Consider the following 101296-nt stretch of genomic DNA (forward strand, 5'->3'; position numbering starts at 1 on the left):
GCAAAAAATTAGAAATTGATTGGCAATTAAATGTTCCATATCGGCCTCAGGCCAGTAGACAAGTAGAAAAGATGAACCATATGATTAAACAACAGATTAGCAAAATATGTCAGGAATTGAATTTATATTGGTGCCAAGGTTTACCACTGGCTCTATTAAGAATTTGAACTAAACCTTGGTTGAAAGAAGAGGTTAGCCCATTTGAAATTTTGTATGGAAGACCATTTCAGTCCCAGTTTAAAGGAGAAAGTCTTCAGGAAGAGGGAGAAGGCTATCTCTGACAGTTTCTGATCAGTCTGAGAAAACTATTGGAGGAGATAAATTAGAGAATAGTAGGGACAAGAGAAAGAGGTTTGGATTATCTGAATCACAAAATGGAATACATAAACCTTTAGAATCACTTTTAAGTAATGTTAAGTTTGATGGCTTTGTAACAGTAGCAATGGAAAATTACTAAGGTGTATGATACACAGAAAAATAAGTAGTGTACAGCTAGAGAACATACCGAGAATTCTTGTACAAGATAAATCATCATAGTTGACATAGATTTAAGAAAAACAGTCTAGAAGAACAGAACACAGGGATAAGGAGTATCTGGGAACCGCAGGTGTCCAGGATGGGCTACAGTTTAACTGATAAGTAGGAGGATAGGAGGATTATTATGTCTCTGGTGCTAACAAACCAATTAAACTGGTATGAACATCTACTACGTGTGCTTCAAAGGCTGCCAGAAGTGATGAAGATTGTTGGAAGAAGTAAACGACCCTCAGAGACCACCACCACAATTCTGTACGCATGCAGGGAACTTTCTGGAAAATTATGCAATCCATACATAGCCTCATGAATATGTATGTATGCCTTGTGGCTATAAAAGGACAGCTTGTGTGGCAACTGGGAGACACACGTTAGGTGGAGCTATCCCCCGTGTCTCTCGGCGCCGCAATAAAGAATACCTGCTTGTCAATTTTAAAACTTTGTTGGTAGTTTGTTCCTGGAGTTTTCTCCGAATCAATACAAGTGTCACTATCTTAAAATCAAACTTTAAGCAATAATCCGAAATGGTTCCTTCAGACTAAAACTAGCCACCAATAGCACAAAAAACATACAGGAAACAGTATAAAAAAGTAATTTCTAATATGGAACCAAGTAAAAAATATGGTATTTCCCTGATAATTTCACTATCTTTATTATGCCACATATTGAGGATAAAGACCTAGTTATTGTACTGTTTTATTTTCCTTTAGCAGTGTTGCAGAAAATGAACAAACTCTTTTTGTCCAATTAAATTACTTGGATAAAAGACCTTTTTTAAGCAAATGCTTTTAAAGTTAAAAAATACAGAAACAGCAGTCTGTCTGCCCTTCAAAAATTAGGACTCCATCTTGCAGGCACACATTTAAGCAATTTTGTCCAAATGAATCCACTGCTTTCAGTGTAAACATCTAGGTTAGTAATAGTTATTCACTGTAAGAGTTTACAGAATTGGCCTTTTAGCCCTTATCTTGCAATCTGACCTCATCAGACCATGGTGGCTTCAAAACCTTTCCAAGAAGCCTTGTGGATCCACTCAAGTGGTTTAAACAAGAACAGTTTTAAATTTGTGTATAGCATATTAGTCTATCTCCATTGTAAAAATGTGACTGATGGCTTCCCAAAAAAGGCAGGTACCTGGAGAGCGTCTGTACATAGTTACAGATTTTGATGGAAGCAGACATTATTTTTTCCATGCTGATGTTGCTAGGCACCTTAATGCTCTCTCTGCACCTTTAAGAGACAGAAGTCAATACCTCTCAATTATAGTTAAGTGAAACTTATGCAAAGATTCTAGTATCTATGACTTTTTTTTTCTTGTTATTAACCTCAGGCAGAAAAACTGAAGCATAAATTGTATTAACATCTCCAGTGAAATGCCCAAACTGAATCAGTTACCTGAGGAAATAAAGTAGCTTTTTCTGTAAAATTCAGTCTTATATACTAAATACATTTCTTAAGTACTGTTGATAAAATGCATTTGTTAAGATTAATGTGTCATTGTACAGGCTAATTGGCTTTTCCCCATTATACTTAACGGTAAAATTCATATAATTGGAAAATAGGTTAGCTGTATAGTTCAATTTACCATTCAGTAGGAAAAAAAGTGAATCTCCTAAGACTAATTATGCACTTATAACAACAATAAAGCCAGATAAGCTTTCAAAGGCTCATAGTCTATTGAAAATAAAAAATAGTATCATAAATTTTTGCAGTCCCACATTCCCAGAGGTGACAGTGTTGTGTATATTGTTGCACAACCAATAAATATTCTCAGGATAGATGACACACAAAGATACCAGACATAAAAATGACACAAACAATTTTTGATAGGCTGCATCTTTTGCATATTTCTTCCACAATTCATATTGAAGTTTCTTTCTAGATCATCCATTTTAAAATATCGCTGATGGGTAGTTCTTGCACTTAAAGATTTTACAAGCCCATAAAATTACAAACTTTATTCTTAAAAAACTACATACAATAAACCCCAAACCACAAATGAAAATCCCAAACAACCCCCCACTGGATGTATATATGAAAATCCCCATCTATGTTGCTTTTCAGTTTAGAAGTAGATGCTATGTTTACACTTTAAAGATATGCCTTATAAATGCACAAAAAAATAAGCAAATCTCTTTAGCCATACATAGCAAAGTCATACAAATGAAAGCCATTCAAACCTAATGTAACAGGAAGAATCTGTAAAAAGTTTTTAGTTCTATATGCTTGCAAATAAAGCTGGACCTTTGAAACATACTCTAATGATAAAACAGAATGCTTAATATAATAATTTTAATAATGTTATTAAATTCAATATTAAATATTTTCTGTGAATTACCTTTTTTAATGAAAAATACATCTAGCGACACTTCAAGCCTGGGATAATTTAGTCTCATTGATGTTGAGGATAATGCTAAAAGGTACCTTTTTACCACAGTTATTTACCCATGTATGTGGCTGTAAAAATTACTTCACAGTAATGCTGACTTCATTAAGATCAAAATAAATTAATCATGACCTCATCAGGATTCAAGAAATATCTATACTGAGCCAAACTTTCAGATTCCGAAGTTAAATAAAAGAAAAAAGAGACAAGTAAGTATTTAGCCAATATAATATTGACATTAAATCAACTGTTTCTTAAGCTTCAAAATAAAACTGAACTTTGACACCAAGACTTGCCTCTGACAGGAATTCAGTTGTAGTCTAGTCTTTATATAAAGCTAAAAAGCAAATAAATGGTGCAGGACACCATCCCATCCCTCCCCATGGGAAATAGTTTTTGTAATGAAGATATCTATCGTGACATGATGTGAACAATAGGGTTATGGTTGGGTTTTTTTTCTTGTTTTCTTTTTAAAAGCACTGCTGAGGTTAAACGCATTACTAAAGCAGATACATACAATTATGAGTAATCACCACCTATAGGTGTTAACACTGGCTACAGATGTGTACCTAGATAAACAGTTTTAAATATATTCGTATAGCATCGCAACAAATCTGAGTCATTCCAAACATAGTTACAAACTTGCAAACATATATTCTATACTATAGACTGCTAGAGCAAGATTTAGAACTGAATGGCAGAGAGTTTTCTGAATTTACATTTGTAACTGCTAACTTCTTTCAGTTGGAGAGCTACACAGGGAAACACTAAAATACAAATAAACTTCAACAGCACTGCATCAACATCTGATCTTGCAATAACGTTACACAGTGTACATATACTGAGGTAGACCAATCACAAATATATTTATTAAACCCTCAGACTGTGGCTGAACAATGAATTACGCATTTACATGGTCTACGGACTTGAGCTCCATGTCTTTGTCAGGTACATTAGGTGTGCATAGAGGATGGGTGTTTATAACCATATTTGCAATCTCTGGAGTCCTCACAAACTAGAACCAGCCCCTGATTTACACTGGGAAGTATACAATAATATCCACATGAAGAGCTCCAGAAAAGCCTATTATGTTAACTTACATATACATCCTGCATTTAATATTTTCTGAAAAACTGTCAAAAATAGAGACTAATTAGATCTTGCATGTCCTCTTCTGTCATTTCTATTAATGCTAAAACCAGATAAAAGCTAAATTGTAGGTAAGGGAGTCCAGAAACAGTACAGCAAAACCAGAGCAAACTTCTAATTACATCACATACACATTCTCTAAGCCTTGAGATCCTAACCCAGGTGTTCAAATGTAGTAGTACCACATTATTGTTTGCAGAGATGGCAGTACTCCAATGGCCTTACTATGGCTCTCTTGACCATCCCCATAGTTCATCAGACATTCTCTTTGCATTTCTCTCAATTTCTTCACCATTCACCATCTACGGCTATAAATGAAAACAAGGGCCCCAGGGATGGAGCATTCCCAAGGAAGTTGTGAATGCTCCATCCCCAGCAGTATTGAAGACCAGGTTGGACAAAGCCTTGGGTGACATGGTTTAGTGTGAGGTGTCCCTGCCCATGGCAGGGGGGTTGGAATTAGTTGATCTTAAGGTCGTTTCCAACCCAAACCATTCTATGTTTTGATGATTCTATTTCCTAAGAGAAACAAGTGAACTTAGAGATTCCCTCTAGCAACAGCGGAACTAGGAAAAAAAGAACTGAAAAGTTCAATTAAGAAAAACATGGAAGATGAGCAGAGGCATTAGGATTTAGAATACTTGAATAAGCTTATGAGATCAACCTCCTATTATCAAGTAACATTAAGCAATGCTTTCTTGAAAGGTAGGGGAGCACAGCCAGAAGAAGCAGGATAGTGCTAACAGGCATACTGATTTTCCTAGCCATTGACATTTTGTGAAATAATAAAGTGTTTGATATAACTGCTATTTTCAGCTGACAGGAAAACTCAGAGTTAAAAAATATTGGCAGCTGGAGGCTGCCAATAAAATTGCTTCTTATTTTCAGTTACTTAAGTCTCCATGTCAGACACACTCACATCTATGCTATATATAATGCTATGCAGCATACAGCTTGCAGAAGTCATTTTCAACTACTAACACATTTTTATGAAGCTGACAATCTTAAAAAGCCTTTCAATCAATGTAGTCAGCACTGCTAAGCACTACTGAAGGTGGATTCTCTAAGGTGCATGCATGTCTGTACACAGACACACAAACACATACGGCAGTTTGCTTCTCTCAGGGATCGACACAAGCAAAATTATCCATTAAGGCCAGAGGGTGCCCCTGTAACATAATCTGACCTCAGAGATAAATAGTAATTGAGTTCTAAACAGCTATGGTTTCATATAGAAAACAGTAGAAGAAACACAGAATTTGTTTGCAGTTACCTGAAGAATTTTTAACTAGTGAAATAGAAACTCGCGCAACGCCAACAAAAGGTACCCAACAGCTAACGAAATAGCAAATACGCCCTAAACTAAGATTTTATTTTTGCAAGCCCTAATTATACGACATATTTGATTCTATGATTCTATGATTTGCTTTAAAACAATTTCACAAGTTCATCACTGATGAGTATTTGTTATGATCAGATGTAATTTATGCCACGGCAAAATATTAAGGCATATTTAAAAAAAGATCAAGTGAACTCATTTAAAATCAACATGCAAAGGGAGGATATTAAAAAATTACTGAAATACAAAATAAAGAACACTGTGAAAAACTAAAGAAGTAATTGGATCTCCAGGCTTTTAGGAAGTTTTTAATTCAACATAATAAATATCACCAGTCACTGTATTATTAGCTATGTTCAATGCTCTATAGAACAGCTTGATTAAAGCTCACATAATTGGGAATAAGGACATAAAACAAGAACACCTCGGAAAAACAATGAAACAAGTTGTAAAGTTTAAAGACAAAGAAATAAGTAAATATAGTAATTTAATGTTAAAAGCAACATTTAAAATCTCTTCCACACCATTATAACTTATTTTTGTGTAACTACAAATAGATGGTGGAGCTCCATGGAATTCTGAAGTGTTTTCAGTACCTGTAAACTCAGTGCTGGTAGAATCCTGTTGAGTTGTGATTTATTTCATTTGTACAAAAATAAATAAATAAATATATGTATATATATATAGAGAGAGAGAGAGAGTTCAAAAATCCATGCAGCAGATCCCTAGAAATATTCAGGACAGTCTGCTATAGAAGCACTATAAAATTCCAAAATGATTCTGCTGGTTCATGTCATATGAGAGTTGAGTGCTGCACTAAGGTGTGAGATGACAGTCTCTGAAAAAAAACACCAAAACAAACCCAAACCAAAACAACACCAAAACAAAAATCAAATGTCCAGAAGGACAATAAAGTTCTCCTACAGCAAGTCCATTTTGGGTCTGTAATGTAGCAGTAGAGGTGCTTTCTGCAAGACAGAATCATCAGACAGGTTAAGGGGCAAATGCAAAATGCATTAATATACTTTATACATAAAATCTGTTTCATAAATTAAAACTCAGAGAGACTATCAGAGTAGCTATATTCCCAAATTTCACCAAGATACCTCACCTACAGACCTCCCCCCATAATCCTTCTACTTTTGTCTTGTAACTGATCATGTTAAGAGTAGATAACTAACACTAGATCTGGGCATTTAGAGTAGAACCTGTTCTCAGCAGGAGCCAATCACAAGCCCTTGAGGGTTTGCATAAGAAGAGGGCAAGTAAATAGCAATTCTCCAGAATGTGCCTCGATCTCAAACAATTCATGAATTTCCCAAGCCAGATGTAGAGCCTTATATTAATAGTCCTCACCCAATACTTCCTCTGTGAATTTACCCATTGTTTTTTTAAAGCCATGTAAACTTTTAACATCTACAACATCCTGCAGTACAGAGTTCTACAGTTCAAGTTTACACAACATAAAGAATGGTCATAAAAGCCTCTTCTACATGAGTTTGTGTGAATTAACTTCTTAGGTACTTATGTGCGTGGATGGAGCAACAGTTACCTGAAAAGAGCAGGCCAAAGAGAGGAAAAGTACATGCTGAAAATCACATTATGATTGACGTTGGAAGGGACCTCTGGAGGTCATCTGGTCCAAACCCCCTGCTCAAGCACAGTCACCTAGAGCTAGTTGCCCAGGAATATGTCCAGATAGCTTTTGAATATCTCCAAGGAGGCAGACTCCATAACTGGACAATCCCTTCCAGTGCTCAGCCACCCTCACAGTGAAAAAGTGTTTCCTGATTCTCAGATGGAACCTTCTGTGTTTCAGCTTATTATCATTGCCTCTTGTCCTGTCACTGGGCACCACTGAAAAGAGCCTTTCACTGCCCTCTTTGCATTCTCCCTTCAGGTATTTATATACTTTGATGAGTTTCCCCCTGAGCCATCTCTTCTTTAGACTAAACAGTCCCAGGTGTCTCAGACTTTTATCATACTAGAGATACTCTAGTCTCTTAATCATCTTCGTGGCCCTGTACTGGACTCCCTCCAGTATGTCCATGTCTCTCTTGTACTGGGGAGCCCAGAACTAGACACAGAACTCCAGATGTGGCCTCACTAGTGCTGAGGGGAAGGAACACCTCCCTTGACCTGCTGGCAATATTTTGCCTGATGGATTCGGTCTGGGTGACCCCAATCATATGTTGGTGCATGGGGATGTTCTTCCCCAGGTGCAGGACTTTGCCATTCCCCTGGTTGAACTTCATGAGGCTCTTCATGAACTTCTTGAACTTTATAAAGACAGTGTGTGAACATCTCCCAAGGACCAGTAAGTTCCTGAAACTAGCTGTCCTGTTGAACACCTGATAAACACTGAACACCAAGGGGCTGCCTAAGGTCAAGGACATGAGCAAACACTGGCATTAATAATGGGTTGCACAACTCAGACCACATACAAGAAAGTGATCACTGCTATATGTAGATGAAAGCTATAGGATTACATATACACCAGAGTAGAGAAGGGACCACTGAGGGATTTCTGAACACCTACCTGAAAGCCACAAGCATGTTGGTATGATTCTCTACTAGAGAGATGGAGTTGGCCTACCTACTGTTGCTACAGTCCAATAATTAAAAGAACATGTGCACAAGTGAATTATGTTTCCTGGTGAAATCCATCAGCGAGTCCTGAAGGAGCTGGTGAATGAAGCCAAGTGCAAGGTCCTACACCTGGGTCGGAGCAATCCCAGGCATACCTACAGGTTGGGCGGAGAAGAGATTCAGAGCAGCCCTGCGGAGAAGGACCTGGGGGTGCTGGTCAATGAGAAAATGAACATGAGCTGGCAGTGTGTGCTTGCAACCCAGAAAGCCAACCGTATCCTGGGTTGCATTAAAAGGAGTGTGACCAGCAGGTTGAAGGAGGTAATCCTGCCCCTCTGCTCACGTGAGACCTCACCTGGAGTATTGTGTGCAGTTCTGGTGTCCTCAACATAAAAAGGACATGGAACTGTTGGAACAAGTCCAGAAGAGGGACAAAAGAATGATCAGGGGACTGGAGCACCTCCTGTATGAGGACAGTTTGAGAGAGTTGGGGCTGTTCAGCCTGTAGAAGAGAAGGCTGCGTGGAGATCTCATAGCAGCCTTCCAGTATATGAAGGGGCCTGCGAGGATGCTGGGGAGGGACTCTTCCTTAGGAGCTGTAGTGATAGGACAAGGGGTAATGGGTTCAAGCTTAAACAGGGGATTTTTAGATTAGATATAAGGAGGAAGTTCTTTACTGTGAGGTTGGTGAGGCACTGGAAACAGCTGCCCAGAGAGGTTGTGAATGCTCCATCCCTGGTGGTGTTCAAGGCCAGGTTGGACAGAGACTTGGGTGACATGGTTTAGTGTGAGGTGTCACTGCCCATGGCTGGGTGGTTGGAACTTGACGATCTTAAGGTCCTTTCCAACCCTAACTATTCTATGATTCTATGTTTGCTATTCACACAGTACAATTACTTATCTACTGGATGGAGTTAGTTTTCTTCATGGCCATTGTCCTGGGTTCAGAGTGAGTGAGTGGCTGCATGGTACTTAGTTGCCAGCTGGGGTCAAACCATAACAGGAGGTCTTATGGTGGTATGTTTTGGATTTGTGATCAAAACAGTGTTGATAACACATTCATGTTTTAGATATTGCTGAACAGTGCTTGCATAGCATCAAGGCCTTCTGTTTCTCACAATGCCCCATCAGTGAGTAGTCTGGGGATGCACAAAGAGTTGGGAGGGGAGTCAGTAAAAGCTGTGGGAAAGAAGGAGCAAGGGGGTGATGTTTGGGCTGTTATGCAAGAGGAAGCCCTGCTTTCCTGGAAATGATTAAATGGCTGCCTGCCTACAGGAAGTAGTGAGTGAATTGCTTATTCTTGGCATGTTGAAACCAGCATGGCCTTTTTGCTTGCGATCAGTATGTTGCTGAATGTGTTTCATGTCTTGTTTAAGGTTAAGCAACTATTGAAAAAAACCACGAAGAAATCATCCCCAAAGCTGGATAGTTATTAGTGGCAGGGTGTGTGGGACAGTATGGTCAAGTACCTAGGCCAGTGGGCACCTCCAGTGCTTTGGAACTTCACCCCTGAACAAGTGAAGAATCTGGAAAAGCTAGTGAAATATTTGGAAAAAGTATGCTGTCACCCTGGCAGTTCCAGAGACACAAATCACCACAGTGTGCTTGGGCTTGGTGCATGCCTACCAATCCATGCTCAACACTATTTAATACCTTAAAGGGGAAAAGGTCTTTGAATCTGACAGCAAAGCAAGAGACACTGTAGCTACTCCAACCCAAGTGACAAGTACTGTGGCTACTCCAACCCTGGTGACAGACACTGCAACTATTCCAACCCCGGCAACAGACACTGTGGCTACTCCATCCCTGACAACAGACACTGCAGCCTCTCCAACCTCTGTAGCAGGCACTTCAACTGAAACAAAGAACCAATACATGCTGTTATCAGTCACCCATATACAGAAGAAGAAATGTACACAAAAGGCAGCTCATTTAGTGAAAGAGGATGAAGCAGGGCCAGCACAAGAAACAGAGGAAGAGGCATAACAAGAAGTAATCCTGAGTGAGCTGTGAGATATCTGAAAAATAACTGGAACCACTTCAGTCTCCACAACAAGCACTATAGCTACTCAAACTGATGACCAGTACCACAGCTATTCAAACTCCAGCAACAGATGCTGCAGTTATTTTTACCCCCATAACAAGCACTGCAGCCACTCAAACCCCAGCTGCAACTATGGTGGCTATTCAAACTTCGGCGACAAACACTGCAGCTGTTTTAATTCCTGTTGTCCTGGGTTTAGCAGCAGCAGTCATTTTTTCTCCTTCTTGGTAGCTGGTGCAGGGCTGTGTTTTGACTTTCAGGCTGGGAACAAAGCTGATAAAAATGATGTTTTGGTTTGGCCAAGGACTTTGTGAGTCTCATGCTCTGCCAGGGAGGAGGGGAGGCCGGGAGGAAGCAGAGACAGGACACCTGACCCAAACTGACCAAAGAGGTATTCCATACCACAGCACGTCATGCCCAGGGGGGAACTGGGAGGTACCCGGAAGGAGAGGGGGTCGGCCGGGTCGGACTGGTGGTTCGGCGCGTGGTATTGTACTCCTTTCCTTTGCTATTTTCTCTTATCATTGTTGTCGTTGGTGGTAGCGGTGGTGATTCGTATTGTACATTAGTTGCTAGACTGTTCTTATCTCAGCCCGTGGGAGTTGCATTCCTTCGATTCTCCTCCCCACCCCTCTGGGAGCGGGGAAAGGGGGCGGCAGCCCCTGGGGAAGGGGGGGGGCGGACTAACGCCTGGCACCACTCACTGGGAGTAAGTGAACAAGCTGTTTGGTTGGGTTAAACCACGACAGTTCTTTTTGGCGCCCAACGTGGGGCACGAAGGGGTTGAGATAACAACAGATCTGACCGGATTAATAGTCACTCATCACAATGCTGATTTATTGGCTCTCAAAGTTGTTCCTCTTGATCTCACAGCTTCAGAATGTTGTAACTTACTTAGATCTGGTATTTGCTGTATTAGTGTTTTTCAAGTGTGGGGCTTGGGCTAAAGTTCTTGTCTCAGTGTACTTTATGATGATGACTTGTAACACAATAGAATTATTGATCATGAAACTTATCTGGTTTATGTTCCCAGTATGGTCACCACCTTTATACTTTGGGAGGTATATAATAGAAGTGCTTAGCAATTACACATATACTTTCTCCTTCTCGGGTGGTCAACCTGTGAAGGAGGCATTCTTTTACCCTCCCAGTCCTCCCCCCGGAGCATTTACAGCATCATTTGAGAGTTTTGAATGGCCTTTTAATGCTATTGAGACTTGTTTGCTGATTGTGATGGGGATCACCATGTTGGCACGTATACAGAGTGTATTGTGGCGACACGGCACCCCAGAGAGAATTGAGTCAGACAACGGGACTCATTTCCGGAATAACCTTATAGACACTTGGGCCAAAGAGCATGGCATTGAGTGGGTATATCACATCCCCTACCATGCACCAGCCTCTGGGAAAATCGAAAGGTACAATGGGCTGTTAAAAACTACACTGAGAGCAATGGGTGGGGGAACTTTCAAGCATTGGGATACACACTTACCAAAGGCCACCTGGTTGGTCAACACCAGAGGATCTGCCAACAGAGCTGGCCCAGCCCAATCGGAACTTTTACATAATGTAGGATCTGAGCATGACGTGAATGGTATGGAATAAGGGGTGGATAATGTCCTGGGTTTAGCAGCAGCAGTCATTTTTTCTCCTTCTTGGTAGCTGGTGCAGTGCTGTGTTTTGACTTTCGGGCTGGGAACAAAGCTGATAAAAATGATGTTTTGGTTTGGCCAAGGACTTTGTGAGTCTCATGCTCTGCCAGGGAGGAGGGGAAGCCGGGAGGAAGCAGAGACAGGACACCTGACCCAAACTGACCAAAGAGGTATTCCATACCACAGCACGTCATGCCCAGGGGGGAACTGGGAGGTACCCGGAAGGAGAGGGGGCGGCCGGGTCGGACTGGTGGTTCGGCGCGTGGTATTGTACTCCTTTCCTTTGCTATTTTCTCTTATCATTGTTGTCGTTGGTGGTAGCGGTGGTGATTCGTATTGTACACTAGTTGCTAGACTGTTCTTATCTCAGCCCGTGGGAGTTGCATTCCTTCGATTCTCCTCCCCACCCCTCTGGGAGCGGGGAAAGGGGGCGGCAGCCCCTGGGGAAGGGGGGGGGCGGACTAACGTGGGCCTCGATTGCTTCCAGCCTGGCACCACTCACTGGGAGTAAGTGAACAAGCTGTTTGGTTGGGTTAAACCACGACACCTGTGACCAGTACTGCGACTACTCAAGCCCCGACAATGAGCACGACAACCACTCAGACACTGACGATGGGTGATATAACTGAACAAGAGAACCAACCCGTGTTGGTATCAGTTGCCTCCATGCACAAGAGGAAATGGAAATGAAAACCAACTTGTTTAGTGAAGGAAGATGAAGAAGGGCCAATACCAGAACTAGAGGGTCCATTAGCAGACCTAGAGGAATCATTACAAGTAACAGAGTAAGAGGCAGAACAAGAGGTAACCTCTCGATCCCTGTCCTTGACTGAGCTGCATAATATGCGAAAAGATTTCAGCCACCATCCAGGTGAGCACATCATCACTTGGGTGCTCCAGTGCTGGGACAATGGGGCCAACAGTTTCGAATTAGAGGGTAGGGAAGCCAAGCAGCTGGCATCACTTTCTGGGGAAGGGGGAATTGACAAAGTGATTGTGAAAGAGAAATGAATACTCAGCCTCTGGAGGAAGCTCTTGTTAGCTGTGAATAAAAGGTATCCCTACAAGGATAATGATATATGTCACCCAGGCACGTGGACCATGATAAAGGCCTTCAGTTCCTGAGTTCTTCAGTTCCTTTCATTCTAGAAATGACTTATTGGAAGTTGGACACCGAGCAGCCACCCACAGATCCATATGAAGGTGAATGTAGATGACTCGTGGTGGAAATTTACACAGAGTGCACCATCAGTATATGAAAACTCATTTGCAACAATGAGCTGGAAGGAAGAAGCAGCACCAACAGTGGATGGAGTCATCAGTTCCAGGAGTTTGAAGACAATCTCTCCCCATCCATCAATTCAGCTGTGGAAAAACCATCCTGGGTGTTCCAACAACTGAGAGATGATCTATCCAGCTCCAAACATGCACAGATCTGCATCTCAGCAATTAGTAGTAAAAGCCCCGTTGCTCAAGAGAGAAGACATAGAAGGTACACACAATGGGGCACCCTACAGCTTTACCTGCAGGATCATGGAGAAGACATGAGAAAGTGGGATGGAAAACCTAACTCAATCCTGGAATAGGAGTAAGTGAATTGCAAGGAAAAATAATTATAAATGGGGATCCTGAAAGGAAAGTTCCTGTTTCAATCTCTGGTAGGGAATATCCCAGATGAAGTGAAATTTCAACACCTATGAAAAGAAATTCTAATCCTTTTGTACAAGAAGAATTTCAAGAATCTTATGATAACTATTAGAGAGGCCCTGCCTCCAGCCACGTGGAGGTAAGGGACAACTAGGTTTCTGGGACTGTGTGGATCAGATGTCCTGGCACATAAGTCACACAGGAGTATAAGACTCTAGTAGACACTGGTGCACAGTGTAACCTGATGCCATCAAGATGTCAAGGGGTGGAACCCATTTCTGTTTCTGGAGTGACAGGAGGATCCCAAGAGTTGACTGTACTGGAGGCTGAAATCAGACTGAATGGGAGGAAGTGGCAAAAGCACCCCATTGTGACTGGTCCAGAGGCTCTATGCATCCTTGGCATATACTAGCTCAGGAGAAGGTACTTCAAGGACCCAAAAGGGTACCGATGGGCTTTTGGTATTGCTGCTTTGGATATGGAGGAAATTCAACAGCTGTCTACCTTACCTGGTCTCTCTGAGGACCCTTCTGTCATGGGGTTGCTGAAGGTCAAAGAATAACAAGTGCCAATGGCGACCACAACAGTACACTGGCAGCAGTAGAGCACTAAATGAGACTTCACCATTTCCATCCATAAGCTGATCCATAGACGGGAGAGCGAAGGCGTGATTAGCAGGACCAACTCACCCTTTAACAGCTCCATATGGCTAGTGCAAAAGTCTAACAGAGAGTGGTAGACTATCATGGCCTGAATGAAGTCACACCACCATTGAGAGCTGCCATACCAGAAATGCTAGAAATTCAGTATGAACCTGAGTCAAAGGCAGCTAAGGTGTATGTCACAGTTGATATTGACAATACAGTTTTCTCAATCCGTTTGGCAGCAGAGTGTAGGCCACAGTTCACTTTTACTGGGAGGGGAGTCCAGTACACTTGGAATCAACTGCCCCAGGGGTGAAAAAACAGCCCTAACATCTGCCCTGGAGTGATCCAGGCTGCACTGAAACAGGGGCAAGCTCTAGAACACCTGCAATATATTGATGACATGATCATGTGGGGTGATACAGCAGGAGAAGATTTTGAGAAAGGGAATAATCCAAATCCTGCTGAAAGCCGGCTTTACCATAAAACAGAGTAAGATCAAAAAACCTGCAGAGGATATAAAATTTTTGGGAATAAAATGGCAAGATGGACATCACCAGATCCCCACAGATGTGATCAACAAGATAAAAGCAAAGTCTCCACTAACTAGTAAGAAACACAAGCTTTCTTTGTGAGTCAGGGTTAAAGGGAAAACAGCGATGGGAGACATTACTGTGGGGATCTGTTACAGACCGCCTAATCAAGGAGAACCTGTGGATGAAGCACTCTATGGGCAGACAGGAAAAGCCTCACGCTCACAGGCCCTTGTTCTCATGGGGGACTTCAACCACCCTGACACCTGTTGGAATGACGGTACGGCCTGGCACAAGCAATACAGGAGGTTCCTCGATTGTGTGGAAGACAACTTCCTTCTTCAAGTAATAGAGGAACACACAAGGAGAGGTGCCATGCTTGACCTCGTGCTCACCAACAGGGAAGGGCTCGTTGAAAATGTGACTCTCCAGTGCAGCCTTGGATGCAGCTATCATGAGATGGTCGAATTTGAGATCCTCAGGACATTGAGAAGAGCGTGCAGCAAGCTCACTTCCCTAGTCTTCAAAAGAGCAGACTTTGGCCTCTTCAGGAACCTGCTTAGTAAGGTTCCATGGGATATAGCCCTAGAGGGCAGGGGGGCTCAAGACTCTTGGTTGATATTCAAGGATCACCTGCTACAAGCTCACGAGTGTTGCATCCCAAATAGAAGGAAGTGCAGCAGGAGGGCCAGGAGACCTCCTTTGATGGATAAGGAGCTGCTGAGGAAAATTGAAATGAAAAAAGAGTCTTATAGAAAGTGGAAGCAAGGACAGGCGGCCTGGGAAGAGTACAGGGAGGTTGTGTGGGAAGCTAGGGACCAGGTTAGGAAAGATAAGGCTAGGGATATTAAGGATAACAGGAAGGGATTCTACAGGTACATAGCAAATAAAAAACAGACTAGGGACAACATAGGCCCCCTCAGGAAGCTCTCAGGATAACTAACTACACAGGATTTGGAGAAGGCTGAGGTTCTGAATGACTTCTTTGCCTCGGTCTTCACTGGCAAAGGCTCTGACCGCACCACCCAAGTCTTGGAAGGCAGACACAGGGACTGTGAGAATGAAGACCTTGGGCCCACTGTAGGAGAGGAACTGGTTCGAGACCATCTTAAAAATCTGAACGTGCACAAGTCCATGGGTCCTGATGAAATCCATCCACGGGTCCTGAAGGAGCTGGCGAATGAAGTTGCTAAGCCGCTGGCCATCATATTTGAAAAATCATGGCAGTCAGGTGAAGTTCCCGACAACTGGAAAAAGGGAAATATAACCCCCATTTTCAAGAAGGGGAAAATGGATGACCCGGGGAATTACAGACCAGTCAGTCTCACCTCTGTGCCTGGCAAAATCTTGGAGCAGATTCTCCTGGAAGGCATGCTAAGGCACATGAAAAACAACAAGGTGCTTGGTGACAGCCAGCATGGCTTCACTAAGGGGAAATCCTGCCTGACCAATTTGGTGGCCTTCTATGATGGGGCTACAGAACTGATGGACAGCGGTAGAGCAGTTGATGTCATCTACCTGGACTTGTGTAAAGCGTTTGACACTGTCCCACATGACATCCTTGTCTCTAAATTGGAGAGACATCAATTTGATGGATGGACCACTCGGTGGATAAAGAACTGGCTGGATGGCCGCACACAAAGAGTTGTGGTCAATGGCTCAATGTCCAGCTGGAGACCAGTAACGAGTGGTGTCCCTCAGGGATCGGTGTTGGGACCGGTCTTGTTTAACATCTTCGTTGCTGACATGGACAGTGGGATTGAGTGCGCCCTCAGCAAGTTTGCCGATGACACCAAGCTGTGTGGTTTGGTTGATACGCTGGAAGGAAGGAATGCCAACAAGAGGGACCTTGACACACTTGTGAGTTGGGCTGATGCCAACCTCATGAAGTTTAACCATGCCAAGTGCAAGGTCCTACACCTGGGTCAGAGCAACTCCAGGCACAGCTACAAGTTGGGCAAAGAAGAGATTCAGAGCAGCCCTGTGGAGAAGGACTTGGGTGTGCTAGTCGATGAGAAAATGAACATGAGCTGGCAGTGTGCACTTGCAGCCCAGAAAGCCAACCGTACCCTGGGCTGCATCAAAAGGAGCGTGACCAGCAGGTCAAAGGAGGTGATCCTGCCCCTTTGCTCTTGTGAGACCTCACCTGGAGTACTGTGTGCAGTTCTGGTGTCCTCAAAATAAAAAGGACACGGAACTGTTGGAACAAGTCCAGAGGAGGGCAACGAGGATGATCAGAGAACTGGAGCACCTCCCATATGAAGATCGGCTGAGAAAGTTGGGGCTGTTCAGCTTGGAGAAGGGAAGGCTGCATGGAGACCTCATAGCAGCCTTCCAGTATCTGAAGGGGGCCTATAGGGATGCCGGGGATGGACTCTCCATTAGGGACTGTAGTGAGAGGACAAGGGATAATGGGTTAAAACTTAAACAGGGGAAGTTTAGATTGGATATAAGGAAGAAATTCTTTCCTGTTAGGGTGGTGAGGCACTGGAATAGGTTGCCCAAGGAGGTTGTGAATGCTCCATCCCTGTCAGTGTTCAAGGCCGTGTTGGACAAGGCCTTGGGTGATATGGTTTACTGTGAAGTGTCTCTGCCCATGGCAGGCGGGTTGTAACTTGATGATCTTAAGGTCCCTTCCAACCATAACTATTCTATGATTCTTTATTTCCCTTCTTCCAGTTGTCAGGAACTTCACCTGACTGCCATGATTTTTTTGATACGATGGTTAGTGACTTAGCAACTTCCTTTGCCAGCTCCTTCAGGACCCGTGGATGGACTTCATCAGGACCCATGGACTTGTGCACGTTCAGATTTTTAAGATGGTCTTGAACCAGGTCCTCCCCTACAGTGGGCCCAAGGTCTTCATTCTCACAGTCCCTGTGTTTTCCTTCCAAGACTTGGGTGGTGCGGTGTCGTGGTTTAACCCAACCAAACAGCTTGTTAACTCACTCCCCCCTCTTCTTGCCCTCCCCCTACTCTCGGAGGGACGGAGAGGAGAATCAAAAAGAATGCAACTCGCACGGGTTGAGATAAGAACAGTTTAGTAACTAAGGTATAACACAAATCACTACTGCTGCCACCAATGATAGTAATGATAAAGGAAATAACAAGGGAAGAGAATACAACACCCCATCACCAGGCGACCGATAACTTTCCCCCCCAGCCTGATCAAGCACCGACCGATACCTCCTCCAACCCTGCAGTCCCTCCTAGCCCTTCCGGGTAACTCCCAGTTACCTCCTGGGCATGACGTGCTGTGGTATGGAATACCTCTTTGGTCAGTTTGGGTCAGGTGTCCTGTCTCTGCTTCCTCCCGGCTTCCCCTCATCCCTGGCAGAGCATGAGGCTCACAAAGTCCTTGGCCAAACCAAAACATCATTTTTATCATTATCCACCCCTTATTCCATACCATTCACGTCATGCTCAGATCCCACATATACCATCAGTCTGATCTAAGTGCACTCTCATTGTAGTGCATGGGCCAGTCCCTATAAAGCTGCTGAGTCCATCCAGTCCATGATGCCAGGCTCCATCTCTTGTAACAGTATTTAAGAGCAGAAGAGACTGTGTGCAGTGTTCACACTTGTGAATAACCTGGGCAGTAGTGTCCATTGCTAAGTCCACCCCTCGATCATGAGTCCATCTCGATGTTGCATCTCTGCTCTGATGGCCTTAAGGGTCATGGACCCACTAGGCTCAAAATAACTCACTCTCCCCTTTAGCAGTTTCTGCAACTTGTAGCTGGGGACTCCATACAGCTGCCTTCCATCTCCGATGCTTCCAAAGCACTGGAGTGGCCCAGTGGACTAGATACTTGCCCATACTGTCCCACATGCCCTGCCACTCATGGCTGTCCAACCTTGGGGAAAACCTCTTGGTCCTCCCATATTGTTGTCTAACCCCAGACAAGACCCAAACCCCACTCTGCTTAACTTTTGAGATCAGACAAAATGGCGGTGGGTAAAACACACTCTGTGTGCGTGCCAAGATGCTGATCCCCATCACAATCAGCAGGCAGGTCCCAAGGGTACACAAAGGCCATCCAAAACCTTCAGATCTCTCAAACGATGCTGCTGTACTTGTCACTGGGGCTGGTGTAGCTGCTGTGCTTGCCGGCTCTCCCACCACCAGCTTCTCTTCTCCTGAGTCCAAATCTTCCTCCTCTGCCTTGCTGGGAAATGCTGCGGGGTCTCCTGCGTCCTCCTGGGGCTCGGCGGGCGGCTTCCGGGGAATGCTCTCGGTTGTCGCGGGGCTGGGCTCTTCTGCGGGGCTCGGCTCCTCTGCCGCCTTCTCCCGCTGCTCGGCAGCCGCCTCCTTCTGCTCCTCACCCACCCTGACCTCCTCCACAGGCAGCCGTCTCCTCGCGGCCTCCGGCCCCACTCCCGCTTGGTCCCCGGGGCCGCTCTCCCGGGCCACTTCAGCAGCCGCCGGCTCCCGAGGCCTCTCCCCCTCGGCTTCCCAGAGCCTCATGCAGACGGAGGCGAGGGCGAGGGCCAGGATGGTGAGGAGCAGCCGGACAGCCAGGGACCAGTCCACGGCCACGTCCATCCCGCCCTGTTGCTGGAGCCCGCCCGTATTACAAGCCATTGCCATAAAGTACATTGAGACAGGAACCTTAGCCCAAGCCCCACACTTGATAAACACTAACACAGCAAATACCGGCTCTAAGAAAGTTACAACATTCTGAAGCTGTGAGATCAAGAGGAACAACTCTGAGAGCCAATAAATCAGCATTGTGACGGTCAGATCTGTTGTTATCTCAACCCCTTGCGCCCCACGTTGGGCGCCAAAAAGAACTGTCGTGGTTTAACCCAACCAAACAGCTTGTTAACTCACTCCCCCCCCTTCTTGCGCTCCCCTTACTCCTGGAGGGAAGGAGAGGAGAATCAAAAAGAATGCAACTCCCACGGGTTGAGATAAGAACAGTTTAGTAACTAAGGTATAACACAAATCACTACTGCTGCCACCAATGATAGTAATGATAAAGGAAATAACAAGGGAAGAGAATACAACACCCCATCACCAGGCGACCGATAACTTTCCCCCCCAGCCCGATCAAGCACCGACCGATACCTCCTCCAACCCTGCAGTCCCTCCTAGCCCTTCCGGGTAACTCCCAGTTACCTCCTGGGCATGACGTGCTGTGGTATGGAATACCTCTTTGGTCAGTTTGGGTCAGGTGTCCTGTCTCTGCTTCCTCCCGGCTTCCCCTCCTCACTGGCAGAGCATGAGGCTCACAAAGTCCTTGGCCAAACCAAAGCATCATTTTTATCAACTTTGTTCCCAGCCTGAAAGTCAAAACACAGCACTGCACCAGCTACCAAGAAGGAGAAAAATGACTGCCACTGCTAAACCCAGGACATGCGGTCAGAGCCTTTGCCAGAGAAAACCAAGGCAAAGAAGTCATTCAGAGCCTCAGCCTTCTCCAAATCCCGTGTAGCTAGTTCACCCGAGAGCTTCCTGAGGGGGCCTACGTTGTCCCTAGTCTGTTTTTTTTATTTGCTATGTACCTGTAGAATCCCTTCCTGTTATCCTTAATATCCCTAGCGAAGTTTAATTCTAACTGGGACTTAGCTTTCCTAATCTGGTCCCTAGCTTCCCGGACAACATCCCTGTACTCTTCCCAGGCCACCTCTCCTTGCTTCCACTTTCTATAAGACTCTTATAGAAAATATATTCGAAGTGTTTCCTCACCAGTGCCAAGTACAGGGGGATTATTGCTTCCCTAATCCTGCTGGCCACGCTGTTTCTGATACAAGCCAGGATGGTGTTGGGTTTCTTGGCCACCTGGGCATACTGCTGTCTCAATATGCTCAATACGAATCTCACATTATTTATTATTGTGCTCTAAGTTTTGTTATGTCAGTGGTGTGGTTTAAGCCCAGCCAGTAACTCAGAAACATGCAGCTGCTCAGTTACTATCCCCCTTCTTCCTCCCCCTGCTCCCAGAGGGATGGGGAGGAGAATCACAGTATCACACAGCATCACAGTATGTTAGAGATTGGAAGGGACCTCAAAAGATCATCTAGTCCAATCCCCCTGCTGGAGCAGGAACACCTAGATAAGGTTACACAGGAACGTGTCCAGGCGGGTTTTGAATGTCTCCAAAGAAGGAGATTCCACAACCTCCCTGGGCAGCCTGTTCCAGTGTTCTGTCACCCTCACTGAGAAGAAGTTTCTTCTCAAGTTTAAGTGGAACCTCTTGTGTTCCAGTTTGCACCCATTTCCCCTTGTCCTATCATTGTTTGCCACTGAGAAGAGCCTGGCTCCATCCTCGTGACACTCCCCCTTTATATATTTATATACACTAATAAGGTCACCCCTCAGTCTCCTCTTCTCCAAACTATAGAGACCCAGCTCCCTCAGTCTTTCCTCATAAGGGAGATGCTCCACTCCCTTAATCATCTTAGTTGCCCTGTGCTGGACTCTCTCCAGCAGGTCCCTGTCCTTTTTAAACTGAGGGGCCCAGAACTGGACACAATATTCCAGATGAGGTCTCACCATTGCTGAGTAGAGGGGAAGGAGAACCTCTCTTGACCTACTAACCACCCCCCTTCTAATACACCCCAGGATGCCATTGGGCTTCTTGGCCACAAGGGCACAGTGTTGGCTCATGGTCATCCTGTCGTCCACTAGGACCCCCAGGTCCCTCTCCCCTACACTGCTCTCTAACAGGTCGTTCCCCAACCTATACTGGAACCTGGGGTTGTTCCTGCCCAGATGCAGGACTCTACACTTTCCCTTGTTATATTTCATCAAGTTATTCCCTGCCCAACTCTCCAGCCTGTCCAGGTCTCGCTGGATGGCAGCACAGCCTTCTGGCGTGTCGGCCACTCCTCCCAGCTTAGTGTCATCAGCAAACTTGCTGATAGTACACTCAATTCCCTCATCTAAATCATTGATGAATATATTAAATAATACTGGTCCCAGTACCGACCCTTGAGGCACTCCACTAGATACAGGCCTCCAACTAGACTCCGCCCCATAGACTACAACTCTCTGGCTTCTCTCCTTCAGCCAGTTCACAGTCCACCTCACTACCCGATCATCCAGACCACACTTCCTCAATTTAGCTGCGAGGATGCTGTGGGAGACCGTGTCAAACGCTTTGCTGAAGTCAATCAAAAGAATGTAACTCCCATTACTGAGATAAGAACAGTCCAGTAACTAAGGTATAATACAAAACTACTGCTGTGACCACCAGTGATAATAATAAGGGAAATAATAAGGGGAAATAATACAATTGCTCACCACCATGGATAGATACCCAGCCCGACCAGAGCAGCAATCTGGGCCTTCTGGGTAACTCCCCCCAGTTTATATAGTGACCATGATGTGCCGTGGTATGGAATACACCTTTAGTTAGTTTGGGTCAGGTGTCCTGTCTCTGCTTCCTCCCGCCTTCCCTCCTCCCTGGCAGATCACGAGACTCAGAAAGTCCTTGGTCAGAGTAAACATTACTTAACAACAACTGAAAACATCGGTGTTATCAGCGTTGTTCCCAGGATGAAAGTGAAAACCACAGCACTGCACCAGCTACTAAGGAGAAAAATGACTGCTACTTCTAAACCCAGGACAGTGGGGTTTTGACTTTGTTTTGTTTAAAGAAACTAACATTAGTAACCCAGAGACCCACTCAGATGATTTACCCAGCCATCTTTATGCCTACTAAATACTGCTCTTGAAGTGAAGTGGGAAGCAATGTTAATTCATCCACCTCATTATTCAGCCTCTCTCTTCCAAACTACAGAACATTGCAACAAATCAACATTAATGTATTGAATATTTGTCTGTTCTGTTTTGTAAGCAGTTTCACATTCTACACAGAGTAATATTAGTTGTATCTGTCTGATATGGCTGAGAAAAATGTCCCTCTCAATGCCTTTAGACTCCTTTACCCAATACAATTTTAATTATTATCAAATTGACATCTGCCTTTAACTTCCCCTTTTTCTTAGTGGCATATTTACATTTTCCCCTATTTTTCATTTTTGAATTAGTGAAAATATCTATTTTTAAAGATAGTTTATTAGACATTTTAAAATATATACTTAACCATTCTGAATTTTTTGCCTGCATGATGTATGCTTTCTGAACTTTGTTCTTTAGTCAGCTAATGATTTACATCAAACATTAAAATTTTAATGAAAAACAGTTGTGTCATACCTTAAATCTCCATCTAGTAACAACTACAAACTTGAGTGTGTGGTCCTTGCCAAGAATCTCTTCATTGCATAATATATCCAGCTGATGTAAAAAGAAGAAATAATTAATTCACTGAGACACAGAACATGGCTTTAAAACAATACTCTTCAGATAAGGACCAATAAAAAATCAAAGGATACTAGGGTGTATCAACAGAAGCACAGCAAGTAAACTGAAGGAAGTCAATGGAACAATGTCCAAGTGGAAAACAGTAATGAGTGGTGTCCCTCAAGGGTCGGTACTATTTAATAAGTTCATCAACAAAATAAACAATGGGATTGAGTGCACCCTCAGCAAGTTTGCAGATGATACCAAACTAAATGGTGCAGCTGATTGATGCTATCCAGAGGGACCTTAACAGGCTTGAGGACTGGGTCCCTGCAAATCTCATGAAGTTCAACAAGGCCAAGTGCAAGGTCCTGCACCTGGGTCAGTGCAATCCCCAATATCAATACAGATTGGAGGATGAGTGGATTGAAAGCAGCCCTGTAAGAAGGACTTGGGGATACTGGTGGATGAAAAATTGGATGTAAGCTGTCAATGTGTTCTTGCAGCCCAGAAAACCAATTGTTTCCTGGGCTGCATGAAAAGAAGCATGACTAGCAGCTCAAGAGAAGTCATTCTCCCCCCTCTGCTTTCATGAGAGCCCACCTGGAGTACTTTATCCAGCTCTGGAATCCCTGACATGGACTTGTTAGAGTGGGTCCAGAGGAGGTCCATGAAAATGATCAGAGGGCTGGAACACCTGTCCAGCCTGGAGAAGATAAGGCTCTGGGGAGACCTTATTGCAGCCTTTTAATATATAAAGGGGGTTATAAGAAAGACTGAGAAAGATTTTATTTTTCAGGACCTGTAGTGGCAGGAGAAGGGGCAACAGTTTTAAATTGAAAGAGGGTAGACTGGATATAAGGAAGAAAATCTTTACGATGAGGGTGGTGAGACACTGGAACAGGTTTCCCAGATGTGGATGCCCCATCCCTGGAAGTGTTCAAAGTTAGGTTAGATGGGGCTTTGAGGAAGCTGAAAGATGTCCTTGCCCATGGCAGAGGGGTTAGACTAGATGATCTTTGAAGGTCCCTTCCAACCCATACCATTCTATGATTCTATGATTGTATACACAGGCAGAGTGCACCTTCAGCAAATTTCCAGATGGCACAAAACCAAAAGGAGTTGATACTCTTGATGTTTTTGCTGTCCTTAGAAGGACTTTGACAGACTGCAGAAATGGGCTGTCAAGAACCTCACGAAGCAAAGGAGAATGCCACGTCCTGCACCTGGGGAGGCATAATACCAAGCACCAGTATAGGCTGGGGGATGACTGACTGGAAAGCAGCTTTGCAGAAAAAGGACCTGGAAGTCCTGTTGGATATCAAGTTGACCATGAACCAGCAATGCACCTTTGCAGCAAAGACAAACAGTATCCTGAGCTGAATTAGGAAAGCATTGCCAGCAGGTTGAGGATGTTTGTTATTGCCCTCTGCTCAGCACTGATGAGACACATCTGGAGTTCTCTGTCCCCAGCACAAGAAGGACATGGACATACTGGCAAGTCTAGCAAAGGGCTCATTAAGGTATTGAAGTGTCTGGCATTTGAGAAGAGGCTGACAGAGCTGTGATTGTTTAACCTGGAGAATAGAAGGCACAAGGGGGATCTTATCAATGTGTACAAATACCTGATGGGGTCAGTAAAAAAGATGGAGCCGGACTTTTCAGTGGTATCAAATGAAGGGATCAATCTGCACAAATTGAAATACAAGAAATTCCATTTAAATTTAAAAATTATTTTTCACTGTAAGGGTGACTGAGCACTGGATCAGGTTGCCTAGAGAGGTTGTGGAGTCTCCATTTGTGAATATATTCAAAACTCGCCTGGACATGGTCCTGAGCAACTTCATCTAGTTGACCCTGTTTTGATCAGGGGAGTTGGACTAGATGACTTCTAGAGTTCTTTTCCAACCTCAACTATTCCTTATTGCATGGATTTGCCAAGACTGGGGACACAGAAATCTCCTGAAAGTTCTACCTCCAGAGGCTATTTAGTCTAGTTCCCCTTCCTTCCTACTCACAGCAAGACCAAATGTAATCATATTCATAAAAAGGGAGGTGGCATGATTTATATGTTATTTTACCTTGTGTTTATTAGATCTACTTATATACTATACTAACATTCTTGTTTTATGCTTTGATTTTTGCAAGTCAACAGACTTAACAACTCCATCAACAACTGAGGGCTAACAAAGTTATAAAGCAACAAGGCAAAATCTGAGGCAAGACCAAGGAGTAAGATATGTGGCCTGCCAGAAGAACCTAATTCAGTAGTGGTTAGTAGACTTGAGCTATAGTGGGTGGTACACATCAGTGCCTATCAGACTCAGAGAGGTTTCCTGAAATTGCAGGAATTCTTAACTTGGCACTACACCCTATAGTAATAGTTTGCTTGTTTTTATGAATTGTGTTAATCACAGACATTTAGCAAATCAGGTACTGACTATACACTGCCATGAAGAACTGTCAGACCTTTACAGATTATCATGAGGCAAGACCTCATGAATACCTCCAAGAAGTCTCTACTCAGTCCTGATTAAGAGCTTTGAGCCAGAGGAAGGTGTGCAGCATCCTTGTTGGACATATTGAGCAAGTGCCTGGGATTCATGGACTACCAAAGGGGAATGATAAAAGTGACCTTGTAACCCAGGAAACATGGCATTGCTGTTGGTAACAAGGCCACAAGTTCAATATAAGCCTCACTTTTCATATTTTGCTTGTTCAGAGATTTATTTTTGTCTGTTTAACTGGAGTAGCCAGTAATTCTTCAATAAAGTTTTGCATGGCTAGATAGCTAATCTGTGACCTAATCCATCTTTGTTTTGCTTAGATTGGTTTAACTATTTAATGTAATAACAGTTCAAGACAGTTCAAGACTCCCTTTAGAGCTCTTAACAGATTTAAGCATTACAACTCAGGCTTTGGGCCCACCCAGGCATCACAGTTAAATATTTGGAAAAATGCTCAGAAGTTATAACCACCTTACAACCTTGGTAGTTTTATTTGTTTACAGCATAATGCTCAAAGAAACAATTTGAATAGAGCAGACAGACCTAGTGACAGAATTGTTGATTTCAGTAACATTCTTTTAAGCAAATGTGTAAATGTAAAAGGAACTTAAAATATAAAAGGAATTTAGGAGAGGTATCAAAGAAGAAAGGAAAAAGAAAGAAAGGATTGAAACAGAATACTAACTACTTAAAGGTTGAGAGAATTGTGGGCTACACATTTGTATATATCAAGGTCCGAAAGAGGATAATATATAATGAATAGTGAAATATTATGGTTGAACCAGAATAGAAGTAACACTGAAGTGAGATACTTATCTATGCCAGGTATTAGAGGTTACTTATATCGAATAATCAGAACCTAATCACTAAACCCAGCATTTCTGTAAGAGCAAAAAAAGGAGAAAGAGAATACATGAATGTGCTGACTGATTATGTGAACAACTCTGTGTAGCTTCTCCTCTGCTATTTCTCCTTCCCCCTTCCCCCAACTACTTAGTTGCCTGTGTTCTGAGGATCCAAAGCCCAGCTCTGATGCTACACAGCTGCATAACCTTGGGACACATATCTGAGAAAAATCACTAAGTTATGAGAGAACCTGCAAGAAGATAAGAAGGGCAAAAGTAGAATGAGGCTACCTGAGAACTTTGGGTCAGATCAAGCCACTAATATCAACAGTGAAAGCTAGATGAAACTGGTTTGACTGATTGTTACAATCATGTGTTAACTTCTTCAGTGGTAACAAGGAATATCACTATTCATGTACTGGGACTACATTATGTGACAATTATATTTGGATACTTAACAAAATATTGTAAAATGCATGTGTTTAATAGAATTGGGAAAGATATACTATAAATGTATTCTTACTCATGATAAAAGAGAACATACTGATTAACTAAACAATTATATGAGGAATGAGAAACATTTCATTATTGTCACATTATGAGGAGATATTAGGTTGCTAGTTTTAAAGGGATAAGGATTAAGGAAGGTATATCATATCTGAAATGCTGCATCCAGTAAAGAAAAATTTTGATCAACTTGAGCAAGTTCAGCGGAAGGCCACTGAGATGGTCAGGGTGCTTGAACACAGGCTCTATAAGGAGAGGTTGAGGGAACTGGGAGAAGGCTTAAAGGGGACCTAGTTACAGCCTTCCGATACTTAAGAGAAGCCTATAGAGAAGATAGCGCCAAGCTCTTTACTGAGGTGCCTGGTGGGAGAATGAGAGACTGATCATCAATGTAAACAGAAGAAGTTCTGACTGGATATAAGGAAGGAAAAAAAAAAATCTCAACAAGGATAATTAAGCATCAGAACAAGTTGCCAAAAGAGGTCATGAAATCACCATGCTTAGAAGTTTTCAAGATTGAGAGATGGCAGTTTGAGAGTTAGACTGGATGGAGGGGGACTGTGACTAATACCAACAGAGGGAACAGAATCACAGAATCACAGAATCCCAAGGGTTGGAAGGGACCTCAAGAGATCATCTAGTTTTCTTTCTTCCCTTACCCCCACTATGGTTTCTTCGCACAAATGGTCTAATTATATACTCCCTGCAGGGTAGGTGGCATCAGTTAATACTGCATAAGGCTGAGTTTCACTTAGAGTAGAGAAGCAGAAGAAATATATGTGTAGCTTTCCATTAGATCAGTCTTTCAGTAGTGCCCAAGTGTTATAATCCATTCTCTGCATTGCACTGAGTGAAAAAATCTCTGCTAGGGCAGTGTATCCTTTCATTTAAGGACACCAAACAAAGCATCTTGCAGGAGTCAGTTTTAACACAGGTGGAAAACACATAAGCAAGCCTTTTGGCATGTTTTAAAACTGGTCATGAAACAACACACTGAGCTGCATTGCCAAATCTGTATAAAGCTAAGAACCAATAAGAGCTACATATCTATTGTACTGGAGGGGGAGAAAAAAAGGGAAGATGACCAGCATCCTTAAATTAAAAAGGGGGGGGTGGGGGGTGGGGGGGTAAATTTGGAGAAAAACCTATTTATTAGCATTGAGCTGCTCAACTTAAATAGCCATGTTCTCTTTCTTTACATTAGGAAATAGTGTGTGCTTCATTAAAAAAAAAATCTGGTTGGAAGGAATGACAATTTTGAAAATGATCCATAAGATTTTCATTTGCAAAATAATTTTTTAATATTAAAACATTACCTCATTAAAAGAAGAAAGGTTAAGTTTTTTAGCAATGAACTTCTTTAGATGCAAGACTGTTGCTTGTGCTGAGCAGCGGATCCATTTTCTTTTCAATCCACATAATTTGCTGCTATTGCATTCCAAACAGATGCTTACCTTCAGGAAAAAGGAAACACAGGACTAGTTGACTGATTTTTTTGCAGTCTCCATTATGCATTTCACGTGAACATTTATTAGCCCAACAATAAGGAGAAAACGTAGAATATCAGTATTTAAAGCAAAATGCATCCAGTGTCATTAAAAGAAAGATTGTCTATTATTTTGTCAGCTTACTGTTCAGCACCATTCAACTTGTGAGAAAAAACATGTTGTTTTCACATAATTGGGGATGGGGCTTTGCAATATTAAGGCCTTATAATATTAGAGCTTTAAGATGAATATTAAGGCTTTGCAATATTAAGATTTTCCAATCCTGGGGCTGGGGCTAAGTTACCAAGGGAATGAAACAAAGGGTTTGAGATACCATAAGTTAGAAAGACACACTCTATGGTTAAAGGCAATACCATCTTTGGATAAAAGATACACTCTGTGGTTAAAAAGAATACTATCTTTGAACATAGGCTGAGAAAGTTGGGGCTGTTCAGCCTGGAGAAGAGAAGGCTGTGTGAAGACCTCATAGCAGCCTTCCAGTATCTGAAGGGGGCCTATAGGGATGCCGGGGAAGGACTCTTCATTAGGAACTGTAGTGATAGGACAAGGGGTAATGGGTTAAAACTTAAACAGGGGAAGTTTAGATTGGATATAAGGAAGAAATTCTTTCCTGTTACGGTGGTGAGGCACTGGAATGGGTTGTCCAGGGAGGTTGTGAATGCTCCATCCCTGGCAGTGTTCAAGTCCTGGTTGGACAAGGCCTTGGGTGATATGGTTTAGTGTGAGGTGTCTCTGCCCATGGCAGGGGGGTTGGAACTTGATGATCTTAAGATCCTTTCCAACACTATTCTATTCTATGATTCTAACCTATGAACCTAAGCTGCTCCAGGCTGGTTAAACAGTAAATTTGGGTACAACATGTCTGCCAGAGAGATAAGTAAATAAGAGGAAGGGGCATGCAAAATTGAGTAAGGGAATATGTAAACAGAGGCAGAACAGTTAGCACGTAGTTTATATGTGCCGGACAGGCTGTAAACCTTGGAGCACCCAACTAATGGGGAAAAAAGGGAGGGAACTTGCAGACAGGATAGGAAATATAAATCAAAGTTCTGCCTTTGCTGTGTGTGCCTACTTGCAAGGACACCCATTTTTGCAAAAACATTAATAAACAGCTGTTTCGTGATTGTGTCTACTCTGAGCTTTTAGAATAAGTTTTTATGTAGAGACTATTTCTCACAAGCTCAGAAGAAATATGGACAAAAGTTCAAGGTAGAATATGAGGGCCGCCTTTTTACAGAGCTTTATTCTAACTGCAGAGGTTACACTCGTTCAGAAGCAGCCTAAGTCAAGGCCAAAGCAAGTTATCTAATATGAAAACCTGTCAGGACCCTGAGATCATTCCCCTCCCCACTGGGGGTTTGGTTGCCTGAGCTCAGGGCCAATTTTGACAAGAAGCTGTATGACAATGAAACTGTTGTGAAGAAAGAGCTGGTTGAGAAAAACCTTGAAGAAATTTCAGTGTGAGCTCACTTTCCTCCACTTAAAAGCACTGTTAAGGCTGAAGCTCCCTCCCTTGGTGGGTGCCTCTGTTCTCACGAGAGAATGAATAATTGGTACATAAACTCTGAATAATCCTGAAAGATACAGCAAGGCCGTGAGAGGCCTGAGGAAGCTTAAGCAAGCAAGATAAGAAGAAGCTGTAACTCACTGAGTTAATGAGAACTGTGGACTGTTGGCAAGCTTTCCAGGTCAAGTTCACACACCTGTGCTCAACCAATTATATGCTAGTCACTAAGGGTCTTCAAGACATGTATCCAATCATAATATGCCAAATCACTGTAAGTGCCTGTAAGAAATGGTATATAAGGAGATAAAGCTTTGTAATAAATTGGCATTCGCTGATCACATTGATCGTTTCTGTGTTGTCCGTGACTCCTGCGTCGACAAATGGCGCCCAAACAGGGACCCTCAGATCGGTAACTAGCGGCATGCAAGTTTGAAGGTCTGATCAAAAAAGAGGGGGCGGAGAGAGGGCCGAAAGTCAGCGCTGCCCTGGAGCTGTGAAGTCAGATGTCTGCAAACAGTGGGATCTCGCCCTGATCAGGTGTCCTGGGTTTAGCAGTGGCAGTCATTTTTTCTCTTTCTTGGTAGCTGGTGCAGGGCTGTGTTTTGGCTTTCAGCTGGGAACAGAGCTGAAAAACAATGATGTTTTGGTTTGGCCAAGGACTTTGTGAGCCTCATGCTCTGCCAGGGAGGAGGGGAGCCGGGAGGAAGCAGAGACAGGACACCTGACCCAAACTGACCAAAGAGGTATTCCATACCACAGCACGTCATGCCCAGGAGGTAACTGGGAGTTAGCCAGAAGGACTAGGTGGACTGCAGGGTTGGAGGAGGTATGGGTTGGTGCTTGATCGGGCTGGAGGGGGGCAAGTTATCGGTCACCTGGTGATGGGGTGTTGTATTCTCTTCCCTTGTTATTTCCTTTATCATTACTATTATTGGTGGTAGCAGTAGTGATTTGTGTTATACCTTAGTTACTAAACTGTTCTTATCTCAACCCGTGGGAGTTGCATTTCTTTTTGATTCTCCTCTCCGTTCCCCCAGGAGTAGGGGGAGGGCAAGAAGGGGGGGAGTGGGTAACAAGCTGTCTGGCTGTGGGTTAAACCACGACAGTTCTTTTTGGCGCCCAACGTGGGGCACGAGGGGTTGAGATAACGACAGATCTGACCGTCACAATGATGATTTATTGGATCTCAGAGCTTCAGAATGTTGTAACTTACTTAGAGCCGGTATTTGCTGTGTTAGTGTTTATCAAGTGTGGGGCTTGGGCTAAGGTTCTTGTCTCACTGTACTTTATGGCAATGACTTGTAATACGGGCGGGCTCCAGCAGCAGGGCGGGACGGACGTGGCCGTGGACTGGTCCCTGCCCGTGCGGCTGCTCCTCACCGTCCTGGCCCTCGCCCTCGCCTCCGTCTGCGTGAGGCTCTGGGAAGCCGAGGGGGGGCGGCCCCGGGAGCCGGCGGCTGCTGAAGCGGCCCGGGAGAGCGGCCCCGGGGACCAAGCGGGAGCGGGGCTGGAGGCCGGCAGGGAGCGGCTGCCGGTGGAGGAGGTCGGGGCGGTCGAGGAGCGGGAGGAGGCGGCTGCCGAGCAGCGGAAGAAGGCGGCGGAGGAGCCGAGCTCCGCAGAGGAGCCCAGCCCCGCAGCCGAGCCCAGCCCCGCGACGGCCGAGAGCATTCCCCGGAAGCCGCCCGCCGAGCCCCAGGAGGACGCAGGAGACCCCGCAGCATTTCCCAGCAAGGCAGAGGAGGAAGAGCTGGACTCAGGAAAAGAGAAGCTGGTGGTGGGAGAGCCGGCAAGCACAGCAGCTACACCAGCCCCAGTGACAAGTACAGCAGCATCGTTTGAGAGTTCTGCAGGTTTTGAATGGCCTTTGGGTACCCTTGGGACCTGCCTGCTGATTGTGATGGTGTTCACTATGTTGGCACACATGCAGAGTGTGTTTTACCCACCACCATTGTGTCTGATCCCAAAATTTAAGCAGAGTCGGGTTTGGGTCTTGTCTGGGGTTAGACAACAATATGGGAGGACCAAGAGGTTTTCCCCAAGGCTGGACAGCCATGAGTGGCAGGGCATGTGGGACAGTATGGGCAAGTATCTAGTCCACTGGGCCACTCCAGTGCTTTGGAAGCATCGGAGATGGAAGGAGAATGAATTATTTTGAATCTGGTGGGCCCATGACCCTTAAGGCCAACAGAGCAGAGATGCAACATAGAGATGGACTCATGATCAAGGGGTGGACCTAACAATGGACACTACTGCCCAGGTTATTCATGTGTGTGAACACTGCACACAGCCTCTCCTGCTCTGAAAGACTGTTACAAGAGATGGAGCCTGGCATCATGGACCAGATGGACTCAGCAGCTTTATAGGGACTGGTCCATGCACTATGATGAGAGTGCACTTAGATAAGAGTGAGGGTATATTGAAAATGTGGGATCTGAGCATGACGTGAATGGTATGGAATAAGGGGTGGATAATGTCCTGGGTTTAGCAGTGGCAGTCATTTTTCTCTTTCTTGGTAGCTGGTGCAGGGCTGTGTTTTGACTTTCAGCTGGGAACAGAGCTGAAAAGCAATGATGTTTTGGTTTGGCCAAGGACTCTGTGAGCCTCATGCTCTGCCAGGGAGGAGGGGAGCCGGGAGGAAGCAGAGACAGGACACCTGACCCAAACTGACCAAAGAGGTATTCCATACCACAGCACGTCATGCCCAGGATGTAACTGGGAGTTACCCGGAAGGGCGAGTTGGACTGCAGGGTTGGAGGAGGTATGGGTTGGTGCTTGATCGGGCTGGGGGGGGGCAAGTTATCGGTCACCTGGTGATGGGGTGTTGTATTCTCTTCCCTTGTTATTTCCTTTATCATTACTATTATTGGTGGTAGCAGCAGTGATTTGTGTTATACCTTAGTTACTAAACTGTTCTTATCTCAACCCGTGGGAGTTGCATTTCTTTTTGATTCTCCTCTCCGTTCCCCCAGGAGTAGGGGGAGGGCAAGAAGGTGGGGAGTGGGTAACAAGCTGTCTGGCTGTGGGTTAAACCACGACATCAGGTGAGCAGCCGGGGAGGAGAAGGGGCACTCGCCTTCCAAAGAGGAACCAGCAGTGATGGAGCTCCTCCAACATATTCTCTCTGAGAGAGGACTGCAACATGATAGTGCCACCTTACAGAGGCTGTTAAAGTGGTCCCATGATCATGGCTTTATCCCCACAGCGCAATCTACCTTTGAGGTTTCTGAATGGGAACGTATAGGCCAAGCATTGTCGGATGAGATCAGTAAAGGGACAAAGGAAGTGCAGGAGCGTTCTGTGCTATGGAGACTGGTAACTGAGACTTTAAAGGAAATAAAATCGGAACAGGCAGAAGTGGCATCTGTTTTCCTGGCCGCTGCTCCTTCAAAAAGTCAGTCAGAGGTAGAGAAGAGTGCTACGTCTATGGTATTTGCCCCACTGTTGTGCCTGGCATGGCATCTCAGAAGCCTCCTCGGCATAAGGGGAAAGATAAAGTGAAATGGTGCTTACACCCAAAAGTACAGGCAGAGAGTGCAAACGTGGTCACCTCTGACCCAGAGGAAGGAGACCCAGAATCGAAACTGGAACCAGACCCAGAGTCTCTGGCAGAACCTGACTTGTACCCTCCCCTTCCTGATCCTGACTCAGGATCAGACGGTTCAGACAGTTCGGCTCGTCCACAGATGTGAACCAGCCTCAGTGATGGTCAACTGCGACAGCTGCTGAAGAAATTAGAAGCATTGGAGACAAAAGAAACCTCCGAACCCTCTGCCCCACCCTCCTACAATCTAGTAGTAAAGAAAGGGGAGTGGGAGGGGGGTGTTGGGCACAGGGTAGGGAATTATGGTAATAGCCCTGATAAATGTTGGTGTGGGATGATCAAAGATGCAATTGTTATGGGGGAATTTTCGGCTATGGGTCCGTCGACATTCCCGACGTTTAACACTCCACAGGGGGGAAAGGAGTAAGAGGCATTGGATTTAAAGGTAGTAAAGGAGTCGCGTCAACCGGTAACATCCTATGGGTTAAAATCATCATATACTCAGGCAATTACTGCACATATTTTTCATGCATCTTAGCACCATCTGATATCCATATGATAGCTCAGTCGTTGCTTACTCTCCACCTTCAGATATGGTTTAAAGTGGGCACAGCAGAGGAAAAGGCTGGATACGTGGCTACTGCCTTCGCCGCTGCTGTTAAATCCCTTCTACAATAAGGTTAGGGCCATTGTGGGGGTACTAAAGGTATGAGATGTTATGATTGTGGGTGGACAGGACATTTTAAAAAGAGTCAGTGTACTGTGAAGAAAATTCAGCGCCCCCCCCCCCCCCCCCCCCAGTGGGGTTACTGGTTTTGCAGATAAATGTATTAGATGTGACAAATTTAGACACAAGACAATTGAATGTCGTTGCTTTGCAAACTGGCTTGCCTAGCCCTTTAATGATAACTCAGGGTTGGGATTTAATAACTGATTTAAAAGACTGTTTTTTCACAATTCCTCTACACCCAAGCGATTGTGAAAAATTTGATTTCTCTGTCCCAGCAATTAACAAAGGAGAACCTGCTAAGAGATATGAATGGCTTTTTTTCCTTCAAGGTATGAAAATTCTCCTGTTACTTGTCAACTGTATGTTGCCTGGGCATTGCAACCGATCTGACAAAAACTGCAAAAATGTGTTATCTATCACTATTTGGATGATATCCTAATTGCAGGCAAAGATTTAAACAAGGACCATCTGCTCTACCTGGTACAATCAGAATTAGCGAAAGCAGGACTGGTAATTGCACCAGACAGGGTGCAGTGTGAAGCCCCTTGGAAATATCTGGGGTGGATCATTCCTGGAACTCAAATTAGGCCGCAAAAAGTTAAAATTACCACACAGATAAAAACCTTGTCTGACGTGCAGAAATTGATGGGTGATATCCAGCGGGTCTGCCCTTTGTGTGGAATCACAAATGATGATCTGACTGATCTCATGCCTTAGATCACATTATGACAAAAATCACTACCTCTTATGCTTCTCAATGAAATCCATATTTACAGGTTATTCTGTTTATTGTCAACAGTGAGTATTATCCATTTAGTCTACTAGCACAGTGGGATCTTCAAAAGACTGATCCTTTATTCATTTTAGAATGGATTTTCCTATGTAAAACTGTAACTACTCAGTTAGAAGTATTTGCTCTTTTGATTGTACGAGGTCGTTCACATTGTCAGGAAATTATGGGCTGTGATCCATCACAAATTTGTTTGTCACTTACCAGGGTATGGTTAGACTGGGCACAACAATCTAGCTCTGCTTTTCAGTTTGCTTTGATAGGTTTTGTTGATCCTCTTAGGATACATTTTCCACCTCATAAGATGTTTACAATGCTAAAGAATAATCAGTTTGAAGATGTTACCTTCTATACTAGTAAACCTGTTGTAGGATTAACTGTCTTTACAGATGCAAGTAAAGTCAGTCACACAGTCAGATATGTTTGGCAAACAGACGATGGCCTTGGGTGATATGGTTTAGTGTAAGGTGTCCCTGCCCATGGAAGGGGTTTTGAACTTGATGATCTTAAGGTCCTTTCCAACCCTAACTATTCTATGATTATATGATTCTGTGTTGAGGACAGCAGAACTTTTCACAGTACAGTGGGTACCTGTCCTGGGTTCAGCATTATCAGTCATTTTTCTCCTCCTTAGTAGCTGGTGCAGTTCTGTGTTTTTCACTTGCAAATGGTGGATGAGCCAACCAGGAGAGGTGTGCTGCTGGATCTCATCCTCACTAACAAGGAGGGTCTGGTTGAAGGAGTGAAGGTTGAGGGCTGCCTTGGTTGCAGCGACCACGAGATGGTAGAATTCAGGATCTTGTGTGGTAGGGTCAGTAGAATAGCAAGTAGAATCACAACCCTGGACGTTAGCAGGGCAAACTTTGGCCTCTTCAAGCGATTGCTAGGGGAAATCCCATGGGCTAGGCTGCTTGAAGGTAAAGGGGCCCAAGATAGTTGCTTGACGTTCAAGGACTGCTTTTTCCAAGCTCAAGATCGGAGCATCCCGACATGTAGGAAGTCAAGGAAGAGGGTCAGGAGACCTGCGTGGCTAAATAGGGAATTGCTCGGTATGCTCAAGTGGAAGAGGAGAGTTTACAGGTCATGGAAGGAAGGGCTGGCCACTTGGGAAGAATATAAGGCTGCTGCTAGAGGATGTAGGAAAGCAGCTAGGATGACTAAGGCCTCCTTGGAATTAAAGCTGGCGAGAGGGGTCAAGGACAGCAGAAAGAGCTTTTTCAAATACATGGCAGGTAAAACTAACACCAGAGGCAATGTAGGCCCGCTGATGAACGGGACGGGTGCCCTGGTGACAGAAGATACAGAGATGGCAGAGTTACTGAATGCCTTCTTTGTCTCTGTCTACTCTGCCGGAGGCAGTCCTGAAGAGCCCTGTACCGCTGAGACCTCGGATGAAGATAGGTCAACGGAGCGGTCTGCCTTAGTCGATGAGGAATGGGTTAAAGACCAGTTGAGCAATCTGGATATCCATAAATCCATGGGTCCAGATGGGATGCACCCGCGGGTGCTGAGGGAACTGGCTGAGGTCATTGCTAGACCGCTCTCCATCATCTTTACCAAGTCTTGGGAAACGGGAGAGGTGCCTGAGGACTGGAGGAAAGCAAATGTCACTCCTGTCTTCAAAAAGGGCAAGAAGGAGGACCCGGGTAACTATAGACCAGTCAGCCTCACCTCCATTCCTGGGAAAGTGATGGAACACCTTATCCTTGGTGCCATCTTAAGGCATATCAAGGATAAGAGGGTTATGAGGGGCAGTCAACATGGCTTCACCAAGGGGAAGTCGTGCTTGACCAATCTCGTAGCCTTTTATGAGGAAATAACACGGTGGATGGATGATGGTAGAGCGGTGGATGTGGTCTACCTCGACTTCAGCAAAGCGTTTGACACGGTCTCCCACAGCATCCTTGCGGCTAAATTGAGGAAGTGTGGTCTGGATGATCGGGTAGTGAGGTGGACTGTGAACTGGCTGAAGGAGAGAAGCCAGAGAGTTGTAGTCTATGGGGCGGAGTCTAGTTGGAGGCCTGTATCTAGTGGAGTGCCTCAAGGTTCGGTACTGGGACCAGTATTATTTAATATATTCATCAACGATTTAGATGAGGGAATTGAGTGTACTATCAGCAAGTTTGCTGATGACACTAAGCTGGGAGGGGTGGCCGACACGCCAGAAGGCTGTGCTGCCATCCAGAGGGACCTGGACAGGCTGGAGAGCTGGGCGGGGAATAACTTGATGAAATATAACAAGGGAAAGTGTAGAGTCCTGCATCTGGGCAGGAACAACCCCAGGTTCCAGTATAGGCTGGGGAATGACCTGTTAGAGAGCAGTGTAGGGGAGAGGGACCTGGGGGTCCTGGTGGACGACAGGGTGACCATGAGCCGACACTGTGCCCTTGTGGCCAAGAAGGCCAATGGCATCCTGGGGTGTATTAGAAAGGGGGTGGTTAGTAGGTCGAGAGAGGTCCTCCTTCCCCTCTACTCTGCCCTGGTGAGACCTCATCTGGAATATTGTGTCCAGTTCTGGGCCCCTCAGTTTAAAAAGGACAGGGACCTGCTGGAGAGAGTCCAGCGCAGGGCAACTAAGATGATTAAGGGAGTGGAGCATCTCCCTTATGAGGAAAGACTGAGGGAGCTGGGTCTCTATAGTTTGGAGAAGAGGAGATTGAGGGGTGACCTTATTAGTGTATATAAATATATAAAGGGGGAGTGTCACGAGGATGGAGCCAGGCTCTTCTCAGTGGCAAACAATGAAAGGACAAGGGGTAATGGGTACAAATTGGAGCACAAGAGGTTCCACTTAAACCTGAGAAGAAACTTCTTCTCAGTGAGGGTGACGGAACACTGGAACAGGCTGCCCAGGGAGGTTGTGGAATCTCCTTCTTTGGAGACATTCAAAACCCGCCTGGACACGTTCCTGTGTAACCTTATCTAGGTGTTCCTGCTCCGGTAGGGGGATTGGACTAGATGATCTTTTGAGGTCCCTTCCAATCTCTAACCTACTGTGATACTGTGATATTGTGACTTTCAGCCTGGGAACAACGCTGATAACAACGTTTTTTGTTGCTGCTCAGTAATGTTTACTCTGACCAAGGACTTTCTGAGTCTCGTGGTCTGCCAGGGAGGAGGGGAAGCCGGGAGGAAGCAGAGACAGGACACCTGAGCCAAACTAGCCAAAGAGGTATTCCATACCACAGCACATCATGCCCAGTATATAAACTGGGGGCAGTAACCCAGAAGGCCCAGGTCACTGCTTGGGTCGGGCTGGGCATCGGTTGGTGGGTGGTGAGCTGTTGTATTCTCTCTCCTTGTTATTTACCTTATTATTAGTATTGGTGGTAGCAGTAGTGGTTTGTGTTATACCTTAGTTACTGGACTGCTCTCACCTCAATCCGTGGGAGTTACATTCTTTTGATTCTCCTCCACATCTGTCCGAGAGCGTGGGGGGAGGGGTGGCGGCTGAGCGAATGGCTGTGTGGTTCTTGCTGTCTGCTGTGATTAAACCACGATAATTCATTTTGACGCCCAACGTGGGGCCTGAGGGGTTGAGATAGTGACAGATCTGACCAGAGTGTGTCTAATCTTATTTGTGATAAGCATTTATTGTTTTGGATTAATAGTCACTCATCACAGTGCTGATTTATTGGCTTTCAGTGTTGCTGCTCTTGATCTCAAGAGTTTCAGCATGTCATACCTTACTTATAGCCAGTATTTGCTGTCTTAGTGTTTAACGGCTGGGGGCCTTGGGCTAAGGTTCTTGTCTCATTATACTTTATGGTAATGACTTGTAATACAATAGAATCATTGATCATGAAACTGATCTGGCTTGCGTTCCCAGTGTGGTCACCACCTCTATACTTTGGGAGGTATATAATAGAAGTGTTTAGCAATTACACATCTTTTTTCCGCTCCTCGGGTGGTCAACCTGTGAAGGAGATATTCCCTTAACTTCCCAGCTCCCCCACCAGATCGTTTACAACATCATTTGAGAGTTCCGAAGGTTGTGAATGGCCTTTGAGTACCCTTGAGATCTGCCTGCTGACTGCGATGGGGATCACCATATTCACATGCATACAGAGTGTGTTTTACAAATGACCATTTCGTCTGAACTCAGAAGTTAAGCAGAGTCAGGGTTGGGTCTTTTCTAGGGTTAGACGATGATATAGGAGGACCAAGAGATTTTCCCCAAGGCTGGACAGTCATGAGTTACAGGGTATGTGGGATAGGAAGGGCAAGAATCTGGGCCAGTGGGCCCTTCCAGTGCTTTGGAACTTCCCACTGAATATGTGCAAAATCTGGAAAAATTAGTAAAACACTCAAATGAGGTGTGTTGTCATCCCGATCATACCAGAGAGGGACAAATCACGGCAACATGCTGGGGCTTGGACTATGCTTATAGAGCCCTGTTCAACATCGTCCGGCACCTTCAAAGGTAAAAAACCATCCCTGGATCTGATGGCAATGCAACCAACAATGCAGCTAGTCCAACTCCAAATACAGCAGCTACAGCAACCCTAGGGACAATTACAGCAGCTACTCAAACTCCGACTGCAACAGACAGCGCAGTTACTCCAAGTACAGCAGCTACAGAAGCCCCAGTGTCAAGTACAGCAGCTACTCAAACTCTGAACACGACAGTACAGCTACTCCATCTCCGAGCGCAGCTACTCCAGCCCCAAGCACAGCTACTCCAGCTCCAAGCACAGCTACTCCAGCTCAAAGCACAGCTACTTCAGCTCCAATCACAGCAGCTACACCAACCCCAGCAACAAGTACAGTAGCTACTAAAACTCTGATCACAACAGACAGTACAGATACTCCAACACCAAGCACAGCAGCTACACAAGCCTCAGTGACAAGTACAGCAGATACCCAAACCCCGACAACAGAGGTGTGTGAATTGAAGAGGACAACAGCGGTCAAGGATGATCATCCCATGAAAGCTGTCGCTTCAGTCTCTGGTGAGCAGGTTTCCAGATGGAGTGGAAGAGCTGATTTTACTCCAGTTGCTATGATAAAGAAGACTAATCCCTTTCTAAAGATGTAAGTGGTCAATATTGTGATCACTATTAGAGGGGCCCTGCCTCCAGACAGGTGGAGGTAAGGGACAATTGGATTTACTGGACTGTGTGGATCAGATGGCCTAGCACATCAGTCACACAGAAGTATAAGGCTCTAGTAGATACCAGTGCACAGTGTACCCTGATGCCATCAAGATGTCAAGGGGTGGAACCCACCTATATTTCTGGAGTGACAGGAGGATCCCAAGAGTTGACTGTACTGGAGACTGAAATCAGCCTGACTGGGAGGAAATGGTAAAAGCACCCCATTGTGACTGGTCCAGAGGCTCCATGCAGCCTTGGCATAGACTACCTCAGGAGAAGGTACTCCAAAGACCCAAAAGGGTACCAATGGGCTTTTGGTATTGCTGCTTTGGAGACAGAGGAAATTAAGCAGCTGTCCACTTTGCCTGGTGTCTCAGAGGATCCTTCTGTCAAGGGGTTGCTGAAGGTTGAAGAACAACCAGTGCCAATTGCGACCACAACAGTGCACCGGCGGCAATATCACACCAACTGAGACTCCCTGATTCCCATCCATAAGCTGATCTGTAGACTGGAGAACCAAGGAGTAATCAGCAGGATCCGCTCGCCCTTTAATAGTCACATACAGCCAGTGCGAAAATCTAATGGAGAGTGGAGACTAACGGTAGACTATCGTGGCCTGAATGAAGTCACACCACAATAGAGTGATGCCGTACCGGACATGCTAGAACTTCAGTATGAACTGGAGTCAAAGGCAGCTAAGTGGTATGCCACAACTGATATTGCCAATGCATTTTTCTAAATTCCTTTGGCAACAGAGTGCAGGCCACAGTTTGCTTTTACTTGGAGGGGTGTCCAGTACACTTGGAACTGATTGCCGCAGGGATGGAAACACAGCCCTACCATTTGCCATGGACTGATCCAGACTGCACTGGAACAGGGGCAAGCTCCAGAACACCTGCAATACATTGATGACATTATTGTGTGGGGCAATACAGCGGAAGAAGTCTTTGAGAAAGGGAGGAAAATAATCCAAATCCTGCTGAAAGTTGGTTCTGACATGAAACGAAGTAAGGTCAAGGGACCTGCACACGAGATTCAATTTTTTGGGAATAAAATGGCAAGATGGACGTAGACAGATCCCCACAGATGTGATCAACAAGATAACAGCAATGTCTCCACCAACTAATAAGAAAGAAACACAAGCTTTCTTGGGTGCAGTGGGGTTCTGGAGAATGCACATCCCAAATTACAGTTTGATTGTAAGCCCTCTCTATTATGTGACCCGTAAGAAGAATGATTTTAAACGGGGCCCTGAGCCACAACAAGCCTTTGAGAAAATTAAATGAGAGACAGTTCATGCAGTAGCCCTCAGACCAGTCTGGACTGGGCCAGATGTAAAAAATGTACTGTAAACAGCAGCCAGGGAGAATGGTCCTACCTGGAGCCTCTGGCAGAAAGCTCCAGGAGAGACTCGAGGTCGACCCCTCGGCTTTTGGAGTCGGGGATATAGAGGATCTGAGGCCAGCTGTACCCCAACTTAGAAAGTGATACTGGCAGCCTATGAAGAGGTTCGAGCTGCTTCAGAAGTGATTGGCACTGAAGCACAGCTCCTCCTGGCACCCTGGGTGCCTGTGCTGGACTGGGTGTTCAAAGGCAGGGTCTCCTCTACACAACATGCAACCGATGCTTCATGGAGTAAGTAGGCTGCACTAATTACACAACGTGCTCAAATAGGAAATCCCAGTCTTCCAAGAATTCTGGAAGTCATCATAGACTGGCCAGAGGGCAAAGAATTTGGATTGTCACCATAGGAGGAGGTGATGCGTGCTGAAAAGGCCCTACCATATAATAAACTGTCAGAAAGTGAAAAGCAGTATGCCTTGTTTACTGATGGGTCCTGATGCATTGTGGGAAAGCATTGGAGATGGAAGGCAGCTGTATGGAGTCCTCAACGACAAGTTGCAGAAACTGCTGTAGGAAAGGGTGAATCAAGTCAGTTTGCCGAGGTGAAAGCCATACAGCTGGCCTTAGACATTGCTGAACAAGAAAAGTGGCCAGTACTTTATCTCTATACTGACTCATGGATGGTGGCAAATGTCCTGTGGTGATGGTTGCAGCAATGGAAGCAGAGCAACTGGCAACACAGAGGTAAACCCATCTGGGCTGCTGCACTGTGGAAAGATATTGCTGCCCGGGTGCAGAACCTGGTGGTGAAGGTATGCTATGTAGATGCTCATGTACTGAAGAGTTGGCCCACTGAGGAACACCAGAACAACCAACAAGTGGCTAAAGCTGCTAAGATTGAAGTGGCTCAGATGGACTTAGATTGGCAACATAAGGGTGAATTATTTTTGGCCTGGTGTGCCCATGACACTTCAGGCCATCAGGGCAGAGATACAACATACAGATGGGCCCGTGTACCCCAAGTGGTGTCTCACTTATCAGTAAAGATTTACCGTCACTGTCACCAGAGCTGCTATGCCTTCCTTTTTCAGGCATTGTGAGACTGCAAAAGGTCAGTGCCCCGTCTGCCTTGCTGAAACTCTTGGCTCCTGGCTTGCTTGCCCCTATGGAGCAGCAGCCTGTCCTTGCTGCTCCTGGACAAAATCATTAGCACTTTTTAATTACTATTTCTAATCTAACCTCTGAATCCAGTAATATAACTTAATATTTAAGGCATGCTTTAAAATAATATTTTGAACTTCAAAATTATTCATGCAGATGATGCAACAAATTTTTGAAGTTCAAAAGATTATACGGGACAAAAGTGTCCTTTTGATCTCCGTTCTTCAATTCTCCTTTTCTCAATCATCTATTTTCTTTATTTAGTGTAAGGGCTTTAGAATAAGTTTCATTCTGTGCACTTAAATGATCTGGTACAAAGCACAATCCATCTGAATAATACCATTGCACTGTCATTAAATGGAAAATTAATCCAAACTTAATTTACTTTGGGCACAGTTAGCAGAGAAACACAAAGGCAGTGACTTGTGTATTCCAATAGCAAGTTTTATACTTAAACAAGTTTTGTGCTTAAAGCTTAACACTAAATACTAAATAAAAGAAGACTTTTCATTTTAATTATTGAAACATATTCAGCCCTTATGCACTGTAGTGGCATGGGAGTAGACTCTCAGATAAAGGGCCCAAATGACTTGAAATCTAGTTAAGATGAAAGCCAACACAATGCTTAGCCAATATTCAGGAAACTCAAATAACTATCAAACCTTAATGAAATTCTCAAAATCAAATTTCTTCACAGCTACCTAAATAAAACAGATGAAGCTCAAGTTTACACAAAAGCATGGAAGAAAACTGTATCTTGTCTTTGTCAGAGGACAAATTTTTTATCAAAATAAAATAATCATTTAAAGATAAAGTAGAAATACAAAGTAAAACTAAGAAATGCCCTATATCAGAAGTAATCCCACCTGTTCATCACTTCGATGATAGTCATTATCTTCTTCCTGGTTTTCTTCAGAAGTTTCTTTGTTTGAATTTTCATCTGGTTTAGTTTCAACTTTCAGAAGAAAGCAGACCATTACAATAATTATATCAGACATATCAGATGATCTGAAACATATCAGATATCCTGAAACAAAGTCAAGACTATAAGAGCAACTGTGGGGTTTTTGTTTGTTTATTTAGTAATTAGGCTTGTCAGAGTATGATCAGCTTCTAACCAGGAAAAAAGTTGGTAAGCAGCTTTATTCTTGGTAGCAGAGATGTGGACACTAATTCAAAGCTTCCCAGAAAATCAGTTCAAGACACCTTGCTACAAATTTGTCAGGGCTCATTCACTATTCCGTAAAACTCATGTGCTCTCCTGACAGTCACAGATTTGAGAATTCTTTTTCCCTTGGATAAATACATACACATATGCATTTTAAGAATAACCACCACAGCGTTTCTATCATAAAATTATACTTAACATCAGCAGTTTCTGAAGTTAGTGCAATTTAGGACTGGGATATAAGGTAACCTTTTCATATCATAGAGTTCCCACATAGATACTACTGAAGACCTCCAGGAACACACTACAGCTGGATAAAATAACACATTCTATAAACAAGTGTGATGCAAAACACTACTGCACTTAGATAGTGAGTTCAAAGTGGTGAGTTCTTGTATATAGTCCAATATATAAGCACAAGCAAGCCTTGTACAATATTATGCAACAATTAGGAGTGCTAATATTAGCCAGACACCTATGTCTGACAGATCCTTTCAGCAGCTTAAGGGCACTCTGTACCCCCACCCCAAGACAGAATAAACATAAGACCATTTACCATTGCGATGTGAATCTAGATGTTGTTTTGCAGAGCATGTCTCCCCTTTGATGTCCCCTGGTACTTCCATACCCAGTTTGTAATAGAATTCCCTCTGCTTTTTAATTTCCGCTGTTTAAAATTGTAAATACTAGTTATTTAATAGTTTTAGCACAATATTTATCAAGATATTCCAAAACTCTCTTCTATTCTGTAAAAGAAGCTTGTCAGGCAGGAAGTGGTATTAGCACTACTTGCTACTTCTCTACTCTTGCTGCCATAATCAAGATACCCTAGATCTTATTCTTGAAAAGCAGAAGTTATTTGCAGACCTATTATTATACCATTCTATTATTACATATAAAATAAATTTTAAATACTATACCATACTTTGTGGGTTTCCTCCTTCAATGTTTCTGTCAAAATACTGATTTTGGAATTTATTCATATTTCTGATTTCTGATTTTCAGTACCATAGAAATAATTTAAAAATAATCATATCTTTACCTAAACTTGCTTATAAACGTCCAATAATGTCATCACTTGACATCTTAATTGGATTGGAATATTCTACTTAAATAAAAGTAGCAACACACCACTGAAAAATAATACCGAACAATTACTATAAAGCATTCCTTTGGTTCAACAGATTCATTATCAAAATAGATTATAAGAACAGAAATGGAAAGGTAGCTGTTAGCAAAGGATTTAAGTACATCTTAGGAGAAGAAAAATTAACTGAAACTAAAAGTTATGCATAGTATTCTACCTCTGAGAACTCTGCAAAGCTGTCAAAAATACATTAATATGTACACGGTTTATTAAAGAAGAATGTGTGCAATTATAGAATATCAACTCGAAAAAGTTGCAGTGCTATTTAGGTTTACATATTACTTTTCCCTGAAATAACACTGGCATTTTAATTTCTGAAGTTTTTTCAGTAACACTGCTAGTAGAAGTCTAAAATTAAAACATAAACAGCACTTAAGTGTAGAGGAAAAGTAGTGCTAGAACCAGAACAAGTGAAGATGCTATTTTTTCACACACCACACCCACCAACATTTTCCTCACTTCCTCCTTGTTAATGTAAAGGAACTATGTGTAAATCTAGCATTTAGTAAAAATAGGTCATACCAAAAAACTTACCTTCTTGGAGGCCTGGCACAAGTTTGTAAACAATATCTTGCATTGTTCTATCATGACTAACAGGAAAAAAAGGAAAAAAAAGAAAAAAAAGAAAACTGAAGTTTTAAATTATCCATCTTGATACAAAACAGTTCTCTTAAAGAGATTCAGTATTAAGTCAACTCTACAAACCTCTAAAGTCTTATAAGAAATAAAAATATTTATCTTGGATGACTGAAATATCAAACATGAGATAACAGTTATAAGAAAAGAATGCAAGATAAAGTTCAGGCTAAGACAAGAACTGACAAAATTTAAACTGACAAAAGTTTAACAGAAATGCTAGGAAGGATGGTCTTTATGACACAAAGGACAGCATCCTGTAAGAGATGCCATATACCTGCATGCGTATCGGTAACATAATTCTCAAAATTGCTTGACATTTTTAACAAAAGCTTTTTTTTTAATTTTCTGTTTTTATAAACTAGACTGTTTCTTATCCCTTTTAATTAATCTCTCGTGTTGTTAGGTTGTTTACTTAACCATAGTGGGCTTTTTACAAAACATGAGGAAAAAAAGCTTCTAGGAATAAAAGAGAACAAAGAAGAGAACAAAGGAAAGAAAATCTGCATTTGCTCTTATAATTCAGCATTTTACCCAAGAGCAACATCATGTAGCTCAGAATCCCATCTAGCTGAAAAAAGACAAACTAAGGAAGGAAACGGTGGGGAAGTAGGACTGGTTAAAATTCTAAACACTGATGTTTTAAACCAAAGTTTAACTACAAGCTGCCATTTCCTGGATTACTCTAAAACAAGTCATTGATTGAAAGGACCAGAACATTACCCTGACTTCCAAACTATAAATAAAATACAATACAAGCTAAAACACCAGACTCATCTGCTACTGGGACATTAACCTCAAAAGAGTTTACAATACCAAACTCCAGCTTTTATTGTCAGGTTAGAATTTTTAAATGTCATTAAAAAATTTCAGGAACATCTCCAAAAACATTTCAATCTAAATTAATGATTTTAGCTACCAGCGTGAGAACAAAGGTGAGAATTTAACAGGACTCTTGGATGAAATGTGAGATGCATTTGTTCAAGATCATAGATTGTTGTAACTAAGGCATAATACAAAGTTCCTCCCTATTAATTCCCTATTGAAGAAACCACAGACTTCCAAAATCAGGTTGGAAAAAAATTTATCTGCTTCAATAATTAAGGGGCAGTATTTTGTAACTAGCTCAGGAAAATACTTCTCTAGGAGGGCATCTTCATTTTTTGAAGCAGTAGAACAAAGAACCCTGAAGAAGGGGATCGACTTCTTAAAAGACATAATACTGTACATTCAGTGTCCACAAACAACTGTCAAATCCGCTTCTAACTACTCAATTTGAGGCTATGCTCCCAAACCTCTCTTAGCACTGAAAACAGGCTTCTGAAGCAATACACAGCTGTACTTCTGTAGCTTTACAGAGGATGACCATGTTGTCTTAAGTGCCATTTGTTTCTTCTTGGCTACTGGCATGGATTTATCGTTACTGTTTTGTCATATTTCAAAATACACTCTAGTATAGTCTCTATATCATTCTCAGAAGGTATAAGAAAACTCTTATTGTATTTCTGACTCCTGAGGGGAACTCAGCTTTGAGCAATTCAGAATTTTTTTATAGGACATGCACAATTTTCAGTGAAAGTGGAGAAAGAATCAAATTCATTTTCGATAGCCACTTCTTCAAAAGCTGCACTAGAACCAAGACATGCACATTTAAAGCAGTGCCACAAACTAAAAGAAACTTTGCGTGGAGGTAGACAAGAGTCTACACAATGTGCAACATCTATTGTGAACACACTGTCTCAATAAATTTATATCAATAAAAGTTGCTATGGTACAAATCTCTAGTGCAGATCTGGTCAAGTCAAGTGGTATAACATTTGACTGATACCTTTGACATTTTTAAAATGAGAGGAAACTGTTGAAGAAAAAGAAATGTAATGTACAAATTAACAGAAAATACAATGAAAAAGAAATAAATTAGGATACAACATTCCATATATTTTAGGTCACACAGTAATGAAGCCCTGTATGGGAATGGAAAGAAGTAGGCACAAATCTTTCAGAGACTGCTCCATTCAAGATACTGAAAGCACTACTCTAATTTTTCTCAACAACTTTCTCATCTGCACCTATGAATGAAATAGTCCTTTGAAAGACTAAATCAATAATAATGCTGTGTATTTGCAAAGTCTTTGAAAACACCCTCTCAGTCACTGAAAAACTACTATCCAACTGCCAGTCATTATTCTTAAGATTTAATACAAGTATAATTCATGTTGATGTTCCCTATGTGCAACCTCTATGATCCAAGCATACAAACCAGGAAGTGACTAAATCTCACTAAATGTCACTCAGAAATTAAATAAAGTCTATTGTGTTTGTCTCACTCAAGAGAAAATGGTTTGCTTCAAAAGAATTGCGATTTCACAGCAGAACTCAATACCTCACCTCTTTCATAGAATCATAGAATAGTTAGGGTTGGAAAGGACCTTAAGAACATCAAGTTCCAACCCCCCTGCCATGGGCAGGGACACCTCACACTAAACCATATCACCCAAGGCCTCGTCCAACCTGGCCTTGAAAACTTCCAGGGATGGAGCATTCACAACCTCCCTGGGCAACCTATTCCAGTGCCTCACCACCCTAACAGGAAAGAATTTCCTCCTTATATCCAATCTAAACTTCCCCTGTTTAAGTTTTAACCTATTACCCCTTGCCCTATCACTACAGTCCCTAATGAAGAGTACCTCCCCAGCATCCCTATATGCCCCCTTCAGATACTGGAAGGCTGCTACGAGGTCTCCACGCAGCCTTCTCTTCTCCAGGCTGAACAGCCCCAACTTTCTCAGCCTATCTTCATACAGGAGGTGCTCCAGTCCCCAGTCATCCTCGTGGCCCTTCTCTAGACTTATTCCAACAGTTCCATGTCCTTTTTATGTTGAGGACACCAGAACTGTACACAATACTCCAAGTGAGGTCTCACGAGAGCAGAGTAAAGGGGCAGGATCACCTCCTTTGACCTGCTGGTCATGCTCCTTTTGATGCAGCCCAGGATACAGTTGGCTTTCTGGGTTGCAAGTGCACACTGCCGGCTCATGTTCATTTTCTCATCGACCAGCACCCCCAAGTCCTTCTCCGCAGGGCTGCTCTGAATCTCTTCTTTGCCAAACCTGTAGCTGTGCCTCAGATTGCTCTGACCCAGGTGTAGGACCTTGCACTTGTCATGGTTAAACTTCATGAGGTTGGCATCAGCCCACCTCACAAGCATGTCAAGGTCCCTCTGAATGGCATTCCTTCCCTCCAGCGTATCAACTGAACCACACAGCTTGGTGTCATAGGCAAACTTGCTGAGGGCGCACTCAATCCCACTGTCTATGTCAGCGACGAAGATGTTAAACAAGACCAGTCCCAACACTGATCCCTGAGGGACACCACTCGTTTCATATAAATCTATCTTTTAAACAAGCTTCTTTACATATATTTAAAATATTGGTAAGCAAATAAAAAAATGTAGAGTTAAATTGTGCTGTATTGAGAGGTTTGTATAGCCCAGAGAGCAACTAGCTCTGCTTTTCCTTTCACACTACACACTTACCCAACATACTGTAATGGATGGCTCTGGTGTATAACAATCCGACATGTTGGACAGGTGTTGTTTTCCTCCAAATACTTCACCAAGCAGCTTCTACAGACTAATAATAAGAGCATTAATAATTAATTAGAAATAAAACAAGAATAGTTTGAAGAAAGTTGTGAGATCACCAGGGGTATCTGAGTGGGTTTCTGCCACCCTTGGGCTGTGTCTGTGGAGGTGCTCGCTGGCAGGTGACATGTCTTTCAAGAGGAGCGCGTAGGAGTTGGGTGTGTTTGAATAATTTGTGTTTTTTTTCTCTTCACTTATTAAACTGTCTTTATCTGGACCCATGAATATTCTTGCTTTTTGCTGTTCTTATTCTCTCACCCATCTCATTGAGTGGGGTCTGAGTGAGTGGCTCTATGGGTATTTAGTTGCAGTCCAGGGTCAACCCACAACAAAAGATAATCTCAAACAGCAGACGTATAGACTACCATAGAAGTTAATAAAAGACATTAATCCTTTAAACGGAACCTATTATCTCTATTCACAGTGATTATGTTAATAATGGAATAAAATACCAGACTTATGACTGGGAGAAAGGGGGATGGAAAGAAGACAATGGAAGACCAATAGTGATGGAAGAAAACTAGAGGTTCATTTTACAAACTGAGAGAGACAGTGGGAAAAATATCATCATCATCATGGCTTGACTTCGCGAACGAAGATTTGGGAAGGGCTTTTACCCACGCTTACTACAAGCGTGCTGATGACTAAGAAGGCCAATGTGGGATAGGCAAACCCGGCTGCAAAAAGCACAGCAGAAGGTCTCCTTGGGTGGAACAGGTGGGGCGCAATTCTTCCTGCGTTGTCTTTTCTCCTCGAGACTAGTTCTTCGTGAACTCTCAAAGGAGTCAGTGGCATTATGTATGGTGTGCCTCCAAGTCTCCTGATTGGAGGCCAAGGTGGACCACTGATGGTAGTCAATATGGCCAAGGCTAAGGTATTGTTTCAGGGAGTTCTTATATCTCTTCTTTGGGGCACCTCTCTTGCGGCTACCGGTGGCAAGTTCACCATAAAACACGATCTTGGGGAGGCGGTGATCCTTCATTCTAGAGACGTGCCCTGCCCAGCGCAGCTGCAATTTCAGCAATGTGGCCTCGATGCTGGTGACCCCTGCCTGTTCGAGGACAGTGACATTAGACACATAGTCAGTCCAATGGATGTTTAGAATTGTACGGAGGCAGCGCTGATGAAAGCGTTCCAGGAGTCGCAGGTGATGACGGTAGATGACCCAAGATTCAGACCCATATAAAAGAGTAGACAATACAATGGCTCTATAGACACTGACCTTTGTACTTTTCTTCAGGTGTTTATTGCACCAGACTCTTTTATGGAGTTTTCCAAAGGCTCTATATGCCTTTGCTATTCTGTTGTCTATCTCTGTCGATCGTGGCATCCAAGGAAATGATCCTTCCCAGATAGCTGAACTGCTGAACTGTCTTAAGCTCTGACTCGCCGATGGTAATCTGGGGATGGCGATAATCTTCTTGGGGTGCAGGTAGGTAGAGGACTACTGTCTTCTTCAAGCTGACTTCCAGCCCAAAAACCTCAGCCGCCTCTGCAAAGCAAGATGTTAAACGCTGCAGAGCTGCTTCTGTGTGGGCAACAAGGGCGGCATCATCAGCAAAGAGCAGTTCACGGACAAGATGGTTTAGGGTCTTAGTGTGGGCCTTCAGTCACCTTAGATTGAATAGGCTACCATCGGTACGATATCGAATATAAATGCCATCTTGTTCGTCGAGGTCTGCTGTAGCCCTTTGGAGCATCATGCTGAAGAAGATTGTGAATAAGGTCGGTGCGAGAACGCAACCTTGTTTCACACCATTGGTTATTGGGAAAGGCTCAGAGAGTGCATCACCATACCTGACTTGGCCTTGCTGATCCTCATGTAACAGAATAATCATTTTGAGGAACTTGGGGGGACAACCTAATCGTTCTAAGATCAGCCACAAGCCTTTTCTGCTCACAGTGGGAAAAATATATAAGCATGTTAAAGCAAACAAGAGAATCAGAAGGGTAAAAGAGTGATTTTATCCCCTAACATTTATGTTTGATGGGTCTGTCAACATCCTAGGAAAGGGGAGAACCTTGATCCCAATTAGAATTAAATTTGGTTAGGGATATTAAGGATAACAGGAAGGGATTCTACAGGTACATAGCAAATAAAAAACAGACTAGGGACAACATAGGCCCCCTCAGGAAGCTCTCGGGAGAACTAGCTACACAGGATTTGGAGAAGGCTGAGGTTCTGAATGATTTCTTCACCTCAGTCTTCACTGGCAAAGTCTCTGACCGCACCATCCAGGTCTGGGAAGGCAGACGCAGGGACTGTGAGAATGAAGACCTTAGGCCCACTGTAGGAGAGGAACTGGTTTGAGACCATCTTAAAAATCTGAACGTGCACAAGTCCATGGGTCCTGATGAAACCCATCCGCGGGTCCTGAAGGAGCTGGCGAATGAAGTTGCTAAGCCGCTGGCCATCATATTTGAGAAATCATGTCAGTCAGGTGAAGTTCCTGATTACTGGAAAAATGGAAATATAAGCCCCATTTTCAAGAAGGGGAAAATGGATGACCCAGGGAATTACAGACCAGTGAGTCTCACCTCTGTGCCTGGCAAAATCTTGGAGCAGGTTCTCCTGGAAGGCATGCTAAGGCACATGAAAAACAACAAGGTGCTTGGTGACAGCCAGCATGGCTTCGCTAAGGGGAAATCCTGCCTCACCAATTTGGTGGCCTTCTACGATGGGGCTACGGAACTGATGGACAGGGGTAGAGCAGTTGACGTCATCTACCTGGACTTGTGTAAAGCGTTTGACACTGTCCCACACGACATCCTTGTCTCTAAATTGGAGAGACATCAATTTGATGGATGAACCACTTGGTGGATAAAGAACTGGATGGATGGCCGCACACAAGGACTTGTGGTCAATGGCTTAATGTCTATCTGCAGACCAGTAACGAGTGGTGTCCCTCAGGGATCGGTGTCGGGACTGGTCTTGTTTAATATCTTCGTCGCTGACATGGACAGTGGGACTTAGTGCGCCCTCAGCAAGTTTGCCAATGACACCAAGCTGTGTGGTTCCATTGATATGCTGGAGGGAAGGAATGCCATCCAGAGGTACCTTGACACGCTTGTGAAGTGGGCTGATGCTAACCTCATGAAGTTTAACCATGCCAAGTGCAAGGTCCTACACCTGGGTCAGAGCAATCTGAGGCACAGCTACAGGTTGGGCAAAGAAGAGATTCAGAGCAGCCCTGCGGAGAAGGACTTGGGGGTGCTGGTCAATGAGAAAATTAACATCAGCCGGTTGTGTGCGCTTGCAGCCCAGAAAGCCAGCCATATCCTGGGCTGCATCAAAAGGTGTGTGACCAGCAGGTTGAAGGAGGTGATCCTGCCCCTTTGCTCTTGTGAGACCTCACCTGGAGTATTGTGTGCAGTTCTGGTGTCCTCAACATAAAAAGGACATGGAACTGTTGGAACAAGTCTAGAGAAGGGCCATGAGAATGATCGGGGACTGGAGCACCTCCTGTATGAAGATAGGCTGAGAAAGTTGGGGCTGTTCAGCCTGGAGAAGAGAAGGCTGCATGGAGACCTCATAGCAGCCTTCTAGTATCTGAAGGGGGCATATAGGGATGCTGGGGAGGTACTCTTCTTTAGGGACTGTAGTGATAGGACAAGGGGTAATGGGTTAAAACTTAAACAAGGGAAGTTTAGATTGGATATAAGGAGGAAATTCTTTCCTGTTAGGGTGGTGAGGCACTGGAATAGGTTGCCCAGGGAGGTTGTGAATGCTCCATCCCTGGAAGTTTTCAAGGCCAGGTTGGACGAGGCCTTGGGTGATATGGTTTAGTGTGAGGTGTCCCTGCCCATGGAATGGGGTTTGGACTCGATGATCTTAAGGTCCTTTCCAACCCTAACTATTCTATGATTCTATAATATAGTGATGCTGCCTGGATGTGTAGGCATGGGACCAAGAAAGCTAAGGTGCAGCTGGATCTGAATTTGGCAAAATATTCAAAGAATAATAAAAATATCTTCTATGGGTATTCTGGCCTGAAAAGAAAATTCAAGAAAATTGCACACTCCAATTAAGAAAACATGAACATGGGAAATAGTGACTACTGACATGGAGAAGGCTGGGGTACTCAAGAATTTTTGTTCCTCAGTTATCAATGGTAACCTCTCTTCCCACATCTCTCAAGCCCCTGAATATCAAGGCAGGGACTGAGGGAAAGAAGTCCCTCACTTCATAGGATAAGTTTATGTTCGAGACCACCTGAGGAACCTCATCATACACAAGCCCATGTGACCCGATGAAATGCACACCAGGATCCTGAGACAAATGGCTAATGTAGTTTCCAAGCTACTCTCCATCCTATTTCAGTAGTCATGGCAGTCAGCCAGCCTGACCCGAGCAGTGATCTGGGCCTTCTGAGTGACTCCCTCAGTTTCTATACAGGGCATGACATGCTGTGGTATGGAATACCCCTTTGGCTAGTTTGGGTCAGGTGTCCTGTCTCTGCTTCCTCCTGGCTTCTTGTGCCTCTCCTCCCTGGCAAAGCATGAGAGACTGAAAAGTCCTTGATTAGGCCAAGCATTACTTAGCAACAACTAAAACATTGGTGTGTTATCAGCATTGTTCTCAGGCTAAAGTCGAAAACACATCATAGTTTAGGCCCAGTTGGTAACTCAGAACCACGCAGCCGCTTGCTCACTCTCCCTCCCTGTCTTCCTCCCCCCACTCCCAGAGGGATGGAGAGGAGAATCGAAAGAATGTAACTACCATGAGTAGAGATAAGAACAGTCCAGTAACTAAGGTATAACATAAAACCACTACTGCTACCACCAACAATAATAATGATAAGGGAAATAACAAGGGAAGAGAATACAACCACTCACCACCTGCCGACCGATACCCAGCCTGACCCAAGCAGTGATCTAGCCCTTCCAGGTAACTGCACCCAGTTTAAATACTGGGCATGATGTGCTGTGGTATGGAATACCTCTTTGGTTAGTTTGGGTCAGGTGTCCTGTCTCTGCTTCCTCCCGGCTTCCCCTCTTCCCTGGCATAGCCTAATACTCAGAAAGTCCTTGGTCAGAGTAAACGTTACTGAGCAGCAACTAAAAACATTGGTGTTATCAGTGGTGTTCCCAGGCTGAAAGTCAAAACCACAGCACTGCACCAGCTACTAAGGAGAAAAATCGCTGTTACAGCTGAACCCAGGACACTGGAGAAGAAAAAACTGTGCGGAGACCTCATAGCAGCCTTCCAATATCTGAAGGGGGCCTACAAGGATGCTGGGGAGGACTTTTCATCAGGGACTGTAGTGATAGGAAAAGGGGTAATGGGTTAAAACTTAAACAGGTGAAGTTTAGATTGGATATATGGAAGAAGTTCTTTACTGTGAGGGTGGTGAGGCACTGGAATGGGTTGCCCAAGGAAGTTGTGAATGCTCCATCCCTGGCAGTATTCAAGACCAGGTTGGATGGACTCTTGGGCGACGTGGTTTAGTGTGAGGTGTCCCTGCCCATGGCATGGGGGTTGAAACTAGATGATCTTAAGGTCCTTTCCAACCCTAACCATTCTACGATTCTATGGATGGCATCTACCTGGACTTCTATAAGGCCTTTGGTATAGTCCCCCACAACATTTTTGGTGCAAAACTGGATATATGGTTTTGATGGATGGCCTGTTAGATGGGTAAGGAATTGGCTAGATGGCCACATCTGAAGAGTTACAGTCAGTGGATCAATGTTCAAGTGGAAATCAGAAACAAGTGGGATCCCTCAGGGGTCGGTACTGGGACCAGTACTGTTCAATATTTTCATGAGTGACATAAACAGTGGGATTGAATGCACCCTCAGCAAGTTTGCAGACAACCAAGCTGAATGGTGCAGTTGATTTTCTAGAGGGAAGAGATGCCATCCAGAGTGATCTTGACAGGCTTGAGGAGTGGGCTCCTGCCAACCTTATGAAGTTCAACAAGGCCAAGTGTAAGGTCCTGCACCGGGTCAGTGCAATCCCCGATATCAGTACAGGCTGGTTAATGAATGGATTGAAAGCAGTCCTGCAGACAAGGACACAGCATTTCCAGTGGACTAAAAACTGGACATGAGCTGACAATGTGTATTTGCAGCCCAGAAAGCAAATTTCATCCTGGGCTACATGAAAAGAAGCGTGGCCTTCAGGTCAAGGGAGGTGATTCCCCCTCTACTCCATTCTCATGAGACCCCACCTGGTGTACCAAGTCCAGCTCTGAGGACCCCAGTGCAAGAAAGACATGGACCTGTTATAGCTGGTCCAGAGGAGGGTCACGAAAATGATCAGAGGGCTGGAACACCTCTCCTATGAAGAAACTCTGAGAGAGTTGGGGTTTTTCATCCTGGAGAAGAAAACAATTTTAATGAACATCTTTCATGACTGTTCTCAGTTCAGAGAAGTGATGCATTGTAGATATGGTAAGAAAATTATAACTTGTTGGACTCTTCCTAACAAAACATGCTTAGATTTGGAACACAGTTCCATTCCCAAAGTTACTAGAACAGCATTTCAAATAGGTCAGTAGCATATATACTTGTAGTCTTCAGCTTTCACAAAGGATGTTACAGACACTGCATGCCATTAAGATACCTAGCCAATCTGTTTTTTATCATGGATGAACGTAGAAAAAAAATGTGCTATGATAATAAACCTTTGGCAAAAGAGTAATTTATTTTTCCTCAAGTCAGATGCTTTGAATCATTTTATTCAAATGCAATTTAACTTTTCACTTTCACAAAATAGATTACAATTGACTTCAATCAGAAAATTAAACAATGAAAGGTCTTTAGTATAGAGATAAAAACTGTTAAAATGGATACTACAGAGCAGCATGCTTTTAGAACTGTTTCTAAGTTTATACACGGCCATATGTTTGCTTCAAAGAAAAACAATTCCCTCATTTTAACCAGTACTGTTGTTATTTTACTAATAATAATACATGACAGTATTAAGTGCTTTCCTGACCTGAAGTTCTAAACGAACTCCAGCTCAAACTTCAGAAATAAAAAAGTTATATAAATTATAAAATTTTTATTATTACTAAAAAAGCTTAAAATTTTTTTCCTTAAACAGCAATTTCTTTAATTTTAGACAGCCTTACAACAGCCCTCATGGTATAAAGCAAGAGAACTGTAGCTATAGCGCCATCTACCTCTCAGACATGGTAGTATGTTTGAATAACCAGCAGTTAAAGCCAAAAAGGTCACTACACTTGCTTTCCTTATGTATTACATTTCCATATTTAAGATTAAATTTATGTTGCTGGTAGGAGTTACTATTGGACCAGTCCTAGTAATTTTGCCCACTAAGTTCAGATCTTGCATTACAGTCTGCTCCAGTGATATATACTAGCAGATCCAGTTGTAAGGGTAAGTCATTTTTCTCCTTAGTAGCTGGTACGGTGCTGTGGTTTTGACTTTCATCCAGGGAACAATGCTGATAACACCAATGTTTTTAGTTGTTGCTAAGTATTGTTTACTCTGACCAAGGACTTTATGAGTCTCATGCTTTGCCAGGGAGGAGGGGAAGCTGGGAGGAAGCAGAGACAGGACACCTGACCCAAACTAACCAAAGAGGTATTCCATACCACAGCACGTCATGCCCAGTATATAAACTGGGTGCAGTTACCTGGAAGGGCTAGATCACTGCTTGGGTAGGGCTGGGTATCAGTCAGCAGGTGGTGAGCGGTTGTATTATCTTCTCCTCGATTCTCCTCTTCATCCCAGTTGGGGGGTGGCAGGGGGAGTGAGCCATCAGCTGTGGTACTTATTTGCCATGTGGGGTTAAACCATGACAGTCACAAACTAGAAAGGCTTGTACTAACAAACCAGGAGGAACTGGTTCAAGACATAAAGGTTGGGGGAAGCCTTGGCTGTAGCAATCATGAGATGGTAGAACTTAGGATCTTGCGTGGGGTAAGCAAAGCAGTAAGCAGGACTAGAACCCTAAACTTCTGGAGAGCTAAATTCAACCTCTTCAAAGAGCTACTTAGAGGAATCCCATGGGATAGGGCTCTAAAAAAGAAGGGAGTCCAAGAGAGCTGGCTAATATTTAAGCACCATTTCCTCCAAGCTCAAGGCCACTATATCCCCATGATGAAAAATCAGGCAAAAGGGGCATGGTTGAGCAGGCAGCTCCTAGTGAATCTCTGTCACAAAACAGGTGGTCACCTTAGGCCAGTGGACAAGGTATGTTAGGGAGCTTGCACCTTCCTGTCCAAATTTGTCCCGCACGCAAATACTGTCACATTACAAGGGGGGGCTCCTTGAACACTTTATATTTGACCAGCCTTCCAGTTTCCCAAGATGAGACCCTTGTGCCTGACCAGCCCTTCCAGCATCCCATTCAGCCTGCCAGTTTCCCAAGAAAGACAAGAACCTTGTGCCCAACCAGCCTGCCTGCATACTGGACAGCCCACCAAATCGGAGAGTGATTCAACTGACCTATTCAGGGACCCCCACCGACAGCATCACTGAGTCAAATCCCTTAGACAAAACAGACCGGCTGAAGATTTGAATTATACAAAATACAAGTTCATGACAGGATAAGGTTCAGAGATTGCTGGTGATAGGAGCTGTCTGTAAAAACAAACTTGAAGTGACATACAACCAGACTATAATTACTCATAACAGATAGTTATTTAGCACACATAAGATAAAGTTCTTACCCAATAGGCGTCCCTATGGGGGAGAAGACAGGTTCAGCCCGTTGACTGATCCCAGAAGTTACAATGGAGTCTTCCCTCCTTTCCCTTTCCTTATTTCACATATTTACACAATTTGATTCAGGTTAGTAACTCTCTGTAACCTGTAACCCTCCCACTATGTACAGAGTGGTTAGTTAATTTGCATAAAGTTACATCATTTTCATCGAAAGGACACATCATGTCTTGCTGATGCATGAAGCCATGTCAATGATGTCCATGTGCTTCCAGGATGTACCAGGCTTCAAGGATAGTCTTTCCTGATTACGAATTTGTTAGCCCTGTTTCTTAATCCACATACAGAAAGGCAAAGCCTCCTCTTCTGCTATGGGTTCTTTGTTCACCAGTGCTGTTCATCCTGACCTTGTAGGAGGCCCTTGTATCTGTCCAGGTTTTTCCATAGTAACACAAGTTTCAATTTTTTAACTATATGCCTATGGAGCTGGAGTGACTCTAGTTATACATGGTTTTGTTACTGACTGGTGTAAAATTCTCTTGCTTTTAAAAATACAAATCTAGTTTCCTTGTTTGGCAGCTGCAGGTGCCTTCAAGTTCCTGCTCCTTCAGGGAGTATAATAGAGCCTGGCCATGAGGCCTTCACTCCACCCTTCATTCAGTTTCTCTTAGCATATGCCATGGTTGCAGGGTTGCCTGGGGAACTATCACTGGGTAGATTCCGTGCACACCAATTGCATCCCACCTTGGAAATATCAGCTGCATTTTACCCTAAGGTTTCCTTAGTGTTATAACTTTGGGGGACTGGAGGAAGGTGGTCTCTGTGATGAGTGAATTCCTGTTTGTTAATCAAATCCTGTTTGCTTAAAAGTTAATTGTTTAAGAGTTACTTGCTTGCTTAAAGGTTACTGGGAAAATTTGACATCTGTTAAAGTAAACTAGGTACAGAAAAGAAGATAAAGAGGCTTCCTCCCCACACCCACTGAACCCACCGGGAGGCCGAATGAGACCCTTGAAGGAGATAAGGAGTCTTTCTCCCCACACCCACCAGGAGGCAGAATGAGACTCCTTATCAACGGGCCACACAAACGTAGAGTACGCCAAGAGTAGCACGTACACTGGATAAAGAAGAGTATAAAATCAGTGACTTTGGGGAAATGGGGTGTGTGAGGTATATAGGAATGATTCGTGTCAGCAACTTAGGAGTCCTTGTCATCATTGTACTTTGGGTGGAATCGAAAGTCATGTGTAGAATGTATACGAATGATCAGATTATGATAGATGTTCCTGTCAATACAATGATGAAAGAGAAGAAGAAACAAAGGAATAATCCTTCCTAATCAAACACTTTGTTACTTTAAGGGGTACTTTGTTTAACTACTTGAATGTCTCAAACGCTTTGCTAATTACAGGGGTACTTTGTTTAACTGCTTGAATGCCTTGAGGGGGTTAGGTAATCAAGAGATACCTTCTGTTACAGGATGAGGTGAAACTTGTGTATTGAATAAGTAATGTGATAAATGGAGTCTGTTCAATCAAACTGGTCTTACTATTTGAGAGAATTATATTGTAAAATTTAGAACACTTTTATAAACTTTAGAAATTGCTTAAAGAAAACCAACTGTAACAGCCCCGTATCTGCTTATGCAGGACTGTAACCATAGGCATCTGGTGTTTAAACAAGATATCCCGAAGCCGGGATGTGTCCAGTAGATCTGTTGAAACTAGGTAAAAGGTCAGGGGGGAAGGTAGCTTGCCCTGGGATGTGTCAAGTAGACATGTCGAAACTAGGCCAAAAGTCAGGAGGAAGATAGCTTATCTTCATCCCCACAACCACCCAGAGACAGAATACAGCAACAAGCCCCACATGCGAAGATAAGAACAAGAAAGATACCCACACCTGAGGAAAAGGATATAAAAGGACAGAACCTGTGGGAGGGGCACGTGCCCTTGGCGGAACGGAGACTCCCCGGCTGCCCAGACCTGTTTTGCTTACTATTGCTTGCTTAATAAATTGATTAATTTCAAATAGACAGTCTCTTCCCCTTATTTGAGACTCAAATAGCCAGTCTCTGCCTTTTCTTGAGACTCACTTATAACAGTCTCTAATTTCCCCTATTTACCCACAATCTCAAATGCAAGAAAGAAATGTATGGGATGTGAATAAAGGGACAGGCCAAGTGGGAGGACTATAGGCCCAAGATAGTTGGTTGACATTCAAGGACTGCTTTTTCCGAGCTCAAGATCAGAGCATCCCAACACGTAGGAAGTCAAGGAAGAGGGTCAGGAGACCTGCGTGGCTAAATAGGGAATTGCTCGGTATGCTCAAGTGGAAGAGGAGAGTTTACAGGTCATGGAAGGAAGGGCTGGCCACTTGGGAGGAATATAAGGCTGCTGCTAGAGGATGTAGGAAGGCAGCTAGGATGACTAAGGCCTCCTTGGAATTAAAGCTGGCGAGAGGGGTCAAGGACAGCAGAAAGAGCTTTTTCAAATACATGGCAGATAAAACTAACACCAGAGGCAATGTAGGCCCGCTGATGAACGGGACGGGTGCCCTGGTGACAGAAGATACAGAGATGGCAGAGTTACTGAATGCCTTCTTTGTCTCTGTCTACTCTGCCGGAGGCAGTCCTGAAGAGCCCTGTACCGCTGAGACCTCAGATGAAGACAGGTCAACGGAGCGGTTTGCCTTAGTCGATGAGGAATGGGTTAGAGACCAGTTGAGCAATCTGGACATCCATAAATCCATGGGTCCAGATGGGATGCACCCGCGGGTGCTGAGGGAACTGGCGGAGGTCATTGCTAGACCACTCTCCATCATCTTTACCAAGTCTTGGGAAACGGGAGAGGTGCCTGAGGACTGGAGGAAAGCAAATGTCACTCCTGTCTTCAAAAAGGGCAAGAAGGAGGACCCAGGTAACTATAGACCAGTCAGCCTCACCTCCATTCCTGGGAAAGTGATGGAACACCTTATCCTTGGTGCCATCTTAAGGCATATCAAGGATAAGAGGGTTATGAGGGGCAGTCAACATGGCTTCACCAAGGGGAAGTCATGCTTGACCAATCTCATAGCCTTTTATGAGGAAATAACATGGTGGATGAATGATGGCAGAGCGGTGGATGTGGTCTACCTTGACTTCAGCAAAGCATTTGACACAGTCTCCCACAGCATCCTCACAGCTAAATTGAGGAAGTGTGGTCTGGATGATCGGGTAGTGAGGTGGACTGTGAACTGGCTGAAGGAGAGAAGCCAGAGAGTTGTAGTCTATGGGGTGGAGTCTAGTTGGAGGCCTGTATCTAGTGGAGTACCTCAAGGGTCGGTACTGGGACCAGTATTATTTAATATATTCATCAATGATTTAGATGAGGGAATTGAGTGTACTATTGATGCAGAGGGTTGAGCAATGTACAGGGGGGTTGTACAGGGAGGTTAGAGGAATTTGCTTGCCTTAGAGGAATTTAATTGTGTTAGAGGAATTTACTTGCCTAGACAAGATATTGTCTGTTGTAAGTGCTTACTAAGCAGAACAAAGACACCAAGTCCTATTGATAAGCAAAAGCAGGCACCTGGTCGTATTGATAAGCAGACACCTGATTATAATGATAAGTATCTATTGATAAGGAAAAGCAGGCGCCGGATACGGGAAGAAGTAGATGGTTTATGGCTGGGGCACCGACCAAACCCTAAGGCCATATGTGTAAAGACTAAAAGGTGACAAGTTCAAGAAGAGGAAGACTCATTTACTTCATTTTGAAGACCCCTACCCACAGGAGGAAGACTCATTTACTTCATCTTGAGACCCCTGCCCATGACCAGAGGGGGCACTGCGCAGGCGCAGAGGACTTTCTAGGTCATTATAATACGAAGCGGGGATAGAATATGAATATGTAGAGGCGTATTGTGCAACCTTGTAACTTTAGAGGATAAATGTAGAGGGAAACAACACTGAGGACGCTTGCCTTTTGGAGGACCAATCCCCCGTGCGTCTTCAGCTGAATAAAGCATACCTACTTTACAACTTTAACGAAGTTGTGGAGTCTATTCTGTTATCACTATCAGCAAGTTTGCTGATGACACTAAGCTGGGAGGGGTGGCCGACAAGCCAGAAGGCTGTGCTACCATTCAGTGAGACCTGGACAGGCTGAAGAGTTGGGCAGAGAATAACTTGATGAAATATAACAAGGGAAAGTGTAGAGTCCTGCATCTGGGCAGGAACAACCCCAGGTTCCAGTATAGGTTGGGGAACGACCTGTTAGAGAGCAGTGTAGGGGAGAGGGACCTGGGGGTCCTAGTGGACGACAGGGTGACCATGAGGCGACACTGTTCCCTTGTGGCCAAGAAGGCCAATGGCATCCTGGGGTGTACTAGAAGGGGGGTGGTTAGTAAGTCGAGAGAGGTCCTCCTTCCCCTGTACTCTGCCCTGGTGAGACCGCATCTGGAATACTGTGTCCAGTTCTGGGCCCCTCAGTTTAAGAAGTACAGAGACCTGGTGGAGAGAGTCCAGCGCAGGGCAACTAAGATGATTAAGGGAGTGAAGCATCTCCCTTATGAGGAAAGACTAAGGGAGCTGGGTCTCTATAGTTTGGAGGAGATTGAGGGGTGACCTTATTAGTGTATATAAATATATAAAGGGGGAGTGTCATGAGGATGGAGCCAGGCTCTTCTCAGTGGCAAACAATGATAGGACAAGGGGTAATGGGTACAAACTGGAACACAAGAGGTTCCACTTAAACTTGAGAAGAAACTTCTCAGTGAGGGTGACAGAACACTGGAACAGGCTTCCCAGGGAGGTTGTGCAGTCTCCTTCTCTGGAGACATTCAAAACCCGCCTGGACACATTCCTGTGTAACCTTATCTAGGTGTTCCTGCTCCGGCAGGGGGATTGGACTAGATGATCTTTTGAGGTCCCTTCCAATCTCTAACATACTGTGATACTGTGATACTGTAACACCGTTAGGGTATGCAGGGATGCGCCAAGGAAGGCCAAGGCCCACCTGGATTTGATTCTACGAATGAACATGAAGGACAAGAAGGGTTTCTAGGAGTATATCAGCAGCAAAAGGAAGATAAGGGAAAATGTGGGGCTGCTGCTGAATCAGGTGAATGTTTTGGTAATCGAAGACACAGAGAAGGCAGAACTACTGAATGCCGCCTTTGCCTCAGTCTTTACTGCTAAGAACAGGTCATTCTGGAGTTCATCACCAGGCATGTAAAATAAAAGAAGGTCTTCAGGAGTAGTCAGCATGGATTTACCAAGAGTAAATCTTACTTGACCAATCTTCTATGAGGACATGGCAGGATGGGTTGATGAGGGAAGAACAGCGGATGTTACCTACTGTGGAGAGTGAAGGTGATAAGATTTGCATGAAAAACAGCCTGGGAATGAGCTCTGAGGCCTTGGTGCTTAACACCGCTTGGGGCGGTAAGTTGGAATGTTGAAGGACAGGAAAGGAAAACAAGCAAGCCTTGGGGTATGGGCCAGGATGTTGTTGTGGTGGGGAGTCTCAATTGGAGGCCAGATGTGGGGGTTGTGAGCGGGTCTGAGATGGAGGGGTAAAACTGTCGCCATCTGGACTGGACTATTTACCTGGGGATTTTTACAAGAGCCAATGATATTGAATGTGGCATGCTTGTGAAGGTTGGGAAAGTACTGAACAAGGGGATAAAAAGGGCTTTACTGTAATAAAGTTGGATTTGAGTCTCCTCATCAACTTGAGTCTGTCATGATATGCCACAACCTACCTCGACTTCAGCAAGGCTTTTGACACTATCTCCTGTAACATCCTCGTAGGCAAGCTTAGGAAACGTGGGTTAGGTGAATGGACAGTGAGGTGGATCAAAAACTGTCTGAATGGCAGAGCTCAGAGAGTTGTGATCAGTGGAGTAGAATCCAGTTGGAGGCCTGTAGTCAGTGGTGTTCCCCAGGGATCAGTACTGGGTCCGGTCTTATTCACCTTGATTATCAGTGACTGGGATGAAGGGCTAGAGTGTACCCTCAGCAAGTTTGCTGATGATACAAAGCTGGGGGGGAATGGCGGAATGGCTGATATGCCTGAAAGCTGTACTGCCAATCAGCGAAACCTTGCTAGGTTGGAGAACTGGGCAGAGAGAAACCTAATGAGGTTCAACAAGGCGAAGTGTAGGTGATGCAGAGGGTTGACCAATGTACAGGGGGGTTGTACAAGGGGGTTAGAGGAATTCAATTGCTTAAACAAAGGTATTGTCATGCCTACTAAGCAGAACAAAGCTGCTAACTATTGATAAGGAAAAGCAGACACCTGGTTCTATTGACAAGGAAAAGCAGATGCCTGATTCTACTGATAAGCAGCTATTGATAAGGAAAAGAAGACACCTGAATCTACTGTTAAGGGGGAGAAGCAGATGGTTTATGGTTGGGACCAAACCCTAAGGCCATACGTGAGGACTAACAGGTGAAAAGTTCAAGAAGAGGAAGACTCATTTACTTCATCTTGAAGACCCCCTACCCACAGGAGGAAGACTCATTTACTTCATCTTGAGACCGCTGCCCATGACCAGAGGGGGCACTGGGCAGGCGCAAAGGACCTTCTAGCTCATTGTAATAGGAAGCGTGGATAGGACATGAATATGTATACGCATATGTTGCAACCTTATAAATGTAGAGGGAAACAACACTGAGGCAAGCATGACTTTGAGGAATTATCCCCGTGCATCTCAGAGCTGAATAAAAGCATACCTACTTTACAACTTTTAACGAGTTGTGGAGTCAATCCGCGCATCATAGGGTTATATCCCCATGATGAAAAATCAGGCAAAGGGGGCATGGATGAGCAGGGAGCACCCGGAGGAGGAAGAACTCCAATACCAGTACAGGTTGGGGGCTGACCTACTGGAAAACAGTTCTGCTGAGAAGGACCTGGGAGTACTGGTGGATGATAAGTTGACTATGAAATGGCAGTGTGCCCTTGCGGCCAGGAGGGCCAATAGTATCCTGGGGTCCATTGGGAGGAGCGTGGCCAGTAGATCGAGAGGTGATCCTCTGCTTTTACTCAACCCTGGTGGGGCTACATCTGGAGAACTGTGTCCAGTTCTGGGCCCCTCAGTTCAAGAAAGACAAGGAGCTACGGGAGAGAGTCCAGCAGAAGTCCAGGAAGATGAGTAAGGGACAGGAGCATCTTATGAGGAGAGATTGCAGGAACTGGGCCTGTTTAGTCTGGAGAAAACTGAGAGGGGGACCTCCTTAATACATATAAATATCTGAAAGGTGAGTGCCAGGAGTATGGTGCTAGACTCTCTTCAGTGGTGCCCAGTGACAGGACAAGGAGCACTGGCCATAAACTAAAGCACAAAAAGTTTCACCTCAACATGAAGAAGAATTTCTTTATGTTGAAGGTGGCAGAGCACAGGAACAGGCTGCCCAGGAGGGTCATGTAGTCTTCCTCTCTGGAGACATTCAAAACTTACCTGGATGTGTTCCTGTGCAACCTGCTCTAGGTGGCCCTACATTGGAAGGGGGGATTGGACTGGACAATCTCCACAGGTCCCTTCCAACCATAACAATTCTGTGATTCTGTGTGAAGAGTGAGGTTGATTGAAGAATAGGGTTGTCAATAAGTAACCTCTAGATGTTAGGCTTTGTTAGCAACTATAGAAAAAACAATACTAAGAAAAGCTTTGCCAGAACCACCTGGTGGTTACTGATAAGATCCACCAGGGATCTGACAGCCCACTACCACATTTTTCTATGCATACAGGAGGCATTGTCTAAGAAGTATGATGCAATGTATGTAATCTAATGAATATGCATGTTTAAGGACAATACAATCACGGCCTGGTTGATGCCTGGGAGAGACATGCTTGGAGGAGCTATCCCCCGTGTCTCCCGGCGCCACAATAAAGAATATCTGCTTGGCAACTTAAAACTTTGTTGGCGAGTTCCTGGAGTTTTCTCTGAATCAGTTTGGCACCCCATATGGGACTGTCTCTACTCGGCTGCAGGACCTGCTGAGGACAGGGCTCCCTAGGGCCCTCAGGAGTTTTTCCCAGAGGGACCCCTTGACTCATTCGGATCACTGCGGGAGCAGACAAGGACTATATCACAAACAATATTCTTTTATTTTATATAGTCTATAAGATGCAGGGGGCATCTCGGTTTGGTAAACTGGTTTGGTAAGCGTACGCAAGGTTTGGAAGCCTTCTGTAAATCGAGATAGGAAATCTCATAGGTAAAGGCATATACCCGGCTGCTAGCATCCGTTTTGTATACACCCACAAGAAGCAGGGGGCTTCTTGTGATATGGGTCTCAGACAAAGGGGCACAAAATCACAAAATGGGATATAGAAACCTTTATAAGAAGTTTTAAGTAATGTTAAGTTTGATGGCTTTGTAACAGTAGCAATGGAAAATTACTGAGGTGCAGGATACATAGAGAAAAAAAACAGAGTACAACTAGAGAACATACTAAGAATTCTCACAAGATAAATCGTTATAGTTGGCCTAGTTTTAAGAAAAACAGTCTAGAAGAACAGGACACAGGGATAAGGAGTATCTGGGAATGGCAGGTGTCCAGGATGGGCTACAGTTAAACTAACTGATAAGTAGGAGGATAGGAGGATTATTATGTCTCTGGTGCTAACGAACCAATTAAACTGGTATGAGCATCTACTGCGCGTTCTTCAAAGGCTGCCAGAAGTGATGAAGATTGTTGGAAGAAGTAACCGACCCTCAGAGACCACCACCACAATTCTGTACGCATGCGGGGAACTCTCTGGAAAATGATGTAATCCATACGTAGCCTCATGAATATGTATGTATGCCCAGTGACTATATAAGGGTGGCTTGTATAGCAGTACGGGGACACGTTAGGAGGATTTATCCCCCGTGTCTCCCGGCGCCGCAATAAAGAATACCTGCTTGTCAGCTTGAAAACTTTGTTGGCAAGTTTGTTCCTGGAGTTTTCTCCGAATCAATTTGGCGACCCAGGTGGGACCCTCTCTGCTCGGCTGCAGGACCCGCTGAGGACAGGGCTCCCTAGGGCCCTCGGGAATTTTTCCCGGAGGGACCCCTCAACTCATTCGGATCGCTGCGGGAGCAGACAAGGACCATCTCATAAAAGGTATTCTTTTTTTTGTATAGTCTGTAAGGTGCAGGGGGCACCTCGGTTTGGTAAATTGGTTTGGTAAATTGGTTTGGTAAGCGTACGCATGGTTTGGAAGCCTTCCGTAAATCGAGATAAGAAATCTCGTAGGTAAAGGCGTATACCCAGCTGCTAGCGTCCATTTGGTATACACCCACAAGAAGCAGGGGGCTTCTTGTGGTTTGGGTCCTGCAAGACACAGGGGGTGTCTTGCAGAAAAGGTTTTGGATTTTACTGGTATACACCCAAAGGAAGCAGGGGGCTTCTTGTGGTTTGGGTTCCGCAAGACACAGGGGGTGTCTTGCAGAAAAGGTTTTGGATTTTACTGGTATTTATTTTGTGGATTGTTATATTAAAGATTTTGGTCTTGTGATTTTGGCATCAGTGACAGACTGTTATAACTAAGCAGGGGGCATCTTGTGATTTAGGTCCTACAAGACGCAGGGGTGTGTCTTGTGGAAATGGTTTTGGGTCCAGTGTGCATCAACACCCATAAGGGATTTGATTCAGTGATGCTGTCAGCGTGCGTCCCTAAAGGTTAGTAGAATCACCCTCCAATACAGTGGGCTGTTCAGTATGGTTCCCACAGTGGGACGCAGACAGGCTGGTCGGACACAAGGGTCTCATCCTTCCTGGGACACTGACAGGCTGGTCAACTATAAAGGGTTCAAGGAAACCCCCCTATTAATGTTACAATATGGTCTGAGCCATAGGGGTTAGGAAGTATTGCTTTTGATTCTACTGGTATTCACCTTATTTTGTGGCTTGTTACAGTAATGATTTTGGTCTTGTTATTCTGGTACTGGTGACAGGATGTTATAACTGTGTTATTAACTGTTGTTTGTTTGGTTGAATTTAAGTCTCTGTCTCTGTCTCAAGTGTTGTAACTGTGTGGAGTATGTCTGGGGATCCCGTCAGTGTCTGTGTGTGTGAATGTGAGATTGATAATGGAAAATCAGCAGAGTGAAGAGATCTTGAAAAAGAATCCTTTTGGGTGCATTTTGGCACACTGGAAAGAACTTGGAGGGTCTCCTGGGGGCTTGATAAATAAGAAAATATTGGTAAAATATTGTAACCAATGGTGGCCTTTGTATACTTTGGAAGATCAGGAAAAATGGCCTAAAAATGGAACTCTGAACTATAATACAGTGTTACAATTAATGTTGTTTTAAGGGGGCAAGGAAAATGGGATGAAGTAATGTATGCAGATATGTTTTTCACTTTAAGAAATCACACGGAGTGACAGACTGAATGCAAAATTAATATAGCTCCACCAGATTCCTTAATTTTGGCTTTGGAAAAGGACAGGGAAAAACTGAAAGTTAAGCTGGAGATGCTCAGCCTGTGATATTGGGGAAAGATGTTTAAAGTTAAAAAACAGTAATCAGGAAGATAGGGTGGAAAATCACGTACCACAGGTACCTCCGAGAGGAGCACCCTCTGCATCTGTCCTATCTGATATTGATAAGGAGGAAGAGATTTCTGTCACTGGCAACAAGCGGCACATTCACATTCAGAGTTAAGAAGGGGTTAAACCAGAAGTGCTGTTGCAGAGGCAGGCATCTGCAGGCCCTGCAGAGCAGGGGGAGCCGCTGTGAGAAAAAGGAAAAAAAAAGGGAAAACCAAGGGGGAAAGGAGGGGAGCTCGAGCAGCTCCTGTGTTTGAGTGTGGGAGGAGGGATGTCGGGAGGAGGTGGGGGAGTGGGCTCCTCTTCTGTGGGACCGGACCGGTGTGCGTGCTATGGGGGGTTTGGACGCTGGAAGTGAGACTGCCCGGGGGGGTTGGCAGTGCCATGGAGTGGCTCCGGCGACTGAATTGGAACTAAACTGACAGGGACCTGGGGAATCTACCCTAGCAGATCCACTGGTTACATTAAAACTAGGGACTAGAGGAAATAAAGTGGAATTTTAGTGGATACAGGAGCAACTTATTTGGTGTTAAATCAGAGAGAAAAGAATTCGTTACAGATGTGGGAGCTACTGGCCACCAAGAAAAAGAGAAAAAAAAAAAGAAAGAAAAAAAAAAAAGGCATTCTTTCTGAAACCTTTAAAGTACAAATTGGGAAAACAAATAGGAATGCATAAATTTTTATGCATGCCAAATTCTCTAAAATCTTTATTAGGGTGAGAAGCAACATTTAAAGAAGGCAAAATGGAATTCAGAGTTAAAAACAATTAATTGAAGTTTTGAGTTTATCTTTAATTCAACAGAAAAGCAAAAAGGAGGACCTCCCTGAAATAGAAGAAATCCTTAATGAGGTATACGTGGGAGTATGGTCATCTGAGGTTCCAAGTAAGGTGAAAATACTTTGCCTGTTAAAGTGGAAATAAAAAGGGGGGCCTACTCAATTAGAATAAAACAGTATCCCTTAAAATTAGAAGATCAAAGGGAAAAAGGAAAAAAAAAAGATAGATTTTAAAATATAGATTATTAATTGAATGTGAATCGGAATATAATACTCCTGTATGGACAGTAAAGAAATATGATGGGAAAAGTTGCAGATTTGTTCACTATCTCAGCGCAATCATTTGCCGTCCTGGATTTAACAGACCCTTTTTTTTGCTTACCATTGGCCAAAGAAAGCCACAATTATTGGCTTTCAAATGGGAAAATCCTGACAGAGGAAGGGAAACTCAGTTAACTTGGACAGTATTATCTAAAGGATTTAAAACAGTCCAGCAATTTTTGGAAATCAGCTAGCATAAGAACTATAATCATGGAAGCCACGTGCTCAGACAGGGATTCTGTTACAATATGTGGATGACCTGTTAATTGCTACAGAAACAAAGGAAGAATGTATCAAGTGGACAGTGTAATTGTTAAATTTTCTGGGACTGAATGGTTATCGGGTAACCAGACAAAAGGCCCAACTAACCCAAACCCAAGTTTCCTACCTAGGATATGAAATAACAGGAGGACAGAGAGAACTTGGAACTGCTAGAAAAGAAGCCATTTGCAAGACTCCAAGACCATCGACCGTCAAGGAGCTCCGGACATCCCTGGGATTGACAGGATGGTGCAGACTTTGGATCCACGATTATGGTGTTCCGGTAAGACCACTGTATGAACTGTTGAAAGGAAACTCTCTCTCTTTAGAATGGACTTATTCAGCAGAGGGGGTTTTTAGAAATTTAAAAACAAAGCTAATGAGAACTGCAGCTCTGTGACTTCTGAATGTGACTAAATCCTTTCGGCTATATTCCTGTGAAGAACAGGGAATAGCTTTGGGGGTCCTTGCTCAGAAACTAGGACCCTACAAAAGGGCAGTGGTGTATTTTTCAAAACAGCTGGATGAAGCGAGCAAAGGATGGCCCAGATGCCTAAAAGCTATGGCAGCAGTCATCATGAATATTGAAGAGGCTTGCAAATTCACTTTGGGACAAAAGATTACTGTACTAGTGTCCCATGTGTTATCAGTAGTCCTGGAGCAGAAAGGAGCCCACTGGTTATCTCCTTGAAGTTTTTTTTTTAAATACCAGGCCACCATTGTAGAACAGGATGATACAGAAATTGTGGTCATTAACGTTGTGAATCCAGCATCCTTTTGCAGGAACAATCAACAGAACCACTAACACACAACAGCTTGACCACCATAGAGACTGTATATTCAAGCTGACCAGACTTGAAAGAAAAAAACCTCTGGAAGATGCTGATTCTTGGTTTACTGATGGTAGTAGCTTCATGAAAAATGGCAAATGAAAGGCAGGATATGCCGTTACCACCACTTCACAGGTAAAAAAAGCTAAACCTTCACCTGCAAACACCTCTGCCCAGAAGTCAGAAATAATAGCATTAATAAGAGCCCTGGAAACAGCTAAAGATAAAAGGATAAATATTTGGACTGATTCTAAATACGCATTTCGTGTGGTCCATGCACATGGTGCTACCTGGAAAGAATGCGGACCTTTGAACACACAAGGGAAACAGATTAACCATGCTACAGAAATTCTACAATTACTGGAAGCTGTTCAGCTACTTGAAGAAGTAGCTATTATGTGCTGTAAAGGACATCAACAAGGTGACTCTGATCAGGAAACTGGAAATAATTTGGCCGATTTTGAAGCCAAACGAGCAGTTGAACAATTTCAAATCATGTCCTTAATCCCTGACAGCAAACTAACAATTGAAAAATCTTAACCTAGGTATTCAAAAGAGAGTACAAAATTGATTGAGGATCTAAAGGGACAGGAAAATAAAGAGGGTTGGGCTCAAATACCTGATGGGCGAATTGTAATCCCCTATAACCAGCTCTGGATGTTAGCTCAGGAAGAACATAATAAAACTCAGTGGGTAACAACTCTTTGCATAAATATTCAGACAAAACAATGCCAGCTATGTCTTAAGAATAATCCTAAGACTGAAAATAGAAATCAAACTGGGACAACTGGTAGAGAAGGTTACCAGGGACAGTAGTGGCAAATAGATTTTTTCTGAATAACTAAGAAAATGAGGTTATCAATATTTATTGGTGTTAACGGATACTTTTTCAGGCTGGCCAGAAGCATTCCCTTGTAGGATAAATAACGCAGAACAAGTGATTAAAATATAATTTAACGAGATAGTACCTCATTTTGGGGTACCAGAGGCAATTTCTTCCAAACAAGGCTCACACTTTACGCAAAATTGTCACAAGAAACTAGCAAAAAGTTAGAAATTGATTGGCAACTACATGTTCCACACAGGCCTCAGGCCAGTGGGCAAGTAGAAAAGATGGTTAATCTGATCAAACAACAGATTAGTAAAATATGTCAGGAAATAAATTTATATTGGTATCAAGGTTTACCACTGGCTGTATTAAGAATTCAAACTAAACCTTGGTCGAAAGAAGAGGTTAGCCCATTTGAAATTTTGTATGGAAGACCGTATCAGTACCAGTTTAAAGGAGAAAGTCTTCAGGAAGTGGGGGAAGGCTATCTCTGACAGTTTCTGATCAATCTGGGAAAACTATTGGAGGAGATAAATAAGAGAACAGTAGGGTCATTAGCAAGAGGTTTGGATTATCTGATTTACCCTTTTAGATCTGGAGTCTGGGTTTATATTAAGAATTGTTTAGGAGATCCTCTACAGGAGAAGTGGAGCGGACCGTACCAGATATTATTGATCACCTTTATAGCAGTGAAGATAAAGGAACAACCTGCTTGGATACATTATTCAAGAAGAAAGAAAGCACCAGAGCCAGAGAAGACATGGTGGATCGAACCTTCAGTACCCTTGCGTATGATTCGGAGAAAACTCCAGGAACAAACTTGCCAACAAAGTTTTCAAGCTGACAAGCAGGTATTCTTTATTGCGGCGCCGGGAGACACGGGGGATAACTCCTCCTTACGTGTGTCGCCGTATTGCTATACAAGCCATCCTTATATAGTCCCTGGGCATACATACATATTCATGAGGCTACATATGGATTACATCATTTTCCAGAGAGTTCCCCGCATGCGTACAGAATTGTGGTGGTGGTCTTTGAGGGTCGTTTACTTCTTCCAACAATCTTCGTCACTTCAGGCAGCCTTTGAAGAACGCCCAGTAGATGCTCATACCAGTTTAATTGGTTCGTTAGCACCAGAGGCATAATAATCCTCCTATCCTCCTACTTATCAGTTAGTTTAACTGTAGCCCATCCTGGACACCTGCAGTTCCCAGATACTCCTTATCCCTGTGTCCTGTTCTTCTAGACTGTTTTTCTTAAAACTAGGCCAACTATAACGATTTATCTTGTGAGAATTCTCAGTATGTTCTCTAGTTGTACTCTATTTTTTTTCTCTATGTATCATGCACCTCAGTAATTTTCCATTGCTACTGTTACAAAGCCATCAAACTTAACATTACTTAAAACTACTTATAAAGGTTTCTATATCCCATTTTGTGATTTTGTGCCCCTTTGTCTCAAATTCCCCCCTTTTTCTGTCCTTTTGCAAATTCTTTTGCAACATTTTATATATTACCATTACCATCAAAAGTCTTTTTGAAATAATTTCCCGTTTCTACCTGGTGCTTAGTTTCATTCCGTTTCCAATCTTCGTAATTTATCATAGACCGTTTACAACACCAGAGGAAACATTGTATCATACCACAAGTAATCAATATTAAAATGATTAACACCACTATTCCTACAACCAGTTGCCTCAACCAGGAGAGATCGGGTAACCATGAAGTTAACTTTTTCCATGTTTCTTCAAAACCCCAGGAGGTGTCATCCATGGCCATTTCATGAAATATCTTAGTTTGTTTCCAAATTTCCTCCAGATCTGTTTCAATTCTGTCACTTTAATCTGTATAGGAACACCAACTTTCATTGATTATGGAAGAAACCCCTCTTTGAGATGCCAGTAACATGTCTAGAGCCATTTGGTTTTGTAATATCACGTTAGATAGGCTAGTTATCTCTTGTTGTTCTGCCTGGATTATATCGATGTTTTTACTTTCCATTTCCTCTATGGTTGCCGAGAAATTTTATAATTGCTTTCTCTTATTTACTTACTGCCAAAGATGGAATTAGCCCTTTTACAAAACTATGAAATGAGTTGTGCCGTTCAATAATAGGGTTAAACCCTCACTTAATTCATTTAGCAAAACTTGTAATCCAGGTCCCAGAAGGGTACCTGTTGATGATAGTGAAATTGGGTATTATAGCACCTAAGGTGCGTGCCCCCTTCCAGTTGGGGGTAGAATCTTATAAGCATTTTTTCCACATAACCAATAACATCCTTCCCTTTAGGAACGGGACATCACTGAACTACGATACCATATACCATACAATATTAATGGTATGATTGCAATTTGAATGGTGACCTACATCTGTGGCATTTAAACAAGCCTGATCTCCTACCCTGGTTCCTGGTTTAATACATCTTTGTGCACAGGTGTAGTATTTATTACCTGGGTTAGGATTAACTATTCCCAATGTTAACCTTTCCTTCGAATACAGATTGCTAGTGTTCACCCACAAATTTGTCCATGAGACAGTGTTAGGAATTGGAACTCCAATTAATGGGAGATCCAGGCTTTCTCCTGATTTAGGCAACTGTGCACACACCCAATAGTCACTACAATTAAAACATTGGTAACATTCTGCACTAATTTCAGGTATAAGTTCTGGTCCCAAGCTTGTGCGCCAGTTATCATATGAGTCCAAATTATGACCGACACAATTTCATCGCAAGGGTACTGAAGGTTCGATCCACCATGTCTTCTCTGGCTCTGGTGCGTTCTTTATTCTTGAATAATGTATCCAAGCAGGTTGTTCCTTTATCTTCACTGCTGTAAAGGTGATCAATAATATCTGGTACGGTCCGCTCCACTTCTCCTGTAGAGGATCTCCTGAAAAATTCTTAACATAAACCCAGTCTCCAGATCTGAAAGGGTGAATTGGATAATCCAAACCTCTTGCTCTTTTCCCTATTATCTCCTCCAATAGTTTTCCCAGATTGATCAGAAACTGTCAGAGATAGCCTTCTTCCACTTCCTGAAGACTCTCTCCTTTAAACTGGGACTGATACAGTCTTCCATACAAAATCTCAAATGGGCTAACCTCTTCTTTTGACCGGGGTTTAGTTCAAATTCTTAATAGAGCCAGTGGTAATGCCTGGTACCAATATAAATTCGTTTCCTGACATATTTTACCAATTTGTTGTTTAATCAGATGGTTCATCTTTTCTACTTGCCCACTGGCCTGAGGCCTATATGGAACATGTAGTTGCCAATCAGTTTCTAATTTTTTACTAATTTCTTGTAACAATTTTGCACTAAAGTGCGAGCCTCGGTCAGAAGAAATTGCCTCTGGTACCCCAAAATGAGCTTATTATCTCCTTAAATAATATTTTAATCACTTGTTTTGCATTATTTATTCTATAAGGAATGCTTCTGGCCAGCCTGAAAAAGTATCCTTTAACACCCATAAATATCAATAACCCCCCTTTTTTTTTGGTAATTCAGAAAAATCTATTTGCCACTGCTGTCGGATAACTTCCTCTCCCAATTGTCCCAGTTTGATTTCTATTTTCAGTCTTAGGATTTTTCTTAAGACATAGCTGACATTGTTTTGTCACTAATTGAACTGTGGTGTATAGATTTGTTTGTCTAAATATTTATGCAAAGAGTTGCTACCCAAATTAGTTTTATTATGTTCTTCCTGAGCTATCATCCAGAGCTGGTTATAGGGGATTCCAATTCGCCCACCAGGTATTTGAGCCCAACCCTCTATTTTCCTGTCTCTTAAGATCTTCAATCAATTTTCTATCCTCTTTTGAATATCTAGGTTTAGATTTTTGAATTGTTAGTTTGCCATCAGGGATTAAGGACATGATTTGAAATTGTTCAGCTGCTCGTTTGGCTTCAAAATTGGCCAAATTATTTCCAATTTCTTGATCAGAGTCACCTTGCTGATGTCCTTTACAGTACATAATAGCTACTTCTTCAGGTAGCTGAACAGTTTTCCAGTAATTGTAGAATTTCCTGCACATCCTGCCTTTCATTTACCATTTTTCATGAAGCTACTACCATCAGTAAACCAAGAATCACCATCTTCCAGAGGTTTTTCTTTCAAGTCTGGTCAGCTCGAATGTCTCCATGGTGGTCAAGCAGTTGTGTGTTAGTGGTTCTGTCGATTGTTCCTGCAAAAGGATGCTGGATTCACAACGTTAGTGACCACAATTTCTGTATCATCCTGTTCTACAGTGGTGGCCTGGTATTTAAAAAAACGTGAAGGAGATAACCAGTGGGCTCCTTTCTGCTCCAGGACTGCTGATACCACATGGGACACTACTACAGTAATCTTTTATCCCAAAGTAAATTTGCAAGCCTCTTCAGTATTTGTGATAACTGCTGCCATAGCTTTTAGGCATCTGGGCCATCCTTTGCTCGCTTCATCCAGCTGCTTTGAAAAATACGCCACTGCCCATCTGTAGGGTCCTAGTTTCTGAGCAAGGACCCCCAAAGCTATTTCCTGTTTTTCATACAAATATAGCCAAAAGGATTTAGTCACATCCAGGAGTCACAGAGCTGCAGTTCTCATTAGCTCTGTTTTTAAATTTCTAAAAACCCCCTCTGCTGTATCAGTCCATTCTAAAGAGGGAGAGTTTCCTTTCAACAGTTCATACAGTGGTCTTACCAGAACACCATAATCATGGATCCAAGGTCTGCACCATCCAGTCATTACCAGGGATGTCCGGAGCTCCTTGACGATCGATGGTCTTGGAGTCTGGCAAATGGCTTCTTTTCTAACAGTTCCAAGTTGTCTCTGTCCTCCTGTTATTTCATATCCTAGGTAGGAAACTTGGGTTTGGGTTAGTTGGGCCTTTTGTCTGGTTACTCGATAACTATTCAGTCCCAGAAAATTTAACAATTCCACTGTCTACTTGATACATTCTTCCTTTGATTCTGTAGCAATTAACAGGTCATCCACATATTGTAAGAGTCCCATTTGAGTAGGTGGCTTCCATGATTCTAGTTCTCATGCTAGCTGATTTCCAAAAATTGCCGGACTGTTTTTTTAACCCTTTAGGTAATACTGTTCAAGTTAATTGAGTTTCCCTTCCTGTATCAGGATTTTCCCATTTGAAAGCCAATAATTGTGGCTTTCTTTGGCCAATGGTAAGCAAAAGAAAGTGTCCTTTAAATCCAGGATGGCAAACGATTTCTGATTATTATTCAATTTAGTCAATCAGTCATACGAATTAACTACTACTGGATGAATATCCTGTGCAATTTTGTTGATTGCCCTGAGATTGTGAACCAATCTACAACTTTTCTCATCATATTTCTTTACTGCCAGATAGGAATATTATATTCCGATTCACATTCAATTAATAATCTATATTTTAAAATTTATCAATTTTTTTTAATTCCCTTTGATCTTCTAATTTTAAGGGATACTGTTTTATTCTAATTGGGTAGGCCCCCCTTTTTATTTCCACTTTAACAGGCAAAGCATTTTTTGCCTTACCTGGAACTTCAGATGCCCATACTCCCACATATACCTGATTAAAGATTTCTTCTATTTCAGGGAGGTCCTCCTTTTTGCTTTTCTGTTGAATTAAGCTCAAAACTGCAATTAATTGTTTTTAACTCTGAATTCCATTTTGCCTTCTTTAAATGTTGCTTCTCGCCCTAACAAAGATTTTAGAGAATTTGGCATGCATAAAAATTTATGCATTCCTATTTGTTTTCCCAATTTGTACTTTAAAGGTTTCAGAAAGAATGAATTTTTTTTTTTTTTTTCTTGGTGGCCAGTAGCTCCCACATCTGTAACGAATTCTTTTCTCTCTGATTTAACACCAAATAAGTTGCTCCTGTATCCACTAAAATTCCACTTTTTTCCTCTAGTCCCTAGTTTTAATGTAACCAGTGTATCCGCTAGGGTAGATTCCCCAGGTCCCCGTCAGTTTAGTTCCAGTTCAGTCACCGGAGCCACTCCATGGCACTGCCCCCCCCCCCACCAGTCAGTGTCACTTCCAGCATCCAAAACCCCCCATAGCACGCACACCGGTCCGGTCCCACAGAAGAGAAGAGCCCACTCCCCCATCTCCTCCCGACATCCCTCCTCCCACGCTCAAACACAGGAGCTGCTCGAGCTCCCCTCCTTTCCCTCTTGGTTTTCCCTCTTTTTTTTTTCCTTTTCCTCACAGCAGCTCCCCCTGCTCTGCAGGCCTGCAGGTGCCTGCCTCTGCAACAGCGCTTCTGGTTTAACCCCTTCTTAACTCCGAATGTGAATGTGCCGCTTGTTGCCAGTGACAGAAATCTCTTCCTCCTTATCAATATCAGATAGGACAGAGGCAGAGGGTGCTCCTCTCGGAGGTACCTGTAGTACGTGATTTTCCACCTTATGTTCCTGATTACTGTTTTTTAACTTTAAACATCTTTCCCCAATATCAGAGGCTGAGCATCTCCAGCATAACTTTCAGTTTTTCCCTGTCCTTTTCCAAAGCCAAAATTAAGGAATCTGGTGGAGCTATATTAATTTTGCATTCAGTCTGTCACTCTGTGTGATTTCTTAAAGTGAAAAACATATCTGCATACATTACTTCATCCCATTTTCCTTGCCCCCTTAAAACAACATTAATTGTAACAATGTATTATAGTTCAGAGTTCCATTTTTAGGCCATTTTTCCTGATCTTCCAAAGTATACAAAGGCCACCATTGGTTACAATATTTTACCAATATTTTCTTATTTACCAAGCCCCCAGGAGACCCTCCAAGTTCTTTCCAGTGTGCCAAAATGCACCCAAAAGGATTCTTTTTCAAGATCTCTTCACTCTGCTGATTTTCCATTATCAATCTCACATTCACACACACACACAGACGGGATCCCCAGACATACTCCACACAGTTACAACACTTGAGACAAAGACAGAGACTTAAATTCAACCAAACAAACAACAGTTAACAGCACAGTTATCACATCCTGTCACCAGTACCAGAATCACAAGACCAAAATCATTACTGTAACAAGCCACAAAATAAGGCGAATACCAGTAGAATCAAAAGCAATTACTTTCTAACCCTTATAGTTCAGACCATATTGTAACATTAATAGGGGGGTTTCCTTGAACCCCTTATAGTTGACCAGCCTGTCAGTGTCCCAGGAAGGATGAGTCCCTTGTGTCCGACCAGCCTGTCTGCGTCCCACTGTGGGAACCATACTGAACAGCCCACTGTCTTGGAGGGCTATTCAAGGACCCACACTGACAGTATCACTGAATCAAATCCCTTATGGGCTGTTGATAGCACACTAGACCCAAAACCATTTCCACAAGACACCCCCCTGTGCTTTGTAGGACCCAAATCACAAGATGCCCCCTGCTTAGTTATAACAGTCTGTCACTGATACCAAAATCACAAGACCAAACTCCTTAATATAACAAGCCACAAAATAAATCAAATACCAGTAAAATCCAAAAACTTTTTCTGCAAGACACCCCCTGCATCTTGCAGGACCCAAACCACAAGAAGCCCCCTGCTTCTTGTGGGTGTATACCAGTAAAATCCAAAACCTTTTCTGCAAGACACCTCCTGTGTCCTGCAGGACCCAAACCACAAGAAGCCCCTTGCTTCTTGTGGGTGTATACCAAACAGACGCTAGCAGCCGGGTATACGCCTTTACCTACGATATTTCTTATCTCGATTTACGGAAGGCTTCCAAACCATGCGTACGCTTACCGAACCAATTTACCAAACCAATTTACCAAACCAATTTAAGAAACCGAGGTGTCCCCTGCACCTTACAGACTATACAGTACCCCTTCAGTACCCTTGCGTATGAAATTGCGTCGATCATAATTTGGACTCATATGATAACTGGCGCACAAGCTTGGGACCAGAACTTATACCTGAAATTAGTGCAGAATGTTACTAATGTTTTAATCGTAGTGACTGTTGGGTGTGTGCACAGTTGCCTAAATCAGGAGAAAGCCTGGATCTCCCATTAAGAGAGGCTGAAGGAGCTGGGTCTCTTCAGCTTGGAGAAGAGGAGACTGAGGGGTGACCTCATCAGTGTTTACAAATATGTAACGGGCGGGTGTCAGGATGATGGAGCTAGGCTTTTTTCAGTGATATCCAGTGATAGGACGAGGGGCAATGGGTATAAACTGGAGCATAGAAGGTTCCACGTTAACATCAGGAAGAACTTCTTTACTGTGAGAGTGAAAGAGCACTGGAACAGGTTGCCCAGGGGGGTTGTGGAGTCTCCCACATTGGAGATATTCAAGGCCCGCCTGGACAAGTTCCTGTGTGATGTACTCTAGGTTACCCTGCTCTTGCAGGGGGGTTGGACTAGATGATCTCTTGAGGTCCCTTCCAACCCTTGGGATTCTGTGATTCTGTGATTAACTGGAGTTCCAATTCCTAACACTGTCTCCTGGACAAATTTGTGGGTGAACACTAGCAATCTGTATTTGAAGGAAAGCTTAACATTTGGAATAGTTAAAGCTAACCCAGGTAATAAATACTACACCTGTGCACAAAGATGTATTACACCAGGAACCAGGGTAGGAGATCATGCTTGTTTAAATGCCACAGATATAGGTCACCATTCAAATTGCAATCATACAATTAATATAGATGGTATCGTAGTTCAGTTGTGGCCCATTCCTAAAGGGAAAGGATGGTATTGGTTATGTGGAAAAAATGCTTATAAGATTCTACCCCCCAAATGCAAGGGGGCATGCACCTTAGGTGCTGTAATACCAAATTTTACTATTATCAACAGGTACTTTTCTGGGAACTGGATTAGAAGTTTTGCTAAATGAATTAAGCGAGGGTTTAACCCTTTTATTGAACAGCACAACTCATTTCATAGTTTTGTAAAAGGGCTAATTCCATCTTTGGGAGTAAGTGAATTAGAGAAGGCAATTGTAAATATCTCGGCAACCATAGAGGAAATGGAAAGTAAAAACATCAATATAATCCAGGCAGAACAACAAGAGATAACTAGCCTACCTAAGGTGATATTACAAAACCGAGTGGCTTTAAACATGTTACTGGCATCACAAAGAGGGGTTTCTTCCATAATCAATGAAAGTTGTTGTTCCTATACAGACTAAAGCGGCTTAATTGAAACAGATCTGGAGGAAATTTGGAAACAAGCTAAGATATTTCACGAAATGGCCATGGATGACACCTCCTGGGGTTTTGAAGAAACATGGAAAAAGTTAACTTCATGGTTACCCAATCTCTCCTGGTTGAGGCAACTGGTTGCAGGAATACTGGTGTTAATTATTTTAATATTGATTACTTGTGGTATGATACAATGTTCCCTCTGGTGTTGTAAACGGTCTATGATAAATTACGAAGATTGGAAAAGGAATGAAATTAAGCAACAAGTAGAAACGGGAAATTATTTCAAAAAGACTTTTGATGGTAATGGTAATATATAAAATGTTGCAAAAGAATTTGCAAAAGGACAGAAAAAGGGGGGAATTTGAGACAAAGGGGCACAAAATCACAAAATGGGATATAGAAACCTTTATAAGTAGTTTTAAGTAATGTTAAGTTTGATGGCTTTGTAACAGTAGCAATGGAAAATTACTGAGGTGCATGATACATAGAGAAAAAAAAATAGAGTACAGCTAGAGAACATACTGAGAATTCTCACAAGATAAATCGTTATAGTTGGCCTAGTTTTAAGAAAAACAGTCTAGAAGAACAGGACACAGGGATAAGGAGTATCTGGGAACTGCAGGTGTCCAGGATGGGCTACAGTTAAACTAACTGATAAGTAGGAGGATAGGAGGATTATTATGTCTCTGGTGCTAACGAACCAATTAAACTGGTATGAGCATCTACTGCGCGTGCTTCAAAGGCTGCCAGAAGTGATGAAGATTGTTGGAAGAAGTAAACGACCCTCAGAGACCACCACCACAATTCTGTACGCATGCGGGGAACTCTCTGGAAAATTATGGAATCCATACGTAGCCGCATGAATATGTATGTATGACCAGGGACTATATAAGGATGGCTTGTATAGCAATACGGGGACACACATTAGGAGGAGTTATCCCCCATGTCTCCCAGCGCCGCAATAAAGAATACCTGCTTGTCAGCTTGAAAACTTTGTTGGCAATTTTGTTTCTGGAGCTTTCTCCGAATCAGGTCCTGCAAGACGCAGTGAGTGTCTTGTAGAAAAGGTTTTGGTTTTACTGGTATACAACCACAAGAAGCAGGGGCCAACTTGTGGTTTGGGTTCTGCAAGACACAGTGGGCGTCTTGTAGAAAAGGTTTTGGTTTTACTGGTATTTGACTTATGCTGTGGCTTGTTATAGTTATGATTTTGGTCTTGTGATTTTGGTATTGGTGACAGACTGTTATATCTGCATTATTAATTGTTGTCTCTGTTTCAAGCGTTGTAACTCTGGAGTGTATTTTGAGGCTTACTACAGTGACAAATTTGGTCTTGTGATTTTGGTATTGGTGACAGACTGTTATATCTGCATTATTAATTGTTGTCTCTGTTTCAAGCGTTGTAACTGTGGAGTGTCTATTTTGTGGCTTGCTACAGTGACGAATTTGGTCTTGTGATTTTGGTATTGGTGACAGACTGTTATAACTGTGTTATTAATTGTTCTTCATTTGATACAATTTTTGTCTCTGTGTCAAGTGTCGTAACTGTGTGGAGTGTGCCTGTGGGATCCCGTGTGTTTGTGTGTGTGTGAATGCGAGATTAATAATGGGAAATCGGCAGAGTGGAGAAATCTTGAAAAAGAGTCCTTTAGGGTGCATTTTGGCACATTGGATAGAACTGGGAGAGTTTCCTGGGGGCTCAGTAAATAAGAAAATGTTGCTGAAATATCGTAACCAATGATGGCTGTTGTATACTTTGGAAGATCAGGAAAAATGGCCTAAAAATGGAACTCTGAATTATAATACATTGTTACAATTAATGTTTCTGAGGTGGCAGGGAAAATGGGATGAAGTAATGTATGCAGATACATTTTTCACTTTAAGAAGCCACCCAGAGTGGCAGACAGAATGTGATATAATATAGCTCTGCCAGATCCCTAATTTTGTCTTTGGAAAAGGACAGGGAAAAACAGAAAGCTAAGCTGGAGAGATGTTGTTCAGCCTCTGATATTGGGGGGGATGAGGATTAAAGTAAAAAAAAAAAAAAACCCACAAAAAAACCCACAAACAAACCCAAAGCCAAACAGAGTAATCAGGAAGATTAGGAAGGTTGGGGGATTATGCATCACAGGTACCTCTGAGAGGAGCACTCTTGGCATCTGCCCTATCTGTTACTGATAAGGAGGAAGAGGTTGCTGTCACTGGCAACAGAGCAGAAGTACTTGAGAATGTTAAAAAAGTGTGGAGAGTGTATGGGAATCAGAAACATGTAGAGAAGAAAGAGCTTAGTCATGCTATAGGCACGGCTACAGTGGCTGCTTTGGGACAAGTAGAAACTGGTGGAGGGACTAATGTGAGAGGATGAGGCAGAGGTAGAGGAAGAATGACAGGCAGAGATGAGAAATTGAATTCTCTTGTGGGATGGAATCAGTGTGCATACTATAAGGAGTGTGGATGTTGGAAGTGAGACTGCCCTGGGGGGAGTGCCGTGGGGTGGCTCCGGTGACTGAATTAGAACTAGACTGACAGGGACCTGGGAAATCTACCCTAGCAGATCGACAGATTAAATTAAAATGAGGAACTAGAGGAAATAAAGTGGAATTTTTAAGTGGATACAGGAGCAACTCATTCGATGTTAAATCAGAGGAAAAGAATTTGTGACAGATGTGGAAGTTACTGGCCACCAAGGAAAAAAAAAAAGAAACAAAAACAAAGAAAAGCATTTTTTTCTGAAACCTTTGAAGTACAAATTGGGAAAACAAATGGAAATTCATAAATTTTTATACATGCCAAATCCTCCAAAAATCTTTATTAGGGTGAGAAGCAACATTTAAAGAAGTCAAAATGGAATTAAGAGTCAAAAATGATCAATTAATTGAAGTTTTGAGTTTATCTTTAATTCAACAGAAAAGCAACCATGAGGACCTCCCTGAAATAGAAGAAATCCTTAATCAGGTATATATGGGAGTATGGGCATATGAAGTTCCAGGTAAGGAGAAAAAATCCTTTGCCTGTTAAAGTAAAAATAAAAGGGGGCCTGCCCAATTAGAATTAAAAAATATCCCTTAAAATTGGAGGATCAAAAGGGAGCCATTAAAGAAATCTGATGGGAAAAGTTACAGATTAGTTCAAGATCTCAGAGCAATCAACAAAATTGTGGAGTGTATTCATCCAGTAGTAGCTAATCTGTATACCTTATTGACTAAATTGAATACTAATCAGGAGTGGTTTACCGGTCTGGTCTTAAAAGATGCATTTTTCTGTCTGCCCCTGGCCAAAGAAAGTAAAAATTTATTTGCTTTTGAATAGGAAAACCCTGAAACAGGAAGAAGGATACAGCTCACTCAGAGGGTGTTACCTCAGGAATTTAAAAACAGTCTGACCATTTTTGGAAATCAACTGGCACTAGAATTAGAATTCTGTGAAGCACCCACCCAGACAGGAACTTTACTACAGTATGTGGATGACCTGTTAATTGCTACCAAAACTGAGAAAGAATGTGTTCAATGGACTGTAGAATTGTTAAACTTCCTGGGGCTAAATGGATACCAGGTATCTAAACTGAAGGCTCAACTAATTCGAACTCAAGTCAAATGCTGAGGTGAGTAGCTCAAGAAAGGACACCTTGAACACCGGAGCGAGGGGAGATCAGCATCCAGGAGCTTCAACTCAGAGCAACAGGAGCCACCGAGGGAGCCTCAAGTCCTCGACAGGACCTGCCCAGGAGCCGGCAGCTCAGCTGACGCGAGCAGCTGACTCAAAGGGGGTGAAGCCAGGAGAAATGGTGCTAGCCCTGACTGGTTAAAAACTTGCCCCAGGGAACGTGGTGAACAGAGCGGACAAACAGAGAGGGTCGAGGCAGTTTTTACAGCAGTTCGCGCAAGCAGGCGAGCGGGATGGTGAGCACTTGCCGTATGACCAGGGTCCAGTCTGGGAGCTCTGCTCTGGCTGCCCTGGCGGTGGCCACCATAGGCACCTAGACAGAGCCGATGAGAGGGGAGGCTGCAGTGCAGACTTCGGAGTGTAGAGAGTGCCTGCACTGGTCTGGTGAGGGAAAGGTACACAATGGGCAGGGCTGTACTCGGTGCTCCCTGGTGGAGGTCCTCCTGCAGCAGGTGGCTGAGCTGCGGGAAGCTATTAATAGGCTACAAGATGTCAGGGTAGCTGAGAGGAAGCAGGAATGCTTGCTCCCAGCCCAAACTGTGCATAGTCCTCAAGCTTCCACTTTCCTGCATGAGCTATCATGGAGGAAAGAAGGAGGTAGTTAACACGTGAAGCTGGGAATTGGTGACAAAAACTGCCAACAAAAAAGGAGGAAAAGGACAATTAAAAGCAAGGGACTTCCTCCTAAATCTGTTGTCCCCACGCAGAACCGCTTTGCTGTCCTGCAGGGGGCTCATGAGGAAACGCACTTCTGCCAGAAACAGCAGACAGATACACTAGTAAAAAAGATTTCTACTGGCGCTGCCAGGAAAAAGCAGCGGGTCGTAGTGGTAAGGGATTCTACTTTGAAAGGGACAGAGGCACTCGTCTGTCGACCTGACCCGGTCTCAAGGGAGGTGTGTTGCCTACCAGGGACACGGATCAGGGATGTGGCAGAGAGGCTGCCTGCTCTGGTAAATCCCATGGACTATTACCCACTTCTGGTGATACATGTGAGTGCTAGGGATATAGATAGTAGTAGCCTGGGGAACATAAAGAAGGACTACAGAGCCCTGGGAGAGGTGGTTAAGGACTCTGGAGCTCAGACAGTCTTTTCATCTATTCTCTAGGATACAGGGGAGAACCTAAAAAAGCTAGGAGGATTAGGCAAGCTAATAAATGGTTAAAAGGGTGGTGTCATAGTCAGGGGTTTGGGTGTCTTGAACATGGGACCAAAGTTTGTAGGCCAGGTCTAGCGGGGGCTGGTGGAGCTGGTCTGATAAAGAAGGGGAAGAACAGTTTTGGTAGGAGGCTTGCCAGACTGGTCAAGGAGGCTTTAAACTAGATGTGTTGGGGGAGGGGGGCATCATTCCATCCCAACACACCCAGTCAGTTGCCAGCACCTATAATAAATGCTTGGATCAATATAGAGATATTCCAGCTGCTCCAGCCAATGAGCCGGCTTCATTTGGAGCTCGGCTCAGATGCCTCTATACAAACACCCGTACAATGGGGCACAAACAAGAGGAATTAGAGATGTGTGCACGTCTACGGGGTTTGATATAATAGGCATCACAGAAACAAGGTGGGATGGCTCCTATGACTGGAGTGTTGGAATGGAAGGTTACAGACTCATTAGAAAAGACAGGCCTGGCAGGTGTGGAGGGGGAGTTGCCCCTTATGTTAGGGATAGGGTGGAGAGTATGGAACTCTGGAAACAGGTGAGCAGTTAACAGAGAGTTTGTAGGTCAGGGTTAAAGGGAAAATAGCGATGGGAGACATTACTGTGCGGATCAGTTACAGACTGCCTGATCAAGAGGAATCTGTGGATGAAGCACTCTATGGGCAGACAGGAAAAGCCTCACACTCACAGGCCCTCATTCTCATGGGTGACTTCAACCACCCTGACATCTGTTGGAATGACGGTACGGCCTAGCACAAGCAATCCAGGAGGTTCCTCGATTGTGTGGAAGACAACTTCCTTCTGCAAGTAATAGAGGAGTCGACAAGGAGAGGTGCCATGATTGACCTTGTGCTCACCAACAGGGAAGGGCTCGTTGAAAATGTGACGCTCCAGGGGAGCCTTCAATGTAGTGACCACGAGATGGTCGAATTTCAGATACTTAGGACAGTGAGAAGAGCGTGCAGCAAGCTCACTGCCACGGACTTCAAAAGAGCAGACATTGGCCTCTTCAGGAACCTGCTTAGTAAGGTTCCATGGGATACAGCCCTAGAGGGCAGGGGGGCCCAAAACTCTTGGTTGGTCTTCAAGGATCACCTGCTACAATCTCAGGAGTGTTGCATCCCAACCAGAAGGAAGTGCAGCAGGAGGGCCAGGAGACCTCCTTGGATGGATAAGGAGCTGCTGAGGAAAACTGAAATGAAAAAAGAGTCTTATAGAAAGTGGAAGCAAGGACAGGCGGCCTGGGAAGAGCACAGGGATGTTGTCCGGGAATCTAGGACCCAGGCTAGAAAAGCTAAGGCCCAGTTAGAAATAAACTTGGCTAGGGATATTAAGGATAACAGGAAGGGGTTCTACAGGTACATAGCAAATAAAAAACAGATCAGGGAGAATGTAGGCTCCCTCAGGAAGCTCTCAGGAGAACTATCTACACAGGATTTGGAGAAGGCTGAGGTTCTGAATGACTTCTTTGCCTCGATCTTCACTAGCAAAGGCTCTGACCGCACCATCCAGGTCTGGGAAGGCAAATGCAGGGACTGCTAGAATGAAGGCCTTGGGCCCACTGTAGGAGAGGAAATGGTTTGAGACCATCTTAAAAATCTGAACGTGCACAAGTCCATGGGTCCTGATGAAATCCATCCACGGGTCCTGAAGGAGCTGGCAAATGAAGTTGCTAAGCCGCTGGCCATCATATTTGAAAAATCATGGCAGTCAGGTGAAGTTCCTGACGACTGGAAAAAGGGAAATATAACCCCCATTTTCAAGAAGGGGAAAATGGATGACCCGGGGAATTACAGACCAGTCAGTCTCACCTCTGTGCCTGGCAAAATCTTGGAGCAGATTCTCCTGGAAGGCATGCTAAGGCACATGAAAAACAACAAGGTGCTTGGTGACAGCCAGCATGGCTTCACTAAGGGGAAATCCTGCCTGACCAATTTGGTAGCCTTCTATGATGGGGCTACAGAACTGATGGACAGCGGTAGAGCAGTTGATGTCATCTACCTGGATTTGTGTAAAGCGTTCGACACTGTCCCACACGACATTCTTGTCTCTAAATTGGAGAGACATCAATTTGATGAATGGACCACTCGGTGGATAAAGAACTGGCTGGAGGGCCGCACACAAAGAGTTGTGGTCAATGGCTCAATGTCCAGCTGGAGACCTGTAACGAGTGGTGTCCCTCAGGGATCGGTGTTGGGACCGGTCTTGTTTAACATCTTCGTTGCTGACATGGACAGTGGGATTGAGTGCGCCCTCAGCAAGTTTGCCGATGACACCAAGCTGTGTGGTTCGGTTGATATGCTGGAGGGAAGGAATGCCATCCAGAGGGACCTTGACACGCTTGTGAGGTGGGCTGATGCCAACCTCATGAAGTTTAACCATGACAAGTGCAAGGTCCTACACCTGGGTCAGAGCAATCTGAGGCACAGCTACAGGTTTGGCAAAGAAGAGATTCAGAGCAGCCCTGCGGAGAAGGACTTGGGGGTGCTGGTTGATGAGAAAATGAACATGAGCCAGCAGAGTGTGCTTGCAGCCCAGAAAGCCAACCGTATCCTGGGCTGCATCAAAAGGAGTGTGACCATCAGGTCGAAGGAGGTGATCCTGCCCCTTTACTTTGGTCTCGTGAGACCTCACTTGGAGTATTGTGTGCAGTTCTGGTGTCAACATAAAAAGGACATGGATCTGTTGGAACAAGTCCAGAGGAGGGCCACAAGAATGCTCAGGGGACTGGAGCACCTCCCATATGAAGACCGGCTGAGAAAGTTGGGGCTGTTCAGCCTGGAGAAGAGAAGGCTGCGTGGAGACCTCATAGCAGCCTTCCAGTATCTGAAGGGGGCTCATAGGGATGCTGGGTATGGACTCTTCATTAGGGACTGTAGTGATAGGACAAGGGGTAATGGATTAAAACTTAAACAGGGGAAGTTTAGATTGGATATAAGGAGGAAATTCTTTCCTGTTACGATGGTGAGGCACTGGAATAGGTTGCCCAAGGAGGTTGTGAATGCTCCATCCCTGGCAGTGTTCAAGGCCAGGTTGGACGAGGCCTTGGGTGACATGGTTTAAAGCGAGGTGTCCCTGCCCGTGGCATGGGGGTTGTAACTTGATGATCTTAAGGTCCTTTCCAACCCTAACCGTTCTATGATTCTATGGTAAACTATGCCATAACTACAACTTCAAAGGTAATAGAAGCTAAACCGTTACCCTCTAACATCTCAGCACAAAAGGCAGAAGTAATAGCCTTGTCTAGAGCCTTGGAGTTGGCAAAGGACAGGCAGATAAACATATGGACTCATTCCAAATATGCCTTTGGTGTAGTTCATGCACATAGAGTAATTTGTAAATAATGAGGACTTTTTAAATACCCATGGAAGACAAATTAAACATGCAGCAGAAATTCTATGATTGTTAGAAGCTCTACAATTACGCAATGAAGGGGCTATCGTACATCAAAGAGGTAACTCTGATCAAGAGATTGGAAATAATTTGGCTGATCGTGAGGCTGAACGGGCAGCAGAAACAGAAAGAGTTGAGGTGATGTCCTTAATTCATGATGGTAAACTGGTAATTGAGGAAAATAAACTTAGGTACTCTCAAGAAGATATGAAACTAATTGAAGACTTGGAAGGACAGGAAAATGAAAAGGGTTGGATAAAAATACCTGATGGACAAGTAGTGATCCCCTATAATCAATTATGGAAGTTGATACAAGAACATAACAAAATACACTGGGTAAGTAATGCCTTGTATAAACATTTAAACAAACAGATCATAGGAAGAAATTTCTGTACCATAGTGCAATTAGTGACAAAACAATGTCAACTATGTCTGAAAAATAACCGTAAGACTGAAAACAGGAATCAGGTAGGGACAATTGGAAAAGTGAATTATCTGAGACAACAGTGGCAAATAGATTTTTCTGAATTACCTAGAAAATGAGGTTATTGATATTTGTTGATATTAACAGACACTTTTTCAGGGTGGCCAGAATCATTCCCTTGTGGAATAAATAAAGCAAAACAAGGGATTAAAGTATTATTTAATGAGATAATAATCTCCTCTTTGGGTACCAGAGGCAATTTCTTCCGACCGAAGCTCGCACTTTAGTGCAAAATTGTTACAGGAAATTAGCAAAAATTAGAAATTGATTGGCAACTACATGTTCCATACAGGCCAGTAGGCAAGTAGAAAAAATGGTTCATCTGATCAAACAACACATTAGTAAAATATGTCAGGAAATGAATTTATATTGGTACCAAGGTTTACCACTGGCTTTTAAGAATTCGAACAAAACCTCAATCGAAATAAGAGGTTAGCCCACTTGAAATTTTGTATGGAAGACCATATCAGTCCCAGTTTAAAGGAGAAAGTCTTCAGGAAGTGGGGGAAGGCTATCTCTGACAGTTTCTGATCAATCTGGGAATATAATTGGAGGAGATGAATAAGAGAATAGCAGGGACAAGAGCAAGAGGTGTGGATTATCTGATTCACCCTTTCAGATCTGGAGACTGGGTTTATGTTAAGAATTTTTCAGGAGATCCTCTACAGGAGAAGTGGAGCGGACTGCACCAGATATTATTGACCACCTTTACAGCAGTGAAGATAAAGGAACAACCTGCTTGGATACATTATTCAAGAACCAGAAACACATCAGAACAGAGAAAAAATATGTCATGTTGAGTCTTCAGGACCCACACATATGAGACTACATCGATCATAATTTGGACTTGTATAATAATAGGCATATAAGCATGGAATCAAAATCTGTATCTGAGATTGATACAAAATGTTACTTATGTCTTAAACAAGAGTGATTGTTGGATCTGTACTCAGCTACTTAAATCAGGAGAGAGACTGGGTATTCCTTTAATTGGCCTCCCTATCACCTTTAAGACAAATTGGAATAGACTGTTCGTACATAGATCAAAGCGGAAGAATTACTACTGATCTAAAGGAAATATGGAAACAAGTTAAAATATTTCATGAGGTGGAGCAGGACAACACCTCATGGGGATTTGAGGAAATTTGGGAAAAATTAACATCATGAGTACCCAATCTCTCCTGGTTGAGACAGTTGGTTTTTTTACCATATTTGTAATAATTGGAATGGTTGTAATTACATGCATAACGGTCCAATGCTCCTTTTGGTGTTGCAAACAAACTATGATGAACTATGACGAATGGAAGAGAAACAAAAAAAGCATTAAATAGAAACAGGGAAATACTTCAGGAAACTTTAAATAAAAATGAAATAATTCAGTTGCAAAAGAATTTGCAATAGGACAAGAAAAAGGGAGGATTGAAGAGGGGGGTTGATTGAAGAATAGGGTTGTCAATAAGTAACCTCTAGATGTTAGGCTTTGTTAGCAACTATAGAGAAAACAAAATTACTAAGATAAGCTTTGCCAGAACCACCTGGTGGTTACTGATAAGAAATAACCACCAGCGGTCTGAAAGCCCACTACCACATTTCTGTATGCATACAGGAGGCATTGTCTAAGAAGTATGATGCAATGTATGTAATCTAATGAATATGCGTGTTTAAGGACAATATAATCACGGCCTGGTTGATGCCTGGGAGAGACACGCTTGGAGGAGCCACAGTAAAGAATACCTGCTTGTCAACTTAAAACTTTGTTGGTGAATTCCTGGAGTTTTCTCCGAATCATGTGAAATGAAGAAACAAAGTGGGAAAACTCTACTTTCCCTATAGGTATTCTTTAAAAAGCTGGTCTCCACCCTTCCACCCATATTACAATGGTATGTCTCCCCTCAGAATTAATAACATAAGTTTAAGGGTGAATCCAAAAGCAACAAAATTTCTGAAAACATAAATTTATAATAAGGGACACTCCACAAGACACTCCATAGGTTTGGTCTGAGAATGCATTCCTGAGAAATTGCATGGCCTATGTAAACTGAGCACACCTGCTTGCAGTGCATGTTTTATGGTTGCAAATAAATAAATGCATTTTACAACAATGAAAAAGCAACTCTCTAGCAAGACTAATTTTAATATTTAATGGCAGCATTACAGAATTTGGAACAAAACATAGCAAAAGCCTAATTAAGTTTCTAAATGTGTTACTTCAAACAGAACACCAAGGAACTTGATATTTGTAGCAAATGGAGAAGTGACTGAAGAATGAGCTAAAAAAGGAGTGATAGGCAAACCAAGAAAAGCAAATACATTAAAGCTGATGAACAGCATCTAGAAATTAGATGTACTGGAAAAAATTATCTCTGAGAAATCTGAAACATCATGTCATCTCTGTAAAGCATGCCATATCTCTTCCAATATTCAGCAGAGAAACTACATTCCTAAACATATACATTACCATTTACTATATATGGTTTCAAGTTTGTTCTTGTCTCACAAAACAATATATTTTTGTTGAAAAATTATAACTGCACAGCGGAGCCTGCATTATTCTAGCTAGTACACAGTAAAACTTTGAACTTAAGCCAAAACTGTTAAAACATCTAGCACATCAAGTAAAGAAACCATTTTAGCTTACTCACAGCATTATATTCCTACTTACAAGTATGCAAGCATTCTGTTACAGTAGTGGCATCAATCAGGTATCCATTGCATAAATGACAGGTTATATGGACATTAATGTCCCAAAGCTTAATCTTTCTAGTCATCATCTTTGGTATCTGTAAAAAAAAATAAAAAAACCCAAAAAAATTAAAAAAAAATCACCCACACATTACATAGCAACTCAGATTTACTGATGAGATAAAAGTTGTTTCGGAATAAATGAGCAATTATAATTCACCTTAACGATATGCTCATGTAGATAGTTTCAGGTTCTTGTATATTTATGTATATATTTTGAGTACTAAACTTTTAAAAGTTTATAAAAATAAATGATGAAATAATTAAAATCTACACTAACTTACACGTCAAGGTTTCAGAGTAGAAGAGTGCTATGTAGCATAATTAAAGCCATTTTTGTCAGAGAAACAAAGGATAGAAAAGATAATACACACATCTAGACAAATATTCATTTAATGAATGGAGAATAAAAACCAGATATTTTTTGGTAAAGAAAAAATATATATCTAACAGAATTCTCTGATTATACCTAAGGAGCAAATAAACCTGGTGATAGTTTAACAGAACTTGCAAGAAGAACACCAGAAAACTCAGTAGTTGTTTAAATAACTATCTTGAATTAAGCTGTAACAGTTATTTTTCTCCTTCTTAGCAGCTAGTGCAGGGCTGTGTTTTCAGTTTTAGTCTGAGAACAACACTGATAACACACCAATGTTTTAGTCGTTGCTAGGTAATCCTTACTCCAATTAAGGACTTTTCAGTCTCATGCTCTGCCAGTGAGGAAGGGCACAAGAAGCCAGTAGGAAGCAGAGACAGGACACCTGACCCAAACTAGCCAAAGGGGTATTCCATACCACATCACATCATGCCCAGTACAGAAACTGGGGGAGTTACCCAGAAGGCCCAAATCACTGCTCGGGTCAGGATGGGTATTGGTCAGCAGGTGGTGAGCAATTGTATTGTGCATCATTCACATTTACTGTTTTATTTTTCCCCTTCCCTTTTTAGTTTTATATTCTCTCCCCTTGTTATTTCCCTTATCATTATTAATAGTGGTAGCAGTAGCAGTTTTGTATTATACTTTAGCTATTGGTCTGTTCTTATCTCAACCTGTGGGATTTACATTCTTCCGATTCTCTTCCCCATCCCTCTGGGAGCAGAGGGGAAGAATGGGGGAAGTAAGCAAGCAGATGCATGGTTCTGAATTACCAGCTGGGCTTAAAACACGACAAGAACACACTGGTATCTATTAGCAGGAAGTAGAAGTACAGAGACAACTTTTTCCAGGGCATTAGTCACTTCTACTTCAAAATATGATGCAAGCCACAATAAGAGGTTTCTCTAGAAGGTGCAATCCATACTGCCAACATGTAGCTGTTAAAATAAGAGGACAAATTTACTACACATGCAGAGGTCCTGACATACAAGTTCTACCACAAGATAAATTTCTGACAGGCAATTAAATTTTAAGGTTCATAAGTTCTCAGCATCAGGTTTCAGTTTAGCCTGCATCCTGTGGGCTTGAGCTATACACAACTAGAGCTCCACATCATCCTCTGCTTACAGAAGGGTCAAGGAATGAGCTAACCTTGTAAGGAGAACTTTAAACTAGGAAAGATGGGGGAAGGGGTCAGTTATTGAGACCACACACACAGCAAAACAAGGCTTGAGATGGCATACCTCCAGCAAGTGCATTCAGCCAAGGAGGTGCCTACAGGACATTACTATGGGGTATCCTTTTTCACCCCTCCAGGGAAACTGACATGCTCGAATATAGCAATGCATGTAGTATAGGAAACAAGCGGGAAGAACTAGAGATCTATGTGCAGTCACAGGGATTTGATCTCAATGCAATTACAGAGACACAGTGGGATAGCTCATGACTGGAATGTTGACACGCTTTTTAGGAAAACCAGACCAGGAAGACAAGGTGGTGAATTTGCCCTTTATGTGCACAGACACCTGGAATGGTTGGAGCTGTGTCTCGGGGTGGATGATGAGTTGAGAGTTTATGGGTCAGGATTAAAGGGCAGACCAGCAAGGGTGATACTGTTGTGAGTGTTTACTACAGATCACCTGATCAGGAGGATGAAGTAGATGAGTCCTTTAACATACAGGAAGTTCCTGGAAAGTACTGATGGTAACATTCTGATACAGGTGATGGAGGAAACAATGTGGAAAGATGTGCCGCTGGACCTTACACTAACAAACAAGGAAGGAATGGTTGGTGATGTGAAAGTTGGGTGCAGCCTGGGCTCCAATGACCATGAGATCATGGAGTTCAATATCATGCAAGGATGAAACGGGGCAATAAGAAAGACTGAAATCCTCAACTTCATGAAAGCTAACGTTAGCCTCTTCAGGGACCTTCTGGGAAGAATCCCATGGGAATGGGCCCTAGAGAAAAGAGGCGTCTAAGAGAGCTGGTTTGTATTCAAGAATCGCTTCCTCCAGGCTCATTCCCCATGGACAGGAAAATGAGCAAAGGGGGTAGGAGACTTGCGTGAATGAACAAGGAAGTTCTGTCAAAACTCAAAGACAAGCAGGAGACATACAGGAGGTGGAAGCAGGGACAAGCTGCTTGAGATGAACATAGGGATGCTGCCAGAGTACGAAGAAATGTGACAAGGAGAGCCAAGGCCCATTTGAAATTGTATCTGGCTAAGGAAGTCAAGGACAGAAAGGGTTTCTTCAAATACATCATTAATAAGAGGAAAGATAAGGAAAATGTGGGCCTGCTAATGAATGGAGAATGGACCTTGGTGACAGAGGATACAAAGAAGGCAGAGATACTGAATGACTTCTTTGCTTCAGTCTTCAGTGCCAAGGCCAGCCCTCAGAAATCCCTGACTCAGGAGACCAGGGAGCAGGTCTGGAGAAAGGAAGTCTTTCCCTTGCTTGAGGAGGACTGGGTTAAAGATCAGACAAACTTGACATCCACAAGTCCATGGGCCCCAATGGGATGAACCCATGAGTGCTGAGGGAGCTGGCAGATATCATTGCTAGTAATGTGCTCTAGGTGATCCTGCTTGAGTAGGGAGGTTGGACTAGATGACCCCTGGTTGTCCTTTCCAACCTCAACCATTCTGTGACTCTGTGATCACGGTCAAAACAGATTCAACTTGGGGAAAATAAATTAGTTTATTGACAATAACAGCGTAGGATAGTGAAAAATAAGAACAAAACTAAAACCACCTTTCTCCCATTCCCACCTTTTTCCAGTTCTATCTCCTCCCATCTGTCCTGAGCAGTGCGGGGGGATGGAGAAAGGGGGGTGCTGTCAGTTCATAAGGTTTCATCTCTGCCTCTCCTTCCTATTCACACTTTTCTTCTGCTCCAGTGTGGGTCCCCCATGTACCACAGTTCCTGCCAGAAGCCTGCTCCACCGTGGGGTCCTCCACAGGCTGCAGGCTGGATATCTGCTCCAACATGGTCCCCCGTGGCCTGCAGGGGGACAACGTGCTTCACCATGGTCTTCTCCACAGGCTGCAGTGGAATTTCTGCTCCTGCACCTGGAACACTTCCTCTCCCTCCTTCTTCACTGACCTTGGTGTCTGAAGGGTTATTTCTCTCACATTTTCCTCACTCCTCTCCCTCACAGCTGCTGTGTAGCATTTTTTGCCCTTACTTAGATATGTTACCACAGAGGGGCCACCAACTTTGCTGACTGGCTCAGGTTTAGCCAGTGATGGGTCTGTTTTGGAGATGTCTGAAGCAGTCTCTGTCCAACATGGGGGCAGTTCCTGATCTCTTCTCACAGAGGCCACCCCTGTAGCCCCCCTGCTACCAAAATCTTGACATGTAAACCCATTACAACTCCTGAGATACATAAAGAAGAAATTAGTGGAATCAAATTACCACCTTAAATGAGAAATTAAAATTAAGAAGAGAAAACAATAAATCATTAGGAAACATGTATTTAGGGATTTCTCAAATCTGTTCTGTATCACATAAGAGGAAAGCACATATTACAAACTGAATTATATCATCTCCCATTAACAAATCCTGACTAGCTGTACTAAGATAGAGTTTAACTATCTTCATAGCAGCCTGCATGGTGCTGCCCTTCGTATTCATAGCTAAAAGTGTTGATAACAGCTGACCCCAACTGAACAAAGGGATATTCCATACCATATGACATCATACTCAGCACTAAATGATCAGAGAAATGAGGAGGAATTGGGGGTATTTGTGGTTATGGCATTTGTCTTCCCAAGCAACTATTATGTGTGCTGAGGCCCTTCTTCCCAGGAAGTGGCTAAACATCTGCCTGCTGATGGGAAATAATGAATTAATACCTCTTTTTGCTTTGCTTGCACACACAGCTTTCTTTCCTTATTAAACTGTAATTATCTTGATCCCTTGTCCTGTGGGAGAGGGGAGTGAGCAAGAGGCTGGGCTGGTGTTGACCAGGGTCAACCCACCACACTAATGTATTTATGAAAGCTAAACACTGATGATTCAAGATACAAAGCTACAGTACTTAAGATGAAGCTACCCATGTGAATAGATGTTTAACACAAGATTTCTTGCACATTCCTGTATGGCATCTGTTAACATCTATCACCTCAGATGGAGTACTGGGTTAGTTGAACCACAGGACTGTTCTGGTGAGAAAGTACTAGCACTCCATGACCTACCACCCAACAAATGTTCAAGTCATTTACATCATATAAAATAAACCAGGTTTTATAAAAGCACCACAAATGTATTTTTCCTGTAACCATATAACTCAAGAAAAGTCCATTCCAACAAGTAGGAAAGCCAGGAAAGGTGACAGGAGGCCTGGATGGATGAGTAAGGAGCTCCTGACTGAACTCAGACATACAAAGGAAGCGTAGAAGTGGTAGAAACAGGGGCAGGGTACTCACGACAAGTACAGAGATTGTAAGGCACAAGAAAACTTTGTTAGAGTAACCTAGGATAGTGTCTCCCCCATCCGAGTACGTAGAGTCCCAAGCACATTTTCTCTTGTTGTTACGGTAACCTGGGTTAGTTTGCTTCCCCCTCATCTGCACATACCCACCCATGAAGGCCAGCTGTGCATCTCAGAATTCAGACAACAGCACCGGCATTACATCAGTAAGATTGCTAATGAGCAAAATAGGACATCGCATATACAATATGCAATTGATATTTTGCAAGTGTTATTATCCACCCCTGCAGTGCTTCACTTCTTAACAGGGCTCTACTGCGTTGGGTCCCTATTAGATTAGCATCAGTGTCCCAGAGCTCTCACCATGGCAACACTATGCTTTCATTAAAGAGAGCTTTCACTTTGCTGAGTGTTGTGCCTCATCCCTGATGGATCTTAACCTGCATTTCACTCATAACGCTTGGTGCAGTTGGCAGGATTATAGAATCATAGAATAGTTAGGGTTGGAAAAGACCTTAAGATCATCGAGTTCCAACCCCCCTGCCATGGGCAGGGACACCTCACACTAAACCATCTCACCCAAGGCTTTGACCAACCTGGCCTTGAACACTGTCAGGGGTGGAGCATTCACAACCTCTCTGGGCAACCTATTCTAGTGCATCAGGTACAATGCTGTTTTGGTCACAAGAGGCCCTGATAAAAGGTCTCTCCCCATCTTTCTTGCAGGCCCCTGAAGCACTGAAAGGCTGCAATGAGGTCTCCCTAGTCTATTCATCTCCAGGTTTAACAACCCAAACTCTCTCAGTCTTTCCTCAAGGATGAGGTGTTCCATCCTTCTGATCATTTTTGTGGCCCTCCTCTGGACCCTCTCCAACAGGTCCATATCTTTCCTGTACTGAGGACTCCAGAGCTGGACACAGTACTCCAGGTGGGGTCTCACTAGAGCAGAATAGAGGGGGAAAATCATCTCCCTTGACATGCTGGCCAAGTTTCTTCAGATGCAGCCCAATATACAATTGGCCTTCTGGGCTGCAAGCGCACATTGCCAGTTCATATCTAATCTTTCATCCACCAGTACCCCCAAGTCCTTCTCCTCAGGGGTATTCTCAACTCCTTCATCCCCCAGCCTGTATTAATCCTGGCAGTTGCCCCAAACCAGGTGCAGGACCTTGCACTTGGCCTTGTTGAACTTCATTAGGTTTTCAAGCTTGTCCAAATCCCTCTGGATGGCATCCCATACACAAACATATATTAACTGAAGATATTTTTAGCTTGGCTTCCTTCAGTAACAATGCTTATGTGACTACTCAGTGCATACAAGATGCACGCTCAATAACTTCTGAATCTTTCATATGATTGTTGTCAAGTTCACAGACAAATCTCATAGATATTTATGTTCTTAAATAAAAGCAAACAGACAAGCAGGAAGAACCAGGACTTGAACATTTGCAGTTTTACCCTCTGCTTTTGAATGCATTTTTGCACACCACTGAACACAGCAAACCTTCAGCTGCCACCAAAATATTGTTTCGTAGCAATTAGTAGAAAGTTACAGAAAAATCTTAGCATAACTTGTTTAAAAAAAAAAAGTCACAGGCAATCAGGGCAAATTTGTACAACACAAAGCTTCATTAGCTCTGCTACTCAGTTTCTTGCTTAAACAATCTGCTACAGCAGAAAGTCTTAAGCAACAAATAACAATCTGAAATTCTTTAACTACTGCATAACAGCATTTGATAAGAAACATCTTACTCTTAACCCAGAAGTAAGTGAGAACCGATTGTCATAACATGACCTCCTACCCTCAAATACATTACTGGAAGAGAGGAAGCTACCCTTCACTCTAATTTCATGGTTTTTAAATTATAAAGGTCTTCTCAGATAGAGAATACCGCTTTAAAACTAATTTGTGCCCCAGTTACTGAAAAAAAACAAAAGCAGGAAACGTAAGAAATTGCCCCTTTGCAGCTTAGATCATTCTTTAGGACCCCTGCAAACGGAGCTTACAAGCCAGTGAAAGAAGCGGTTCTGTAATGAGCTGAAGAGCTGGTTTTAACCCCAAAAAATACTTTTAACTAGGAAACATTACTTAGACAGAATCAAAAAAAAAAAGAAAAAAACACACACAAAACACTACAATGTGACTGCTTAAAGAAGGAGACCTTCTAAAGTTTCAGAGAACTGACTCAATCCTGAAGACAAGGAAAGGTTTTATTTTGAAAAATGAGAAAAATGAGAGTGCTAAAAAGATTGAATGAGACCTAGTGTTCTGCGAGAAGAAGAGGCAATTTTTCTAAAATCTCTTCCAAGCTGTGAGAAAGAACAGATTCCCTCGAATTTCTTGAATGAATCCTGAAATTGATAAGAACTAGCAAATTTAATTTCTAGGAGAGTGCTATTGCTATCAGCTGTAAAGCACTGAATTATTCAGACACAACATATCAACACTGGAGTAAAAGAGGCAGACCTCTGAATAGATGGAACATGAAAACCAAAACTAAAATCAGATACAAATATAGAATCATAGAATAATTAGGGTTGGAAAGGACCTTAAGATTATCAAGTTCCAAACCCCCCTGCCATGGGCAGGGACACCTCGCTCTAAACCATAACACCCAAGGCCTTGTCCAACCTGGCCTTGAACACTGCCAGGGATGAAGCACTTACAACCTCCCTGGGCAACCTATTCCAGTGCCTCACCACCCTAACAGGAAAGAATTTTCTCCTTATATACAATCTAAAATTCCCCTGTTTAGGTTTTAACCTATTACCCCTTGTCCTATCACTACAGTCCCTAAAGAAGAGTCCCTCCGAGGCATCCCTATAGGCCCCCTTCAGATACCGGAAGGCTGCTATAAGGTCTCCACACAGCCTTCTCTACTCCAGGCTGAACAGCCCCAACCTTCTCAGTCGATCTTCATATGGGAGGTGCTCCAGTCCCCTGAACATCCTCATGACTCCTCTGTACTTGTTCCAACAGTTCCATGTCCTTTATATGTTGAGAACACCAGAACTGCACACAATACCCCAAGCGAGACCTCACAAGAGCAGAGTAAAGGGGAAAAATCGCCTCCTTTGAACTGCTGGTCACACTCCTTTTGATGCAGCCAGGATATGGTTGGCTTTCTGGGCTGCACGCGCACACTGCCGGCTCATATTCATTTCCTCATTGACTAGCACCCTCAAGTCCTCCTCCACAGGGCTGCTCTGAATCTCTTCTTTGCCCAACCTGTAGCTGTGCCTCGGATTGCTCCAACCCAGGTGTAGGACCTTGCACTTGTAATAGATAAACTACATGGGATTGGCATCAGCCCACCTCACAAGCGTGTCAAGGTCCCTCTGGATGGCATTCCTTCCCTCCAGCGTATCAACCGAACCACACAGCTTGGTGTCATCAGCAAACTTGGTGAGGGCGCACTCAACCCCACTGTCCATGTCAGAGACAAAGATGTTAAACAAGACCGGTCCCAACACCAATCCCTGGCGGACACCACTCTTTGCTGGTCTCCAGCCAGACACTGAACCATTGACCACCACTCTTTGTGTGTGGCCCTCCAGCCAGACCTTTATCCATCGAGTGGTCCATTCATCAAATTGATGTCTCTCCAATTTAGAGACAAGAATGTCGTGTGGGACAGTGTCGAACACTTTACACAAGTCCAGGTAGATGACATCAACTGCTCTACCGCTGTCCATCAGTTCCGTAGCCCCATCATAGAAGGCCACCAAATTGGTCAGTCAGGATTTCCCCTTAGTTAAGCCATGCTGGCTGTCACCAAGCACCTTGTTGAGTTTCATGTGCCTTAGCATGCCTTCCAGGAGAACCTGCTCCAAGATTTTCCCAGGCACAGAGGTGAGATTGACATGTTTGTAATTACCCAGGTCATCCATTTTCCCCTCCTTAAAAATGGGTGTTATATTTACATTTTTCCAGTCATCAAGAACTTCACCTGACTGACATGATTTCTCAAATATGATGGCCAGCGGCTTAGCAACTTTATTCGCCAGCTTCTTCAGGAACCTTGGATGGATTTCATCAGGACCCATGGAATTGTGCACATTTAGATTTTTAAGATGGTCTCAAACCAGTTCCTCTCCTACAGTGGGCCTAAATTCTACATTTTCACAGTCCCTGAGTCTGCCTTCCAAGACTTGGGTGGTGTAGTCAGAGCCTCTGCCAGTGAAGACTGAGGTGAAGAAATCATTCAGAACCTCAGCCTTCTCCAAATCCTGTGTAGCTAGTTCCTCTGAGAGCTTCCTGAGGGGGCCTACGTTCTCCCTAGTCTGTTTATTATTTGCTACTGAGACAAAGGGGCACACAATCACAAAATGGAATATAGAAACCTTTAGAATTAGTTTTAAGCAATGTTAAGTTTGATGGCTTTGAAAAAGTAGCAATGGAAAATTACTGAGGTCCATGATACATAGAGAAAAAAATAGAGTATAGCTAGAGAATGTACTGAGAATTCTCACAAGATAAATCATTATAGTTGACATAGTTTTAAGAAAAACAGTCTAGAAGAACAGGACACAGGGATAAGGAGTGTCTGGGAACTGCAGGTGTCCAGGATGGGCTACAGTTAAACTAACTGATAAGTAGGAGGATAGGAGGATTATTATGTCTCTGGTGCTAACAAAACAATTAAACTGGTATGAGCATCTACTGCGCGTGCTTCAAAGGCTGCCAGAAATGATGAAGATTGTTGGAACAAGTAAAAGACACTCAGAGACCACCACAATTCTGTATGCATGCAGGGAACTTTCTGGAAAATTATGTAATCCATAGGTAGCCGCATGAATATGTATGTATGCCCAGGGTCTATATAAGGAT

General features: G+C 43.4%; 1 protein-coding gene across 3 annotated transcripts; it reads right to left on the reverse strand.

Annotated features, from left to right (window-relative positions):
• Window positions 1-3365: 3365 nt before the first annotated feature.
• On the reverse strand, window positions 3366-91717 carry LOC133212111 (polycomb group RING finger protein 3-like). 3 transcript variants are annotated; one of them, XM_061353170.1, is made up of 8 exons: window positions 91570-91717; window positions 48793-48889; window positions 45156-45211; window positions 44031-44141; window positions 43173-43261; window positions 27946-28083; window positions 22684-22764; window positions 3366-4371 (listed from the first exon to the last, which is right to left on the reverse strand). In XM_061353170.1, the coding sequence occupies exons 1-8, from the start codon at window positions 91676-91678 to the stop codon at window positions 4294-4296; spliced, it is 759 nt and encodes a 252-aa protein (XP_061209154.1). In that variant the 5' UTR covers window positions 91679-91717; the 3' UTR covers window positions 3366-4293. The 3 variants fall into 3 exon arrangements, with proteins under 3 accessions (XP_061209154.1, XP_061209162.1, XP_061209167.1); XM_061353178.1 differs by lacking the exon at window positions 3366-4371 and adding an exon at window positions 5497-6376; XM_061353183.1 differs by lacking the exon at window positions 3366-4371 and adding an exon at window positions 19688-19761.
• Between the last annotated feature and the right edge of the window lie 9579 nt (window positions 91718-101296).

This window comes from Neopsephotus bourkii, unplaced genomic scaffold, assembly GCF_033783945.1.
Source record: "Neopsephotus bourkii isolate Nb327-2 ecotype Australia unplaced genomic scaffold, CSIRO-AGI_Nbou_v1 NB_57, whole genome shotgun sequence".
NCBI lineage: Eukaryota > Metazoa > Chordata > Aves > Psittaciformes > Psittacidae > Neopsephotus > Neopsephotus bourkii.

What these genes read in the sequence shown, in the direction of transcription:
- LOC133212111 (XM_061353170.1), bottom strand. Translation starts at nt 91,678, where the DNA reads ATGATGACTAGAAAGATTAAGCTTTGGGACATTAATGTCCATATAACC. An exon ending in CATCCATTACAGTATGTTGG is followed by an intron (nt 45,212 to 48,792) that starts GTAAGTGTGTAG and finishes TTTTCCTGTTAG; the next exon opens with TCATGATAGAACAATGCAAG. An exon ending in ATCATCGAAGTGATGAACAG is followed by an intron (nt 28,084 to 43,172) that starts GTGGGATTACTT and finishes TTTTTCCTGAAG; the next exon opens with GTAAGCATCTGTTTGGAATG.